Here is a 144,179-nt window from a genome sequence, read left to right as displayed (position 1 = left end):
GAAATGCTTTGCATGTGAATTACACCAAGAAACAGTAAGCACCAGAAAAAAATACTGTAATAACACCTGAATTTTTATTAAAATCTATAATAGGAGGAAATGTTTCTTTCCAGTAATGAATATAAAAATAAAAAAATAAAAGCAACCTATATACTAAGAATAATAATAGTTACATGCTTCTGAGGACTCTCTGGAAAGTGTAGATTAGATATTTATGTGTCTGTGGGTTAAATCTTTGTTTGACTATTTCAGAAGCTAACCTGGGTGGCATGTAGAAAATCACAGCATGATTAAAGATTGCTGGCATGCTTTACAGAAAGAAAAGAAAAAAAAAAAGAGGAAGGTCAAGCCTCACTAACTTCTTGGAATTTCTGGAAGACACAACTGACCGTGGAGACCAGGAGAATAGAATGAACACTCTTATTCTTTGAATGTTTTGTTGTTGTTATTGTTGTTGTTGTTAAGAAAGCTTTTTGATAGTGGTCTGTGTTAAATACTACAAAAAGTTTTAAAACAGGTAAGCTATTCCAAAGGGAAAGGTTAGAAAATGCCCAGATGTTTCCTGAAAAAATGGTTTCATTTACTCACTCAAAAGGTATTGAATGTCAGAATGTATGTGCAAACTTCTCAAATAAAAAAAGAAAATAGGCACTTACTGGACACCTACTATGTTCTAGGGATGTCACATGCTCACTCTCATTGAATCTTCACTCAGCCCTGGAAGGTGGATATGATTGTCCTCATTTACTACATGAGGAAATTGATGGTCAATGAGATTAAGTAGATTGCCTCCAGTCACCCAGCTGGTAACTGAGTCGGGGAACAGGGATTCAAACTCAGGTCTAGCTGGCACCAACCTTTGTGCTCTTGCTGCTGCACCACACGGGCTTCTGGAGAAGCTAATGGTGGTGTCTCCAGCCCTTGAATTCTCCAGCTCTCCTCCTCCACAGGACAGCCTCTGTTTCTGAATCACCTTGAAATCACTGCCTTCCAGCAGCCTCTGCTTCCAGATACCTAACTAAACAGATCCTGGTTTCTTCCTTCACATAAGGTACAAATGTTCTATTTCCACTTTGTAGGTATTTGGATTTCCCTGAAGTTTTCAGCCTTAAACTGAAGGGATTTTGTTCTAAGAGGAAATTCTGGCATCTACAGGGAATGAAGGGAAGAGAGGCTTTCCTGCTCCTTGTGACTTACTCCTGGCTCTGCACAAGACCCCTTTTGTGCATGTATAACTTTAAATATGTATGTGCAGTGTGCCATGCAGAGTTCAGCAACATCTTTTGGCTAACTAGCTGACATTTTGGCTCTTAATAAAAATGGACAGAGCCTGGGGGAGTCAATTACAAAAAGAGTACTGAGCTAGAAACTTGCTGGGAAGGAAAAGAAAAAAAAAAAAAGAATATAGTGGCTAGAATTGAAGAAAAAGTGTTAACAGGTGAGCTTCAATAATGATTACATTAGTTCATATCATAACCAATTTCCCTAAACCCATGAGATGCCTTTTAATGTTTTAATATCCATACCCCTCAGCTAGTAAATTTTAGACACCAAATATAGTATATATAGATAGACAGATGTATAGATATACACATATATGTATTTATACACACACACATACATGCACACATCTAAAAGCCAATCATAAGTTAAATGCTTATAATCTTTTAAAAAATTAAAGCAAATTAAATTTGACACTTAGGTTTTTATAATCATCCCTTCAGATAGTTTTTGCATCCTAGGGTGTCACAAAATCAAGGTACTTTATGCTCCAGTGCTGGAAGTATTTTGGCCTTCAGAGAATAAATGGCGTTTATCAGAGGGACTTACCAGTAAGGGAGAGTCACTTCCTGTGGATCTGCAGGAAGTCCATTAGCAATCCCGACCACTGCTCCAGAGGGATCCTTGATGATATTCATCACAGTAATTTTAACCTTGACCTGTCATGTTCAAACATGACATTTGGCCAAGATTGTTGAAGTCTTCCTAAGAGAGTGTGATTGAGAAATAAAAATGTTACCGTCATTGTCTTATACTTCACACTAGTGATTCTCATACCTTTTGCTTTGGGAAACTTTTACACTCATAAAATATTGAGTACTCCAAAGAGATTTTAGTTACAAGGGATTATGTCTATTGATATTTACCTTACTAGAAATAAAAAAGTAGACATTTTTAAGTCTTTATTAATTTATTTAAATATAATAAATGTGTTATATGTTAAAATGAATTACGATTTTATGAAAAGTATATTATCCCAAACAAACAAAAGTCAGTAATAGTGGCATTGATTAATATATTTGCAAATCATCTTAATGTCTGGCTTAATAGATGACAACCAAACTCTCATGTCTGCTTCTGCATTCAGTTTGTTGTAATATGTTGCTCTGGTGGAAGCATATGAAGAAAATCCAGACTCACACTGACGTGTAATTAGAAAAAGAAGAACCATTTTAGTAGCCATTTCAGATAATTTGGGATGTCATTTTTAATACTACACCAAAACTCCGAAAGTGGTAGTTTCCTGTAGATTAGCTGCGATATAGAATATGAACTCATATTAATTAACTTTTGTATAAAACAGAGTATATCTGTTACATTAAAATCCATTGTTATTTCATTTTCCATGAGTTCTTTAATGTTGTATGATTTTGTATTACCAAGCATCAGTGTTTGGAAAATGTTGCCACATCGATATGGCCACATATCATCATACAATATAAAAAAAATTGTCCATTAGTAACACTACCAATCTCATTAGGAAAGTGTTTAAGTCAAGTTCATGGTGGTGTATACAGGTTTTTCAAAATTTGATTTTTCACTGGAAAGTTCAAATTTTATCATGGGTGATACAATCAGTTGTTTTCTTTGAATTTACAGCTTTACATTATTCATTGCCAAGAATATTTTCACCATATATCCAAGAATATCTGTGAGTCATTCTTTCAAGTAAAATCATGTTCCATGAAAAAGTGGCTAGTTTAGCTTGCAACTCAAACAATTGCATAAATGTTCTTCCTCAAGGAAAATGCTATACTTCAGTATGCAGGAGAGCTCTTCATTTTGTCACACAGAATATTAAAAAATATGTATTCAAAATTAAGAGTTAATAAAATCAATACTTTCATTGCTTCATTAAAGACTTTTTAAAGTGAGACTGACAATTTCTTTAAATGAGAAATGCATCTTTTGTGAAAGATCAGCATTCGAGAATACAATGACTAGTAGCTCAGCTTGGTGCTGCTGCTTTGATTTTTAATAAGATACCACCAGTTTTACCGACCATTGCTTTTCTACCCTAAGTACAAATGTCAATACAGTAGAAAAGGCAAATAAAATCTTTGAATCATTGTAAACACAGTTTTGACTTCAAGGATCCCCTCAAGAGATTTCAGGTACCCCCAGGGGTCTATGGACCACGTTAAGAACCACAGCTCTATGTAAATAATTTCTTGTGCCTGTGGCTACAAAAAAAAATTAGGTAGCTATTAGAAGTTCTGAATTCTTGCCTTTAAGCCTCCTCTCTCTGGTTTACCTGTGGTGTTATTTACAAGATGTGCATACTGCATATGTGTTACTATGAAAGTCCCTTAATGTGAGTGTGTTTTAGTTAGTGCTTTGCCTGCTGGCTATTTTCACTTGCCTGCTTTTAGTTCTGCAGTCAATAGTTGCTTGAGTTTTTACAGCTATCTTCCTTCTTTTATGTCCTGCAGAGTTTGAATGCTGAACTGTTCAAGAGCAGATACTGTGTCTTGTTAATCTTCAAAATCCTAGCACACGATACTTAGCTCAGGAAAGGTTGGGGTTCAGTAAAGTAAAGGAGGACAATATGACAGTCATCTTTCTTTCTTTCTTTTTCCTTTTTTTTTTTTTTTTTTTGAGACTGAGTCTCACTCTGTCACCCAGGCTGGAGTGCAGTGGCGCAATCTAGGCTCACTGCAAGCTCCACCTCCTGGGTTCATGCCATTCTCTTGCTTCAGCCTCCCGAGTATCTGGGACTACAGGTGCCTGCCACCACGCTTGGCTAATTTTTTGTATTTTTAGTAGAGATGGGGTTTCACCGTGTTAGCCAGGTAGGTCTCGATCTCCTGACCTCATGATCCACCCACCTCGGCCTCCCAAAGTGCTGGGATTACAGGCATGAGCCACCGCGCCCAGCCGATAGTCGTCTTTCAAGATAGTATTGCATCCTGAGGAAACTAGATGGTGATGAGGAAATTTTCTAAAAACCTAAGTTAAGATCATTTGTGGACATCATGGCTTTTGTTGTCATTGCTTTTGGTGTTTTAGTCATGAAGTTTTCGCCCATGCCTATGTCCTGAATGGTATTGCATAGGTTTTCCTCTAGGGTTTTTATGGCTTTAGGCCTTATGTTTAAGTCTTTAATCCATCTTGAGTTAATTTTTGTATAAGGTATGAGGAAGGGGTCAAGTTTCGGTTTTCTGCATATGGCTAGCCAGTTTTCCCAACACCATTTATTAAATAGGGAATCCTTTCCCCATTGCTTTTGTCAGTTTTGTCAAAGATCAGATGGTTGTAGATGTGTGGCGTTATTTCTGAGGCCTCCATTCTGTTCCATTAGTCTATACATCTGTTTTGGTACCAGTACCATGCTGTTTTTGTTACTGTAGCCTTGTAGTATAATTTGAAGTCAGGTAGTGTGATGCCTCCAGATTTGTTCTTTTTGCTTAGGATTGTCTTGGCTCTATGTGCTCTTTTTTGGTTCCGTATAAAATTTAAAGTAGTTTTTCCTAATTCTGTGAAGAAAGTCAATGGTAGCTTGATGGCGATAGCATTGAATCTGTAAATTACTTTGGGCAGTATGGCCATTTTCACAATATTGTTTCTTCCTATCCATGAACATGGAATGTTTTTCCATTTGACTGTGTCCTTTCTTATTTCCTTGAGCAGTGGTTTGTAGTTCTCCTTGAAGAAGTCCTTCACATCCCTTGTAAGTTGTATTCCTAGGTATTTTATTCTCTTTGTAGCAATTGTGAATGGGAGTTCACTCATGATTTGGCTCTCTGTTTGTCTATTATTGGTGAATAGGAATGTTTGTGATTTTTGCATATTGATTTTGTATCCTGAGACTTTGCTGAAGTTGCTTATTAGCTTAAGGAGATTTTGGGCTGAGACTATGGGGTTTTCTAAATATACAATCATGTCATCTGCAAACAGAGACAATTTGACTTCCTCTCTTCCTATTTGAATACCCTTTATTTCTTTCTCTTGCCTGATTGCCCTGGCCAGAACTTCCAATACTGTGTTGAATAGGAGTGGTGAGAGAGGGCATCCTTGTCTTCTGCTGGTTTTCAAAGGGAATACTTTCAGCTTTTGCCCATTCAGTATGATATTGGTTGTGGGTTTGTCATAAATGGCTCTTATTATTTTGAGATATGTTCCATCAATACCTAATTTATTGAGGGATTTTTAGCATGAAGGGGTGTTGAATTTTATTGAAGGCCTTTTCTGCATCTATTGAGATAATCATGTTGTTTTTGTCATTGTTTCTGTTTATGTGATGGATTACATTGATTGATTTGCATATGTTGAACCAGTCTTGCATCCCAGGGATGAAGCTAACTTGATCATGGTGGATAAGCTTTTTGAGGTGCTGCTGGATTTGGCTTGCCAGTATTTTATTGAGGTTTTTTGCATCAGTGATCATCAGGGAAATTGGCATGAATTTTTCTTTTTTTGTTGTGTCTCTGCCAGGTTTTGGTATCAGGATGATGCTGGCCTCATAAAATGAATTAGGGAGGAGTCCCTCGTTTTCTATTGCTTGGAATAATTTCGGAAGGAATAGTACCAGCTCCTCTTTGTACCTCTGGTAGAATTCAGCTGTGAATCCGTCTGGTCCTGAGCTTTTTTGGTTGGTAGGCTATTATGAATAACATGGGTTTGAACGGTACAGGTTCACTTATACACACACTTTTTTCAATAAATATATTGAAAAATTTTTTGGAGATCTGTGACAATTGGAAAAAACTCATGGATGAAACACATAGCCTAGAATTATTTTAAAAAATTGAGAAAAACTTCTGTTAGGTCTGTTATGAATGCATAAGACATATGTAAATCTTAGTCTATTTTATTATTTACTACCATAAATTTATATAAATCTATTATAAAAAGTTAAAATTTATCAAAATGTACACTCACAAACGTTTGCAGACTGTCACGGCACCATTTGCTGTTGAGAGAAAGGCCAACAAATGTAAAGATGCAGTATTTAACCATACAGTAATAATTTTTTAGCCACCCCCTGTTGTTACTGCAATGATCACAAGCATTAGGAGTATCCTCTTAAAATGCCACATGACACTAACAATCTTCCTGTGACCAGACCAGTAAATTACATATTGCAGTAAAAAGTGATCACTTGTGGCTCTTGAGTATTTCTCATTGTGTTTATCGCAACACTATAAGCATTGAATTGAATACAAAGTGGCACTAGTGATGCCGGAAATGTCCCCAAGAAACAGAGAAAAGACATGACATTACAAGAAAATTTTGAATTGCTTGATCTGTAACATAGATTGAAGTCTGCAGCTGTGTTACTCACCATTTCATGATAAATGAATCTAGCCTAATGATCATTGTAAAAAGAGAAGGAAATGCATGAGATTGTTGCTGCAGCTATGCCAGTATGTCCGGAATTGGTGGGTTCTTGGTCTCGCTGACTTCCAGAATGAAGCCGCGGTCCCGGACTCAGGAGCCCAGCTGGCTTCACCCAGTGGATCCCGCACCGGGGCTGCAGGTGGAGCTGCCTGCCAGTCCCGCGCATGCGCCTGCACTCCTCAGCCCTTGGGTGGTCGATGGGACTGGGCGCCGTGGAGCAGGGGGTGGCGCTCGTCGAGGAGGCTCGGGCAGCAAAGGAGCCCACGGAGGGGGTGGGAGGCTCAGGCATGGCGGCCTGCAGATCCCAAGCCCTGCCCCGCGGGAAGGCAGCTAAGGCCCGGCGAGAAATAGAGCGCAGCGCCGGTGGGCTGGCACTGCTGGGGGACCCAGTACACCCTCCGCAGCCGCTGGCCCGGGTGCTAAGTCCCTCATTGCCTGGGGCGGCAGGGCCGGCCGGCTGCTCCGAGTGCGGGGCCCGCCAAGCCCACGCCCACCCGGAACTCCAGCTGGCCCGCAAGCGCCGCACGCAGCCCCGGTTCCCGCTCGCGCCTCTCCCTCCACACCTCCCTGCAAGCTGAGGGAGTGGGCTCCGGCCTTAGCCAGCCCAGAAAGGGGCTCCCACAGTGCAGTGGTGGGCTGAAGGGCTCCTCAAGTGCCGCCAAAGTGGGAGCCCAGGCAGAAGAGGCTCCGAGAGCGAGCGGGGGCTGTGAGGACTGCCAGCACGCTGTCACCTCTCACCAGGAGGTAAGAAAACGTTGCACTTTTTTGTGAAATACCTTTTTATCTCATATTGAAAATGCAACTTTTGTGTGGGTGCAGGATTGCTATAAGAGAGGTGTACCTATAGACTGGAATATGATTCGAGAAAAAACAAAGTCATTATATGATAGCTTAAAGCAAAATAAAGGATCTAAAGCTAGATAACTCAATACCAGCAAAGAACGGTTTGATAATTTTAGAAAGAGATTTGGCTTAAAAAAAAAAAAAAAAAAAGAGTCAAGATAATAGGGGAGGCAGCTTTTGCCAACCAAGAGACAGCCGACAAATTTCCCAGATGCCATTAAAAAAGTGAGGAGAATATGGATGGAACTGGAGGTCATTATCCTTAGCAAACTAATGCAGGAACAGAAAACCAAATACCACATGTTGTCACTTATAAATGGGAGCTAAATAATGAGAATACAGCAGACATGGGGGCCCACTGAGGGTAAAGGATGGAAGGAGGGAAAGGTTAAAAAAAAAAAACAAAAACAAAAAAAAACGAACTGTCGGGTACTATGCTTAGTTCATGGATGACAAAAATAATCCATACACCAAACCTTAAGTCACGAGTTTACGTATATAACAAACCTGTACATGTACCACTTAACCTAAAATAAAAGTTAAAATTTTTTTTAAATGAAAAAAAGAAAATCATTGAGGAGAAAGGATATTTGCCTGAACAGGTTTTTAATGCACACGAAAGTATCGTATTTTGGGGGGTGTGGGAAACACACACAAAGAACACTAATTAGTAAGGCAGAGAAGTGAACACTAGGATTTAAGGCAGGAAAGACAGGCTAACTACGATTTTGTGACAATGCAGTTGAGTTTATCATCAAAACTGCCCTTATGTATAAAGCTGCTAACTCTTGAGCCTTGAAGGAAAAGATAAGCACCAGCTGCCAATCTTTTGGTTGTACAGTAAGAAGCCTTGGACAATGAGAACTCTTTTTCTGGATTGGTTCCATTGATGCTTTGTCCTTGATGTCAGGAAGTACTTTTCTAGTAAGGGCCCTTTTGTTTTTTTGTTTGTTTGTTTGTGACTGAGTTTCGCTCTTGTTGCCCAGGCTAGAGTGCAATGGCGCGATCTCGGCTCACTGCAACCTCCGCCTCCCAGGTTCAAGCAATTCTCCTGCCTCAGCATCCCGAGTAGCTGGGATTACAGGCATGCGCCACCACGCCCGGTAATTTTGTATTTTTAGTAGAGATGGGGTTTCTCCATGTTGGTCAGGCTGCTCAAACTCCCGACGTCAGGTGATCCTCCCGCCTCTTCCTCCCAAAGTGCTGGGATTACAGGCGTGAGCCACCATGCCTGGCCAGGCCTGTATTTTAAAGTTCCTTTGACATTGGACAATGCCCCTGGCCACCCAGAAACCCACGAGTTCAACACAGAAGGTGTCAAAGTGGTTTACCTACCCCCAAACAAAATATCTCTAATTCAGCCTCTAGATCAGGAATCATAAAGACCTTTAAGGCTCATTACACACTCTATGGAAGAGAACCCTGATAGAACATCATGAAAGTCTGGAAGAATTACACCATTGAAGATGCCATTGTTGTTATAGAAAAAGCCATGAAAACTATCAACCCCAAGACAATAAATTACTGCTTAAAAAAACTATGTCCAGTTGTTGTTCATGACTTCACAGGATTTATGACAGAGCCAATCAAGGAAATCATGAAAGAAATTGTAGATATGGCAAAAAGGTGGGGATGTGTGAAGGATTTCAATATATGGATCTTGGAGAAATTGAAGAGCTAATAGACACCACATCAGAGGAATGAACAGAAGACGACTTGATGGAAATGAATGCTTCTGTACCTGTGCCAGATGATATAGAAGACATAAAAGTTGCAGTGCCAGAAAACAAACTGACACTAGACAATCTGACATAAGCTTTTTAATTACTCAAGACTGCTTTTGACTTATTTTATGATATGGATCCTTCTATGATATGGGCACTGAATCTAAAGCAAATGGTGAAAGAAGAACTGGTAATGTTTGGGAGCGTTTTTAGAGAAATGAAAAAGCAAAAACCTCACACAGAAATTATGATGTATTTCTGTAAAGTTACACAGTGTGTCTGCCTCTCTTGCCTGCCTTTCTCCCTCCACCACTTTCATCCCTGAGACAGCAAGACCAATCCCTTTTCTCCTTCTTCCTTCACAGCCTGCTAAACTCAAAGATGATGAGGATAAAAACCTTTATGATGATCTGTTTCCACTTAATGGATAGTAAATATATTTTATCTGCCTTATTATTTTCTTAAGAATATTTTATTTTCTCTAGCTTACTTTACTGTAGGCATACAGTATATAATATATGTAACATACAAAATGTGCATTAATCGACTGTTTATGTTATCAGAACGTTTTCACATCAATGGTAGTTTATTAGTAGTTACGTTTTTAGAGAGTCAAAAGTTATATGCAGATTTTTTACTGTGTGGGGGACCTGACCCCTACTTTGTTCAAGGGTCAACTGAACAATATCAACCAGTATTTATGCATCTGTTTATTTTTATAAATTATTTCATGTACCTTCTTATTTTCTTTTATAACAATAAGAGCTATTATGTATGAAGGACTTTCTGCTTGCTAGTCATTAGGCTAGAAAATTAATATGCATAGTTCTGTTTGAGGTTAAAAACTCTCTAAGACAAGTATTATTATTGCCCCCAATTTTTAGATGAGAAAACTGAGGTTTAGAGGAATCGATAACTTGGCCTTATAGCTAGTAAATTACAGAGGTGGAACTTGAGCCCAGTTTTCTAACTCCAAAACTTGAAATCTTTTCTACTAAAACACACTCTTGGAAATTTAATTTTGTGTTATTCTTATTGAACATACTCCAAATTATTTATCAGAAGTTTGTTTCAAAACACTGTGGTTTGGGATTTGCCTTTTTTTGGAAAGCTTACAAAAAGATTAAGAGTCTTAGAATTGATGTTATTTTTTAAGAGTCACAGAGCTAACAAAGAATATTAGCAAACCCTGAAATATTTGGTTGGGATGACAGTCCTGGAAAGGTACTTGGTTAATGCATTTTAGAAACTTAGCATTTAGCTAGGTGCTAGGGTTTTTTTTTAGACGTTCTTTATTTTCCCCCATCTTCTAAGACTATTTTTCATTTTTACTTTTAATATGTTTTTTAAAAATACTATTTAAGGTATATTTAATAAACTATGGAAGTATAATACCCCAATTTATAAGTATATAAATGTACTTAAAAATATTTAAATCAATTCCTACATGTTGTATTTATGTTCTCAAAAAATTATATTCTCCTATCTAATAGTATTTAAGAATAACACAGAAAGAATACTGGTCTCATCCGTGTGAGTCAGTAGCTATCCTGAGTTTGTGTTTTCTATTAAAATGAAGACAATAAGTCAATCTTTGCAGTGCATCTGTAAGTCAGTTAAGTATTAACCATTGTCAAATGTCTTAATGTTAAATTTATAGTTAGAAAATGGAAACTTTTAAAATAAGATCTCCTCTCTGTGCAGATGGAATGGACTTAAAACTCCCATAGATTCATCAGCCAATCACAGTTAATTAGTTATGCATTTAGGTGTTCATTTATTTAAAAATATGTATTTTAACAAGTATAGTTTCTAATGCTAAAGAAGCAGAGAAATAGAGACAAAAAAAAAGAGTAAGACATGGCTCTGCAACAGTTTGTGTTTATGATTCCCTTCCTGCAATTACATTGTATTGACTCAGATGGTATATTTGAATCCATTGCATAATCAAGTGAAATTTTATATGTGTTAGCACTTTAAAGACTGAAAAGTGCTACACAATTTAAGGTGTTATTATCATTAGTGCTATTTTAGTACAAATTGAATCATCTTATTGCCTGGCCCAGTTATCTGTAGGCTGAAGATGGATGAGATAAAAGTAATAATATAGTTAAATGTTTGATGGCCAACATGTGAGAGTTTCTCTAGGATTTCACTGGAGTGGATACGTTAAGGAATATTAATTTGTAAGCATTCTTGGTGGATTTATTTGAAGATATGACTAGACTCATTCTAGAACACTGATTCTCAAAGTTGAGCAGGCATCAGAATCACCTAGAAGGCTTCTAAAAACAAAAATTACTGGGCCCCACCTTCAGAGTTTCTGACTCAGGTCTTGGGGGGGATCCAATGATTTGCATGTCTAACAAGCTCTCAGATAAGGCTGATGCCAAGGACCACACTTTGTGAATCCCTATTCTGTCATAACCAGGGTCACACTAAATGTTGGAATGTGAAATTTAATAAAAAATTATTTATGCAAGTGGATCTGTTGCCATCCTATTAGTCAATGTATCAGTAAAGGTGATTGTGTTAATGGTTGTAACTGCATTTATAGCAGAAAGTGAAAGAAAAGAAAGTAGGGTTAGAGAGAAGCCTTTAATAAATGACTTTAATAACTGGGCCAACGAGTGAAGGAAATAGAGAATCTACTTTGCTTGCTGTATTTACACATCATCTTATCTTAAAAGTCAGTAAGGTTTAGAAGGGCTATCTCTACACAAAGATAATGACTTGATAGCATCAGATTTGGAATTAGAAGAAATAAAAACACTAATAGGAGAAAAGAAATACAATTTTTCCATCCTTAAGGTAAAAGAAACACTTTAAGGAAGCTTTGAATGTCTTTAAGACACTGCATTTCATCCATATGTAACAGTCTTTGCCTTAAGTCTGATAAAGGTTAACTTCATGGAGCATAGAGGGCACCACTAAATGATCAATTGCTTTAACAGGCAATCGAGATTCTTGTATGTACAGGTGTCCTTGGGGCTGCTGCCCTCCCTAGGACCTCCTTGGCCAGCTGCAACTGCAAACCTGCGTTCTGTGGGCACAGCCAAAGGCACACATACCTTTCTGCAATTGTAAGCAAGACTGGGAGTATGCCTCTGACTCCTGAGCCCACAGAAACTTAACAAAATCACTACCAGTACTCAGAAACACTCTCACCCTCACAGTCAATAATAATGCTTGGGAAAAGTCGGGGTCATCTGAAGTGGAGAATTTAGCCTGAAGTGAATTTATAACCCTAAATGGGTTTCTGTGCCAGTTAGTAATCTCATTCATCTATGAATAACAATGATCCTGTACCCTCCCCAACAAGGGATAAAATATGCAAGATTTCACTCTTTTCATGTAAAAGAGGTCCAGTCATAGGCAATCCAGAACTAGTTCGGTGGGTTCACAGAATCTTCAGAGACCCAGGGCCCTTCAAGCTCTCTGACCCACCAATCCTAGGTATGAGCCTTGTCCTCGTGGTCCAGGCTATGCTACTGGGGCTGCAGCAGATAGAGGCACATTCTAAGCAGAAGATTGAAGGAAAGGAAGAAAAAGGCCACATGCCCATCCTTTGAGGGAGATTTTGTAAGTCCCATACAAAAGCCCCCTTTGCATCTAGCTGTCAGGGAGGTTGAGAAATGTGAACTGGGCAGCAAGGAGCTCAGGTAAAAATTAAGTTTCCATTACTAAAGAGAAAGGGAAATATGAATATCGGGTAAATAAATAGTAACTTATGCCATCAGGTCCAAGAAAATTAACATTCTTCCTTTCCACCATAGAAAGTGGTAAAAGGGGCAGCACCTCAAAGCACACCTACATGATACTGTAAGTCCCACACTTTGGAGAATGTAAGAGCTACTTGGAATACTTGTTAAAGTCCAGAATTCTGGCACCCTCGAGATTCTAATTTAGCAGGCTTAGTGGTTATTGTGATTCAGGAGGTGCCCAGGACCACACTTTGAGAAACACTGCCTTACAGTATTATTACCATTTGTCAGCCAACTGTCTGCTGCCACCTGAGTTGTTACTGATTATCCTTGGTAACAAATTCTGTTCTGTCCCTTTTTAACTCTTTTATTTTCCATAATTAGATCTTGTAAATGGGTTGGACATGCTCCCCAAGTGTTTGTTCCATCAGTACAGCAAGATTGAAACATTAATGACAGATGCATTTTTAGCAATGAAATAAGTCCTTTCTTGAAGGCAAGCAGGAGAAAGCTTCCCCAGGAGGAGTTAACCTGGGTTCCAGAGTGGAGCAGCAGAGTCATGCTTTGTGGTGAGTCCGATGGCTAGAAGCAGCCAGGGTCAGGCTTGACAATCAATCTAACAGTGATGATTAATAGCCAAATAGAATCTCTGGAGCTTTATTCCTTAGCCTCTGCTCTGCCTCCTCTTTAACACTCAGGTAAATGTCAAAAAAGGAACTAGGGATTATAGCTGACAAGGGGTAAATGCCTTCATGTTGTCCTCCAAAGGTTAAGGTTTCCCAGACTTAGTGGAAGCCCCAATCTCCAATAACCATTAATCCACTCTACCCTGGTAAGAGTGAGCATATTTATGACTACAGTCACTAAAGGGTGAAATAAAGATTAGTTTTTAGTTAGGAACGCAAAGCTTTTAAGATCAATACAAACACACTGCTGAAATCAATCTAAAGTTTGGAATTTTTAAGTAAAGATTTACTAGGCTTCTTTGTACAGTTAATTTTCCAAAGGGAAAATAAGCTCAGAAATGTAACATAGTAATCAAATTGAGTAAACACTAGTCAGTTTGTAAACTGACCTTGGTTATGTGCATATCAAGTAAGTGTGTAAAGCAATAAAAATGCCCATAAAGTGGACTGTAAATTTGCCAACAAACAGGTAAAGCCAAAATACACATATAGATTTACATGATAAGAATACTAGCAGCTACATTCGCCTATTTGAAAACATAAATAATCAATAGACATTAATATTGAAGTTATTCATGCGTTTCCCTATTACTGTGCATATTAAGTGTTTCAGTTATTTCTACTTTGTTTGATAGATAAATGTATAGCCATATTTTATGAAACTCTTTAAAAAGAATATAGAACTGTTCTCAAAAACAAAAGCTACTGTTTGGATGAAAGAGCAAGTGGACTGGAAATACATAGCTTGTTATAGTCCTCTGCTGTTCATGTTTGATGCATGTATACAATTTATTATGCAATTTCTTGAGATTTGACAAAGTAATTGTCTGGCAAACCATAGCTTTAATGATTTTTTTTCTGTTTCATATGAAGAGACTGTAGGTATTTTAGGAAAATGGCTTAATAGATCAGTGTCTATAAGTACTCTTTTGCTTGTTATATATCTGTAGGTTGCGGAGACCCAGAGATATTTTCAGAGGAGTGTGATTCCATGTAGTAAATTCATTTTCTCCAGCAGAGTAAGTGCATGAAAGCTTACTGTAAGCTATAACTTGCAGAAATTATTTAAGCTACCTTGGGCCCTTGTAGTGGAACTGCATATCTTCTCAGTAGAGAATGGAGAAGAAAGAACACGACAGCACCTCCACTGGGAAGAGGATACTGGAATAAAGGCACAGCCTTCAGTTAATTTCACTAGGCTACTGTGTAACAGGTTGATGTTATCTGCAGTTGTTAGAGGGTGGAATTATCAACCACACTCTAACTGACTCTGCAGCTAAGATTCATTTGCCACTGTTTGCTGCCTGGATGCCAGAGATGGACTCCTAAAGCTCATTTGCCTAAAGCATATTCTGTCCATTCACCCGGTGCTTTGGGGCAGAGACATACAGAAATTTGGGTTCAGGAGATTGATGTTGTCCTCTTTGAAATATTTAGAGGGCACAACAAAATACTTTTAGTTGCTTAATGTCAGCATCTGCCACCTGGTGCTACACTCTTGGGAAATAATGCCAATATTATTATTTGAGTGTGCCAATAATGCACACTCACAACCAGTGAGCAAATATGTGTATACATTCTTAAATAGTAAAATCCACACTGGTCATAGGAGACAGGCAATAATTTTTGCTCTACTAACGCTATCACATAGGTCCTAAAACAACATTTTAGCAGCGCATACTCTCCAAGAAAGGGTAAAATAATTCTTAAGTTTTATGAATTGCACATATGCAGTAATTACAATAGCACATATATGTGTATATGCACATACATAGAAATGTATTGGGTAAATACCTATATATTTGTGTAACATACATACTATATATGTATATGTACATATACATATAAACATAGACATATACATACAAATAAAATCACTATGTCTGCACCAGGATAGAGAACTTGACCGCCTAAATTGTTGTTCAGGTGTTTTGACCAATGATACATCACTTTACAGAATAATTCGGCAAACTTTAAATCATTTTTGTCAATTTTACTTTTTATTACGAGATTCATTTAGCAATCAAGATGATCCACCCTCAGATTCTGAGTGTTGATGACATGTGACAATTGGAATAAAGCAGTTTGGAGTGGGGATAGCTAGGTTGCCATCATGAATCTGCATAGTTACAAGAAAAACCAGATTAAAGTTATGATACTGGAAGAGTTCCCAGGTCTCTGTAGATTTCAGAACCATATTGATGAGTAACAGAGGGTTTAAATGATCAACTTTTCTAGCAGTGCCAGTTCTTCCACTGTACAAATCTCTAAATATTTGTTCTAAGAATCCACATAAAAACACAAAAGCCATCTTACATATAACATTAAATGTTCTTTGGGAGGCCGAGGCGGGCAGATCACGAGGTCAGGAGATCGAGACCATCCTGGCTAACATGGTGAAATCCCGTCTCTACTAAAAAATACAAAAAATTAGCCGGGCGTGGTGGCAGGCGCCTGTAGTCCCAGCTACTCAGGAGGCTGAGGCAGGAGAATGGCGTGAACCTGGGAGGCAGAGCTTGCAGTGAGCCGAGTTTGCGCCACTGCACTCCAGTCTGGGCGACAGAGGGAGACTCCATCTCAAAAAAAAAAAAAAAAAAAACCAAAACAAAAAAAATTAAATGTTTTGTTGAACAAATCAGTGAATCAATGATAAATGCGTAGTTGAATCCATCTATGAATCAGCACAACTAGAATAAGCAAGTCCAAGTCTCCAATCCCCAGGGGTGACAAGCTAATTTCCTAAGTGGCTTCCAATAGTAAATTGGGCCCTTGGGAGCCACACTATTCTTCTAGGCCAGTAAGGGACGAGGTTGCACAAACAGAAGGAGAAATCCTAAGAGCCCAGGATTCCTAGGAGAAGGAAAACACTGACTGAAGGTATGGCTCTAGGAGCTTCCAATTCTCATTTCTCAAGAGAAGATTCCTGAAATGTAAAGAATCTAAAGAAAAATCTATATACAGTCCTACATCTTTGTGTATCAGAGAAATCCATCTATATCCACAGCTACTTGTTACAGATTCTATGTGTTGGCAGGATTCTCAAAGAAGCAAATGTAGGGTAGATACAGGGGCAGGGGCAGATACACATTCTATGGTGCATAACATTACAAATTTTTAAAGCTAACAATACCATAAACATTGCCAAATCCAGGAAAATAATGTAAGATTAACTAATTAACTGTGTGACAGATCTCTATAATACTCCTTTCCCTGAAATTTTGGCTTCATACTATTAAAGTAGCAAAATGACAAAGATTTTTTAACACCGTTTTCTAGAGGGAAAAAAAGTAGATCAGTTAATCTGTCTTCTAACATGATTGATCAAAATTTGTTTTCTAAGGCTGAGGCAGGAAGATAACTTGAGCCCAGGAGTTCAAGACCAGAATGAGAAACATGGGGAGACCCTATCTCTACCAAAACAAAACAAAACAAAAACCTCAGGTGTGGTGTCAGGCACCTGGGGTCACAACTACTTGAGAGGTTGAGGTGGGAGGATCTCTGAGGCCTGGGAAGTCAAGCCTGCAGTTAGTGGTGATCATGTCCTACACTGCAGCCTGGGTGACAAAGAAAGACTGTGTCTCAAAAAAAAAAAAAAAAAAACTAAGAAAAAATTTTAATTTTTAAAATTATTAATAGCTTAGAAAGTTTTTTTTCAGCTTCTCAGCGTTTCTCTAGAGTTTCATGTCTTGTTGCTGTGTAAGTCAGCACAGTGGGAATTCAGAATATTCCTAGTAGTCCTTCCTACATCAGGTCAGCTTGCAACAATTTAACTCTACATGGAAGCAATTGTGAACCACATAAATGCACCCTTCTACATCAATCCAAACCAGATTCCCAAATCAACTTCCCTTTAGCTATGTCTCAAAGTATTCACAACTCCTCCAAAGCCAACTGACATGAGGGGAAGTCAGAGTGGAAACAGCACTCTTAGTTGATTACAGTAAAAAAAAAAAATCTCATTTTTGTAAATTTTACACATTGCAAGTGCCCCTCCTAGACCCTTGGAGGGGGCCCATGAGAGTGAAGTGCCTTTCTAGTGGACAATTGCCTCTAATCACTCAACTGGAGTGTAGCTTTTCTGTGGCCCCTCATAGCTAAGTTGGGAGGCCCAATCCCTCCACTTATTTCAAGGGAATTTACCCAGGCCCTGTTACGAACTGGGATCCTGTATCCCATGCACCAGTCAGCATTTCCAAAAAACAGAGAGATTCAGAATATGAACTTTAGAGCTGGAAAGAAAGGACATTAGCAACCACACAATCCCCTTCCCACCCCACAGATGATTAAACTGAAATCCAAGGAAAGTTAACATGTGGATAGATTTTTACTTAGTTGTCTTGTGAATCAATTATTTGGAGTTTACTAAACGAACATTGAGTATTTTCCATGTACAGGGAATTCTCCCATCAAATCCTCACAATGAGCTTATAGGATAAATGAACCCCATTTGACCTATAAGAAAAGTGAATCTCAGAGAAATTAAGGGTCTGTCTGGCCTTATTTCACACAATTAGTAAATTGCGTAGTTCAGGTCCACATTCTTGCCCACTATGCTATGGCATCTCCAATTACCCAATGGGTATGATCTTCTCCCACTAAAGATAATATGAATAATAATTATTTTGTATTGTTTTATTATTTCACAAATTACTTTCACACTTCACAGTTTTCTTAATTATTACACTGCCGCTTAAAATAAATTTTGTAGGAATTAATATTATCTACTCTATGAAAAAACTAAGGTTTAGACACACTGGGATTCTTGTGTTACCAATAAATGATGAAAGTGAGCCTAAAGTCCATTTTCTTTCTAGTCTAGGTCCTATGTTCTTTCCTCTCACTCCCACTGGTCAGTGATCCATTAGGTGAACTGTAGCTGTAATCACCCCTCTTATAGAAAGTTCCAGTGGTTGTCAAAAGCCACGGACTATAAAAGTAAAATGAGCGTAGACTGAGATACTTTTCTTATAGCTTTCTCCCAGTAGGTCTGTGTTTGAGGCCTTCTTCTAAAGTTAGAAGATCCTTAAAACTCTCTTATCTTATTGAAGATAATGGACTTCAGTTGCAAAGTATTTATTTTCTGCATGTTACACTAAAAGTATTTGAAGTGTAACCCTAGTAAATAATAAAGTTGAAAGTTGTTACTACAGGATGTGTTTTATTCCTTCATTACATCCTGTGAGAGCTTGGTGTAGTCTGTGGACTCATCAACCCCAAAGTAGGAACACTGTGTTGCCTGTTCTTCCTTCTCATGTCTTTCCCATATAAACCTGTTAAGTTAAAATAAAGTTGGCCTGTAATGTATTAGGGTTGGAGACACGAGTATAATCTCATGTTTAGCTTAATTTAAATATAGATGGTTACACATATGTAAACATGTATAGATATGTGTACATATAGGGTTAGTATACACACATATTTCCTTGATCTTTCAGTGCAGAGGATCTATAAGAAACAACACCTCAGCAGCAATGAGCACACCTAATGGCCAAATTTTTACTTCCAATACCATTCTCCAATAACAGGAAGCAGTGTTCCTTCAAGAAATGGTTGATTCTAAGATTAGGGTGTAAAATATACGAGATGAGCCTGCAGTATATTGCTGAGAAAGAAGGAAGGAAGGAAAGAAGGAAGGGAGGGAGGGAGGGAAGGAAGGAAGGAAAGAAGGAAGGGAGGGAGGGAGGGAAGGAAGGAAGAAAAGAAGGAAGGGAGGGAGGGAGGGAAGTAAGGAGGGAAGGAAGGAAAAGAAAGAAAGAAAAGAAAGAAAGAGAAAGAAAGAAAGGCAAGAAGGCAGGAAGGAAGGAAGAAAGGAAGAAAGAAAGGCAAGAAGGCAGGAAGGAAGAAATGAAGAAAGGAGGGTGGGGAGGACAGACAAAAGGAAGGAAGGAAGGAATGAAAAAGAAGGAAGGAAGGAAGGAAAGGAAGGAAGGAAAGAGGGAAATATATGTCCTTTTAAAGCTGGAATAGGTTAATCAGGAAAACAAAGCAGTATTGGATTATAACTCAAAGTGTAAAATAAATATCCATGAGTTTATATTGATATAAATAAATAAATAAATAAGGGTAGGAATAGACAAATTTTTCTTGCAGGGGAATTCCAAGTAATTTATGTAAATACTCCACCCAGAAGGAATTGAAGAAGTTGCTCTCCACTCCTTAAGATTGGACTGTGCTTAGTGACTTTTTTCCAAGAAGTACAATATGGAAAGAGTGATAAAAAGAAAATAATATCTTATTATGGAGAAACATGACAAACACTAAATCAGCTAGGTGAATAAGTTTAACATCAGCAGTGATTAGTCATATTTATTTCACGTATCCCTGATATTATGTAATGAAACGAGACTTTACCACGGTGGTCCACCTCCCAAAAACCCATAATCCCAGTCTAATCATGAGGAAAACATCAGACAACTTTTAACTGAGTACTTCTCAAAATCATCAAGGTCATCAAAAACAAGGAAAGACTGAGAAAATATACAGCCAAAATGAACCTAAGGAAACATGACAACTAAATGTCATGTGATCTCCTCGATGGGATCCTAAAAACAGAAAAAGAACATTACATAAAAACTAAGGCAATCTGAATAATCTATGCATTCAGTGAATAATGATTCAGCTAATAATGATTAATCAATGTTGCTCATCAGTTATAACAAAGGCATCATACTAATGAGATATGTTAAGAAAAACTGGGCACTGGGTATATGAGAACTCTGTATTCTCTTCTCAATTTTCCTGTAAATCTAAACATGTTCTAAAATTTAAATGTTTATCTTAAAAGTACTCTGTATCTTAGAAAACAGCTAAATAAATTTTTTTACTAATAATAGTTTCAAAAGATGAAGTTAGCACATACTAACAGCTACCCATGCTGAGAAATACTAACTTTGGGAAACAACAACAAATACACAAACACACACAATTTCACCTTCTAAATTAAGTACTGTACATATTACCTAAAGAAAATCATTATATTTCAGTTTTCCACCAAACATCTACAGTACTTTTCATTAAATGGGCAAATAAGCGTATACATATAAGATTCAACTGACAATTTTTACCCATTTCAGAGACTCTATAGAATTTCATGTCAATAATATATGTGTTTCAGATTTATGGAGACAGTTACATTAAAAGCATGTCTCAAAGATGAGAGCTGTAAAAATCTGCATCTTACACAATTAAAGTGTTTCTCTTCCACATGGAGTGAAATTCTCTCTGCAAGTATTTAGCTGCTTTTGACACTACTGTTAAAAAGTCAAGAAAATTAATACACATCAAAAGGAATAAAACAAGACCAAATATTTTAGCAGTTGGAATTTAAAACCCTACAGAGGACTTGAGTCAGTCCTTATCTTGACCCATGTCTTGCTCTAAGCTCAATTAAGACATAAAGACAAAATGAAAAGACTTCGATGCAGATTTATTGTGTCGTATTAGCTGTGGCTACATGTTACTATTTGATTTTGAGAAAATATATCCTTTAGTTCCTGGGTTGTCTCTAAACAACTAAAAAGAAATACTCATCAGAATTCTTGATTTGTCACCTTAGAAAATCGACTCCCCAAATTTATCCAAACTTTCAGACAATACTTCAATAATTACTATATTAACTCAGAATTTGAACAATTTGAACAACTTTACTGGAATACTATGAAATATGGTATTATAAAATAAACAATAGAAATGGAAATAGGATTGGGTGTACTGGGGTGGAGTGGAGGAATAAGGAGGATAAGGATAAACAAAACAACAGAGAAATATTTTTTAAATGGAAAGTTGGAGAGATTTGCACTAATATCAAAGAAGCAAAGAGCAATAATAAATAAATACCTCAAGATATAAACAGGTCACCTGTAGGGAATCTAGCACTGCAGTCAAGGTAATAGATCCTTGCAAAGATACAATAATATTTGATTACTATCTGGGCATATAGATATTTGACTAAGAAATTTAGATCATTTCTTTCCATTAACTATAAAACTTTCAATGGGCTGTTGAATATTCCAACATAGCAATACATATATTCATTTTTAAGAACTGGTAAGAGAAAGAACAAAATTATTGCCACAAATGAAAGAAAAATTTGAGGTGGAGAAGGTGATTTTAATAATTTGTGAATTTGGATGATAACTCTTTATGATGAAGATGCATTGTCTTGCTTATAGAGAGTTTCATACCCTTCTAAAATAAGCATTCAGAATATAAAAAATACTTTCCAATAAACTCTAATCCTTTGAAAACTTTTGATGCATATAAAATAATTTGTGAATATAAGTAATATAATTTCTGCCAATGCACTCAAAATACACTGTCATGTTTTACTTGTTTGTATCTGATGACATCCACAAAGATGACTGGGTAAATTCTTCTGACCTCCAGCCTCTGGGAAGTTTTCAAGGGGAGAAGAATATGTTCCTCCTTATTCTCCTGTTTAACGTCCAACTTATCCCGCAAATCACTAGGAGAGCTCCCAATTATACTTTGGGGAACATTCAGTTCACTTCTCCTGAATGCAAGCCTATACAGTAGTTAAATGAAGGAAATGCTCTCTCTCTTCACATATGGGAAAACTGAGACCTGAAAAAAGAAAAGTGATTTGTCTAGAGGCTCAGGTAATGTCAGAGACAGAAGCCAATCACAACATTCTCTCTCATCTCAGTCACTGTCATGAAGGCCTAGTGCCAAAAAGCTACTTTTCAGAGTTCTGAATCTATTCAGCAACCTGTTATTAAACCATCATTAGTAATAAATATCCTTAGTTTTTAATATCCAGTTGTGTTTATTGGGATGGTTCTCCATCCATCTTGATTCAGAATGCTTTTAGTGCTGCTTCCTCCTGCAGGAAAATCTGTATGTCCTGCTTTTTCGCCTATAGGCTGGCAGAGGACAGTGCAGCAGCCAACACACACAACCACCATTGGTGCATGGCTAAAGATCATGGTGATTTTACAGTATCTTGAACATTTCACAACCACAAAGTAGGAACTGGAGCTTTGCACCAGGTACTTCTTGTGCTCCCTCTCCTCCTTTTTTGAAGAAGGATGAAGAATTTCCTTTACAAGAGGCATATTCTTATAGGGAGATCATCACTCCCAGAAAGGCGAAATATCCTTAATTTTTACAAATCTTAATTACTCAAGACATGCGTGAAACACCAATGTCCCCAGAGGGAAAAGGGTGGTGGTTTTTAAAACTACAGGTAAACAACATATATAGATATACAATATCTAGAGAGCAAAGCCAAAAATAGTGGTACTTTCATTAAAGTGACCAGTTGCCTCTTGAGTAGTATCATGAATCCTTACAACCCTAAGAAAAGTAGATGTATTCTTTTTATCATCCAATATTTGTTGAGCACTAGGCATAATCTGTAGAAAAGAAAAAAAAGGAAAACAAGGAAGAGAATTGTCTAGCTACATCTGTCTACTTTTTATTTAACAAATGTTCACAAAGCATTCACTATGTGTCTGGTACTGTTTTAAGGACTTACAAATATTTACAAAAATTTAAACACCATAAGATCCGTTGAGATAGGTTCTATAATTATCCCATTCTCAAATGAAGAAAGCAGGCACAGGGAGGTTACTTGCCCAAGGTCACACCAATAGAAAGTGGCAGAACAAGGATTCAATTCCAGGGAATCTGCCTCCAGAATTCATGCACAGAATTGCAGCTCTGTGCTACCTTTGTTGAGTAGTTTAATTACTATTAAAGCAACTACTCTCTTCAAAGTTTTGGAGAGCTTTGCTGGGTGATTGTGGCTATAGGTAAAAAGTTTGGAGGAAGCACTTACTAAGGTCCCATCAAACTCTTAGCTATGTGCTGTGAGCAATAATTTCACAATAGAATAAAGATTTTATTAATTTTAAGACAGCAGATCAGTATAATCTGGAGATTGACTAATAATACCAGTTTAGTCAAATACCTGATAGTCTCTGATTGTTAAATTCTTCCCTTGTTCTCTCTGCTCTTTCTCTGATACATTTGAAAATTCACCTTTAATAGTCCATCAATATATTTATTGAATAACTACTATGGGCAAAGCACAAAGCTATGTACTATGGGAGATTTTTACCAGACAGAGAGCTTTTTCTCCCCTGGATGCTTATAATCTAGTTAAGATGATAACAGATTTCCCTCAATAAGCAATTAACAAAGCAGTAAATAATAAATGTTGAAAGAGTGTTACAGACAATATGTACTCTGAGGAAGTTAGAGGCGTGCTTCTTTCTGCTTCAGTAAGTCCTTATACATACCCGTATCAGAGCAATTATCAAGTATAATTATTCACTTGCTGAAGCTAATTTACCAGCTTGTCTCTTCTACTGGAGTGTAAGCCTCTTGAGGACAAGAATGCAGTTTTATTCATCATTGTTTCCTTGATGTTTAGCACAGTGTTTGGTGTTCAATAGATACTTAATATATACTTGATGAATGAATGAATGCATGAATAAATAAATAAATGTTTCCTAGAGGCAGGCATTTCTTTTGTGGCCAGTACAGTAGAATGGTAAATCCCTGGAGTCAGGCTGTGTTGGTTTGAACCTAAGCACTACTTTTGAAAAGTTGTGTGATTCTGAAAAATTTACCTGATTTCTCTGCATTTCATTTTGCTCATTGGTAAAATGATAATAATTGTACCTTTCTTCAGCAGCTAATTTGGCTGTGGAACAAATCACCCCAAAAGCTAATGACTTGAAACAGCAGCCATTGATGTAGCTCAGGGTTCTGTGGATCTGTCATTTGGAGCATGTTGGTTCTCCTGTCTCAGCTGGGCTCATTCATGCATCTGAGTTCAGCTCTTGGGCAATCTGGGGAATGTTTTGTCCATGTGATGTGTCATCTTCTACCAGGCTAGCCTGGGCTTCATCACATGGTATCTGGCAGGGCTCTAAGAGGGAGAGTTGAAACACACAAGGCCTCTTGAAGCTTACACTCAGAATTGGCACAAGGTCGCTTCTGGCACATTCCATTGGTCAAAGCAAGTTACAAGGCCAGCTCACATTCAAGGATTGGGTAAGTCGATTCCACTCTTGATGAGAGGAGCAGCAAAGCCATATTATAATGTAGTGTGTATACCAGGAAGGGTGGAGACATGGAGCTATTTTTGCAATCTGCCATACTCTTCCATAGGATTAGCAAGAGGATTAAGAAAATAAAACATCTGAAGGATTTAGAACAGTGTCCACCATGCAGTAATAAACTCAATAAGTAGTAGCCATTATTATTCTGTTAGAGGTTGCCAGGAAAAGTTTTATAGTGGAAAGAAATCTGAGTTTACTCTTGAGAGGTAAGTGGAATTTCTATTTGTAGAGAATGAAGGCCTCTCAAAAAGACACAGCCTAACAATAGGTGCTGCGGTTTAACAGTGGAGCGTGTCCAGAACAGGCTGCCCAGAGGAGCTAGAGCTAAATACTGGGAACCCGGAATGTGAGCCACAGAGTTGGGCTTGACAGCAGAGCAATAGCAAACCATTGGCTTTTGCCTAAATGTTAGCCAATAGCACCATTTCTTATAGTTATTTCAGATTTTGTGTTCTTTAATAAGCTTCTCAGTGCTGATGGTTCTGTGATATCTTTGACCCATCTACTCAAGATTTAAAAAAAAAAAAAAAACTAGAAATCTTGAGTTGTGCCTGGGTTTTGCCACTCCCTAACTTTGAAGGAGCTATGTGATCCCTCTTTACTCAATTTTATTCCATGTGTAAAATGGAATAATTTCTTCCCTTATACATCCATTCCACAATGACAGTAATCTTAAAGGTCAGATCACATTGAAGTAGTGTTTACTATCCAAAAGACACAGGGGAGACCAGGCTCTGATGTTTATGCAATTTGGTGATAACTCATAAATCCTAAGCAGAAAAGTCAAGAATAAGGAAAATAAAGTTTCAGTGTGGCTGCCCCTATATGTTAAGCAGCAAAACATTTCTAGAACTGCTCTAAAGATAATCTTCAGTTCCTTCAGTCCAGTGAGATGATCCTGAGCAACTGGAACCACTGATAGGCCTGGATCTCTGCCACCTTGAAGGCTGACCAGACCACTAGAAACTAATGGCAGCTCTAGTAGACTGCTCAGTGGCCATAGTTTCAGAATCTTTCCATTGTACATGGTTTAAATGCAAATTCACTAATGAATAATTGTGATAATTCTATCGAAGTATGAAGATGGCTTGCATTAGATGACTACACAATCATATTTAATTTTTTTTTAAAAAAAGACAATTCTGGCTCCTCTTATGCCACGTGAAATCCATCCTGCTGAGTGCTCCTGACTAGTCACGTCCTTCCTGCCATTTTAAAAACAATAGTGGCAGAGATGCAAGCTGCTGATAGCGCTCAGCAGGACAGATCAAACACACAGATGCAATTTCTGTATGTTGAACACTGAAGTAGGATAAAATTCAAATACTTAAAATCGCTTAGTAGCTAGCATCTGATTGCTGCAAATTGAATCTTTCATAACGAGATTTATTGTAAATAGTGTCGTCTCATTTGTGAGTTCTGCAATAATTTCAGTCAAAGCCAGTATAAGATACTGGAGGTGTGAGATTTACATGACATATATGCTAGTTTATGCACAGATTATGAAGGGACCTTTTATCAATATTCTTTTTTAATTGCTTATAAAATAACCAGAATTGTATTTTTTTCTGAAATTTAAACATTATCAGATAACTTTAGAATGCAGAAGAAAATGTTTTTATCCACTTCAACAGCCATTTTAGAATTGCCAGCTCCCAATCCCACTCTCTTCCCCTTCCACCCTAGTTGTTAAATAAGCATTACAATTATAGGTAGCTAAAATTTTTGAAATGTGGCTTTTATATTGTTTGGAAGCAATAAAGAGCCTGGTAATCATAATTAGCGGTCAATATATCCTATCCATAAAAAAATAGAAATTTGAAACTAAGTTATTTTGAGGCCTACAAACATACTTTATTTCTTTCATGATAAAACAGGAAGGTGGCCATAATTTAAGTGATCAATACTATTATTGCCTTTGGGCTTAGTTCCAAATACTTCATGAGAAGTTCATAAAAGATCAACGTCAAAATCATAATATAAAAATTGCACTTTACATGTATGAGAGTTTTGTGACACTCCACATACTTGATAGCTTTAATTGCTAGTGACACAGAACTCCAAAAATATTCTATCTTAGAGTCACATGATCTTCCTGTTCAACACCCAAATAAGGGAAATTTAAACAAAAGTCAAAACAATAATAGGGCCAGAGAATTGGATAATCTGTTGTCTTTCTCTTCTCTGCCCTAAACAACAACAACAGCAAAATTCTTTTCTATGATTTAATCATGTATTGGGGCATTTCCACTATAAACATAAATATGAGAATGCAGCATCTCAACAGGATCTGAATTAAGAAGTCTTACTCTCAGATAATCTAGAACCTTGACAAAAAAAGTGGGGGGGCTTTGTGAGGGTTAAATGCTTCAGTTTGATCCTTCTTAATTCATTTAAGTGTGACTATCCCATGTGCATGTTAATGTTATCATTGTAAATGGGGAATCCCTATTTCTGAACCTCAGAATTTTTAATTTTCCTCCCTTTCCTAAGCAGGTGTCTTTCCATCTCTCACAAATCAAAGAGGATGATGGGGGCTCTGAATAGATGTCTTGCAATGGTGCCCTGATACGTATTTTAATAAGTTTACTAATCAGAGCACATATAAATTAGAATGAATCATAGTCATATAGTTAATAGCAAACAAAGCTCAATTTAGTTCATGTCCAGCTTTCTTCGTGTTCATTTTACTCAAGGGCATACCTTCCTTTTTCTGCTTCTTTTTTTTCTTTCTTTCTTGGACAACTCCAACCCCCATTGACAACCGAAATGCAGGGCTATAAACATAAGGGTGCAATACATCATGAGATAAGTCTGGAGAACATGTCCTCTACCAAAATGCACATGAATCTCTGGTACAGCTAAAATTCCAGAAACATGCTGGGGTTCCTTTTGCATGCTAAGCAGGGTCAAAAATGTGAGCACTATGTGGTTGCCCTTATATATCAGATGAGCTCTAAAGTTGAAAGGTTACATTTGTGAAATTGCGGCTGGGTTTCCTAGCACTTGATTCTAGCTCCTGCAAATCAAAGACTCCTAATTGAAATACGAATCCAACAATATGATAATCTTTCAGTAAAAAAAAAAAAAATGTGACTTCTGCACCCTTATCTGTTGAAGAGCTGACAGAGAAGTTCAGAGGCAGTTGTTTAACCAGACAAAATGATAGAGAAAATATGTTTTCAAATAAGATCATAAACCTTGAATAGTGCTTTATGGGAAGCAAATGTAAAGCAAAGGGCTGTCCTCTATTCTGTCTACCAGGTCTACTCCCCCCACCCCGGTGTGTATCCTCAGCCACTCACCTTTTAGGCAAGGGCTAGTGTCTTTCAGGACAGACCCAAACCCCAAATACCAAAACAGAATAAAGTAGTATCTTAGCATACTTTGAGATCAGACTGTTTCTGCAATACACAGTGCTGGGGGTGGGGGGGAGGTGTGGGGGGAAGGGAAAAGCAGCATACCAATGTAGTGAAATCTGGAAACAACAGCATATATACAGACACAAAAAAAGTTTGCATATTGCACAGAGCACTTGAAGATCATAAATCTATGCATGAGAAAGATGTAGTGGAAATTTTGGGGGGGATTAGAGTTTATTTTTGTCATCTCTGTGAGACAGCTACTCATTCATCCAGATCACAGCTAAGAAAAAAGCTGGTCACAGAAATTAGCAGTTTCAGCTCAGCAGCGAAGTCGCCAGCCTGTGAAGGCAGAGAGAAATTGACTAATTAGCAATGCGCACTAAAACTTGACGGTTCTTTATAGAGAGAGAGAAGAGAGAGGGAGAGAGAGGGAGAGAGAGGGAGAGGGAGGGAGGGGGGGCTCGCTTTTTCCCCTTCTTTCTTCCAAAGATGTTTGAAATCGCAGTCATTTACGCTCGACAATTTTTACAATAGCCTTGAGCCATAATTTTGCGAGTCTCTCCAGCATCCATCCCCCTGTATGGTCTCTCTCTACTGGCCAAGCACGACCGTTTCTCTCCCCAACCGTGGATTTCCTATTACTCTCGTTACGACTCACTGAGCCCCAGGCCCAAGGATAATGATGTGTTGTTTCTTGGTAGCATAATTTGTCACACGTACATTTTTTCTTCTTCTTCTCTTGCAGAAAGCTCTGCTCCCTCTCTCTCTCCCTCTCTCTCTCCCTCTCTCTTTCTCTCTTTTCTCCCTCTCCTACATTTTCTTGCTGTTGCTAATTCATGGTGATCAAATGATGTACGACAAAATAAATTGTAAAGAGTGACTGCCTGGAGTTGGGAACCAGAAGGTGTTTTCCCCCTCCCAAGGAGACAGCAAACCTTTAAAAAGGAAGGACAATTGATTTTTGGGGGGAGCTTAAGTGAGCCTTGACTTTGCAGCTGGTTGAGAGCAGGTAAGTTTCTGGCCTTGTGTCTGCCTTGTGTGTATTTTGTTCTGTCTTTTGGATTGTTGGAGGGGGAAGGGCCGGGGAGGGAGTCTTTCAGAGGGGTTGGGGGGGGTGGTAGTTGTATGGCAAACGCTCATAAAGAAAAAACTCCTATTGCAAGAAATAAGCAGATGAGGAGGAAAGGCAAGGGAGAAGAACAAGAAGGAAGGGGAATAGGAAAAGATGGGGCGGGGGGAGACAACGAAGCGGAGAGAGCTAGAGAGAGGTATGACCGGGTCCTCTTAAAGGGAGAGAGACTCTGTAAGATGTTTCAGGCAAGCCAGAGCTTTGGGGGCGGGCGTGGGGGTGCTGCCGGCGGAGGGAGCGCGAGGGAGGGTAGGGTCCACCTGGAACGGGATGGTAAAGTGAGTCGAAAGGAGCCCAGTCCGGTATAAATAGGAAGCCGGCGATCCAGGACCGGCGCCAGGCAGGGCAGAGTGAGCCGCAGTGGAAGGGGCAGGTCCGGCGGGATCCCTCTGAGCCGGGCGGCGGCGGCGGCTCTCCCGGGCGGGCGGGCCGGCGCGCGGGCGGGATGCAAGCAGAGGGTCCCTTTCTGCTCAGCCCTGGAAGGTGCAATTACAGGTTAAGGACCTGGCGTATCGATTTCGCCTCGCCTCCCCCACCCTGCCCTCCTCTGCCTAGATGCGGGCGGCTCAGACTTTTTACAGAAGTAGTTCCAGGGCCGGGGAAGTGGGGGTGCCCGAGTCGGGGGCCGCTGGGGGCTCTACCGAGGGAGTCAGAAGGGAGCTGCGGCTGCAGGCGACGATGCTGGGTGGGGCGCAGAGACCCCGCACCCCACTGCTCCCCCGCCCCCCCGCTCGTTCGACAGCCCCCACTCCTCCCCCAACACCTGCTTTCTAACTTGAACTTCTCATAGTTACTGGAGTTAAAGCGACTGCGCCTGGTGCCCGGGAGGGGAAACCGTGCACACGAATCCCTCCCGGCCTCCAGGCCTCCCGGCTCCCTCTCCAAACGCGTCCTCGCAGCCCCACTTCCTCCTCCTGAGTCCTCGGTGCCGCCCCGCGCTGGAAGGGGAGATAGATGCCTGAACTTCCGCGCTTTGAAATGAGCGAGGGGGGAGAGGGGGCCACCGGGTGGGGGTGGCGGTGGTGGAAGGATTCTCCTGCCAGGTTTAAAGGCATCTCTGGAAAATTAGCCAAACTGAGTGGTGACGGGGAAGCCAACAGTTTGCGAAGCAGGGAAGCGGGCAGGGCCAGGGTGAGGGAAATGAGCTCGAATTGATAAGGACAGCTCCCGCCTCTGCCGAGTCCACTGAGCGGGTCCTCACCGCGCTCCGCTGCACTTTCCCGGGAGAAGAAAGGGCTTTATCTCCTCCCTCAGACTATTAGCCTAGGAGTTTCTAGGGGCAGCATGGATAATCGAAGGGGGTCCCAGCTTTTGGAGAGCTAAGATTCGCACACCCCGCACGCTTGTCGGGCCCCTGTTCCTACCCCCTCCCCCAAACTGGGCCAACTGCGAAAAGCAAAGCTTCGGGCACAAGTTGACCTGGAACCTTCGCCGTCGGTCGCCTCTGAGCTTTCAGGGCACCCCCGGCTCCCCACTTCCCGGCCTTTCCCTTCATCTGGCCCGGCATGGACACGAGCCCACGAGGTGCCTCGGCCTCAGCCGCCACTTTGCCGTCGCTGCTGCCACTGCTGTTGCTGCCAACAGCCGAGCTGAGGTGGTTTTAGGAAAGTGAGGGACGAAGTGTGTGGGAGGTGGCGAGAGGAGCCGCAGGGCGCAGAACCGGCGCCGGGACCCCAGACAGGGCCCTTCTGGTGGCGCTCACGGATCCAGCGTCTTCGGACTTTCCTCCTAGGGTCGGGGTCCGGAGCGCGCCAGGAGGGAGTCAAGCTGAGCCTTGATTCTTGTTCTTCGCCCTCCCCTCCCCTCCACACCCTTCCCCACCCCGACCACACCCCACCCCCTCCACCATCCTGCTCCTCTCCCTCCCATCCCCCACCCCTGTCTGCCAGGTTGGAGGAGGGTTTAAAGCCAGGTGCACCGAGTCAGCTCGCCATGTCCAGATCCGGGGACAGGACCTCCACCTTCGACCCCAGCCACAGCGACAACCTGCTGCACGGCCTCAACCTGCTGTGGAGGAAGCAGCTGTTTTGCGACGTGACCCTGACGGCCCAGGGCCAGCAGTTCCATTGCCACAAGGCCGTGCTGGCCTCCTGCTCGCAGTACTTCCGATCGCTCTTCTCCAGCCACCCCCCTCTCGGGGGAGGGGTCGGCGGCCAGGACGGCCTGGGGGCCCCCAAGGACCAGCAGCAGCCGCCGCAGCAGCAGCCGTCACAGCAGCAGCAGCCGCCGCCGCAGGAGGAGCCCGGGACTCCTTCTTCCTCCCCCGACGACAAGCTGCTGACCAGCCCCCGGGCCATCAACAACCTGGTGCTGCAGGGCTGCTCGTCCATCGGGCTGCGCCTGGTGCTCGAGTACCTCTACACGGCCAACGTGACCCTGTCCCTGGACACCGTAGAGGAGGTGCTGTCGGTCAGCAAGATCCTGCACATCCCCCAGGTCACCAAGCTCTGCGTGCAGTTCCTCAACGACCAGATCTCGGTGCAGAACTACAAGCAGGTGTGCAAGATCGCCGCGCTGCATGGCCTGGAGGAGACCAAGAAGCTGGCCAACAAGTACCTGGTGGAGGATGTGCTGCTGCTCAACTTCGAGGAGATGCGCGCCCTGCTGGACTCGCTGCCGCCCCCCGTGGAGTCGGAGCTGGCGCTCTTCCAGATGTCCGTGCTGTGGCTGGAGCACGACCGCGAGACCCGCATGCAGTATGCGCCTGACCTCATGAAGCGCCTCCGCTTCGCCCTCATCCCGGCCCCGGAGCTGGTGGAGCGGGTCCAGTCAGTGGATTTCATGCGAACCGACCCGGTCTGCCAGAAGCTGCTGCTGGACGCCATGAACTACCACCTGATGCCCTTCAGGCAGCACTGCAGGCAGAGCCTGGCCAGCAGGTAGGAGACAACAAAGAGGAGGGCGGGGGAGGGGGGGTAGAGCCAGAGAGGCCGGAGGGAGGGGAGGGGGCAGGGAGGAGGGGAGAGATGGGTGGGCTGGGCAGGTGGCTCTGGCAGGATGAAAACAAACGCAAACAATTCAGAGTGTGTGGGGAAAGTTGATTTCAGAGTCCCTGAAAGGTCAATAGGGAACTGGCCTAACAGCATCCCTGAGCGCTCCAAAGCCGAGGTTCTAGATATCCCCAGAGCCGTAAACATGGGAATTGTGGACTCAGACTGAAATTGACAGGCAGGTGGGGCCAAAGGCCAGGACAGTTAGAAGTGTAGCTTTGGAAGTCTCTCTAAGCCAGCTCTCCCTACAAATCTTAAGATGGGCTTGCTCAAGAAAAAGGATCCTGTGGTGAGGAATGCCCACCCCACCCCTCCTCAGTTCTGCCTTGGGTGAGCAGAAGAGCCCAGGCGATGCTTGCAAAGGAAGGCTTTCATGGTCTTGCTGTCACACACTCAAGTTGTTTCTTCATGACTGGGATCTGCTCCCTGTCGATGTCAGAGCTCCAAAATGCTTTGTCTATTAGGGTCACTATTGGAAATGCTGGTATCATGTGCCCAGGCAAACTTTTCTATGCTGTGGAAAGCCTTTCCTTTTCACTTTTAAAGGAGAGTAAAGCAAGAGATTTCAGGGTGATGGGGTGAATCTTGCCTAGCAACTCCCATTTCTGAGAAGAGTGCAGTTGAAAATTGGGATGGAGGAGTGGAGAGGCTTCTAGCTCCAGTTGGTCTGTGTGCCTGCTCACCAGTGACAAAGAAGTTGGAGAGTTGTTGCTGCTTCTGTTGTTGCTAGTTAGAAATGTGGCTGTGTGTGTTGCAAGTAGGATTTCAGGGGAGAGAGAAATGATGCCTTTTAAAAATGCTGCTGAGATAAAAAGGCTGTAGGAATTGACAATCGTGTTTTATTGGCTCCAATTTTAAAACCATTTTTAATGAGCCCTAGCAAAGGGTTTCTTTCTCTTTTTAGAAAAGAGAAACAGTATCCTCTCAGTTTCTCATGATAAAACATCATGATTCCAGATGCCAGGCTACTCCAGCCTAACCACCAAAGTGTTACAAAGTGTAGCAAAGTACATGGTTTGAAAATCTAGCAGGGCATTTTCCCAATCAGAATGATGTCTAAAGAATGGGGCCCACCTTGTGCAGCCTCATAGAATTAAATGGTGTGTGTGTGTGTGTGTGTGTGTGTGTGTGTGTGTGTGTTTCATTATGTTTCCACCAGGCCTAGGTAACTAAAGTTTAAAGAAATGGAAGACATTCTCTACACTTTTTTAGGCAGCTCTAGTGTTAAGGAGAGGCCAACAGGAGGCATGAGAAATCTTGAACTTCTAACAAAACCCTGTAAGTTCATTTTTCTAACATCTGTGGGAGATGAGTTAACGAATCGTGTTGTCAAAAGATGATAATAGGACAATAGAAGAAACAAGAATCCAAATCCCCGTGTGCTTTTAACAGTGAGCACAAGAGGCCAGTGAGGAAAAAAACATGAAACGTATTTTTATTTTATTGGAATTTTTCGTTTGTCTAAAGATCCAAATGGCAAACTCAGTGTGATGGGCGATGGGCCTTGGTGATTAATATTTTGTCATTTAAATTTTTATCACTTTTAAATGACCTACAAGTATACTTCATTTAGCATATATCATACATAGTCAATAATTCAGACAACACAGTTATAGTTCTGAACATACATTTAGTCATACTTTTAAAAATATGTATAACACGGTATAAATTCAGAAACCCAGAGGAATAATAAAATTAAGATTTAACTTATTCTAACAGTAATTTTGGCAGAGGAGCTTTATAAATTTGATCCAGTAAATTTCTGAAGCCCTCAATGCACTTTTATCTAACAGGTATGTCCTAAGGTTCAATGTTAGAAGAGTTGACTTTCAAAATGCAAAATCCATTTCCCACTTTAGTCAAGATTCAGCACACCAGCTAGTGCCTGCTGGCTCTGTCCTGGTGGATGGCTGAGATACCAGGCTGCCTGGCTCCGTGATGACACCTTCCAGCTTCACTGGGCCACATCATTTGAAGGATATGTAGTGGTGTCTGATCACTGAATGCTTACAAGTGTCATGGATGCTGCAAGAATCTGATACTTCTGCAGTAGGAAGAAAACTGTATTTTCTTTTAAAAGAGAAAGATATAGAAAAGCAAATAGTTCATGCGAACCTATCATTGACCTCAAAATAATATAAGTTAGGTTTTATTCCTTTATTAGTAAAGGTACCATTTGGATTTTACAGACTAATTACATTATTTTAATTTTAATTCATAGGAAGAATGCCAAAATAACCATGAAGTTCCTAACTTTAAAGTAGACAGAAATGCTGTAAGTTGCAACCAACAGTATTAAATCAGCCCATTTATTATAGCATCAGTGTAATATAAAAATGTTCCCTTAGCCTTATATGTCATTTAACGGGGATAAATGTGTTAACCAATTGTTTTTGAGATTACATCACTTTCATTGAAGACAGTTGAATAGAAGGACCTTGTATTTATTACTTTTTATCCACCTGTAGTTTTTAAACTCTAAATATAAAAGAGTTTCTTAAATTCAGAGAGGGAGATGAAAATGTAAAATTGACCAGTCTTTTGGAATAAGTACAAAGTATAAGCAAATAGAATAACTTCAAAAGAGAATTTACTTGTTTAAGAGTATATTATCTATAGAAAGTAGAGATATTAATATAATCATAATTTAAGCATTTTAAAGATTATTAATTTTGAGTTTTTATTAAGCCTAGAAAAGTAAAGGAACCCAAGTATGAAATCTTTATACAAATACTCAAATTAACATAAAATGTTCCCCCTTGTTGCTTGGTTTTTCTAAGTATACCAGTTGCACTTAAATTCATATTCCATTTTACCAAACTTAACATAAGGACAATAAGTAAAATAAGAAACTTGTCACTCTGTATTCAAATACACACATAAGTAATTTAAGATGACAGGATTGACAAAGGATATAAAGTTTCAGTTAGACAGGAAGAATAAGTTTTAGTGATCTATTGCACCAGCAACGTGACCACAGTTAATAAAAAAGTATTACATATTTCAAAATTGCTAAAATAGTAGATTTGAAACATTCTCAACACAAAGAAATGATAAAGAGGTTAGGTGATGGATAGATTAAATCAGCTTGATTTAATCTTTCTACAAGTCAATATTGACATCATCTAAAGCATTAAAATTTAGTTTCATAAAGCGACATGATATGCAGTGTTTAGTATATTAAATGTAAATAACAGAAGACATAGTCTAAATTTAGCTTAAGTAACCCAAATAGTTTCTTTTTATTTACAGTTTGAAATTTTAATGTATAATTTAGCAATTATCCCAAATAAATCAAATTGGACTAGATATTAATTAACTGGATAAAATTAACTAACGTTTTACATTTTCATTGCACCTCACACAATATAACAAATAAATGCTTATTAAAAGTTGAATGAATTAAGATTATGAAAAAAGAAAGGCTCAATGTTGTACTTCATCAATACATTAATCTACATTACTATTGCACATAACAAAAGTTTACTGAACCTTCTCCAAGAAAAAACCTGTAATAGAAATACATTCATGAAAGTAATCATCTTTTTTAAACATTTAACAACTAGCTATTACATCCCATGTAGGGTTCCATATCGCAGTGTAGTTTTAAAGAAATTATATTTTATAAACAACAGGAGACTACCTAAGATTTCATTTACTACAAAACATAGTCTATTTATAGATTTCTCAGAAATTAATGTAAAAGTCTATTTAAACATCAAGGGTACTAATTATCTATCTGCTAAAATGACTTGCAATAATTAAAATGCCATTACATTTCCTAATATACAGTTTTGATTCCTGGTTTTGGTGCTTAGAAAGTGTTTCATTAAATGTAGGACAATATTTTCTGTTGGTTCTCTTTCTAAGAACTGAGTAATAACCTTAACAAAGCAAACTAATCTTGTATCCATGTATTCTCTAAATTGTTACTTCCCTTTATATCAATTTGATACCCTCAGATTAAAAATTGTTAGGTAGTTAAATTTTGTATCAGAAATTATTCAACCATTCAGAATACAATTTGTTTATTATCTGAAACAGGACCATTGATTACAAAATTACATCAACCGGTATGGGAGTCAAATAGTTACATCCTACAATCAGAAGGCAATTAAAAAGGATACTAATGCCTTGTATTGAAATAGAGGACTTACTGTTAAAAGTGGACATTTTCCAGTTTTAATTCATGCTTGTATTTTTACCATTTTTATGAACATGAGGTTCACTCATTACCTTAGCTAATTCTAAGCATCCCAATTTTCTTAACTTAAAAAACAGTAAAAAATGTGTTACCTTATTTACAACTGCTACTGCGTAACAGGTGATGTTGACGCACTTCACATACATTACTTAATTGAATTCTCATAACAGCCCAAGGTATGGGTACTATCATTAGCCTCATATAGATAAAAAACTGATGCACAGAGAAGTTAAGCATTGCTCCATGATTGCACAGCTGAACCCAGGCAGTGTGGCAAGTTTGTGTTGTCATTCACAGTGTGCTGTTTTTTACTATCACTCCCCAAATGCTAGCCAGGCTGAAATCTAGTAATTGACTGAAGAGTTATATGTAGACTTAAGATTTTTCTTTTAAAAAGAAACTTGTGAGGGTTAAATAGTAATGTATCTGACTTAAAAAAAAAATTAGGAGAGTTGTTTTTCCAGGCCAGGGGTCAGCAATTTTTTTCTATAAAAAGCAACACAGTGTTTATTTTTGGCTTTGGGGTCACAAGGTCTCTGTTGCAACTACACTACTCTTCACCTGTAGTGCAAAAACGCAACTGACAGTACATAAATGAATGGGCATTGCTGTGTTACAGTAAAACTGCATTTGTGGGCACTGAAATTTCATGTAATTTTCACATCATGAACTATTATTCTTTTAATTTTTTCAACACTTAAAAACATAAAAGACATTCTTAGCTTTCAGGCTATACAAAAATATAAAAATAGAACGTGGACTGGATTTATACTGTGAGCCACGGTTTGCCAACCCATGTACTAGGCACTTGGGATATATCAGTGAAGAAAATGGACAAAAACAATTTGCCCTTATTCTAGTGGAAAAAATCCCCATTAGTCTTCATCCTTCCATTTGGAAAGAACTCAAGTCTAAATAATTCTACCATGCTAAGTTAGAAGTTAATTTATCCAGAATATGACTTAAGGATTTGAATAGTGATCCTCGGAAGCTAAATAGTGATTAATTAAAACAATGGATGAGTTTCTTATTTTTTCAAGCATACTGGATATAAAACCTCCTAATGTAGAATGGTCATCATTATTCAAAAGAGGCTTAAATATTGTTTATATGATATTTTAATCATTTCGAGTAGGAAATCAAAGTAGGCGAGTATATTTAACACACTGTTTTTCTGAGGTTAACGGGCACATATTCAGCAAACTAATCTAGGCAAACTAATCTAAACTAAATGAACATGTGAACAATTATTTTTCTAAGTGTCAATCTGTATCTCCAGCTGCTTTGATCAAAGGGCATATGTTATCAGGATTCCTGACTTATGAGTGGATCAACTGGATTGAGTATAGATCCTGCCTGCCTTCTGCAAAGTGAACAACCTCTGGAGAAATACTTACCCCATTGTAGGTTTGTCTTATGTGTCTGTCTCAGACCCCAATAGACGGTGACTTCTCTGAATATTTGTAACCAAAGCACTTAACTCAGTGCCTGACCTTGATCCAAAAATGTGAGTTCGTTATAAATTGCTATTGGTCTTAAATATAACTGAGATAGACACTTAAGGTTGGTGCAGTATAGTGTGAATCAAAAAAGCTAATGTGCAATAAAAATATAGGTAATTTTAAAGATGATTACACACACGCAAACATACACACAACCTGTTGTTGGCCAATAATAATAGTAGCTATCACTGACTGAGCAACTACCACAAGCTTGACTTGAATCACTTACAAGCTTGAATCACTTACAGTGTTTCTAATCTTTACAGCACCCTTTAAGCCTTTTTAAAGACGAGAAAACTGGGACTCAGAGAAGATAAGTAATTTACCCAATTATCTGAATAGTGTTGAGTCAGAGGTCCTTATCACCAGGGAAATAACCCTGCCATTATGAGTGTATATTGGAGATGTGGCATTTACAAAAGACAAACTCTTATCTACACCTTCCACTTCTGTTTTATCACACCACAAAAGTCATTAAAAGTTCCTGCCATCTAACTCTTCTTCAGGCCACTCAACCAATGAAGAACGAGGGGAAGACATTAGAAAGCCAGAATTCTATCCTTCTGGTCTACAGCACTTAATTATTAGTTCTGAATTAAGGGGCTAAATAATAAGTTGCTGAGATTTGGCACTATAATATTGACTTACTAAAAATAGAATGAGCCAATGCACTTTAAATAAAGAAAAGAAAGAAAAATAAGAACTTTCTGTTTAACTATGAAAAAAAAAAAACCTTGAAGCTTGAATTTGAACCAAAAGTTGGTTTCCCTGGATTTCTGTGCACTGAAGTACTAAAGGGGTGTCAGATTTGTTTTTGTGACAGTAAAACACTATTCATGTTGGTGATACTTTCAGGTGATTAAATAACCAGGTAGAAGTTGGAATTATAAAAATACCTATATATTTTAATAACAAAATAAGACCTCTCTAACTGAAAATTTATTCTGTTTATATTTTGTTTCAAGAAAATCATTTTAACAATTGTTAGATCATAAATGTTTGTCTTCTCTCATTCATTTAGAATTCAGAAAATATGTTCATTTTCCATGTCCTTTCCATTGATTTCCAAGATAATTCACAATACAGGCATTACTAATGATGATTTCTTTAAATTAAAACAAAAAACCACTATTTTGATATGGGTAGGAGGGTGACTTAACCAGAGAAAGGCTGTCTGTTGTAATACAGATGATACAACGAGTGTGTTCAGTTTACTGTAAATACCAGAGAGGTTTATCTCTTCACAAATAATATTAATGCAAATAGGATTAGAACTGTTTGCAACATTAGAAGTAAAGCAGAAAGGTACTATGGAATGCCTACCATAAAAAGAGAAAATAAATTATAGGGTAATGAGAAAAAGAAGAAAAACAAGAAGTAAGAAAAATGCAAGGAAATAAGGGGTATCAAACAAGTTATTAAGAATGTGAACTATCTGAAAAAGGAAGAAAAAGAAGATGGGCAAGAAATTTCTAAAGACTGGAAATTAGGTGTTCAACATTGACAAATCAAGATAAGAACAAATCAAGAAACACTTAAATCATGGCATACCCAACCTTATATAATTTAGAGTTATAGACAGAGTTCCATTAAAAAGAAAAAAAAAAGTCAGTCCTCAAAAGAAAGAAAATATTTTCACAAGAAAAAAATGTCAATCATGGTACCTTACCACCCATAATACCATTTGGTTCAATAACTATGTATATGTAATCTGAGTTAATAAGTTTTTTTGTTGTTTTTTTTTAAATCCATTGTTGTGCTAGGTAATGCAGTAGTTTCAGAAGTCTCCAAGTTCAAAGGGGACAACCCATTCTGTGAATATAAGGAGATAAGCATATAACTGCATTCGTTGCAAAATCATCTTAATTCCCATGTAATTTGACCCGGCAAAAGACCTGAGAAGCAAGGAGAACTTCAGGACCTCTGACAGCTTTCTAAATGCAGGCCCATGACTGTGTCACACTGATAGTGGAAACTTGGAGGGATGCATTGCAATTTACTACTAATCAGAAGTTGTGCTATGGAATAACCCCCACATTTGTATTGAACGTATATGGTACATCAAGCTCTGAGCTAAGTTCTGAGATACACAGTTGAACAAGACAGCCACATTTCTGACTGCATGCAATTTACAGTAAAAAGAGAAAGAGTAAATAGTAACACAAAATAATCACACTGGCAATACATAACCTACAAGAGAAAAGTGTCATGGGCTGGGACACCCTATAACAGACAGCTGTAACCTTATCCGAGTGACTGGAGAAGACTTTCTCTGCAACAAAGGTATAAGATGAGCCTTGAAAGATGAGCCATTCTAAGTAATAGGCCTGGGGAGAAGGCAAAATATGCAATTGGAGAGGCAAAGCTGAGAGAAGACCATCTGCAAAACTCCCGGGCAGAAAAGAGCTTGGCACCTTCCAGGAACTAAAAAAAAAAAAAAAAAAAAGGATGTGTGGCTACATTTGTGGCAAGAGGGGTTGTCCAAATCATACAGGAAGTTGTAGGCCCTGCTAAGGATTATTTACTACATAGATACATTTTAAAATGGAAAAATCAGCATGTTTTTCAGTTGAACTGAAAAAATAAGTAATACTATTGTGGAAACACTGCTGCCTTTGAAATCATAAACCTAAATGAGTGGCCTGGCTCCACGTTAGCCGAGTCCTGCAGCAGTAAAATGGGTTAATAATTATAGTTCTAAATACTTACCAGCATTTGTAGAAAGATCAGCTGAGATTGTAGAAAAACTAAACATAAAATGCTGTTTTAAGTTTGTATATTATTAATTTTAAAAGACATATTTAGCAAAATTTACCTGAATGCACTTTTGCCTATCAAAAAATCACTAGGACATATTCATGATATCACTGATAGCACAGAAATAGTCAGAGACTGTTAACACCAGAGGAATGAAGTTGGAGGGAACCAAAGGTGAAACCAAGGGCATCAGAAGGAAATGGGAACATTAGAGTTTTCGAAAGCTCTCAGCAATTTATATTTCATTCTTCAAAAGGAAAATGATGGCCGGTTGAGTTATAAATGTCTTTCATTTTTTCCTTTCATAGAAGAGAGTTCCTCTTCTTTTTAATCTCATAAACTTAAGCTTAGAGGCTTTCTTTTCTGCTGCTCCCAAAGCCTTTCCCATGCATATGTCTGGCTTCTTTGCTCCCAGAGCGCCTGTGAGGGGTTGGTAAATTGCACCTGCGCGGGGACTCTGAACTTCCTCAGAGCTCAGCTGGGCCACCGTATGGAGACTGGCTCACTGGAGGCTGCAGAGAAGTGAACTGAAGAATTACAGTCGGTTTCACTTCCCTGCCTTATGTGCCTTCAGGTGCCTCTGAAGACAGGCGAGGCCAGTGAAATGGAGAGGAGGAAGAAGAGAGAAAGCAGCAATATCTGAGAAAAGTCCTTGAAAATGTAGAGGCATTGTTGAAAAATATGGAAAGATGGATGTGCATGTTTGTGTGTGTGTGTATGTGTGTGTGTGTGTGTATGTCTGTGTGTACACAGTCCAATCACATATTGTTGGGTGCTACCTTCATATTTTCTATAGAGTGATTTTTGAGATGTGTTTTTTTATCAGATAAAGTCTATTTTGAATGTCAGGGTCAGGGTGGGATGGTCCACAATTCACAATCTGGTGCTGAGTGAGGAATTATTAGGCTGGAGGGTCAATTTGTCACCAGAAAGAAAATAGTCATATTTGTAAATACTTCTTAGAACAAAACAACAGAGGGCTGTTTGGCTCTGATTTTGAGCACCCCTCAAAACCAACCACATCAGAGCATCCTGTGCAAAGCGATGGGATTAAAAAAGGGAATGTAAACCTGTGAGTCAGAGAGGGAAACTTTGAAGGAAACACTTTAATGCTATCAGGTGTACACTAGGCCCTCACCACTTTCTATTTCATATGCATTAACAGGAGTTCACTGATACAGTGAGAGATCCCAGTCGGTATGGGTGTATGACAGAGGCAGAAGTGTGTGCCCAGTAGCACAGATGAATTTGGTGGATTGGTTACTATAGCAACTGTACCACCATTGTCAGTGGCAATTCCTGTAATCTCCCTCTCCTAAGGTTTCATAAGCATTCACTCCAAAATGACGAGAGAGAGAGAGAGAGAAAGAGAGAGAGAGACAAGGTTATAATGCAGATATCTTAAAACAGCTATATTGTGTAGTAATTAAGACCTGAAAGCTAGACAAATGCTAGTTTAAATCTCACCTCTACCACTTACAAGCTGCTTCTCCTTGGATAATTTACTTAACCAATTTTCAGATGCCTTACCTATAAAATGTACATCATAATACCCACTTCATTAGGGCAATTCTAAATGTTAAAATAATGTATGTACATCACTTAGTATAGTGCCTGGCTATACATATTCAATGATTGATAGCTTGGATTTTTATAGGAATAGTTCCATTTATATATATATTTGCCTTTCTGTTCACTTGTTAGGACTTCCACTTCCATACAAAATGTTTAGAGTTGGATTTCCACAACGTGAGTATTGACACTATTCTGATAATGATTATGCTTCTGCTGAAGCATTATCCATTTTAGCCATCATTTTAAGTTCATGTTCATTTTATCCACCTTTGAGTGATATATAGGTCCCAAGCCAATCCTGGAATTTTATTCCATCCTTTTGATCTATTCATGCAATCAGAAAATTTAGAAAACCCATGGTAGATTCACATTGAGCAGCTTTATTGAGATGTAATTAATATACTATACAATTCACCCACTTAAAGAATATAATTCAATGGTTTTCAGTATATTCACAGAGTTGTGTGGCCATCACCACAATTTTAGAACATTTTAATCATTCCCTCCCCCAAAAACCCATATCTGTTAGCAATCACCAATCATTCCCTCACCACCACCATCATCCGCCCCACTTTCAGCCCTAGGTAACCACTAATCTACTTTCTGTCACCAGAGATTTGCCTATTCTGGACATTTCATATAAATAGAATCATACAATATGTGGGTTTTTTTGAATGGCTTCTTTCATGTAGTGTATTTGCAAGGTTCATCTATGTTGTCACAGGTAATAGTAATTCATTTATTTTTATGGCTGAATAATATTCCATTGTACAGATAAACTACATTTTGTTGTTTATCCATGGATGTGTGGGTTGTTTCCACTCTTTGCTATTATGAATAATGCTGCCCTGAGCATTCCTATACACGTGTTTTGTATGGACATATGTTTTCATTTCTCTTGGGTATGCATATACCCACTAGTGGGAATGCTGCCTCATATATTAATTCAGTTAACATTAAACAAATATTTAACCTTTTGAGGAACTGCCAGATGGCTTTTCAAAGCAGCTGCACCATTTTACATTTACACCAGCAGTTTATGACAGTTCCAATTGCTCCACATCTTCACCAATACTCATCTGTCTTTTTCATTATAACCATCTTAATAGACGTGAAGTAGTATCTCATGGTGGTTTGCATTCCCCGAATGGCTAATCATGTTGAGCATCTTTTCATGTGCTTATTGGCCACTTGCATATCTATTTTGAAAAATGTCTCTGGGCCTGGTGGTGCATGCTTATAGTTCCAGATACTCAGAGGCTGAGGCAGGAAAACTGCTTGAACCCAGGAGTTTGAGGCTGCAGTGAGCTATGATCGGTCCACTGCACTCCAGCCTGGGCAATAGAGCGAGACACCATCTCTAAAAACAAACAAAAAAACAACAAAAAGATACAAAAGAGAGAGAGAGAGAGATGTCTATTCAAATTCTTTGGCCATTTTTTTTTTAGTTGTGCTATGTGTCTGTTTATGATTAAGTTATAAATATCCTGTAAGCATCATAGGACTTCTTATGGTACCTAGATCACAGCTGGGGCCACCTTCTGCAGGAAAAGGTTATACTATTTGCAAAAATGAAAAGAAAATGCATGCAGATGTACAGTGCAAAATTCTCTAGATGCTTTTATATGACACTTATGACTTATTAAAAATCTTGGTATTTGGTGTGGCAGAGAAAAATATCTGTGATTGATTTTGGTATTGTTTGTTTTCATGTGATCATTTTAGCTTTGTTGACTTGGGCATCATATTTCTTAAATGATATTCTGGACTTGGATAAGCAAATCTTTCATTTCAAGGAAAATATTTTCATTACTCGACTTATTTACTTAAATTTTCTTAAAGACACATAAGAAATATTTTTTTCAAGCAATGTTAATACAATAATTATTTTAGGAAATAAGGTGAAATTGTTTTGACTTCCAAGACATGATAACTGATAAGAAGCACTATAGAAGAAGTACTGCATGTCAAAAGAAAACAAAACAAAAAACAGCAGCTCTAAGTTTAAAACGTTCCTTGTGGGGATCAGCAGGAAACAGCAAAGCACGGGATTTTCAGTCATGGCTGAGATTCAATGGAGGGCTTCACCACACATATCACCAAGTGGATTCCGACACGGAAAAGCTAAATTTATCATGAGAATAACTTATCCAGTTTCATCTTTCCTTTGCTACAGTCTCCTGGCAGTTTTCCTTAAGGACAAAAACTGCTGCTACTGCTGCTCTTGAAGAGAAATTACTTTTACTACTCTTAGTAAGTTGGGTACTGTTACTTCATTGTCGCTTCTAGTGTGTGGATATGGAAGATTGGCCAACAAATTGTTTCTTGGGCTTAATGTTTATGCTGCTGGATAGAACAATTTCTATTTTGATTATGTATCTTCATGAACAATCAAATTCTTGCTTTCTCTGAAAAGATTTACATCTTTGATAGATAAGAAAGAAGACTGAGCCACTATGACAGCTCTGAGTGCAAGATGGTAGGGATCATAGTGTGGGTTTCTTTATATTTCAGGGAGACAAGGTATTATCAAAAGTATGTGATAATTTCACAGGTTTTAGAATGCATTTTCAACAAATCCCAAGAATGCAGAAAACCTCTAGAAATTAGTCACATGTTTTTGTCTTTAGAAGATATCTTCTTCCCTTGGCAGAAGTTCTAGTCATGTAGAGAAGGTATCTAATTCTAGACAGTCACTTCAGAACACCTAGAATCCTGACAAACTTCAACTGGCATTCTTGTATTCAAAATTGAAAAGAGAAAATAGACATGCAATGCAAAACTGAAATATTTAAACACCACCCTTGAGGCACTTAAATAAATTCAAGATTTGGGATTTTTCCAGGGTTAAGGAGCAGCAAATGAAACCAACAGCAAGTAGTCTAGGTAAAAAATCTATCCCAGGAAAAGGGACACCTCTTGTGCAGGAAAGAGCCCCTCAAGCCTTCCATCAGTTTAATCAAACTGACAGTCCAACTTCCAGGAAACAGTCATTCTTTTGACCTATTAAGAGAAGGAATAATCTCACCTTAGAAAGGTTTTTTTTGAAAGTGTTTCACATTTGCATGTGTGTGTGTGTGTGTGAAGGAAACTCTAAACCCTAAAGTCTCCAAGTGGCTTAACAAAAATTTATTGTCTCCAATTTCTGGTGGTTGGAAGTTCAAGACCAAGGTGCCAGCAGGGTTGATTTCTGCGGAGCCTCTCTTCCTGGTTTGTAGACAGCTGCCTTCCTGCTGTATGCCCACATGGCCTTTTCTCTGTGCTTACATGCAGAGAAAGATCTGGTGTTTCTTCCTCTTCTTATAAGGACATCAGTCATATTGGATCAGGGCCTCACCCTTACGACCTCATTTAACCTTAATTACCTCCTTAAAAGCTCTATCTCCAAATATAGTCACTTTGGGGGTTAGGGCTTCAACACATGAATTTGGAGGGAACACAGTTTGGTCCATAACAAAGCCACATTTAAGACACAAAATTAGAAAACAGGGAAATTAACTGAAATACTGCTTTTCAACTAGATCCATACAAGCAAAGTTATCTAGGCAGTTGAACAGTTATCCAAGTCAGCAGTGTATAAATAGCTCTTCCAGTAATGTAAAGCTAGTAGAGAAAAAAAAATTCAGATCCTTTTTCCTCAATTCCAGAAGATCTTGCCTAGACCAGTAGCTTTTTAAAGAATCAAACATAGAGCTTTTTAACAAAATATATCTTCCCTAGCTCCACCCCAGAGATTCTAAATAAATTGATCTGAAAGGAGGTCCCAAGAACCTGCATGTTTAGCAAGCATCATAGGTAGTTCTGCTACCAGTAGATTTTGGACAACATTTTGAAAATCATGGAACTAAACAAATAATTGCTTCTGTTTTTTGAATTTGCTACACGTCTATAAAAGATAGGAGAAAATACTGATAGTGATTTCTTTAAAAATGGGGAAAAACTTTTGCAAAATTATAAGAAATTTCATTAATTGATATGAGAAAAAGGGAAATGAGTCATAGGGAAAGTTGCTGGAATTACCAAATTCTAGGGGATTTATTTCCTAGAGATGAAATTCGGGTCCCTAGCGCACTACAGAATTTGCACTAGAGAATAATTCAAGCCACACACTATAGCATCCACAATTCAGCTTCAGAGAATATGGTAAACTTTTCAGAATAATTTGTTGCTGCATGTCAAAGATCTGATAATGAAAAGAATATTGCTCCAGATTAGCTGATTGGGTGGGTCTTAGAGGCTTCTGTGAATGCCCTTTCCAGTGGGGGATGACCTTGGAGGGCTTCCTAGACACCACGGAGCCCTCCACCTAGGGTTCATTGTGGCACCATGGTCCCTCGAGGGTTGGTGATACAGCAAAGAACAGAAAGAACTGGCTCCCTACAAGGAGGGAGAGGAAAAGCAGAGGAAGATAAGAGATTCCATTTCACCCACAGCAGCAGGGTGTCCCTAAGCAGGATTCCACAAGCCACACCTCATTGTCTCCTCAGCACACACACCCGCCAGGGCCTGCCTCCCTCCCTTGCTGCAGATCTACGCAAAAATAAGGATAACCTTCTTCTTTTATCTTTGCCCCAGGATGATTTCATAGCATTTTTCTTACCCTAAAAATAAACGTTGAGTCCTTTTAGAAGGAATCCACTGAAACTCCCTTCTTGAAAATGGACACTTATTTGTTGCCATGAATATTCTGGGAGAAGCCTGGAGAAATCTATCCTGTTACTAACTTTTCTCACTATCTCCCTGCATGGCCACTCCTGCGGTGACTCTCCAACTGGAAACAGCCTGGTTGGCAGGAGGCTGGCTCCAGTTCCTCCGAAAGAGCCTCACAGTTTCCCCACAAGGAACCTCTCCCTGGAGTTACAGTAATGAATGAAATTGGACTTTAGATCGGGAGGCTGTTGTCCCTCTCAGCATCATCTTGAATGGCTGAACTCCTTTCTTCAGAATGTCAGGTTGCTGTCAAAATATTCATTTCTACCATTATGTCTCACTCTCTCAGAGATACAATTTTAGTGGAAAGATGTTGCATCCTTCTGAACTTGAATTTTCATTATTATTTTGCGACCTTGGTGTCTTTCTGCACTTTTTCTTCTGCAGCAGGTGCCAAAGTTTCCTTAGGTCAAAAAGTCACTCTTATCTCTTCCAAAAGCCAGCCAGATGGGAGGGAGAAAGAAAAAGACAGGATGAAGTCTCAGTAATGAGATTGGCTCTCAGGAGGCAGCATAGTCTAATAATTGGGCTTTATTAGGAGTTTAAATGCAGGCATTACTTACGAGTCCATCACTAGCCTGAGAGTGATGCTTTATCTCCTTTCGTCACTAGGCTATACAGAGCTTGAATGGCTCCACTGTGGCAGGCTGCACAGAACCACATCTCTCTTGAACAAAGAGAAGAGCTTTCTCCTGTCACACACATGTTGGTTGTCCCCACCAGCTTGCTCAGTAGCAAGCATCTGTGCTAGAGAGCAGCGGGACCCTGCATCCCACTTGCAGGCAGGAGGATTAGTCTGAGAGCTAATGCTTGCCACGCAACTTCCTCACAGGGATGTGGGGAGGATTAATGAGATGCTATTTCCATTGCAATTTATGCTCTTCAGAAGAAAGGTGCTAAGTAGGAGGTATTAGAATTAGGGATTATATAGGTAATCAAGCAAAGAAGATATTCAACTGCTCCTAGTTACCAAAGAAAGCTTTAATCTGGGAGGTGGAGAAGGAGGGGGAAATGCCGTGAGTATAAACTTGGCTGGAAGCCATTGTCCCTCATGAAGCAAAGGGCCAAGGATGAAGTGTCAAGTGCTATGTATAATATAAAGATAAACTCGTCCTGATCCTTGGGGCTTATGAGCTAAACCTTGGGTGGTGGGGGTGGGCTACATTTCATGGATTCAGATAAAGGTCTGAAGACTTTTTTGTTATATCTGCCTCTGCCATCACCAGCCAGTCTGCAAGTTTGGTGCCTAGAGGAATGTGGCAAAAGCATAAGCCAACTACCGTAACTGCATGCTAGAGGACACAGTAACATTCTGGAAGAATTGTGGAGGACCCATGTGAGCCACAGGGGCGGGGTGAGAAGTGAAGGGGTGGGAAGATGGCTAATCAAAATTGCAATGTGTAAAGCAAGAGCCAACAAAGTTGTTGATCTTCACATGGTCACACAGACAGGAAGTGGCAGAGTTGGAATGTAACAGGTTTTCAGAGCTTCAGATGTTAAAGTCCTGATTTCTTCCATTTCTTATAGTGCGTCCCCAAGTAGGATTTATCTGCCACTGGTAGAATGTGAGACAATTTCAGATGGTACACAAGAAATCATTTTAACATTTATAATAAGTTAGGTATTGTTATATTTTAACGTGTGTTAGAGATAAAATAATTAACCCATGAAGCCCATGATTTAGTAAATATAATTGCTTAGAACCATGGTTCTCAATACCCGTTGCATCTTATTAATAGAATCACTGAGAAAGCTTAAAAGACACACACACACACACACACACACACACACACACACACACACACACACACACACACACAAATATGATGCTGGGTCCCATCCCAGATCATTGAATCAGAATCCCTGAGAAGTTCTGATAGCTTATAAAAGTTCCCACACTGGGAACCACTACAATAGCCTGGGATTTTTAAGGAAGCATTTTTTTAAGTGAGCAGTTTTAAATAAAATATTTAGTGAATAATTTCAAAGCATGTGGCTATGGCAAAAATAATGAAAGTCTTCTGTTGTACTGATAACTGAAGTTTGGTAAACATTGTACTTTATCATGGTAGGCTCCTATTCTATAAGACAACACTAGACCTAAAGAACAAAGATAAGCAGAGACATCCAAAGAAAAATGATGAACGTGATAACGTAACAAGAGAAAGACTCATTATTTGGACATGCTCAGACAGGGATAAAAGGTGGAGGGTCTAGGGCAGTACATAGTAAAAATAGCAGCTTAGATTTGGGAGTTGGTTGATATGAGTGTCCTTTTCCCAATATATGGCTCTCTGAGTCTTCCACCCTGTGGTTCAGAAATACGCTTTTTCCTTTTTCCCCATTGCCTTTTGGCACCTCCACCCCACTGACTGAACCTTGAAACAAGTAAGGAAAAAAAAAAGAATATAAAGAATCTATAACATCCTCCTAGATAGTGGGATTTTGTAATCCCACTGATCCCTGGGGCTTATGGGGCTTTTAGTCTGCCCACCTATTCCTTCTTCATTGTTGGTGTTTGTTTGTTTGTTTTGTTTTGTTTTTTTGAGATGGAGTCTCACTCTGTTGCCCAGGCTGGAGTGCAGTGACGTGTCCTCAGCTCACAGCAACCTCCACCTCCCAAGTTCAAGTGATTCTCCCGCCTCAGCCTCCTGAGTAGCTGGGATTACAGGCACACGCCACAACCCCCAGCTAATTTTTGTATTTTTAGTAGAGACGGGGTTTCACCATGTTGGCCAGGCTGATCTCAAGCTGCTGACCTCAAGTGATCTGCCCACCTTGGCCTTCCAAAGTGCTGGGATTACAGGCATGAGACACTATGTTGGACTCTATTCCTTCTTTTATTTGTCATATCTTCATTTATACAACAAACATTTATTGAGCACCTACTATGTAGTAAGTTCTTCTTGCTTTTAAGTATAGTCAGAAGTTTTTTTCAGCGAGCATGTATTATCTTTATGATATAATCAAACAAATCTTAAAGTTACTTCCATCTTAGGAAAACTAAATAATAGGCACGTGACTGACCGTTCTCCAGTCACCACATAGCCAGACTCTGTGTGTGAGGAAGAAGGGGAGCCCAAAGTCAGACTCTGAGAAGTAAGGCATTTTCAGCCACACCTGAGAGCCACAGAAGAGTTGTGTGAGAAAACCCTGGAGATGTTTCTTGTGTGAAATGGAGGAAAATAAAACCCATCCTGCACACTGGAGAAGCTGCCTAAGCCCCTTTTCCTCTAGTCTTTCATCTGTTAAATGGGGATAATGATACTTTGTGTTTACCTACCTCCGAGAGGCATTATCAGGTCTATTTAAAGGCTCTTCCAATGAAAGCTGCTGTGTAATTACCAAGAACAGCTATGATAAAGAAACCTAAATACAACAGCAAATCAGCTGGAACAAACTCTCAAAGGAGTTTACTTCGCTGGAAAATTTTAAGAGAAGGGTAGCAGCTCTCCTTGGGGCAGTTTTGGGTACCATTCTGGCTGGAAGTTTAGGGAAGGCTAGCTGCCTTTCAAAGCCTCCTTCTGGCCAGGCCAATTACTTGGAGTAGAGGGATCTACCTCTGTTTACTTCCTCCCCACGATCTGAGCAGCTTCCGTCTGAAATTCCCCTTTCACATTTTTCCAGATCTGGACTCACAAGCTCTTTTATCCCCCAAATGAAATTCCAGGAAGACATTTACTAATAGGGGAAAAAAAGAGAGAAAGGAAAGAGAGGTTATAATAAGATAGGTAATTGGGAATTCAATGGTTTTTAAGAGGACTGATGTAATTGGTTATTAATGTTTGGCTTTGCTAAAATTCATTTGACAAAATATGTAGTGTTGATGGGGATGGGGGTCAGAAAGCAGGGCTACCACTTTACAACAGCACAAGGGAGAACCAACCTAGCTGAATCCAGCTGATGGCAGCTCAGCTGGAATGAAGAGAAAGATTTAAGAAATATTACAGCTCTAGAAACTATAGAATATAGCAAGAAAATGGAAGAGTCAAGGATACCATGAAATTCGGTGACTTGAATATCGTAAGATTTGGTGACTACCCTAACAGAGGCAGCTGGCAGCGAAGAGAGTAAGTAGATTATATTTTATGAATGAGATCTGAGTCAATACCATTGTAGGAAGTCCAGTGATTTTATATTTTTGTTAAACTTGCTTATGCAATCAAAGTTCTGGCTATTTATATACAGTGTAACATATGGTATCTGCAAGGCTTCTAAGCAATAAAAACTCCAAGATTCCAAAGATGAATTTTCAAATGAGTACTTTGTAAAGTTAATAATTACACATAATAATAATCGCTATCATTTATCAATTTTGAACTATATAAATATTTTATTCCTATGTAACCCAGATTTCAGCTGGAGGCATAACAGATCTGGTAAAGAAATTGCTATGAACCTCTGTAATCCTATGGCCTGTGGAAAACCAAAACTATTTTGCTATGGTCTAAATGTTTGGGTCCACCCCTTAAAAATTCATACCTTGAAACCCTAATCACCAGTAAGATAGTATTTGGATATGGGACCTTTGGGAGGTAATTAGGTCATGATGGTGGAACCCTCATGATGGAATTAGTGGCTTTATAAGAAGAGAGAGGAGAGCACACACATGTGCTCTCCTCTCTCTCTCTCTCTCTCATTGCCCCCCTCACCATATGAGAACAGAAATGGGAAGTGGGCCCTCACTAGGAACAGAATCTACCAGCACTCTGATCTTGCACTTTTCAGCCTCCAAAACTATGAGAAATAATTTTCTGTTGTTCAAGCCACGCAGTCTATGGTATTTTTATTATCGCAGCCTGAACTGACTCACACACCCATCCTCATGTCTGTGAGTCCCTGGAGCTTGTGTTTTCCTGGCCTTTTCTACCTCCCAAATCACTCCCATACATTGCTGCTGTACCACCAGATGTGAAAATGCCCATTTATTGCTTTTATGCAATACTAAGCTATCATAAGTTTAGTAAAGTCCACTGAAATTGGGAGGACATGGGAAAGAGTCAAAACTTCTTTCCATTTTCCACAGCCCCTTCCTCCTGGATTATGTGGAAAGTATCAATATTTTCCCCCTTCAGTATGCAGAGATATTCATCTTTCAAGGTGTCAGCAGCACAAAGGGCCTTTCATTTGCTGGAGGGACTGGCTCTACAGAGTGGCTTTGGTTACAAGTAGAAGGCATTTATTTTGCTATTACACCTAAATGACTTTATTTAACCCTTACAACATTCTTGTAAGAGGATACCATTATTCCCACTTTACAGATGAAGCAACTGAGGCTTAGAGTCAGCCCAAGGAGTTAAACATAAGAAAAGGTAGAGGATTTAAATCCAGGTCTGATGACTCTTAACTTGTAATTAACCTGGCTTCTGAAAGATGGGATAATGATTATCTACTCTGGATCGCTTTGCTACTTCAAAACTGCTTGTTGTTATTGTCGTTGTTTTCAATCAAATCTCCATGTTTCAAAAAATGGTCATACACTCCCAAAGCCCCTATGTAGAGAATTAAAGTAAAAATCCCAATGGTTTAGTATCATTTCAGGAAGAATGAGTTAGCATAATTAAAATATCAAAACAATTGAAGTACAACTCTTTATTATCTTTAAGTAATAAAACTTGGATGAGGGCATAGGCCACCTGCTTGTCAAACCTGCAAATTACATAAAGGAACAGATAATACTGATGATAATGAGGATGAGGAGGATAATGATGATGTCAATAACTATGAAGTTGTTGATGATGGTGGTGGTAATGATAATTAGCATTTATTTAGCACCGTTTTAAATGCTTTACATATATTATGTCTTTTAATTCTGAAAATTAAAGATGCCTGCGCCTTAGGTCTTGTTAGTGTTATCCCTATTTTATAAATAAGGTTAAAGAGAGGCAAAGAGGCCAGGCCCAGTGGCTCACGCCTGTAATCCTAACACTTTGGGAGGCCGAGGTCGGGGGATCACTTGAGGTCAGGAGGTAGAGACCAGCATGGTCAACATGGTGAAACCCTGTCTCTACTAAAAAAAAAAAAAAAAAAAAAAGCCTGGTGCGGTGGCTCACGCCTGTAATCCCAGCACTTTGGGAGGCCGAGGCGGGTGGATCACCAGGCCAGGAGATGGAGACGGTGAAACCGAGTCTCTACTAAATATACAAAAAATTAGCCAGGCGTGGTGGCGGGTGCCTGTAGTCCCAGCTACTCGGGAGGCTGAGGCAGGAGAATGGCGTGAACCCGGGAGGCGGAGCTTGCAGTGAGCAGAGATGGCGCCACTGCGCTCCAGCCTGGGTGACAGAGCGATACTCCATCTCAAAAAAAAAAAAAATTAAAAAATACAAAATACAAAATACAAAAATACAAAATACAAAAATTAGCCGGAAATTGCTTGAACCCGGGAGGCAGAGGTTGCAATGAGCCGAGATCATGCCACTGCACTCCAGAAGCCTGGGCAACTGAGCAAGACTCCATCTCAAAAAAATAAAATAAATAAAAATAAGAGTGACAAAAAGGCCAGCCTACGTTCACTTAGAACAGCTGAAACCAGGCATCTCACCTTAGCTAAGAGGTCTACACCCTTAACAACTAGGCTACTCTGCCTCAAAGATTGTGATGGCTTCCATAGATGTCCCCACTAGGGTAGAATTAAGTACCGCAATGAACAGGGAATTTACTCCTCTTGTTCCCATTATTATCTCCAATCCTTACACCACCTGGAACATAGTAGGAACTCAGTTAACAATTGCTAACTGTAAACGAATTGAAGCAAAGTGTCTAAATCAGTAGAGGACAAAAAATGTTAAAAAATAGTCACGCATAGCTGTTTAAAATATTTTAATTAGAAGAAATATAGGATAGGAAAAACTTGGCTTGAAAACACTTGTTTTTTTAAAAAAAGATTGATATTGATAATCAGTAGAAGCTGAACAGGGACCCAGCACTGCACTGTGACTGCTAAAACACTACTGTGATTTTAGAAAGCCTTAAAAGAAAACTAGTATTTCAGTTTTCTTTGGTCCATGGTCTGTTAGGAACTGGGCCGTACAGCAGGAGGTGAGTGGTGGGCAAGCGAGTGAAGCTTCGTTTGTATTTACAGCTGCTCTCTATCACTTGCATTACCACCTGAGCTCTGCCTCCTGTCAGATTAGTGGCAGTATCAGATTCTCATATGAGCGCAAACCCTACGTGAATTGCACATGTGAGGGAAGTAGCTTGTGTGCTCCTTATGAGAATCTAATACCTGATGATGTGTCACTGTCTCCCATCACCCCCAGATGGGACTGTCTAGTTGCAGGAAAACAAGCTCAGGGCTCCCACTGATTCTACATTATGGTGAGTTGTATAATTGTTTTATTATATATTACCATGTAATAATAGAAATATAATAATAGAAATAAAGTGCACAATAAATGTACTGCATTTGAATCATCCTGAAACCATCCCTCTGGTCCATGGAAAAACTGTCTTCCATGAAACCGGACCCTGGTACCAAAAAGGTTGAGGACCACTGCTCTAGAAAACCTAGGTAGGTTTTTCAGCTCAGCTTAAGAGGAAAAAATATATCTAACACAACTGTACAACAACTTTTAACAACAGAGTGTATCTGAAAACCTAAGATTCATTTCAAATTTCCAAATAGATAATAATAATTACTTGTTTAAAAAACTATTAAAAGGATTTCTATATTATGTAGGGGACTAGACCAAGTCAGTGGCCTCAAGTCTGGCTGTGTATTAGCATCAACTGGAAGGCTGTGAAACAGCATTGATTTTTTAAGACTCATCCTATTGAATCATAATCTCTGAGAGTCGAGAACTGAAAATCTATAATAAGAATCCAAAATTTCTAATGCCTTCAGTTGATCCTGGTAACTTGCTAGGGCCTGGGAATTACTGAACTAGATTACCTCAAAGTTTTCTTCTAACTCTATGAGTTAATGATTCTTAGAACATTGCAGAATATCTTCTTTCATAAATGAGAATTATTTGTTATCTGTAAAATGAATTTTGCCTAAATGTGCATTGGTGATTATAAAGTGCCAGCATATCAGCTGATTTCTAAATAGGTTAAAAGTTTTTTTGCAATCTAGTTCATGAAAACTTTTCTCATGTATCATGGAAAGGAAAACTTTATCTGGCCTGTTTCCCAATTATTGAAGTTCCAAATCACTGAAATATAAATAAATGAGATTTTACAGTACTTAGAACACCAGTATGATGAAAAATTTGTTTACACCAGGAGGTTTAGGTCATCCTTCAATCATTCATCCTGGGAACCAAAGTATGTATGCATGCCAGCACTCACGCATACAGGCGCACACACACGCCCAAATGTGACACATGGTAAATGTTGGGCAGTTACTGAGATGGAACAAAGGAGACCTTCAGATTCCATCGCCTTTGCAACCTTACATTTTTCTATGCAAGAATCAAGGAACTCAGATCAAAGACATTCAAATATTATTAACCACGATATACTCAGCTTTTTGTTTACATTTCTTTTATTCCTTGTCTTTCAATACGTACTTTGGTCTGGGTTGGGTAAAATGGGTAAAATGAAGAGTGAAAGGAGTATTTGAAAATAATAAAAGGTATGAAGAGAATATATTAATTTGGGCTAAATTGGTTCCCTATGTAAAGAGCTTCTAAAAAGTATACTATGTTGCCATGAGAAGAAGCTCTAGAGATTGCAATGAGGCTACATTTATAAATTTTGACTAATCTAAAATTAAACCTGTAAAGCTCTGCTGGAATTATTTGAAAAAGAATAATTAAAACCCCCTTCAGCACAGTTAGTTCAGCTTCTCTTAATTTTACTTTTCTAGTTCACAGGTATCTTTTTTTGTGGTGTTTTCAAATTGAAGTTCACACACATCAAATAAATAGTATGATAATCAGAAGTTCAGTATTCAATATGCATTCATTATTAACTGTCGTTATTGTCATTGTCACTATTATAATTGCACATTGTAAAAAGAATGGAAGCTTTTCCACAGGAATTATTCACTTGTATTGCTTTCTAGGAGTAATTGAATAGTTGACATTGCATTTATATCAAAGTAAAATATGTGATGCTTATTCTCATTTGTATTATTCTTAAGCAATAAGAAATGTAAAGTAATCTCTATTAGGTTTCTTTATTTGGATTCAGAAATCTTCATAGTTTTCTGTAATGTCCAAATGTGTACCTTCTTATAACAGCTATGGGAACTTTCTCTCCTCTCTGTAAAATGGAGTTATACCTACCTCGTTGAGCTGTTTTGAGAGTCAATGGAGAAAATAGTGAGAAAACCACTCAAATGTGTTTTGTTACTTGATGTGTTCTTTCCTCTGTATGATCCAACTTCTTACATGTTTTATCCTATTTTGGGTTTCAATTTGGTTCATCTTCACAAAGTAGAGCTTCAAGTTTTATTTAGAATTAAATAATATTGATACTGGCTTGGAAAATTGAATAACACAAGATTTAGAGAAAAAATACTCTAAGTAAAATGTCATGACAAATTGAATGAATGATGATGTAAATATAACAATGCAAAAGATTTGGAAGGCATCTTGATTCACTAAGAAAGCCATACATAATGGCTTCAAAGCACTGCCCTGTTGTAGAAAACACACAGCCATTGAGGGTAAGTAGGATTTCCTTTTCCTCCACATAATTCTTTATTACAGTCTCTGCAGAGGCCTGAGTCGCTTAGAGATTTACCTTAGTTATGTGGAATCTTTCATTGCTCTTTGCTAGCTAGCCCTTGAATCATGTTACTGTTGGCAGGGGTGGAGGGTGTTACCGTTTGCCCACTGTTCACTGGCTTTTGTATTGGTAGTCAGTCCACTTCTTAGAGGACAGATGGCAATGGCTGGCAATTTGGGCAAGAGAACAAAGACACTAGATCCTCTCCTTATCAGCAGAGATGGTCCATCTAAATCAGGGTGGAGAATCACCAGTGTAACTTGTCTAGGGAAGTTCCTCTTATCAATGAATGAAATGACCTTACAAACATGTGTGAGCCATGCATTCATCTCCCTTTGCCATCCATTAAACACATTTTTTTTTTGAGATGGAGTTTTGTTCTTGTTGCCCAGGCTGGAATGCAATGGCGTGATCTCAGCTCACTGCAACCTCTGCCGCCTGAGTTCAAGTGATTCTCCTGCCTCAGCCTCCCAAGTAGCTGGGATTACAAGCATGTGCCACCACACCTAGCTAATTTTTTTTTTTTTTTTTTTTGACATGGAGTTTCGCTCTTTTTGTCCAGGCTGGAGTGCAATGACACAATCTCAACCCACTGCAACCTCTGCCTCCTGGGTTCAAGAGATTCTCTTGTTTCAGCCTCCCAAGTAGCTGGGATTACAGGTGCCTGCCACCATACCTGGCTAATTTTTTGTATTTTTAGTAGAGATGGGGTTTCATCATGTTGGTCAGGCTGGTCTCGAACTTCTGACCTCAGGTGATCCGCCTGCTTTGGCCTCCCAAAGTAGTGGGATTACAGGCATGAGCCACCACACCTGGCCCCATTAAATACATGTTTTAAGCAGTTAATTTATTTATATACTAAAATATATTTAATTATGTTGCTTTTGTCACAACCGCCACTTCCATGAGTTCTTTCCTCTGTGTCTATCCTGTTGATACTGATCTACCCCCAACTGCAGTCTGGCGGCATGTGGACGAGTGATGTTAGGACCGTCACAGAATCGTGACTTCCAGTTGAACAGGTCTGTCTACACATGGTCATTTGCAGCAACCTAAAAAGAGTATTTGTTTTCATCTTGACTTCTCTTACACACACAGAGTGGTTGATTATTCGGGCTAAAAACTAAAATAAGAAAAAAATGGTCATATATCAGCTCTGTGGCCATGCATTTAGGAGATTATGTAGCATGTGAATTATGTATGTATGTTTTCCAAGTGAAAGAAAGGTACAGACTGCACTGATATTTCTTAACCCCTCTTGCAAAAACACCCCAATCACTGAAATCCTCCAAGTATGGGGGCTCTTTGCTGTTGTATTCTATTTGCCAACTACTAGTCTATAAAGCATATGGGTACTGTTTGAAGGTACTTCAAATTCAGAGTTTGGGTTTGTTTGTTTTCCTTTTGGCTCAACTATATCCACAGGGTGGCAAAATTAACACTGCAAGCTGCCATCACATTACTCATTCCTCTGTAAGTACAGCTCCCTCTATCTATGAGTGTCTACTATGGGCAATTCTCCAGAAGGTATTTTTTCCACTGAGGCATAATAATGCATTCAATGGCACCAGAGTTTCATCAAAGGAATTCTCTTGTTCCCTTCCTTCACATGGAGATGTCATTAACTGTATTAAGTTAACTCTCCGAATGTTAGGTTCTTAACCAACAAACAATGCTTCTCCACAAGGGCATACTTCGCCAAGCATTCTTGAATCAGAATGAGCTGAATATGTAATCATAGATTCAGAGCCACGCCGTGGGCTTGTGATCATCACTAACAGGCATCCTTTTGTATTTATTGACTTTTTTCCTTCAATCATTGTTGTTCCGTTTCTTCCACCACCACCTTGAGCCTTTCAGGTACATGAAAAGTTCAATTACATGTAAAGCGACTGTTAAATCAGCAGGCCCTTTGTAGGGGTCTGGGCCTCCTCTCCCTGCTTCAATCGCAAGTGTGCTCAATCCATTACTGTTCCTGAGGATTGTACATCCATCAGGTCGAGTGTGCTGGCCAGGGTGCATCTTACAGCTTTTACTGCATATGAGACATTGCAGGCCTTTCTCAGGAACTGCCAGGCGGACTGGGAATCACAGTCACGGTTAATAGCAGCGAATTGCCAGCTCTTGATGGGTGGGTAGTCACTCCTTTCAGTGGTTGCCCCCTGGGGGAGAAGGTAGAAAAACAGAGGGAGGGAATTAGAGTGACTTTGCACAGTTGAGCAGGTTCATGCCGCTGGATCAGTGGCAAGCATTGGCAGGGCTCCACTCTGGGGAGGCTCACAACAACATCACAGTCTCATTTTTACCAATTGGTGCTGCTATATCGCCAGTGGTGCACAGGGGGAGAGCAGAGGGGAGGGTGAGCTGGGAGTGGGGGAAGGGGAAGAAGGCAGAAGTCTAAGCTAAATTAAACAAACAAAAAAATTCATGTTCAAACTGGTTAACCCACCCCAGTTAGCCCTGTGCTACTAATTGTACCAAACTGGTATTTGAAGTTCCCTGGGTGATTAAAGAGTTGGCTCACAAACTCCCTGCATAACCTTAATTTTTTCAAGGTTCTTTGAGTGGAGAATGGCTTATAATAATGATTTTGACTAATACGATTTTTGACATGCAAGTTTAATGCTTAACCTTAGTACAACTCCAGAGCATTTCATGTGTACTCAGCTGTAAAGAGTGATGATTTAAAGGGATAATATAAGAAAAAGGTCGTTCTAGAATGAACCTCTAACAAATTGCATAAAGGGATCTTATTATTCTATGAGTAAGGGGATGTGCAGCTCTTCTGATCATTTTTCTGCTTGGTTCAAAAAAATTGTTGAGACATGAATGGGGGAAGAAACAGGAAAAAATGAAATAGATATCTGCAAGCAAGGAACATTCTTTGATGGTTATGATTTCGTTGCCACGAAAAAGACTCTACAATAATGTGGTTATTCATCTCCTCTTTTGTTTTGGGTGAAGAATTCGCTCTAACAAGAAAATGCTGTTATTGGTTGGAGGGCTGCCTCCTGGACCAGACCGGCTCCCCAGCAATTTGGTTCAGTATTATGACGATGAAAAGAAGACGTGGAAAATACTCACAAGTGAGTGCATTATTTATTTATTTATTCACTCACCTATTTATTTCAGGTTAGCGCTGTCTTGATGAATTTGAAAACATGGTTAATCAAATTAGACATTTTATTGATTTGTTCCCCTTTGGAGGTTTGTTTATGTATCACGGGGGATTTAGAGTAAAAGACTAAATTAACATTGCAGAGGTGGCCAATTTGGTAGTCGAGTAGGCCTAGCCTAAAATCACTGTACTGGTTTACGTTTCTGTATGTGCTGCAATGGAGGGTGTGGGGGAGGAGCAAAGATCTTCCCCCCAAAATTCTTCTGTTCTTTTTGTTGTTGTTCATTGAAAAGCAAAAGGTTGGTTTATGGCACTCGCTAGTAAATTTTCTCACATCAAAATGGTTGTTAAGTTCATTGTCTCTGTAACTAACATTCATTTTGCTTTTTAGGCATTTTTGCTCATTAATATTTAGTCTGTGGAACTGGGTCTTTAGAGAAATGTCCCCTTATACTGCTGCATAGTTTGAATGGACAGATATATTTGTGGCCTATTCCAGCTGCATGAAATTGTGCTTGCAAACTTCTACCCAGGATTCTTCTCCTCCCCTTCTTAAAGGGCGATTGTATTTTACAGCAAACGTCTTGCCTTGGGCACTGAGATTTGGAACTTATTGTTATATCGGTTATGATTCCCAATCGGACTCACTCATGGAATCAAAAGTCATCGTTTCTTGAGTGCAGCAGGCTGTGTGCACCAGTCCCCTCGTGGGCACAGTGGCTGCACTGGTCAATAAAACTAAATTTTAACTGTCAAAATTGCCCAGAGCTGTATAGATAAAATAATGAATGAGCAATTTTAATCCATAAATCAAAGCCATACATTTAAAACCAACAAAAGTGAATGTTAGATTTTCTTATTACATGTGTCTTAACAGTTATATATTTTATCATGTTTATTTTTCAAAAATCGTTTCCTTTCCTCTTCCTGAAACCCTTTAAAATAATAGAAACTGGACAACAGTTTACCCATAAAAGCAGAAGAGGAGCAGAGACATGTGTGGTGGTGCTTGAAATAATACATTTTGGAGCTGGCATCCCCCAGTGAAACCTGCAGTAGCATTGTCCAGGAACTGCAACAAGAAAGCTCCCTGGACACCAATGCGCTACGGTTGTAGTAAAGAAGTAGTGGAATAGTAGCAGCAAGATTAAGGAGAAGAAAGAAAGAAAAATAAGTTAGTGATGTCTTAAAATGATTTTTATTTCTCTTTTGACAAAAATACCATTAGTAGTGGTTTAAACATCTGAGTGAGTGGCCAAGCTGAATTTTAAAGGTTTGTCAGAAACAAAAGCTAAAGCAAAACCAAGGAATTTATTTTTTAATACTTGACCAATAGTGAAAGCCTGCATAGAAAGAAACATGGAGACTAGGAGGAGGAGAGAGAAAAGAGGAAGGACAAAAGATTCTCAAAGAGAGATGACAGAGTGATAATACACCCAACCAGTAAATGATATTCATTCATAAATCCATTTGTTTTCCCAAATACAAGAAGCTAGGTCCAATTTGTTACTTGTTTGACACCCTTCAGTAAAGACAAAAAGATTAATTAAAGCATTGTGAACAATACCTTAGAAAAGTCTTATGTGGATTTTAAACCTTGCTCAAAGATAGGTTGATTGTTAAACATTGTCCACACTGGGGCATTTTCAAGCATGAAAGGGGAATCTATTAATTATGCCAGGACAACAGGTATAGACTGGAACATATGGTCACCTTACTTCAAGTTTTCACATTGCCTGAATTAACGCTCTGCTTGGAGGGATGTAGGAAGAAAACATGAACTTTGAATCAGACAGACTTGGTTGCAAACCCAGATCCAGGACCTTGAGAAAATCATATAAATATTTGGAGTCATGGTTTCTTAATTTTGTGAAAGTCACTGTAGTATTTTTAAAATAAAAATTGTGTTTATAAATCATCTAGCACATAGAATGCACTCAAAAAATTGCAGGTACTATTGCTATTACTGTAACATCACTATCAACATTAGCATAAGGACTGTACCTTTACACCTAGAGGCATCAGTCAATCAATGCAAGCTCTCCATGCAGACAAGTAACACTGCAACAGACATACCACTTCAACCCACTGCCCGAGAGTAGGGAGCATATTCTCCATAGTTTTCATATGTTAGATTTAATAATCTATAGATTAAGAAGTAAAGAGAAAAGGGTATCTATTGACTGTATTTATTAGATTTGAAATTGAAGGAAATAAATGTGTGTGTGTGTGTGTGTGTGTGTGTGTGTAAAGTTCTTATAATGGGAACATATTTAAAGATCTTGAACCCTTTTTCTATACTCAGACATACTTATGGCTTTGAAATAAATGTTTACTCTACTTAACAATGTTCATTTCACTGGACTTGTACTTAAAAATACATAGTTTATTACCTGCTAGACTATGGCTATATGGCCCCAAGTAAAGGCATATTTTTTACATTTGTTGAAGAAATGTAGAAAGTTTACCTAGATAATTTCTGCTGGGTTTTTTTTGTTTGTTTTTGTTAAGATATCTTATTCTGCAAAACAGAAAGAGGCAACTGACAGATTGCTATGCTTTGGGCCATCTAATAATAAATGAAGAAATCTTTCTCATCAGAATCCCAGATTCTTCCCAAATCTAATAAAGCCTAAGGGATTGGAGAACTTTCCACTGCCATTCTTTTGCCCCAGAAGAAATACCAAACTAGTTTGTCATGGAGGTGAGGATGACAGTTAAAGGTAGGAGACAGTCCCCTGGTTTGGGGTCTACTTATTTATTGAATGACTTTCTCCATGCAAACTAACTAGCAGACACCTAAAACATGAGGTAGATGGAGTTTCTGAATCTCAGCATACTTTGCCCACTTATGTTGAGCAAACATTTCTCAGTGTGCCTCACAGACATGCTCCTCTTAGAAAGAGGCCAGCCTACAGGCAGGTGCACAGATACTCACTCATGGGTGCCACTCCATTTACACACCTTATATCACAGAAGAATTAAGAGGAAGGCTAGTTTTCTTTAGATCTTATCCTATTATGTTATTTATATTTCAGAAATACGATTTAAGGGGTACACTTAAGTAATAGTGAGTTGAATGGAGTGGAGGGGAGTAGGAGTGAAAAAGTGGGTCTATATAACACGAAGAAAACAACATTCAAATAGTCGGCCAACCAGTTGTTTGGCCTACCCAAACAGTAAAGGAAACAATTATTCTCACCAAAAAGATTGTTTTGGTAACATGCTGGCACAGACTGCATGTTTATCTTCCTTTTTGGAAAAATCATTTCATATGTCATCATAAAAACTGATTATAAGAAAAGCCTCTATCAGAAAAGTATTGAGAAATAACATGTAAAAATGACTGCAACGTCTTTTTGTAAATGTGAAGTGTTAAGTAATAACAATATAAGTTTGGCATTGTTGTTCCCTCGCCTGTTAATAATAAAAGGGAAGTCAAGATGCACTTTTGTTCATCTTTATTTCTCAGCACTGCTTTTCTTGCATCTCTCACTCCTGCACGCAGTCTCCCGTTTCATCTTAACTTATTAGAAAGCAGTACAGGAGACATGAATACTAAAATGGCCAATGCAAAAATCATGCCTCTTGCACTTTCCAGGCCCTAAATCCTCTGTGCAAAGATTAAACAGAACAATTGCTGGGGCTACCGTGTACTTTTGATAATAGATTTCTTTTATATCAAAGTTTTTATGAAGTCCACATGTGGAGACCCCTTTTATTTCTCCCCATAGGGCAGCATTGGAGAGCTCTCCATTCCATTTTTATTCCCTGTGGACCGATTTCTTTACTGATGGGCAAGGTATTTTCCAGGAGCTGGCATCCTTTTTCCAATGTTTCAAATAAGAGATTCTATTTATTAGATGCTTCTTTGTTGCCTTTTGTGACCAACAACAGAAAAGAGGGACTTTAAAATATAGATTTATCCTTCCATGTACCAATGATGACTTCTTTTTAATAACATTAGAGTGAAAATTATGGAGCTAAGTAGAAAGGCGTGTTCCTTCTCTTGATAACTCTAAGTTCCCTTTGTTAAAGGTAGAGGAAATGCCTTTTGTTTCTCTTCCGTTCTGTTGATTTACAACTCTTTTCTCTTTTAGTGGAAGGATTTGGGAATTTTCTAGTGTTCAGTCATGGAAAATAAAGGAAACTGTTGGGTGGTGGTTTCCTAGGTTGTCTCCTCTGACCCACGGATGACATTTAACTTGATCCCATCCAGATAGGAGGGGTCCTGTGTCTGGTTGTTATTTATTTCTTTAAGAGGAGTCACAAAGATCAGAAAGCTGGTGGATTCTTCACACTTCTGAAAAAATATACTTTCTATAAATGGTGACGGAATAGTCATGAGCAAACAAAGCTTGTATAAGACATTGAACTTCAGTTCCAAATGATAAATATAGGTTTGATCATATTCAATAGCCAAGCAATGCAGAATGGTTTAGTTGTTGATTATTCAGGGAATAATTAATAAACCTGCATGTTGATACATTCAAATGGACTTCTTTCCTTGGCCCTTCTGTTTCTTGATTTCAGTTCATTTCTGTTCCCTAAGGATATAAAGGGAGGAAAGTAAAATTAGTCAAAACCTAATAATCATTTATCATTATTTGTTTTGAAGAAAATAAAATGTAAGTTAAATTAAGGGCTTTGTACCTGTGGGTTTCCTTTATTCATATTACCTTTATTACCAAGAACTAAAACCCACAAACCATTTAATTTAATGTTATTTCTAGACAGGTAGGTAGGGTTCATAGATAGTGCGTTTCTCATTGCAGAAGAACTTCAGAAAACAATGAGGTACTTTTGAACGACTCTGAAAATGCCTAGGAAGAATTTAGACTTATTTATAGACCTCATTCCTTTATGTAATAAGCAATTATTGAATACCCACTCTGTGTTGGATGGTAGGAGAGAACATGCATAAGATAATCTCTCCTCTCAATAACCTAAGGAAGTAATTATAATACAGGGTGCTAAGAGATACATAGAGAAATTCTAGGGTGCTATGGGAACACAAAAATGAGCCCCTAAAGTAAACATGAGAGGTTAGGAAAGCTTTCCTAGAAGTGACCATCTGTAACTCTGAAAAAATGGGTAGGAATTACCTAGGCAAAAGGTAGATGGAAAAGTATTTTAGTAAGACCACCCAGTATTGAGAATGCCAAAAGACAAGAGGGAGTATAGTGTCTTTTGGCAACTGAAATAAATTTGTGTATCTATAGGAAAATCTGAAGTTGGACTAGTAAGCAATGGGGCTGCAGAATTAACCAAGAACCATATCACATGGAGACTATTTCAAGGAATTATCAAGACAGGTATCCACCCCTCTAATTTTTGTTTTCAGGGTTACTGAAAAAACAGTGATCTAAATATTATATACAATATCATAGCAGTTGGTCTCTCTTAGCTTGGAATTTTTTTGTTTCAGTGCATGGAGCAATCGTTTCCATGGCTTTGGACAAAGAAGGAGAGACAATTGTGTTTGGACTTTTTAAATATGTTAGCATCTAATTTTACCTTCAATGAGCTCATTTCTAATTTGAGATACATGGCTGCACATTGCTATATATCTTGAATTATTTGCTACTGTGTATTCATGCACCAGTGCATTAGTGGATTTTTCATAGATTTTTAAGAAAATATGTGTGGTGGTCACTCCAAATACTGTATTTCAAGGAAGCTGGGTACCTAGAAAGACTGGTTGACCTTCTTTGGCCATCTCTCATTTATTTCTGGCTTATACCTCTCTTGAATATAGCAATTGTTTTTTCTCCAGAGAACAGCATGTGTACAAATAATTCTGATACCTTCTTTAGACATAAGCTGTCGTATGTGCTACTGAATCTGAAATGAAGGAGGTATGAGTCATGCGGGCTGTTTAAATTTGCTTTGTGTCATTCCTGGGCAAATTACAGACTAAGTCTGGCAAACCATTGAATGTAAGTACTGAAAGAATAAATGATCTCCATGCCCAACCCTCTCATTTTACACACTCATTTCATTCATTTAACAAATATAATTGGTATCTTCTATGTAACAGAGATTGTGCTAAGCACAGAGGATACCACGCTGAGCCAAAACAAATATCATCATGTTAATAGTTTAGAGAGGGAAACCAGCATTAATAAATAATCCCAGGTAGCAATATATAATAAGAAAATGTGATAGTGCTGTGAGAGAAGGGTATAAAATATATAAGATCTGGCAGTGGAGAGTCCTGATCTAATCAAGGAGTCATGGGGAATATTACTAAAGAAATGGCATTTGCACTGACAACTGAAGGATAAGAAGGAGTTAGGCAGTGCCCAGGTGAAGATGTGAGATAAGATTGCTCCAGGTTAGTTAACAGTAAAGGCAAAGATGCTGCAAAAAGAAGGTGCGTGGCTGAACTCAAAGAGTGAGGGGGAAACAGATAGGAGATGTGGCTAAAGACACTGGCAGAGACCAGGCCATACAGGAACGTCAATGGCAGGCTCACAATTTTTTCATTTTGGCTTTTACTTTAAGTTATGCAAAGAGAGGAGGTGCTATATACCTAGGGTCACACAGTGATTTAATGGCAGGGTAAGGAATAGAACACTGGTATCTGTATTTCCATCAAACTGTGCTGCTCCAGATCCCACACCAATTCATCTCACCAAAAGATGCCGTTAGTCAAAAAGTCCAAGCAGATGAATGGAATTTAATCTGTGCTGACCCATTTCACCCATGAAAATCTAAACGGATCCAATGTACTTGAGGTAGTACCATGTTCATAGAATAGAGCTAGAATAGGCTAATTGAAATAATAACCTACTCTTAGAGGTCAATAATATAATCTTGGTTTATGGACTAAATTGCAAATTATGACGTGTAAGCGACAAAATTTGCATTTAAGATTATGGACAGGCCACAATTCAATGCAACTTTTTGACATTTTAACTGTGTCTTGGAAGCAACATAGCATCAAAGAGCATGTGTGCGTGTGCACACACACACACACACACACACACAGAGTAACATCTTTAGAGACAGATAGACCTGAACTGAAATACACACAAGATGTGTGTTGACCATGTGACTCTGGGAAACTGCTTACTCTCTGATCTTTTAATCTTATCTGCAAATTAAAGATAATTGTACTCACCTCACAGGGTTATTGTGAGAATTAGATAAGATAATACACATAAATGTCCAGGCTCAGGATCTGGAATAGAGTTGTTCCTCAATACATTTTTATTCTATTTTTGCTAACTTTGCATTATTTTTTAACAAAATGAAGAAAACCAAAAATTGAATCTTATCTTCTGCTCATCTAAAGTTTGAGAAAGAAGATACACTTTGATTCAGAATGAAATCTCTATGTCTAGCATGAAGTTTATGTGTATCAGTCAGGATGAGCTAGATTATGCTGCGGTAATAACTCCAAAAGTCTCAGGAGCTTAAACTGACAAGAGAAAATGATTTCTTGCTTATTCTACATGTCCAACACAGGTTGATAGAGGGCATCTGCTCCACAGAGTCATTCAGGGATCCAGGCATGTGGGGGCTCCATGTTGACATGCATTTCCATCATGGATGCAGCAGGGAGAAGAAAGAGCTGCAGTGTCTTGCACTGGTGATTAAAAGTGACATATATCGTTTCTTCTCAGTCACAGGACCACACCCCATTTCAGGGAAGCAGGAAAGTGCAAGCTTACCAGAGTTCAGAAGGAGGAAAACCAGAGAATTTTCAAACAACACAATGTGACTATCATAATTATACTACTAGACATCAAATATTCAGTGTATTCTTCTGCTGTGCTCAAAGCACTCTCACCTCTCCTCCAAGGGGAGATTACCCGAAATCATCAAGCTCATTGTGGAGGATCTCTGGGTGAGAAGAATAGTCATCCCAACATCAAGCTGATTTGAGACTCCTCTTGACCCGGAATGAATAAACTAAAGAGAAATTATCTGGTCCCTCACACATAATGCACCATGATGGAATAGGGACAGGATCACCCCAGTAAACACGTTCATTTGGAAAGACTGTAGCAATTTAACAATTCTACCAAATAGACATTTTGAAGGGCACCTATCCAAGAGGTGGGTTGTGTTCCTTGACTAGGGTCCTGCCCAATTCTGTTCATTATTTTTTTTTTGTTTTCCCATGCCCCCTGCTTCTCCCTGTGGGAGATCCTTCTTTTCCTGTTATCTTCATTGGCCATGTCTGAAGTGACCCTGATGAATATGCTCTTCCTGGGAGCGGAAGAGTTTTCTAAGTACATTCCATGTCTATAAACACTTAGAGGACCATAATGGTTTTAGGTATCAAATTGTCAACAGCTTCTTTCACTCAAGGCTGGCAGTTCTTTCAGCAATTAACTCTCAAGAAAACTTTGCTGTTTTCTTATGTTTCCAGCTACTCCAAGGCCGGTGACCATGCTACATTTCTTTTCTGATAAACTTCTCGGATTGCTTTTTCCTTTGTTTTCTTGTGTCCTTCTCTCTCTCTCTTGTCTTTCTCTCTCTTTCTCTCTCTCTGTCTCTCTCACACACACACCACCACCACCATCTAATATTCTTTATATTTCTGTGTCTATAAGACTTCAGTGGGAAAGTTTCCTTTTTACTCTTTTCTCTGAATTTTTAGAATTTACTGGTGGTTGTCTCAGCCTTAATTGGAACTTTCTTCTAAGACAGCCCAACTCAGTGAAAGTACTGTGAAAGTCACACCTTTAATTTTTTCTCTCCACTAAGCTGAGTTTTAACTTACCTTACCAGATAAAATTGAAAAACATCAGTCTTCCAAGGCTACACACCCTAGATTTCTGGACTCTGTTTCCTTTCTATACTGCTCATAAATGGGCCAGCTTTTTCTGAGATCATCTCTTTTTTGTAAATCTTGCCAAGTCCAGCCAACAGCAACCAACACATACAATCAGCATTCTGTTTTCAACCTCTTCCCTTGGAGGTGGAAGTTCATTAAATAACTGATTAGCCTTCCAAGTAAGAGCAAATAACAGTTGTACCCAGTGATTTTTCTCACCATGATATCCATTTCTGTCTTTCCACTCTTCCATCTCAGTTTCCTTATCAGCCACTGGACCTTCTTGGTACCAGCACCTGTATCAGTCAGGTTAGGCGGTGACAACAATCCCAAATCTTAGTGGTTTATGTAAGTAAATAGTTCTTTCTTTTCATGTCACATGTCTATGGCAGGTTAACTGGGAGCCTGTTCCACATCTTCTCATTCTAGTCCTCAGGTTGATAGACTCCACTATTTGACATATCACCATTTTCCTGGCAGAGAAGAGGAAATGTCACACTGACTCCTCAAATTTCTGTCCTGAATAACATGGCGTATCAGCAAAAACAAATTGCTCAGCCACATCTAATTTCAAAGTGGCTGGAAAAGTGCAGTCCTCCCAAGATCTCAGAAGGTGGATAATCAAAATATTTACTAGCCCCTAATGTTTACAACAGTGCACCCTTATGTTCCCAAATACTTGTTTCACTCTTCTTGTCACATGCAAGATATTCTCACTTCTCCTGTGAGGGGAAGTTATTAGTCAGAATACAATTGTTCTATGTATCTTTCTGTCACTTCCTACATAGGACTGTATTGTCAGGAATGATATTCATTACCAGGATATAAAACCGTTTCTTTTTTCTTTTTATTTTTTTGAAATGGATTCTTGCTCTGTCTCTCAGGCAGGAATGCAGTGGCACAATCTCAACTCACTGCAACCTCCACCTCCCGGGTTCAAGCAGTTCTCCTGCCTCAGCCTCCTGAGTAGCTGGGACTACAGGCATGTGCCACCACGCCCGGCTAATTTTTGTATTTTTAGTGGAGTTGTTGGGGTTTTGCCATGTTGGCCAAGCTGGTCTTGAACTCCTGACCTCAGGTGATCCACCCGCCTCGGCCTCCCAAAGTGCTGGGATTACAGGTGTAAGCCACCGCGCTCAGCCAAAACCATTTATATTAAAAGGAGGTTTAGAAAAACACTCTAAATATTATTATAATGCATTTGGAGTGAATTTTTAAAAGTCTGATTTCCCTCAGATAGTTTTAATATGTCTCAGTTTATACAATTGTCATTGTTTCTAGTATTTATTGTATGTAAACTATTATGCATCTAAAATATAGTTATGCAAATATGTATATATCTATTTATATAGATATATACACATAGATCTCATAGAACAGGATGGTTTTCAACATTTAGAGAGACCTCATTTAAAAAAACAGCTGAAACGACTTCTTTTTCAACTTTTATTTTAGCTTTGGGGGTACATGTGAAGGTTTGTTACATATATAAATACATGTCACAGTACATATTATTACATCACTCAGGTATTAAGCTCAGTACCCAATAGCTATCTTTTCTGCTCCTCTCCCTCCTCCCACCCTCCCCCTCAAGTAGACCCCAGTGTCTGTTGTTTCCTTCCTTGTGTTCATAAGTTTTTATCATTTAGCTCCCACTTATAAGAGAGAACATGCAGTATTTGGTTTTCTGCTCCTGCATTAGTTTGCTAAGGACAGTAGCCCTAAATGACTCTCAACATGACGACAACAACAACAAAACAAATAGAAAGATAATTTTGGAGAGCAATTATTATGTGTATATATCCCCATCAAAATAAAGACGTAATGAAGGCAAAGTACAAATAAATAAGTAAACTGTTTCTTTTCAAGTCCATGAGATGACTCTATGGTGACATCATTAACTAAACCTACATTTTAGGAATAGCCAGCCACTTAGAATTTTTGGTTTTGTGGATCATACATAAATTGACTCCATTGCTGGGGAGTGTATGATTACTCTACAGTCAAACCTTTCTATTCATTAAGTGTTTCCGATGGAGCAAAGAGCTGTGCTGATACCTTAAGGACCTGGCCACATTTAGCTGGGATTAAGGATGGTTTTGTGAAAGGGGAGTGCTGAGCAGACACTTTCATACCTCTGTGTCTGGTTGTCAAGGCAGACGACCGCTCCTCACAGCGTGTTCTAATTATTAATCCTACCGACCTGCCTTGTTTGGTCATTAAGTCTTAATTTATTTTTTTAAAACATTGAGATTGAATTCTAGTCATTTAGCTAGAACAATAACCTTTGTGAGTTTCGAAGACCATAATGTTCCCACATTTTTATGTTGAGAACCGCAAAGCACTTTCAGAAAACCCTACTGCTAAGGCAATGATGTATCACTTTCACTTTCATTATATGTTTTTAATCAGAGCGTGACTTCACACTAGACAAAGCGATGCTTTATGCATGGTCTCGCTTGTTTTTGCTAAAATCTTTTGACATGATTAATTTTACTTTAATGCTTTTGTCTTGTTGTAATGGTAAGGATGATGGGTATAAACCAGACAAAAATACATGCTTTTCTATTATAATGCCTCTGAGCATTAAAAATATCTTAGATGAAAGGGGAAAAAAATCACAGGAAACTGGTCTGACTGGAATTAAATTTCTTGCTACCTGAACACAGAGTACATGAGATTTTTGTTTTAATGGTTCAGTCATTGTTTTTAGTTTTATTTTTGGTATTTTCATAGCAATTTATTCATCTGTATGATTAGATCTGAAGAGGAGGAGAGAGATCGTAGCTCATGGATTTCTTGATCTCATTTGTTGCTTTGCAGCATTTACCTCCTTCACAGAGTTAAGGGATCAAAACGTTAACCATTTCTCTATGAGGTCTATCTCCAGCAGATCAAGGTGAAGCAGGCTATACTTCTCCATGCTGATCTCTGTCATTAGATATAAGCCACTTTCTGGCTGTACTGATTTTTAGTCTAAAAGAATTGAATATAGTAAATACCTTTTGTTCAAACTACAAAAAAGCAGTGATATACATGACTTTAAGATGAAAACAATAGACCATTCAACAAGTGAGACCTGCCTCGTATGCAGCTGTTGAAGTATCAATTCTACCATATTCTCTCTTCCTTTTTCCTTAATGAATTACGGAGTTGCTTGTCTGTATTACAAGAGCATAGCACCTTGTAATACAGATTTTTCTATTTCTAGTTCTATTTATTGGCATTTTCTAGGTGTAGTGAGTTGAATTGTGTCCCCATGAAAAGATATAAGTCCTACTCCCAGTACCTATGAATGTGACCTTATTTAGAAAAAGTTTATTTGCAGACAAAATCAAGTCAAGATGAATCATATTGGATTAGGGTGGATCCTAAAACCAATGATATTATGACAATGACATATTTCTATTTTGTGGCCTTATTTAGAAATAGGCTTTTTTGCAGACAAAATCAAGTTAAGGTGAATCATATTGGATTAGGGTGGATCCTAAAACCAATGATATTATGACAATGACATATTTCTATTTTCTACCCAACCTGTCTGCTTACTTTCCTTGTCTCCTAAACAAATCCTATTACAATGTAAATATCATCTAGCACAGGCCAATAGCACTTTACGTACAGTGATGGAAATGTCCTGTACCTTTGCAGTCTAACATGGAAGTCACTAGCCCCATGTGACTATTGTATGTGTTAAATATGGCTCGTATAACTGAGAAACTCAATTTCTAATTTTATTTTTATTTAAGTAACCCCCTGTGGCAAGTGGCTTCTGTATGAACAGCACAGCTCTAGGCAGTAGAGAGTTCACATTCCCACAGAGGCACTGCCTGCCATCCTTACCCTCCCCATCTCCCTACAGGCAAGGAAACAAATAGGTGACCCCCACGAAATAAGGAAAGTCAAAGGACACCCAATGAACCACGTGTGAGCCTCATTCTAGGTACTGAGATTTCATCTTTTGGCTTCTCATTTTCTCCTTCCACAAACCCCAACTTTTTAATCTAGGTTACCTGTAGGATTTGTTTCCCAGGGCTGCCATAACAAAGGACCACATATTGGGTGGCTTAAAACAATGGAAATTCATTCTCTCACAGTTCTGCAAACTAGCCGAAATGAAGGTGTCAGCAGGGCCGTGCTCCCTCCAAAGACTCTAGGGGAGAAGACTTCCTTCCTCCTTCCTAACTTCTCGTGGCTTCCAGCCCTCCTTGGTGTTTCTTGATGACAGCTTCATCACTTCAATCTCTGTCTCTGTCTTCACATGGGTTTCTTCCCCGTGTCACTCCTCTGTATCTCTGTGTCTAAATCTTCCTCTCCTTTCTCTTATAAAGACTTTAATGCTTTTGTCTTGCTGTAGTGGTAAGGATGATGGGCAAAAATGCATCCTTTTTTTGACCAGGCAAAAATACATCCTTACTATTACAACAAGACAAAAGCATTGGTGTTAGGGCCTACCCTAATCCAGTATGACCTCATCTTAATGATTTTATCTGCAAAGACTCTTTCCAAATAATACCATGTTCACAGGTACTGGGAGTAAGGACTTGACATAACTTTTCATGGAGACACAATTCAACTCATTACACCTAGAGAATGACACACATAAGAAAAAGATATAACAAAATTCTAAGTACTTCACTTGCATTTGTTAATTTAATTCAGACATCAGCCCTCGACCATGGTAGGCACTATTATTTTTCTACTTAAGATGCAGAAATGGAGGCACAGAGACATTAAGTAATTTGCTCAAGGTCACACAGATGGTAAATGGCAGAGCCAAAATGTGTACCCAAATAAAGCTTCAGAGCCTGCAGTCTTTGCTATTTCTCATTACTGTAGTTAACAACAAACAGAGTGCATGTTGTAAAAAGAGTCAAAGGTGAAGCAAGACGAGACAGGCTACTTCAGCATTTTATGCAGAATCAAATTGAACATCCTCTGCACAAATAGAATATACCAGTATCCTAAATATGCATGCATATTTGTTGAACCTTCTACTATCCTCTTTGTTATTAATTGAAGATTGAAGAAAGAATATAATATTGGATTATTTTCTAGGTGAAAATTATTTCAGAATGAGGCGATCACTTCCAGGGGAGTTGCAGCTTCTACCGCTGCTTTCTGTGTATACTTCCTCACTTGCAAAAATCACAATGGTAAGGTCTGTGTGCCAAGATGTAACTTTCTAAAGAGAGAAAGACTGTGTATTTGTGCTCTTGGTTCTCTGAGTACTAATGACATGGGGGTACTCCTCTGTCCATGTCATGTTGGTAAATCTCAGATCTTTGTTTTGTGTTCATTCATAAATTTGTTTGAAGCTTTTCATTACCATAATCATTAACTTTATCAAATATCAGTAGCTGCTCTTGTGTGTACATAAACATTTCATGGGATTAAATTACTCCTTCCACTTTAGAGCTTTCATTCTAAAAAATGATAAAGTATCCTTTTTTTGTCCTTATTCGTGTCAAAACCCAAGTCATTTCCCTTACCTCAACAATAATGAAAGGACATATGTGCAGATAAGGGGATGTGTAATGGTTGTTTGGTTTCAATCTATCATTAAATTTGCAAAGATTCAATATGCTATATTGTTTTTGTCACAAATACATGTAAATAAGTTTCCAGATGTAATTCCAAAGACAATCCATGATGGTTCTCATAATTTAAATGTATCTTTAATGCCCAGTTCATTTGCTAATCTCAGCATTGGGGCTTCATCTTCTATGTCTTACTCCATCTGATTTCAGCCCTAAACTGAAAAGCCTGAATAGATATGGATACAGTGTAAAACCAGGAGGCAGGCACTACTGAGTACTTTTGCTAGGCAGAGTAACCTTTCTTGACCATTGAAAAATTGTTAAGTTTCCCACACTTTGTTTAAAAAAGACCAGGAGTATAAAATACATACCTTTTTAAGAAGCAGCTTTTGTTCTTTTTACCAAATAAAATTTAGCCATTCACAAGTATAGTAGCCAACACCTGATTCTATTGCGGGCTGCATAAAGCTAAGGTTGGGAGTTCACTCCGCTTTATAGCTCAGCTGCCTTCCCATATAGGGAAATTCTTTCTCCAAAGGCTGCACCCCAACCAGCTTGCCACTTATAAGCATATGTGACTGTGGATAACGGAAGTCCATTGAAAGAGAGGATGGAACAATGCAAATCCAGGAACACTACTGGAAAATAACAGGATGTTTATTCTGCTGAAAGTGGGTTAGTAGCATCATCCTCATGCATGATGCTTCTTTAAGCAGAATTGATGAGGGTGAAGAGAGCACATGGCAGCCCCATCTGAGGTCTTCTCGGTTGCACTTATCTGCAGTGTGTAATATGTCCCTTGAAAGAATGCAGAAGCATTAATATAAAAATATTTCCCAGAATAAATTGCTATGCCAATATTTCTTTTGAGAAAAATATGTTATTTTATTTTATTTTATTTATTTATTTATCTTGAGACAGAGTCTTGCTCTGTCACCCAGGCTGGAGTGCAGTGGCACGATCTTGGCTCACTGCAACCTCTGCCTCCCGGGTTCAAGTGATTCTCCTACCTCAGCCTCCCAAGTAGCTGGGATTACAGGCGCCCACCACCACGCCTGGCTAATTTTTGTATTTTTAGTAGAGACGGGGTTTCAACATGTTGGCCAGGCTGGTCTTGAACTCCTGGCCTTAAGTGATCCGCCCACCTCTGCCTCCCAAAGTGCTGGGATTACAGGCGTGAGCCGCTGCACCCGGCCAAGAAAAATATGTTAATAGTAGTTGTCTATCCAGGGGTCAGTCCTCAAACTTTTTCTGTGAAGGGCTAGGTAGTAAATATTTTGGGCTTTGTGGCCATAAGGTCTCTGTCACAACTACTCAGCTCTCCCATTATAGCACAAAAGTAGCCATAAACTATACCTAAGTAAATAAGCATGGCTATGTTCCAGTATGACTTTATTTATAAAAATAGGCAGAGGGCTGGATTTGGCCAACAGGCCATATTTGCTAACCCTTGCACTATAATCTAAGGTCACGACTACTTCACTCACAAATCACACCACTTGGTAATGAGACAATACTGATAGTAGTAACTCTTATTTATTAGACTGACTGAGCCACTCACATGTATTAATTCATTTAATCCTCACATCAACTGTATGATGCAAGTTCTGCCGGAACTTCCATTTCATAGAGGAGGAAACCAAGGCATAAAGAAGTAAAATAAGTTGTATGACACCATGACTAAGAAGCAAAGCCAAGAATTAAACTCAGATAGTCTAACTCCAGAAATCACACCTTAAGTCACAAGCTGTACTGACTCTCAGGGGATATTTTGTGACCTTCATCTTTAACTTGAGAGGCAGACGCTATTCTGAATATAAAAGAAACACTTTCTCTGTCAGCAACATGAGGGCAGATATTATGTCTACCTCCATGACTGACAGCTCCCCGATGCCTAGCTCACAGGACACATTCCACAGACACTGGACAATACTGAATCAGGGAATTAACTCTCGTGCTGTGCCAGGGCCATGGGCAAGCACCAAAGGGGGCCAGACATTGGCTCATTAGCCACGGGTTCCTCCAGTGGAGCATCTGCTGGTTGTAATGAGACAACAACAGCCTTTCAAAGATATGTCCAGCTCTTAAATGTGTGTAGTGAGATTTTTCTGCTTAAAACTCTCTTTGAACTGCAAATATCTGTTACATAAAATGAGCCTATTTGATTACTCCATATGCAAAAGAAGTAAGGAATAAAAACGCAAGGAAGGCCAGGTGTGGTGGCTTACACCTGTAATTCCAGCACTTTGGGAAGCCAAGGTGGGAAGATTGCTTGAGCCCAGGAGTTTGAGACCAGCCTAGGCAACAAAGCAAGACCCTGTCTCTACAAAAAATTAAAAAATAAGTAGTCAGGTGTGTTGGTGTATGCCTGTAGTCCCGTCCCAGCTACTTGGGAGGCTGCATCAGGAAGATTCCTTGAGCCCAGGAAGTTGAGGCTACAGTGAGCTCTAATCTCTGATTGTGCCAGTGCACTCCAGCCTGGGCAACAGGGTAAGATCCTGTCTCTAAAAAAAAAAAGGGAAGGGAGGGGAATTTTTATTTTAGCAACACTGTGCTAAACATGGTAATGAACATTTTAATTGAGCACTTATGTGTCCAGCATTGTGTCAAACACATTACAAACATGGTTTTATTTAGTGTTCATAAGGCAGACGTAACTAGCTTGATGAGGATGGAAAAAATGAAAACTTAGAAAGATTAATAATTTGTCCAAACTTAAACAGTTAGTAAATACATAACTTAATAATCCAAGGTATGACATTTTTACTTTGAAATCTGGATGCTTAACCACCATATGACACTCTGCATTGAAGTGCTCTCTCTGCACCTCTAATGGCTTGAGGCTAACATAGACGAAGAACTTCTATATACAAGACATTGTGCTCTGTGCCTAACATAAATTATCCCATTAAATACTCCGAGTAACAATGTGAGGTCAATAGCATTACTATCCCCATTGTGTTGGTCAGAAAACCAAGGTCAAGGGTGTGTCCAAGCCACTTTGTTCTGGAGCCCAAGCAACTGGCTTCAGAGCCTGCCTCTGAAACCCAACACTGCACTGTTTTTATCTGGTTGCTATGATTTTAAGGATAAGAGTAAAGACATGTATTGAGGGCTCTCTAGGGTAATGGAGGTTTACACATTTATTTATTGGATACATGTTATCCTCATCACCACTCTGGGTAATATCCCTGTGTAATCTTCACAGTTGGAAAGCACTTTCAAATCTATCATTTATTGGTTCACCCTTAATAACCCCAGGAGATAAACAGGTCACTTTTTATTATCACTATTTGACATATGAGGAAACTTAAGATCAGAACGGTTAAGTGACCTGTCAAGGTCACGCTATAATTGATGAATTTGTGACTTAATCCCTTGGCTTCTGACCTACTTTAGTTCAGTGTTCTTTCTATTAAGCCATGTTCTATGAAACCTTATTAGGAGTTCTTTGACCTGTAACTGACATTATTTGATCTCTTTCTAACATGATATTTTTTTTTCCAACTGGATTTATTCAGAAAAGTGTTTATATATCAGAAGCTTTTAAATCACTGTGGCCACTTTGAAATAAAAATAATTAACTCCTTGTTTGCAAATAACACACAGAGGAGAACCCACAAAGCGCCATATTAAAATTGAGCATGCTTGGTATGTAACATAGGGTTCCAACAGGAAACAGATGACACTGTTTAATAATAAGAGAGCTACTTTGAGAGATGTGGGCAAAAGGCAAGAATATCTTAGAACTAGTGTACCCCCCTCTCCAACCCCTGGTGCTAGTAAGAGGGGCACTGTTCAATTGGGCTCATAATTTGGCCCTAGCACAAAGTAGCTTGGACACATCCTTGACCTTGGTTTTCTCATCAACGCAATGGGGATAGTAATGCTATTGACCTCACATTGTTACTCTGAGTATGTAATTTAAGCCCTCAATACATTATGTCCACAAGGGAAGAGAGGATTACCAGAACCAGACACAGAGAGGGCTCTGTGGAAAGGGCCAACTAAGGACCTTCATTAAGATGAGAAAGGCAGCTTGCACTGACCCAGAAAAAGAAAGTGAAGAGTAAATACCCTGACCTTCCTCTCCTACCTCCCTCAGTCTTCTGAAAGCAAATCCATCCAGAAGCCAGAGGCAAGAGAGCCCCTAATTTGGTCAGTACCACTGGAGTGGAAGAACAGAGCAAGGACCTGGGGTGGAGAGTACATCTGTAGGGTCAAAATCAAAAGATGCCAGCATCCTTGGATTCACTATCTATGAATACTACCTTTTATTAGAGATCAAAATCAACTATTTAAAATGTCAAAATACAAATACATTTTTGGTTCTTTGGAAATGTAATATCTAGTTTGGCTTAACCAAGCTCCTTAAAACCTTAGCTGCTTTATGTTTTCTATTGTGTCTAACTGACCCAATAGCAAATAAACAAATTGAAGTGGAAGCAAAGGGGAGTGACATGATTCCACTGCACAAGCCTGTCCTCCATTGAAGGAGGAGCAAACCAGTGTTATCCTAGGCCCATTCCCTACAGTGAAAATGACCATGCCTGTTAGGTTTTTGTTTTTGTTGTTGTTGATTTTTAAAGACATGGTGTCACCCTGTCACCTAAACTGGAGTGCAGTAGTGTGGTCATGGCTCCCTATAGCCTCCAACTCCTGGGCTCAAGCAATCCTCCCACCTCAGCCTCCCAAACAGCTGAGACTACAGGTATGTGCCATCATGCCTGGCTAATTTCTTAATTGTGAGACAGGGTCTTACTATGTAGCCCAGGCTGGTCTCAAAATCCAGGCTCAAGCAAATCTTGCCTCAGCCTCCAAAAGTTCTGAGATTACATGTGTGAACCACTGTACTTGGCCTGATTTTTAAGATGGATTACTGTTTTTTTTCCTCTCCCATGATTTTCTTCGCCAGCTGAAGGTAGTGTTCATGGTACAGTGTTGTGTTGTGGACACGTTGATGGTTATGGAGTGAAAATTCACGGTTTGATTCACCTTTCTCAGAACGTACAAGTGGCATTTGTGGTGAGAACTGAGACCATGATGTCTTCAGTACTGTGGCTCCCTGCTGGGCTCCATGAGTTTTTATTTGAAGAGCTCAGCTCTGCTGTGGACAGCTCCTCTCCATTTTCCCAGATTCCTTCTGGTTAAGCTTCTCTCATTTTTTGGTTGTTGTTGCTCACAGCATATTGGGCTTGAGGCTGTTTCCGGTAAAGTCACTACATATTTGAGGGATGGCACAGGTTTGAGCTGGGGCCTCCTGATGGTCAAAAAATGCTGAAGGAAAATGTATTAGTCTGTTCTCACCCTGCTAATAAAGACATATCTAAGACTGGGTAATTATAAAGGAAAGAGGTTTAATTAATTCACAGTTTCACATTGCTTGGGAGGCCTAACAACATGGTAGAAGGCAAAGAGGAGCAAGTCACATTTTATATGGCAGCAGGCAAGAGGGCGTGTGCAGGGGAACTTCCCTTTTATAAAACCATCAGATCTCATAAGACTTATTCACTATCACAAGAACAGCATGGGAAAGACCTGCCCCCATGATCTGATTACCTCCCACTGGATCCCTCCCATGACATGAGGGATTATTACAATTTAAGGTGAGATTTGGGTGGAGACACGGAGCCAAACCATATCAGAAAACCATGGCCAGGAGGGTTCTAGAGAAGGGTCACAATTTTTAGGTCACGTGGGTATTCATGCATTTAAATGGGTGAGTCAGGTAGGCGGGTTCACTATCATTGTGATTTGAAGAGAGATGATTGGTAAAATTTTTCCCAACTTTGTTTACACTGGAGAATTAAATATAACCTTTTTCACCACATGAAGAATTTCAGATTGGTACTTGAGGAAAGCCAGTCATGTGAAAAAGAAGAGTTGGAAGAAGAGTTTGATTAATTATCCATTGAAAAATAATGTATCAAGGTTGGGAGAGAAGATCCCTTCTCTCGAGTGAACAGAAAATAGGTAGAAATATAAATTTCATATGGATAAAGCCTGAACAAATGCTCAGTGAGTGTAGATATCAATAATGAATCATTTTTTAGTATTATTAACTTAAAAAAATTGCAGTTTGAAAGTCACTCTTTTCCTTTCTTGTATCCCTGAAATAGCTCCCATTAGGAAGAGCTTATGTCTTATCTCTTAGCTCTACACATTCTTGTGACAAGTGGCACAGGGGTATCAGAGTGGCAGACAACTGCTGCATGTCCAGCCTCTCTAACACTGCACAAAGGTGAAGGGTTCTCTGCAGACTACAAATAGAAGCCTGGGTTTTTTCTCAGTAGGATGTCAAATGTGGGTTTTGCCCCTTTTTTGTCTCCTTCTGCTATCATTATCTAAGTGTCCAGTGGCATGGAATTGAGGGCATGATTATTGAAGTGCTCAAAAACGGCCAGCCTCAGAGCACTGCCACGCTCCTGGCCCATGTGGGAGTCAAAAGCCTTCTCTGTAGAAAACACACTTTGTTGGCAATTGCGCTTTCATCATGCCACTTTGCCATCTCATTATTCTCCCATATTTCCATTTGATGAAACCAACGTGAAGAGGATGATCTTAAAATACATGTGCTACCAAGGGAGAAGAGGAAGGACTTACGGAAGAGGAGAGTAATGGGCATTATAAACATGTGAAGAAGCCTGATGGGCCTGGCATTGAAATCATGAAGGTAGAGTATTCTCTTTGCCAATGACTTCTGGTCCAGAGACATTCATTTCGTACTTGTAGTACTGGTGAGATGGCCTTCATCTCAGTGAAAGTCACATCTCTCTGGCTAAGTCATCTACTTGTAAAGCACAGCTTTGTGAAAATTGTGCTTCCTCATGTAACTTCCTGGATGCCTTTTTTATTCTAGTTACTCTTGAAGTATTAGTGTTTGGCCACATGTCATCCCAAGCCCCCTTCTCATCCTGAACATTCATCCTTGTGACAGCAGCCATAAGAATTGTTGGGTGACCACTAGTCTGAGTTTCCTTCCCAGACTTCTTTCTTGAGGCAGACTACTGTATTTCTGACTGCAAATAGAAACCCAAACATCTCCACTTGGCCTTAAAATTACCTTGCCTTTGAACCCATTCTGTCTTTGTTGTTCTCTGTTGGGAGAAATAGCATCTTCATCTCTCCAACCTGAAATCCTAAGGGTCATCCCTGACCCCTCTTTCTCCTCCAACCCCTTCCTCAACTGACCATAAGCGCTGTCACTATGATCTTCTGTTTCCATTCTCATCCATTTCCTCATCCCATTCTCACTGTCAAGTCTTAGCATATAATCTTTCAATGAATCTTCAGAATGTACAAGATGAAATCCACCTCTTTAGCAGGGCTTCTCAGATTTACTTTCTGCTCTCTCTCCTATCCCACACATCTTCCTCCAGTTTTTGCTAATACATGCAGACCTCTAAAATGTCCTGCTGACACCCAGGCCAGTGCTCATGCCTCTTCTTCGGTATGGAATGTTTTTCAGTCCTGTTTAATTCTACACACAATTATGCTTTGTGCAGGAATTTTGGATACAAAATACGACATGGCCCATATTATTAAGGAGAATCGCTTGAACCCGGGAGGCAGAGGTTGTGGTGAGCCGAGATTGTGCCATTGCACTCCAGTCTGGGCAACAAGGGTGAAACTCTGTCTCAAAAAAAAAAAAGAAAGAAAGTTCATGTTCCCATCAAATTATAGCATGACATAGTGAAAATTTTGATGAAAATAGCCGGTACCATTTTTACAAAATGTTTATGGAAGCTAGACTGTGTCAATATTGTGAGTATATCTATACACTTTAAAGATACACAAAGTTTAAAAAGAAGGTAGAGTTTATCATAATAGCTATAAAATGTTGAAACTATTTTTTAAACTCTGATTAGTGTCATAAATCAAAAGATATATGGAATTTTAAAATGGGCTTTGCTTTCTGTGTAAAAGAAACCCTTAGATTACAATATATGACACCAAATATTAATGGAAATCTGTATGCTGAATTCATTTTGGTGGTAAAATACTACACTTCATCCTAATCTGTTTCTTGGTGCTACTGCCCATTGATGTTTAGTATCTGGGCTCTCTTGCTAATCATAAGCAAGATTAGCTTGCTCAGTATGTCACCTACACATTCAGAACCTTGACTATTCCAGCTCTAAGTCTGGGGGGAAATATCTCTGCCTACCTCACAGAAGGTGCATGGGAAATTTCACTGTAAACTGGAAAACAACATACAAATGTGATGGATTCTTATTGTGCCAGGAGAAAGAGAATAATGTGAACAGGGCAGAATATGACATTGCATTTTAAATTCAGGAAATTGCTCAGGGTTGGGGAACTCCTGAAAGGTAGGTTGAGATCAGGTGTAAAAGATTATGTGAAAAGCATTTGGATCCTATTCTATAGTCAGTGGGGAGTCACCAAAACTCTTTGAGCAGAGAAATAACATAATTAAATCTGTGTTTAAAAAGCTAATTTAAGATGAATTGGAAAAGGAGAGATTGGAGGCAGGGTAACCACTTATTGCATAACCCAGAATAGGGATAATAAGGGTCTGATTTACGGCGATAGGTATGAAAACGATGAGACACTAGCAAATACAAAACTCATTTTATAAATAAAGTTAGACATCACTTGGCAACTACTGGGCTATAGAAGTAAGAGCCTGGCTTGGTTGGCCAGATTGATCTGATGTCTTTGGTCAAAAGATGAAACCAAGAAAATGAACGTTTAGAGGAGGATGGAATGTGGTTAGTCTTCAGTATGTCAAGTCAAAATATCTATATTCATCATACTCAAGACTTGTGCCTGGCACATGATAGGTGTTCAATAAATATTTAGTGAGTGTATTTATGAAGGAAGGAAGAATTAAAAACTAGGAGAGCTTCAAGGGAAGTTCTAAAGAAAGCACTAGAAAATGTTGATCTATATGACAGATGAGAAAAGAGTAGAAATACCAATTCAGAAGTCAGCATTTAAGCAAATAGCATCATTGAGATCTGGAAGGGGGAAGAGATAGAGAGGAAAGAGGACGAAATACCCAACTCCAAGAAAATAGGATTACGTATGCCCAATCCTTGGCATAGAATAGGGTTCAATAATAATCATTCATTGACTACATGAATGAAGAAATGCATGAGTACCAACTTTTCAGGGGTAGATGAAGAAAGAGCAGCTGGGAGTCTCATAGTAGCCCTTGGTGTTTTCTGAGGCATTTCGTACGAATCATAGACTAATTCTACAGTTCAACATCTGGCTCCCATGAGCATATGTGAATGACATAGTCTAAATTTCAAGCAACCATGAGGAATTTCTTCCCCTTGTCTTTCTCACTTCAACATGCTTTATTTTTGGTTTGACTCATTTACTTAAATCTATCATCAAATTGCACTTGCAACAGATTATTCTTTCCTTAAGATTTCACATACCACATCAATGATAGGAATTTATAACGTAACTAAAAGTGGGCCAAATAGAATAAAAATATTCATTCCATTCACCTCATTTACTATGGTACAACCAGGTTGACCAGAGGTTTTGGAGCTATTAGTTCAACATCTTGTCCATTATTTGGTAAAGCCCTCCAATTTGGAGAGAGAGGATATTTCAATCTCATTCCGAGTTGGCCTTTCTCTTATAGGCCCAGTCTAGACATCTGTCTAGCAGATGAGGATATTGGGACAAATAAGAATATGTAAATAATAGAAAATTAAAATTAAAGTAAAGGTTTTAGGAGTCATAATGTAAAAGGCTTATATCTACAAAAGTCATATTTGAAAAAAATAAAAATATAAACTAGGTATAAAACAATGAAAAGGAAAACAATCAGTTTTTAAATATCAACTATATGAAGTGAAGGTACAAAATTGATTGCCAAAAGTGAAGCAAGCTAGGGCTGGGTGCAGAGGCCTAGGCCTGTAATCCCAACACTTTGGGAGGCCGAGATGGGTGGATCACCTGAGGTCAGGAGTTTGAGACCAGCCTGGCCAACATGGCAAAACCCCATCTCTACTCAAACATACAAAAAAAATTAGCTGGGTGTGGTGGTGTGTGCCTACAATCCCAGCTACTCAGGAGGCTGAGGCAGGAGAATCACTTGAACCTGGGAGGCAGAGGTTGCAGTGAGCCGAGATCGTGCCATTGCACTCCAGCCTGGGCGACAAGAGCGAAATTCCGCCTCAAAAAAAAAAAAAAAAAAAAAGTCAAGCAAGCTAAAATCTTCACAATTTATAATAATTTTAACTTTCATCATTCTGTTCTCTCACCAAAAAAGCCACTGTTTTTTTTACAGCTGATACATGATTGATAATTTGTATTTACCACTGCCCTTTGGCTTTGCCCGCTTTCTGAAGAATTAAATAACAAAAAGACAGGTTGAAAGGAGGTAACTGAAGAAATAATACTATTGGAATAATATATAAACCAGAGCACTGGTCATTGAATAATCACGAGTTGACTATATTTTAAAAATATAGTCATCATTTATCATTATAATCCAAGAAATCTTGTTTCTCAGTTAATAAAAATTTTTCCCATAAAATGACTTCTAAATGTCAGATGAATGTAATTCAAAGAATGAGAACATAAAATTAGTGTCTGTTTTCAGAAGCACCATTAAGGCCTTTTAGTAATTTCACTGACTTTTTAGATTTTCCAATTGAAGATCCACCTATAGACCTTTCTTTCAACTCATTACTGTGTAGCAGAAATAAACTTTGGGCAGCTCTTCTCAGCTCAAGGGCCCTGATGGATTTGAAAACTATTTTCCCCACACAGGATGATTATACAGATTTGCTACAGTCATCTTTGACTATTAGGGATTAGAAAGTCAACTGCTACTTGAGGTGAGGAGCTATAATTCATAAAGGATCTAGGTTAAGATGACAAGAAAGATTAGAAGATAATGTTGAAACTGCTTAATCAAAAAAGATCACCCGTATTTAAATATATGTGTATTCGTAAAAATCTGAGAGGGCACTTTAAGGTAAGGTAAAGACTTTATCTTTTCAACTTTGTCATTAAAATGTTTGCTCCTAACTTAAAACAATTTATTATATAAAAAAGTGAATTCAATAAAGTAAAGGATAGGTTGAAGCTACTAAAAAAAAAAAATCATCCATCGGTAAATACCCATGCATTTATAAAAACCTGAGACACCTCTTTAAGGTAAGGAGGAAGACTTTCTCTTTTAACTTCTCTAAAATGTTTGTCTCTTAAAGCAATTTACCCACTTGGAAAAGTGAATTTAATGTGTTTGTCTCTTTTGTGAAATTATTCCCTGAAACTCAAAACCATATCATTTTTCCAAACACATATATACCCTATATAGAAATGTAAGTTTACATTGAAACATGGATCAAAGTTGCTTATAGACTAAAGGGCAGAGCTAAATTCTAGCTCATTACATCTCTGCTATGTCAACACCATGGGACTTATCTGCAGATTTTTCAAGATATTGAGAAATCTGACCTATTTTTAAAAATCTATCTTTAACAATATTAGCATAGGGTATGCCTGCTAGGTGTCTGTACATATGAGTTTCTAAAGGAGAAACTATTTTATAGTGCCTTCAGGACTCATGTATGAAATTCAAAAATAGGTTACTGTGAAAGGTTGAAGTAGATTTTGGTCCAGCTCAAATATTTGGTATACTAAGGAAGAGTAGAGTCAAGAAAATAATATTGACATTCTCCAACTCAGTGTAATCTGCATCAAAAGAAAAAAAAAAAAGGCCACCAGAGTTTTAAAAGAGAGGCCCTTAATTTTGGCCTTAGTGTTGTAAGTTTTCCTCTTTGTTTTACGTTGGCCTTGGAGTCCTGTACCTGAGCATAGTTCTTGATGTTTTTTCTGGAGGGTAAGCAAAGAACAGTGTACACCATCTAGTGGCTCAGTTCAAAATTGCTGCAGTTAACGAAAGGCGAGTTTGAACAGGAAGCAGCAACGGGTGTTTGCAACCATGGGAATTAACAGACTTCATTCTTCCTTCAACATTTCTCCGAGAGGCTGAGAAACGCTGAAGTAGTTGCCGTGAATTCCAGAGAGAAGCTCTCACAGTACACAAAAAGATTCAATCTAGGAAGTTAATTTAAATAGCCCACAGTTAAAATCCTACTTTATTTCAACTATGTATCTATAATTACTCTGCTTTAATGAGAACTTTTTACTTGCCTTCTTAGTACCAGAATTAATATTACTACTGTAATACTTTGTTCTATCAGGAAGTGGGCAACTTGGATGAAAGAGGAAATGGGTTCCATTTGTGATCATGTGCTAAATGAATTGCTTCTTTAAATAATCACCAAAGCTGTGGTCGCCAGCCTATAAACCCATAGAGAGCCATGGAGCTAACACACAAGGAGTTCCTGAATCCACAATCAGAGGCACATTCTCTATAAATTGAATGCATAATATCTTCTATATACACTGGGTTCACCACTGCAGTTCAAATGCAATTAGTATAAAAGCATTACTAAATTATCAATAATTTACTTGTTACATAATTTTCATCAACAAATATTAGTATATCACTCTCATGCAGGAACATGCAAAAATATGTTTATTTATATGTAAATTTTATCAAAGGTAGATTTTTAAAAGAAATTTAATGGTGTTGATTTCTGCAGTCCCACTTCTAGGAATTTACTCTTAGAAAATAATTATTTGCATGTTCCAAGATATTCATTTCAGTGTTGTTTATAACAGCAAAAACAAAGAACCAAAATTAAGTGTTTTCCAATTAGAGATCATTGAATAAATATTAATTTAGCCATACCAAAAGAAATATCATACTACTATTAAAAACTATTAATGAACATCTACATTTATTAAAATGAAAATAGCTTACCATATATTTAGGTGAAAACAGCATATTACAAAAGCATATACACCATAACTCATGTTTACATATTAGTGAGTGAGCAAAGAAAAATGTCTAAAAGTTGTTATTTTCTTTATAACACAGATGGGGTCTCCCTATGTTGCCCAGGCTGGTCTCAAACTCCTGGGCTCAAGGGATTCTCCCACCTCAGCCTCCCAAAGTGCTGGGATTATGGGTGTGAGCCACCATGACCGCCTAAAAGATATTTTTTATCCCAAGAGAAATAAGTCATTTATTTTACAAAGCATAATAGAAAGAGAGGAGTCAGGATGAGCCCAAGGCTTTTGTCCTGAGCAAGTTGAAGGATAGAGTTGACATGGCTTAGGTGGGAAGGGGAATATTTGGAGAGAAAAGCCAGGGGTTCGTTTGGGGGCATTGGTAAGTTGAAGAGCCTAGATACCCAAGTGGGGTTAGATTGAGGTTTTTTAAGTCATACTCTGGGGTTAACTTTATTAACTTTTTCTGTAAGGGGGAGGACAGTAGATATTTTAGGCTTTGCATGTCATTAGGTCTCTGCTGCAACTATTCAACTCTGCAGTTGTGGCACAAAAGCAGCATAAACTGTTGGGAGTGGCCATGTTCCAATAAAACTTTATTAACAAAAACAAAGTATTAAGTGTGGATGGAGGTGAGAAAGATTTAAAAGCAAGCTCTTGGAGCATGCTGGCTTACAGATTGAGGAGATGAAGAGCAACCAGCAAGGAGTATGAGCATGGAGCAGCCAATCAGGTAAAAGGAGGATCCAGAGAAAATGATCTCCTGGAAGGACACATTTGAAGGCGTGATCTACTAGGTCAAATGTTTCAGGTAGATGATATGAGATGAGCATCGAGAAGTGACATTAGATTTAGCAACATGAAGGTTAATTTAACAACATTGTGTCCATGGAATTATGAAACTAAAAACCTAATTGGAACAGGTTGAAGTGAAAATGGGAACAGAAACCCTAGAAATCTTGAGCAAAGACAACTTTTTTGAGGACTGTTTATATAAAGGGAAAAAGAGACATGGGATAGGTAGAAAGAAGAGGATATTGATTCAAGAGATGTCTTTTTTAAAAGTGACCAATATAGCAGCATGTTTCCCTGCTGATAGGAGAGATCTCATAAACAGGGGAAAATTAATGATGCAAGACATATTAAAATTGCTGGAAAAAATATCCTTGAGAGGACCTAGTACACAAATAGAGAGCTTGACTTTAGAAATGAGCATGGAAGGTCCATCCAGGCTAACAAAAGGAAGGCACAGTACAGGTCTACTGATGCAGGTAATTTGGTAGGTATGAGGCAGGGAAGCTGTGGGAATTCTTTTCTAAATGTTTATATTTTCTTAGTGAAATAGAAAACAAGGTTATCAGCTAAAAGTAAATCAGGGAGCAGATGTTAGAGAGTTGAGGAGAAAGAACAAATGTGAAATAGTCATTTAGGACAAAGGTGGGCAAACTTTTTCTGTAAGGGCAAGATAGTAAATATTTTAGACTGCAGATCATTAGATCTCTGCTGCAACTATTCAACTCTGTGGTTGTGGCGCAAAAGCAGCCAGAGACAATACATAAATTGTTGGAAGTGGCTGTGTTCCAATAAAACTTTATTAACAAAAACAAATGGTGGGCCAGTTTAGGCCCATTATCCCCTCGATTTGAGAGAATAGGATAATTAATGGTCTAAGAAAACATAATAGGAATTTCAGGCAACAATAACATGAATGTAAAATGAGGCTTATTCACATAGCGATGTAAATTTATCTAGTCACATTCAGCTCTGTGGGTTTTCACATGGGGCTGAATATAGGCAAGATTTGGTTCAGCTATACAACTACGAAGGATAAAGCAAAGAGGCAAGAGAGTTGAGTGTGTATGCCAGGAAATTACTGCAAAGATGAGCTATGAAAACTAAGCTGAATCAGGAGGGAATAAAGATATGATGGTATGATGTATGAGGAACAGTGAAAAAGAGTCAGGCTTAATGGATTTAGGCCTTGCTACTAGCCCTTGATGCTCAGATACTCTTCCTGAGGGAAGAGGACAGTTCATTAACTACTTTATTAAAGAGTAAGAGATAAATTGTGACTCAAACTTGTTGAGTGACTGCATAGAGCAGCCAACGTTTTGCAGGTAAGAGTGATGTTACTCCCCATTTTGTCACCAAGAAAAAGAGAATCCAAATCCATTGAGAAGTAGTGTTTGAATAGATTTCTACTGTAAACACAATACAATTGAATAGATTTGTATTGAATAGGTTGTATTGTAAACAGTCTTGTTTATAATAATATCTAGTTTCTCAGTTATTAAAATTACTCCTTTTCTTCCTCTTTTTATTACATAAAAATGTTCTTGCCTACTCCTCCCCAAATGCTACATATACCCACTGTCACGTGCCAATTAATGGTCTTTTTCTTTTGCTGTCCCCCATTTTCTTTGCCTCTTAGCTTTTACATGTAGCTGTGCTTTACTTTTTATGGGCTGTGACTTGAAGAGGTTTATACTCTTCCTATTTTTTCCTTAAAGACCTTTCTTTTGTTGGATTTCCACACTTTGAGATGATGGCTTTTTTATTTTGGCAGATTCTGCACTGGTGATAAATGTTACCAAGATCTAAGGAGGGGCCCTATTTGCTGTTCACACAGTTCAGGCTTTACTCCCCTTCTTAAACTCTTCCAGGCCTTTCTACTGAGAGCAGTAGAGTTTGTGGAATTCAGGGACCTCCACCATCTTGGCTCTTGTTTTCTTCCACTTTACATCCCATTGCTCCTTACACCTCCACTACACGCCAGCCAACTGTTAGGCACCCAAAGGTGCCTAACAGTTCACCAGCCACCATGCCTTTGTGACACAGATGGCATTGATGGGACCTCCCTGAACCCCTCTCCATCTGTCCATTTCTCACCCTTCCTTCAGTGGCCCAACACAAATCCACCTGTAGTTATTTTCCAAGACAACTGAAAAAAGCAATTACTCTTCTCATGCCTCATCTTTTTCTGTACTTTGGACCTCTATTACATCATTAACTACAGTCCGTTTTATGTTACATTTACATGTGCATATAAATTATCCCTCTCTGGGACATGTGCTCCTGGTAGAGATGCTTACATTCTTTTCTGTTTCATATACAGCACATAGTAGGTGTCTGATATAAGTTAGTTAAAAATTAAATGAAATCCCTTATCCTTCTCATGCAAATGTGAGTTGTTAGCTAGTAAGTGTAAACCAATGTAACTCTTAAAAATATGGGTACTCGTTTCACTTCATCCTATCCACATGTCCAGATATCATCATCTTCTGGAAACCACACATTCTTGCCTCCCTATAACTCAAAATAGTATTTTGATTCAGTTCTGTAGTAAATCCATGCTTCAACAATTGCAAACTTTTGTTAAGTCTTTAGCATCTCAAAGAAACTTTGTTTATTTGGAGATGTTTTGCTTGGAGAATATTTGTGAAGAAACTAGAGAAAGGGGACAATGAAAGAACAACCATTTACAGTTTGTTTGTAATGAGGCTTGTACTTTACATAAGTTATCCAATTCAACTGAATTCTCACAATAGCTCTGTGAGGTAGATATTATAATCAACATTTTACTGATGAAGAAAATCAAGGCTCCTAAACTGACACAGTTAAATGATATCAAACCTGGTTTGTATGACAATATACTGTCTTCCATTTTAAAAAGCAAATTGTACATAAATCTGTAATACTGAACCAAGTAGCTAAACCTACATACTTATTTAATTACCTTTTCACCTTAACCAAATTGTTTCACTTTCTCTATTTAAAATTTCAAAGTATTATTTGCAAATAACAGAACTCCAATTCTATATCACTTTAAACTATTTTGTCTTTAATTTAACAAACACTTATTAGGCATCCACTATGTGCAAAGCATTTTTCTACACATTAGAATTTCAGTGGTGAGCAAGACAGTCCTTGTCTTACCTATGCAGTTAGTACACTAGCATAGAAATAAATCACTTGAGGCCAGGAGTTCAAGACCAGCCTGGGCAACATAGCAAGACTCCATCTCTACAAAATATTTAAAAATTACCCAGATATGGTGGCACACACCTATAGTCCTAGCAACTTGGGAAGGCTGAGGTGGGAGGATCCCTTGTGCCCAGGAGTTGGAGGCGGCTGTGAGATACGATCACATCACTGCACTCTAGCTCGGGTGACAAAATGAGACCCTGTCTTTAAAAAAAAAAAAAATTCTAAAGGTAGGCATTATCAAGTGTTATCACAAAAGAAGGGTAAGGGAGCAGAGAATGATAGGGAAGGGCTTTCTAAATGGCACTGTCAGGAAAGGTCTCTCTTCCAGCAGACACCTGACTTAAATGATGGAGTGAACCATGAGAATATTCAAAGGAAAAACATGTCAGAGGCAGAGAGAAGAGCAGATGCAAAGGCCTGACACAGGAACATGTTTGGAGTGTCGCAGAAGCAAAGCAGCCGGTATGGTTGGAGCACCGCAAGTGAGGCAGAGTGTGGAAAAGGAGCTTGGAAAGGTATCCAGGGCCAGGCCATGTGATCTTTGCAGACCATTCTGGAAACTTGAAAATGTATTCCAAAGAGAAGTAAGGAAATGACTGAATAGAAGTGAATGTCATCACCTGACTCTGGTTTTAGAAGGACTTTCTCAGTAAATTGTGAAAAATAAGCCAAAAGGGGACAAGAATGAAAACAAGGAGACCCGTGAGGAGGCTGTTGCAAAGGTCTATGGAATATAGGGGGTTTACTGGGCCACATGACCAGGAGGGCAGGGCAGTACTGGCCTAAGAATGACTAAGAAACAAAATTTCAAAATCCCATCAGGATGCCTTCTCTGAAGGTCTCATTTCTCACAACACGAGCTCCTTCTTTGCTCAGACCTGCTTCTCTATTGCTGTAAGCAGCTCCAGGATTTGTGATCAGAAAAGAAAGTGTTCTCCTTTCAGCTCCAGTGTGAAAACCCCTCGCAAGGACCTGGCTGGATCATGCAACCCTCTCTAGATCAGTCACTCACATTCTACTGCTGTGCGTACAAGCCTGGCTTGGTGGGTCAGGTAGTGGGGTGCTCTAGAAGGGGCAGCTAGAAGGGAGAGCAGGATGAAAGAAGTTTGCATTTTCTTTATTTTTTAAAGATATAGCAGGGCACCCTGTGAAGACAGCAGAAGAATGTAGTGTCTGGGGAGAGATTGAATAGGGCATGCTGCTACCTAACTAAGCCAAACTCCAGTGATTTCTCCTATCTCTAGATTTTTTGACACAAATCTTCTACACCACTGCCCTGTTCCTTTCAAATGGCCTCACATGGATCTGTATCAGTGTTTCAAATACATTGCAAATGTCCCTATGGAATAAAAAGGGCGATAATGCCAATTTCACTGGCAAATCCTCTAGCACCTCTGGTGGGATGGTGCTGGGCACTAGTGGATTCTCAGGAAAGATACGCACATTGGCCCCAACCAGGGGGAATTGGAGCCATGCTTTCTTAAAAAGTGTTCCTCAGGAGCCCAGAAGCAGTTTGTCAGAAATACATCCATCCATCCATAATCAGTTTATTGAATGAGCTTCACATACGAGGCCAGCCAAAAACAACTTGATTTTTTTCAGCCACCAATTTTCAAACCCTCTCTGTTGGATAATTTATCTCTCCCTGTGGGTTGTACCTTGAAAAGTTCTAAAGCGGACCCAGCCACTTTGGACCATTAAATCATCCAGTAAATACATTTAAAGTTTCTCCATCTCCTACTGTATCAGGAATCCTCAAGACCACCCCCAGGTTCAGTGACTCACTAGGAGAACTAACAGGATTATGGAATAGCCATACTTACAGCTATGATTTATTACAGCAAAAGGATACAAAGCAAAACCACCAAAGGTTAAAGGCACACAGGGCAAAGTCCCAAGGAAACCCAGCTCAAGCTTCCAAGAGTGCTGCTCCTGTGGAGTCACACGGGACACATTCATTTCCAGCATCGAATGGTGACAACACGCTTGAAATGCTATCTACCAGGGAAGCTTGGTTAGAGACTCCAGCCCAGGGGTTTTATTGGGGGCTGGTCAGGTATGCATCTTCTAGAACACACCAAAATTCCAGACTACCGGAAGAAAAGGAAGTATTCAGCATAAATCACATTGTTTATACCAACAATTTGGGTACAGAGAGCTACCCTTATCAGCTAAGGTAGTGGGAATGCTCCTGAAATCTAAGTTCTCAGATGCCAGCCAAAGGCTAGCTTTGCAGGCAGCCCTTTCTGAGGAAGCAGCCTCAGGCCTGCTATGTAAACTCTTTCCTGCACACCTGTGTTAAGATGAGAGTGAGCCAGGCTGGCCTGCCCTGAAGGAAATCAGCCATGCTGTGTGTTCTGGTTTCACCATGGATACAGCTAGAGGAGGGTGTGGGGCAAACGAAGAAAAGCTCTTACTTGCCTGGTTTCCAAGACCTGGCTTCCTGCTCCTCAAGAGGCAACTGATATAGAGCTGAGTTTCTCTGGTGATGAGCTGTCTTTATGAGTTCTGTTGTGAGTCTCTTTCTGAAGACATCCTACTGCCCCATGGGCTATACCCACCACATAGCTTTTATTAGGGTCACCTTCAACTGGCAATTAATCTTCTTGTGGTGGGAGGGGGTGTCCTTTCAAAACAGCTCTGGCCAAGCAAGCCTCCACTGCACCAGCTTAGCCCACAGGAAGGTTCCAGGTACCATTGCCCCACCAAACCCAGAAGTGCAGGTGACTTCTCCCCCAGCTCTCCCTCACACTCTCGTGACAGACAGCTTCCCCCCAGCCTTATGCCTTCAGACATCTCCCTGTGCCTGTCAAGCTCCAGGAGACATGCACACATCTGATCCAAGAATTGTGCCACTCTCTGCCTCATCTTTAGGGTGGAGGGTGAGAGGATCATTATTTTCTCTTGTTGATGGAAAATGCACAGTATTCCCACAACGACTTAAAAAAAAAACACCTACTCACCAATTGTCTTCCACATCTTTGTATATATAGACTGAATACATGTGTGTGTACACACAGACAACCAGTTCAAACCAGTTTAGGGACCAAGTTATCAAGTCCTGCATAGATAACCCAGTATGTATCTTTAGATTGTCTTAGGACTAGGGTCTCAGCCTATATTCTAAGTCTGGAGAAGTGGCAAATATTCATATCATTCATAAATATATTCATAAATAAATACTACTTAGTATTCAGTGAATATCTAGTTTTGCCAGTTAAAAAACAGTGCTGAAAAAGGGGTAAAGGGATTCATCATATTGTTCTACATACTCTGACCTGCACTGCTTCGGTTCTTCACCTTTTCCCAGCAATCAAGATTGCAGAACCTCCTGGAAAGATGACTCTAGGCCTCATCATGGCCCTGACCATCCACCTTGGGCGCATCTCCTAAGATCACGGACTGCACCTTAATTTCCCTTATGTGTGACAAGCTGTTGACTCAGTATAATCCTGATGTCCTGGCCCAACTGCTCTAGTACTTACTGGACATCACACATACACATGCACACACCATGAAATGGCCATTGGAAGACTGTATGACAGATTCTTCTGAATCTTTGCAGTGAAATAGGCTTTAAAGTCAAATAAGTGCAATGGCACCAATAACACACTGAGTTAGCTAGAACAAATGCAATGATGGATTATCTAAAAGGAACAAAGGTATTGCTCACAGTTCTGATAAGGCTACCAATTGCTTCCAGAATGATTAGGTGGCTCCACATGTCAGGAAAGATTTAATTAGAGCAGAGGCTATGATCACCAGATTGTCTAAGAAGAGAGTGGTCCAGAAGGGAACTTGAGTAGGTAGAGCAGGCCCGCTGTCCAAAAGGACAGTGTAGATAAAAGCGTGTTCCTCTTATTTGCACCACTGTGTCCCAACACATTTTCTCAGGCCTCAATTAAAAAGTTGATATTGTAATAATATAACATACATTTATTTATTTATTTAGAGACAGTCTTGCTCTGTCACCCAGGCTAGAGTGCTGTGGTGTGATCTCGGCTCATTATAACCTCCACCTCACAGGTTCAAGTGATTCTCCTGCCTCAGCCTCCCGAGTAGCTGGGATTACAGGCATGAGCCACCACATCCAGCTACTTTTTGTATTTTTAGTAGAGATGGAATCCCAACATGTTGGCCAGGCTGGTCTCAAACTCCTGGCCTCAAGTGATCCACCTGCCTAGGCCTCCCAAAGTGCTGGGATTGCAGGCATGAGCCACCACACCCAGTCATAATACAATCTTTTAAAAAATTTTATTTTGTAATTGATAAATAATAATGTATAGGGTACACTGTGATGTTTTGCTACATATAATGTATAGTAATCATATTAGGGTAATTGGCACATTCATCATCTCAAACATTTATCATTTCTTTGTGTTGGAAACATTCAACATTCTCCTTCTAGCTATTTGAAGCTATGTAATATGTTATTGTTAACTGTAGTCATGCTACAGTGATATAGAACAATAGAACTTATAAGAAGATTTCAGACATTGATCTAATTCTAATAATTCATTTTTTTAAAATTAAGCTAATATTTAAAAATTATATCACAGGGCCTTGCCCAAGGCCTGGCACTTAGTAGGTGCTCAGTAAATGTTTGTGGAATCTGTGTGCCTTTTCCCAATAATGACATTTACTGCTGCAACAGCCTAGAAAAATCTCTTTTCGGACTCATGATTAAGCTTAAGCCTCACTTTCTCACTGAAGTTTTAGTCATTTCCTCCCTGGAGCATCTATTGCTCTTCTACCTGGAGTACTCTGTATCCTATTTATCTGTTCTCATGTTCTCTCTCTCTCTCTGTCTACACAGTGAGCTCTGGGATGAAGGAATGGTGTACAATTCATCTTCATATGCTCAGAGGTTGGCATAATAACCAATAGGTACACAGTACAGTACATATTTTTGAATGAAATGAATTAGCTGCTTGAAATATGATTCTTTTTTTTTTTTTTTTTTTTTTTTGAGACAGAGTCATGCTCTGTTGCCCAGGCTGGAGTGCAATGGCGCGATCTCAACTCACCGCAACCTCTGCCTCCTGGGTTCAAGCGATTGTCCTGCCCCAGCCCCCCGAGTAGCTGGGATTAGAGGTGCACACCACCATGCCCGGCTAATTTTGTATTTTTAGTAGAGACGGGGTTTCACCATGTTAGTCAGGCTGGTCTCAAACTCCTGACCTCTGGTGATCTGCCTGCCTCGGCCCCCCAAAGTGCTGGGATTACAGGTGTGAGCCACTGTGCCTGGCCCGAAATATGATTCTCAATTAGATCTTCTGATACCTTGTAGGTTTTCAAGTGAACAACTAGAGTTCACTTTCCCATATTTGAGTATGTGGGTTTTGCATCAGAAAACTCCTCTTATAAATCCTCATTATGTAGGCCACACCCATTTCCTTCCTTCTGCCCTCAATAACTTGGGGCAACTATGGGGCCATCATCTAAGATAATTTAAACTACATAACAATCATTTTTGCTATCCTGTTGCCATATCATCCACCTTATAAATAGCCCTGACTCCCTTAACCTTTGTCAAAGATTTTATTATCAAATGCTTAAATCATATATGTTGCTCTGCTACTTTAATTCATTTAGAGGGTTTACTATTTTTGACACGAGCCTTTTGGGGTATGGAACAATAAAAAGTATCAGAATGATACTTTCTTCCAGAAAAATATGATCAGGAAGACATTGTGTTGACGCTTGGAAAAGGGCAATCATCAAAGCTCTAGAGTGTTTCATTGACATGTCTCTGAAATACACAACACTTTGTAAAACAGGAAAAAAAAGCTAACCTTTGAAAGAGATGGCAGCTTTCATTCCCAAAGATTTTTTACTCTCCAAAAGTAAAAATAAAACTACATTTAAGTTCCTACTAGCATGCTAGGAAGTATTCAAAGTAAAACCATTGATATTAAAATAACACAATCATAATTTAGGAATATATTAGTGAAAATATTTGAACTAAGATAAAAATAAGACTTTGAAGGTCAGTTTTGCTTAAACAGGTAATAGAAGTCCAATGTGAAGTCACATTAATGTCACTGCTTATTAGCACTTCCCCAAGTTAAGTGTTCAGAACTAAAACTGTAAATCAACAAGGTTTTATTGAAAACCTTTGCCCTTGGCACAATTAGGTGTTATCATAGTTCTGGAAAGAAATAATATATGGCCAGCCTTCGAAAAGCTTACAAACCTCCTTTGCTTAAAACTGACATATGTGTTGCATGGGTGACATCTATCCTAGAAGCCATAGAATCCTTACCAAAGGCACCCTTTCTTCTTTTTTCCTTCTTTAACTTCCTGCCTCCTTCACATCTTCTGGCATCCATCACAATCTTTTCCACCTTCCAAAAAAATAAATTCCATAGTCTCTTAGCTAGCATTCAGTCATTCGTGCTATTCGTTGATCAATAAATCAATATTTACTGATACATTAATATTTCTGATTACTATGTTATGCCTAAATGCTATAGGGATGCCAGAGTCTGGCCCAGTACTATGTGCTGAGTTCTGTGCTAGGCATAAAGCTACAGAGATGATAGCATCTGGCCTTCAGGGGCTCATAGATCTTTTGGGGGTGACAAGCCAAAGACAAGCCTTTTAATACACTGTTTCATCACTTGGCAAGTGATACAGTAAAAGTATGCATTTAGTCCAATCATTGCAAAGATGAGGGAGTCATGAAACGATCCTCATAGTCAAGAAAACTGACCCTTAGATACAATTTTGAACTATGAGAGACAAGCTCTCTTGGTTCTTGCACAGCCTCCTAAATGTGCACTTTTTTTTAGATTTATACACCTTAAACTCACTTAAATAACTTCATCTCCAGGGATTATGAAAATCTGGCTTGGTATGTGCAGAACAAGTAGGAGGTAAGGGAGAAAGTTCTGGCCACCTTTGGGTTAATTCAGAACATTTGCCAACTCATAACTGGATTCTGACCATAAAAACTCTTACAGAGTTAAACTTTCCAGACTAACTGTCCATAATGATAAAATCATCCCCAAATACACAAAATGTTTCCATTTATTTGTAGTTTGAAACTATAGTAGAGCCCAAATATAACAGAAAAAATGTAGCAGAGCTTTTTTCTATTTATTTATTTAATAATATCTTAAATTATTTATTGAATAATATCTATCAAGCCCTTCCTAATGTGTAAAATGTGTAAATATGTAAAATGTTTTACTGTGTGTCTGTTTCTATCTCCAGAAATGCATTAGCCAGCTTGCTAGATCTTTGCTGAAAGACTGAATGGTAGGATTAAACTAACTAGCAAATTTTAAAACATCTATGTTTCTCAATTGCATTTACTATAAAATTGAAGACTTTTTTTTTTAAAAAAAAAAAAAACCTCTAAGAGCCCATGGCAAGGAATATTCAATATTATTAAAGGGAAGCATCTTTCTTTCAGGTTATTTGTTTTCAACAGCATGTAATTGCTATTTGAATTTGCTTCAATGAGTAAATATTTCACAAATATGTATTCTAGCAGTATGATGCTTCCAAGATATCATTTATTTTGTCCGTTCCTAGAAAAGAATACCTTAAAACAGAAATTATGTAATTATAAGTAACATAAATTATATCAAAAACTCAAACCCAACAAAAATGTATAAAATACAAATGGATTTTAAATGTACGAAAACATGCTACACCTGTACCACAAATAAATGAAGATTTAGATTTTAACTAGACATCAATTGTTCACTCACCATACTGGCAAAGATACAAATGTAAAAATGGGTTCCATCAAAATGTAAAATGTACCTATTCTTTGGCCCAGAAATTTCACTTAGAAGAATCAACCCTACAGATAAATTATCCACGTGTTATGTATCTGCAAGGACACTCAACACAGCACTGCTTGTAACAGCAGCAACCTTCAAAGCATAGCCAATCTGTCCATCTCTACTGTCCCCTCCTGGCCAAGCTGCTATCTTCTTTCATCTAGGTCACAGAAGGAACCTCTGCCTGATCCTCCTCTTTTCCTTCTTTCCCTCCTACAACCTCAATAGTAGCCAGACTGATATTTTTAAAACATAAATCAGATTATGTCATCCTGCCACTTAAACCTCTCCCATGCCTTTTTATCATGCTTAGCATAAAATCCACCATGCTTATTCTGGCTCATGAAGACCTGCATTTCAGCCTATGTCTGCCTGCTGACTTCATCCCATGCCTGTTGGGCCCTCACCCAAGGTGCTCACAACACACAGGCTTTCTCTCTGCTTCTCAGACACAACCAACTCATTCCCACTTCTGCACCAACTGCTTCAACTAAAGTAATAGACAGGCACTCACTCTCTAGCACATCGTCCCATTGTATTTCTCTTTATGTCCTCTGTCATCACCTGGCTGTGCTCCTATTTGTTATTTATTTATCTGTGTTGTTCATCCTCTCTATCATATAAGGTCTAGGAGAGCAGGGATATTGTCTGCCTCGTTCAGTTGTGTATTATCAGCAACCAGAAAAGTGTCTGCACCTAGTGAGTGTTTAGTGAATGTTTGTTGAATGAATTAACCATCAGAAGGAAATGGAATCAATTATAGAATGCCCATCAAATGGAACACTGTGCAGTCACTTAAAATAATTCAGTGGACGATAATGCCAGTGTTATCTTCTGACCATGTCCTTCCACACTGCACTGGTCTGCCCTGGGCCTCTCTCCTCTACTTCATCTCAGATCCCTGTGTTCTGGTCTTCTTGCTGTCCTTCACACATTTCAAACCTGTGCCTCAAGGTCTTTGCACTTGCTATTCTTGCACCTGCACCCTGCACAGCTCCCTTACTCACTTCAGCCAATTCTCTCCTTAGAAGTCATCTACTCAGAAAGGCCTTCCCTGAGCACTGTCAAAACTCACTACCCTTGCCGCTCCCTCTCCCCAGCCCAGATTTATTTTTCTTCTTGCACTTATCATTTGAAACAAAAGAGCTTATTTACTTGTGTCTGTGTTTATTATGTGCTTCCCCTGACTAGTGTGTACCCGGTTTGCTGCTTACCATGACCTCCCCAGCAGGTACAACGTTGCCTGGCATGGAGTAGCACCAAAACAAATACTTGATTAATGGAGAAAGAAAGAATAAATATATTATTAAGTGCTAAAAAGCAAGACACTAAACAGTATGTCTATAGTATGCTGCTGCCATTTGTGTTAACAAAAATGACGCATATATATAATGTCTCTGGAAAGAAAACCCAAGAACATAATAGCAGAGATTGCCTCTGTGGTAGAGAACTGAAAGGCTGAGGGTGGGCCGAGGGTAAGAGGAAGACTTATTTGTTCTGTATGTCCTTTTTTTTTAAGATTGTATTTTTACCATGGGCATTAATTATTTTTTCAAAACAATTGAGAACTTTGTTATATCTGACAGTTTTGCAAGCTTATGTATTTGAGACCAAAAATATCAAGGCCTTCACAAATGTCACATCTAATTGATAAACATTCAATAACCATCTATTTAGCAAGTCTATATTCTTGGCACAGCCCTATGCAATCTCTTGTTTGGATATTCATGAAAATTTGGGGGTTGCAAAGGATATGTATACTTTCTGCTGGAAGAGGTTTACATTCCTTAGATGTAAAATGTGGGAGGAGACACAGTAGTGTGGATCTCTAGTACAGTAAGGCCTTCATGAATACAAACAAGACCCCTGGACATTTTATAGGCCACGAAAACAGCCTCTGTAACCAAGATATTTTGAATCTGCTTGCAAGGTTGAAATATGTCGTTACTGTTTAAAAAAAAAAAAAAAATCTGCCAACAGATTCTACCCACCCTTAACTGGCTGATTTTCTCAGTGTTTTTTCTGGCTCCATCAAACAAATGTACTCTGCTTTAAGAAAACCAGCTATTCAAATATCCAGATTTATAGGAAATCATTTAAAGGAATGTCTTCTTGCTTTAAGGATTCATTCAAATATCATAGTAATAAACACATTTAAAATACGATTCAATATAAAAAATTATACACAAATTTCAGAAACACCATCACTGAACACTCAGGAACTCAGTAATTACTTGCTGGATGGATGAACATACCTATTGAAAATCAGTAGAGTGAAATGGATAAGAGCGTGAGTTGGGGTCCAGATATCCCCATGTTTGGATTCTATCTCTGCCGTTCGGTACCTGAGTCTGACCTTCAACAAGTGACTTACCCTCTCAAGGCCTTTTAGTGTTTCTAAAAAAATAAAATGAATGAGTAATGCCTCCTTTGTGATTAGTTGTATTAAATGAAAGATGTGAGCCAATTTAGGTAAATATACTATCAGTATATTTTATCATTTATTATTTCCTTCACTTAATTTCTGCTTGCCTGAATGTGAACAAATGAATAGCAAGAACGCAAGTGTTGTTGTATTTTCAAAGCTATCATATAGATCAATATAATTATATATTTAATGTACATATATGTGGCACATAGTAAATGTTTGGTCAATGCTGGTTATTATTGCAAAAAGTAATAGGGAATTCCCGGAGAGTTTGACTCCTTTTTCCCATCCACAAAGACCAACTTTGTGCATAAGATCTCAGGGCATTTTATTGCTCTGGTAGAAGGAGGGGTAAAAGACTGTGTAACTGAGATTTTTATGGCCTTAAAATTATGGGAAAACAATTAACAGGTACATAAGTTAATTGTGGCAGAGATTCAGCTTGTTATGATTGCTAACATCTATTTCCTGTGTGATGATTAGTCATTCTGCAGAGTAAATACTGTGGCAATATCCTCTCCAAGTTTATTTTACAGTATTACCTGATTCCTACTTTCTTAATTAAAAATATTAAATGTAAATGTTTTATTTCATTTCCGAAGACTAGAATAGAATTTTGGGTGTTTGGAGTGGAACGGGCAAAAATGGTACAAATTGCTTGAAATTTATAGATGAAATGAAATGCTCCTTCAGATGATGAAAAGTTTTTTCTTCTCCAATTTTCTGGCTTTTTCTTTCTCCTAGCACTACCTGTTTGTTTAATAAAGTTGAGAAGTCTCGCAAAGGGCCTTATGAACACGTGTTATTATATTTTAAATCTGATTTGAAAGTGCCTCTCTCCTACTCCCTCTGAGTAAAGTGACCTTTTTAAATGGAGGGAAGTGGGTTTAGATGACAGTCATGATAAATGCGGTCATGTTCACTCAATAAAATAAGGCCCAGTGCATTTGAGGATAAATCAGTGAAATGTACAGCCCCACCTGTCTGTCTCCATCATTCATTTCCACTGTCACTTTCACAGTGGCTGATGGATCACAGTTGCTGTAAAATTAGACAGCCTTTAATCTCATTTCATCCTGATTAGCTTCTCTTTCCCCTTTCCCTCTAACTCACTGACTGACACGCTAAAAACTCACACTGGGCTGTATGTGAACCTGGAGTACAAACCTCCCCCACTATCTGCTTGCGAGGGCGAGGCACTTGTCCACCTCTGGAGAAATCTGGAAAGGAGCAGGCATGTATCTGTGGTTATTTAAAAGAAAATCAATAAGTACAGTACCCAAGGCCATTTTAAACAATTGTTTGCTCTTGTTCACTACCCTATTTATTTTGCTTTTCTTTGGGCTTAATCAGAAGTCAAAGAAATTAGGTCTTTTGCAAAATTCAAACATTGATTGAATATAGATTTTTAAAAATAAATTTGGGAGAGTTTTACATTCAGAATAATTTCAAAGAGCATTTGGGTATATTTATAGCCTCTCAATTCACAGTAATAATTCAGAAAAGACAATAATTCAGGAATGAGAATACTGAAATGCTCAGCCAAGAAATATAGCGGACAGGTTTTAAAACAAGGGTAAAAATGTGTAAATAGATGAGAATTCCTCCAAGTAGCCTTTAAATTAGGACTTCAAAGACCTTCTTTTCTCTTATTTTGAAGAGTTCAATAGTTAGCTTAGTGCAATAGTTTCATTTGTTTGCATAAAGCATAACAATAGGGGTAATCAAATGAAAAAGAGGCTTAAAAATAAATCATGTATTATTTCCTTCACTTAATTTCTGCTTGCCTGAGTGAGAGCAAATGAATGGCAAGAACAAACACAAGTGTCATTTTATTTTCAGAGACTGTACTTTATTATGAAGCTGGACTTCTGTTTTTTTTAAAAAAAAAGATAATACCGTTTTTCATTATTTATAAGATTTGGGCAAAATGTTGAACTGACCAAAAGTTTAAAAGAAATATTTGAAGAGCTGTGGTCATAGAATAAGTTCGTTGTAGCCGATGGCCTCTATGACTGCACTGTATCTCATGTGAATTGATGCATACAGCTGACAATTAATGCTGAGTAAGTTTACCACTGGCCAGAGGACATTACCGTCAACTGGAGTAGCATGAGGTTGTTCGTAATATGACAAGGGAAGCTTCGTTTTGTTTTTGGTATTTTGGAACCAGCATTATGATCCAGACAATGATGAACTAATTAAAGGGAAGAAAACCTTTCAAACATAGTCTACCTCTGTTGCTCAATGAGCCTCACGTGTACTCTGCCACAATGAATTCTGAGTAGTGAAGCCTGTAGCATCTACGCAGGTAAAAGCATTTTTCACAGAGATAAACTGAGGATTCATGGGCTAAAGGACATTCTTGAGATGACTCTCGAAGTCAATTGACCTAATTCATGGACCGCACAAACCAGTGGCCACCCAATTTCTACATTATCCCCCAGATTGGAGGTTTACACACCAATGCCTTCCGCCTTGTGGATATAAGTTCAAAAACAATGCATATTTACAGTACAAATAAATAAGTCAGTAGGTAAATAAACAAAACAAAACTCCTAAAATCCCTTGGTAAGAAGCTTAAATGATCTGATTTGCTCTTTCAGAGGCTGTGTTATAAGTCTCAAACCTGTGCCTGTTTCTTATTTTTTATTTACATATCTTAGCCAGCGTAAATGCTTTCTGAGAAAAATAAAAGATAATAAAAACAAAATGAAATGAGAGCTATATAGCACCCAAAATAAGTCAGGCGTGAGATAGGTCTCCTCACTTTCTCTCTCCCTGCATTGGCAAAGGAGCACAAAGTAAGAGTTGGCCCTGACTCATATTGATTTCCCACTGCACTGGTTTCTTAAGTGCTCTGTTGATCCGTGTCAAGGAATAAGTTCCCTGCCTGAACATGCACATCACCTCCCCATTTGTCCTCACCTAGATTTAAGGTGCCCATATGATGAGCTGAACAAGGACATCATTTTTCCTAACTGGGCCCAAACCACTGTAGGAATATGATAACTAATGCTGTATACGTTTACATTTACCATAGGATATTATTGTAGCAGAGACTAACACTGCACAGCACAAAAGGAGACAGGAGCATCCTGTTCTGGTACTTTGTGTCTCCCCAAAGGAAATGTAAATCAGAACAAATACAGAGAAAGCTGGCATTAGTGGGTTTCTGAATAATGCCCCCTCCTCACATCCACCACATTTGGGCAGAGAGAAGGGAGAGGCAAGGAGAATAGATATTTGTGATGTTCCTGACAGTTTTCATCTTTGTTACAGAAGAGCTCCTAAGAAGATAGATAGAGAATGTGTGATTGTGCTGCTAATGACATTGTACAGGAAATTAAGCGTATACATTTGGAGAAGGCATTAAATCAGCAGGACCTTAATTTAAAAACTTAAAACTGTATGGAAATTCAGCTTGTTCATTGCTGTGGAATAGAAAGCGACCAAGCACCCTGAGTCTGTTTATGGAAAGATTGCCAGCAAACCAAGTTGGGCAGAGCATCTTAATGGCTCCAAGTGTATTCAGGGTTACTTCTTCCAAGAAGTAACCCCAGCCCTGACCATTTAGGAGTGTCAGTCATTCAGATCACTATCCACATCATCAGGCAGGCTAGGAGAACCTAGGAATCAAAAGCAGCATGACAGGTTGTTCTTGACTAATTTCTGGAATAACATTATGCAAAATTAGTCAAAAGGGGTTGGGTTTGAAACTGCTGGGAACACACCGCCGAGTCACTGCATAGGGATCCCTGGATTGGTGAGTAGTGGCTTGGCTACCTGTTCAATCTTCTTCCTCTGACTCAGTCTCACATTTTATGCACTTCAGTGAAACAAATAGCCAGTGAGCCAAGGTAGCAAATCCTGAGATGGAAAATTTCATATGTCTTTTTTTTTTCTTAATTTCAGTTATGCCATACAACAGTGCCCACCACTGCGTTGTGGAGGTGGAAAACTTCTTGTTCGTGTTGGGTGGAGAGGACCAGTGGAATCCTAATGGTAACTATTGAACAACTTAATTGGAGGTGCTCAACAAGTATGTGTGTAATGAAGGGCATCAGTAGCAGTCCATTTTGTAATTAGTGTGGAAAATACATTTCTGTGCAACGGGGACAAATGAAGTAGTAAGGAGATGGGGCTGACAATTGGAGAGAGGGTCAATCATTGAGCTAACTGGGGACATGTGTAGCAGAGCGATCACTCATCAACTGTCTGGGGATTTGGCTTCACAGTGATACCCCAGCCCCTCTCCTTATCCATCCCCTGAGGAATGCCACAAGCATGAGCACAAACTCCCTAGAGGAAGGGAGCAAGCTGCAGCTGTTAAGAATCCTCACCATCTTCTCCACCACCTTTCTCCCATTTTATCAATATAATAATGTGGGTTGCAATACATAAGCATTATGTCCAGTCATGCCGCACATAATTTTAGCTGAAATTATTTTGCAGCAGGTATTACTCAACATCCATTCCAGTTGCTGTACCTTTTGCAAGTGCTTCTTCCATAGATTATCCACCATCCTCCCCGTAGATGTGATTACATCATAAACTTATTGCAAAGAGAAATTAAACATTTTAACGCACATCCCAAATCGAACACAAGAACCCTGTGGCTTGCAGAACATGCAAAATTATCAAGATATTTTTGGAAAGCTTGCACATGAAGGAGGAGTTGCAGTTGTAGCCTTCTGTGTAACAGAGATAATTATGACTGAGAAACCATAAAACAGCTTGCAGGTACACATTTTTACTTTAAAACCCCAGAACATCCAGCTGAAATTACATATACTGCGTATATTTTATTGTGAGTGCTCTCTTTCAGCATCTGCACCAAGGCAAATTATAGAAAATTGTTACATCTGTTCACTCTAGAAAATCTTCAAGGAAAACAATCCAGGCCACCCTCCAAGAACATTTCTTTTAAGAGAGGGGGACATTCTTTCTCAAGACCTGCAGCTTTGTTGTGCCACATTTTCTAGTGTTGGAAAGAAGATGGTTCCTGGGCTTTGTGAGAAACTTGGAACAGGAGCAAGGATGATATTTCATATCTCTCCCCTAACTTACCTTTGTAATGATGGATTCGATATGTTACCAGAAAACCCTGACATGCGCACAATGCATTGTAAACTCCTCATTTACTATTTAACTTATTCTTCTTTAGATGTGATTTGAACTGTAAGGAGCATTTGTAAACAAACACACAGTGTGCAGCCACTGGGTTTATCTAAGCAACTAATCTGCAGAACATTCTTTTTGAAGGCCAGGTTAAAACTAAAACATGACAAGAGAAAACAGGAACATCTTCAGCCTACTGCACTTTGCAGGTAGAATAGACCTCCGTTAAAATAGCAGTCTTGGTGCCACAATTCATTCTCACAAAACACCGTGAATCTCCCTGACTTAAGGTCTTAAGTCAGATCTTAAGCAGCAACACAGAAAACCTGTTCCAGAGGCATGTGCAAAAAAAACAAACAAAAAAACACAAAAAAACACCTGTAACTACTTGCTGTTCAATTTCTAATCAAAGGCACATCTGAGAGAATTGGGTGGGGGGAACACAGGAGAGTTGAAAGGACATATTCCTTCCTCTAGTCTAGAGAATCAAGATTTTATCTTTGAACTAATTCAGACTCCCATAAAATCATGCTGTTGGATTACACTGATTTTCTCTTTCCCAGCCCTGAGAGGAACAGCAGTTGGGTTTAAAGCCATCAGTGAATATGCTGTGAGGAATGACTAGAAACAGCACACAACTGCATTTACCATAGGGATGGTTCTCACCATGGCCACTCATGGGCTCTCTATGAAGCCCCAGAGGATAAATTCTTTAGACCAAAGTACTGAGGCATTGTGTGCTTTTGAAAATTATTATTAATGCGAACCATGTGACTATTGTGTCTCTTTTCTTTGCTGTAACCACTAGGATGCACAGAATTAAATTTTAGTATAACTTTAATTACTATATTTTAATTTTACCTTTATCCTTAATACAGGCCTGGGAGTGCTCTCTCTCTCTCTCTCTCTGTGTGTGTGTGTGTGTGTGTGTGTGTGTGTGTGTGTGTGTGTGTAAGATCCCTTTTTAGAATTTTGGAAGCGTCCACATGAAAGGCTGAGTCATTGTGTCCCTGACTCATTTGGCACGTGAGGTTATTTAGTATAGATCTGGGCAAAGGAGGCTGGACCATGGGCTGGGCTCACCTAAATAGAGAACTGGTTACACATTGCGGCAAGCAGGCCAGCCTTTTGCACTTCATGTCAGTTATTGGCTAAAGCCTTCCCCCAGGTGGGGGATGAGGGAAGGCAATGAGGTGGCCTGTTCAGCAGGAGGAGCCGCCGTGACCATGAGCAGCCAGCATTCAGCAGCCAGGGAATGGGTGCACCGGTCTGGTAAAGGAATCTGGGCTAATGAACAAGAGCATCCGCCACAATCCCATGAATGGTTTCCATACTCCATCCATCTGGTCAACCATAGTTGACTTCGTTAGTATTAGTAGTAGTACTTATTGAGTACTCCTTATTGCCAGGAACTTTGCTAAGCACTCAGCTGCATCATTTCACTTAGTCCTCATAAGCATCCTGCAAATCATTCCACGATAGCTCTAGTTTTACTATGAGAAGACTAAGCCTGAAGAGGTTAAATGACTTGCCAGAAAACATAGCTTACAAGAAGCTGAGCTGATTTCAACCTAGGTCTATCTGATTTCAGAGCCGTCGTCTTTAGCCACTGTAATACACTGTGTTTCACGTAAACATATGTATTTGGTTAGATGTGTAACAGTCATGCTTTTGATCTTGTGAAATTAAATCAATATTTGATCACATGGATAGTGGCTCCATGTGAACTCTTCATTAGTCCTCATTTTGAAAACTGTGAAGAGACTCAACCATCTCTAAAATATGAGAGTCTTGTATTATAATACTTCATGCAATTAATACTAAAACATATAAAGGATAGCAATCCTATGATAATATATAACATGCTTTAATATCATAGCTGGCAGGGAGAAAGCTTTTAAATCTGTGGGTTCACATGTTATGTATGTCAGTCCCAAAGATGAAATCTTCTTAAGTTAAACATAAGTTCTTATGAAAATGGTATCTGAGATGTGTGCCCTTGAAGTACAAAATTGCAAATTTCAATACATGCTCATAAAACACAAACAGGTACTCATTGAAATAAGTATAATTATATCTATTGATGATCTATTGATGACCACAATTTGAAGTCAGCAAATATATTAGTTAATGGAAATATAATCAAAATACACACATAAGGTTTTCTACTCAGATATAATTATTAACTCCTATCAACTCTCTTCATGTCATTAGTGATAGGAATGCGTGATCATATTCTAAGAGATATGCATAGACTCTGTCAGTGCCCCAGCTTATGGAAACCCAGTTTACATTTGTCACTTCCTGATAACTGGTTCCCAAAACAACTGCTCATAGGGAACTTCTTTTCTTCCCACCTCCTTCTCCTCTACCCATTGGCTGGAAACTACCACCCTTTGCCCCATATATCACATTAGCCAAGTGTTAAGCAACGATAGTGTCTGGTGACAGGGCACCAGCACAAAAAAGAAAAGTGGAGGAAAATCAGAAAAAAATGAAAAGTATGAGAAAAAACAGAATGTGTGAAGGATAATCCAAAATTTCATAGCATATGGCTGCCACTCTCAAGCGGCTGGTAGCATCTCAGTAGTAGCCACAAGGAAGGAGAATAACCCCATTTCATCTCACCTTCCTCACTCTACCACACTCATTCCTCCTGAGGTTCATTATCCTCTCTGCACCTCCTTTGCCACCTCCAGAACACCTTCCTTCCTTTCGCCTTCCCAGTGTTCCATTCTTGCCCTATTTTTGCATCTTCTTTGGGGGGTCTGGGAACAGGGTCTCACTCTGTTATCCAGGCTGGAAGGTGCAATCATAGCTTACTGCTGCCTTGAACTCCCGACTTTGAGCAGTCCTGTCACCTTAGCCTCCTGAGTAGCTGGGACTACAGGCATGAGCCACCACACCCAGACTCTTTTGCGTCATTGACCCTGCCTCTGGAAACCATTTTCTCATCTCACATCCATGTTACACCAGTTTCTGCTTAGCCTCTTCTCTGAATCAAGGCCACTACCATTACAACCAGAAGTGAACATTGCTAGTTTCTACCACCACTGCTCAGCACGTGAAGGCACTCTCAGCCCCATTGCCAGGAGGAGGCAGATATCGTCTTCTAAATGGAAATTCTAAACCAAACATCTAGAGAAACATTCCTATATATGGTGGGTAGGTTCTACTTTCCTATGAATATCATTAATCTTCAGCTGAATTTGGGAATTAACCTTGGAACTTGACTAAGAATGATGATATTTTTTCTACACAGAAATGATTGCAGATTTCACAAAAACTCACTTATTAACCAGCTCTAAACAACTCTTTCTTGAGGTGGAGCCTCCTTATGTGAAATCCAAGTCTTCTGAGTCTTCCTTTCCCCCTCGTACTCTTATCTCTTCCTGTATGTCCCCAAATAAAACTCAATTTACCACTCAACCTAACCATCCAAACTTTCCCACATGATTCCTGTAACTCATGATCTCACATCAGCAAAATATCTATAATCCTTAAATTCTCCTCTGAATGGTTCCTTCAACTTCTTTTCTAATCAAAACCTAGCGCTGTTTTATTTTGTTTTGTTTTGTTTTTGTGGAGTCTCACTCTGTTGCCCAGGCTGGAGTGCAGTGGTGCGATCTTGGCTCACTGCAATCTCCGCCTTCTGGGTTCAAGTGATTCTCCTGCCTCAGCTTCCCAAGTAGCTGGGATTACAGGAGCCCACCACCATCCCCAGCTAATTTTTGTATTTTTAGTAGAGCTGGGGTTTCACCATGTTGGCCAGGCTGGTCTCGAACTCCTGACTTCAAAGATCTGCCCTCCTCGCCCTCCTAAAGTGCTAGGATTACAGGCGTGAGCCACCATGCCCAGCCAAAACCTGGCTATCTTCTGAGAGTACTGCTTTCCCAGCCACTCTTTCTAATGGGAGCCAGTGTATATCTCCTTCCCCCACATACTTTATATTATTGGAGGCAAGCAGCTTTTCTGTTTTGTCTTTACTGCCATTCTCAATCCCTTAAAACCCCAAGCACTTTAAAGGATATCTGCAGATGATACCATTTGCTGCCTCTTTATGTGGCAGTAATCCACTGTTTTGCCGGTAATGCCACCTTTTCACTGTCCATCATCCCCTTGTGTCCTTACTTCCCATTTTACTGAGCTTAGCTTCTATGGCCCATCCCTATAACCACTCTCCTCATAAACCTGCCGCCCTTTTGTTCTCTCTCTCCTTCCTCTGTATTTGCCTGGCAATACTAGTCCTGGTTAAACCTAACTCTCTTCCCTCTCTCCCCTGCCCCTGAGCAGCTAAATGTGGATAGAGAAAACCACACAGCCAAGGTGGCTACTATTCAGCTCCACTAAATCTCTGTGGTTAATGCGCCTTTCTACCCTCCAAGGTAACTACTTCATTTCTCAGTCTTTTCAAATGCCTCCTTCTTCAAAGGCACCATCCTCACTCTCAGTTGATGGCCTTCCTTTTTAGTTCAATAGAAGCACTCAGAAGATAAACTCTTCATTTTGCTGCCTCCAATCTATTCACTTATTCCCACTGCAACTTATATATTCTGTCTTCCCCCATTATTGTTTCTGCCCCAATTCTAAAGTCTGTTCCTCATTCCTTCTTGCCTGCTCAAGGACTTTCCAGTGTGTCCGAACTTTGAAAACAACCAAACAAACCTTCCTTCAATACTGCATCCTCCAGCTATAATCTTCTTTCAATGGCAAAAGTCCTAAGAAGCAGTGCCTATCCTCTTACCTCCACTTTCTTACATCTTAGTCTCTCCTGAGTAGTCTGCACTCAGGCTTTCATCCCCTCCGGTTCACTGAAGCAATTCTTGTTGAGGCCACCAGCAACCTTCATGCTGCCAAATCCCATAGTCACTTCTCAGTTGCTCACTTCCCTTCCTTTTGAAACTATTTGCTTCCAAAATACCACACCTTTCCCCCTATCTCTGAGCATTCTTTTCCTTTGTTGGTTTTGCTTCTTCTATTCCAGGGCTCACTCTGAGGACCCATTGTCTTTCATTTTCATACACTCTCCATACATGATTTCACTCAATCCTATGCTTTTAAATAATAACTCTGGACTAATGACTCCAAAATTTGCACCCATAGCTGCACTTAGCCAGTGGCCTACCAGACACTTCCTGTTTGAGATCCTATAGGTCTCTCAAGGTTAATTCCAAAACAGAGCTCATAAACTTCTCTTCCCAACTCCCTACCTACTCCTCCTTGGTCTTCCCCACCTCAGCAAATTGCATAACCTTCCATTCAGTTATTCAGGCTAAAAACCTAGCAGCCATCCCTAATGACTCATTTTTTCTCATACCGATATTCAAGCCCTCAGGAAATTTTATTTGGCTATGCCTGCACAACAGATTTAAAACTCAACCATTTCTCACCACCTCCACCTTCATTCAAGCCACCACAGCTCTTACCTTGATGATTGTAGTGGCGTCCTGACAGTTCCCCTCTTCCACAGCGGCCCCCCTGTAGTCTACTCTTTATACAGCAGCCAGCATGATAGATTGGACTGTTTTTCACTTGCTCAAAACTCTCCAGTGACTTGCTATTGTCCTTATAACAAAATATAAAATCCTGCATCAGCCCACAAGGCACACTATGTTCTGGCCCTTGACCCCTTTCTGACCTCTGCCCAGTTACCCTAGCATTCTTGCTGTTTTTGAACTCACTGCCAGCCCAGGGACTTAATTCTTTCCTGCTCCCTTGCCTGAGAGGCTCATTCTCTCAGGCTTGGCATGGCTTGCCGAAGACATCTGTGAGCAGGTGACTATGCTACTGAAACTGGCCTCCCCTTTATCATTCTTGGCTTTATTTTTTAATAGCATTCATCGCTACTTGATATTATATGTTTGTTTATTCATTTATAAGGATACGGACTACATCTTTCTTGCATACCAATATATTTCCAGATTCTAGAATACATAAAACACACAGTAGGTGCTAGGTGCTTGATATATATTTGTACAGTTAATAATTGTGTGGGTGGACATGTCTGTGTGAGCACATGCACACACACTCACACACCCCTATCTGTTCAGTCCTGTAGTGAATTTGGTACCCATCTCTCAATGTTTAGTTACACTTATATAAATAAAGGTAGACTTTTAGAGTTAAGGCTTCAAGTCCTCTACATGATTATCATCTCAGGTGCTACACAGAGAATGTAATATATTATTTTGCTTCCATTTCTTGTTTTAATGTTAACATGTATATAAAATAAGATTCATTTTAATACCTTGGAGGCATTACCATGCTTCTCAGCTCAACAGAGAGGATAAGCTGGTTAAGCGGCTCAGAGGACTCACATTTCCCATTTCAGCAAATACACCTGTGTATATGTCACAGCAACTGTGCTCCCCCCAAATACACACACAGAACTTACATGATATGCATAAGACAAAACTAACTTTCCCAATCAGGCTCTTTTTGTAGTGGCTGCTATTGTTTGAACAGAGAGAGCAGACTCTCCCACTGATAGAGAGGCCATACACATGTGAGGGCTGGGGACACGTGGGAAATCTCTATACCTTTCTTTCCATTTGGCTGTGAACCTAAAACTTCTCTAAAAATATTATCTTTTAAAATAATTTTTTCTGAAAAGAAAGAAGATGTAAGAAGTTTTTGTTGTTGTTGTTGTTGTTTAAATGGCTCTAACCAGAGATACCATCATACAAGGTAGTCTTTGGAACTGATAATTTACAGACAATAACTTACTGTGTTTAAAACATTAAAACACCAATAACACCTGAGATATTTTTATCCTAACACTGTAACAAAAGCCAGTTTGGTAAATGTAGTTGCTTTGATTATTGTGGTTGATTTAGTTTTTCCTAACTCATTGCAAAAAGAGAAAAAGGAAAGAGGAAAAACACTTGAGGTAGCACATTTATTTTTCTATTGACTCATCGCCCGTGCTGTGTTAGGTATTCCCTCTACTTAATTCATCTATTTGTTAAACCTGAGAATAGAGACGTCTTATAAAACACTACTACATGTGCAAATCAACAAAAGAATCTAAGTTTTAAATGTCTCGAATACATTTTTACAGGAAAACACAGTACAAATTTTGTCAGCCGATATGATCCTCGATTTAATAGCTGGATTCAACTTCCACCCATGCAGGAAAGGTAAGTGTTTATTTCTTGCACCTGAAACGTTTGTGACGGCTTTACAGGAGGCATGGGTGCTAGGTGGTTTTTTGTGAGAAGGAATGCTAAATAGAGTCAATGAAAGACATATGAGGCGAAATACAAAACTTGGCCTAGCCAGTTTCCATGACCTCCCTTGTTAATTCAATAGACAAAAATAAGTCAATTATTTGTCCTAACGTAGGAAGAAAAAAAAAATGTGTGGCTTGTCTTTCTTGATTATATTGATTGGTATTTTGCAAACAGAGCTACAATTTCTCTGGCTATACCACTCTTTTTGGTGATAATATATTTAAACCCTAAAATTGAAATATAAAACACTATACTTGCAATGATGTGCATTTTGGTACAGACATTTCAATACTCAATATTAAATTATTTAGTATTAACTTCAATATTCAATATTAAAATTCAATATTTAAATATTAGATATTTCGATAATTAGATATGAAATATTGAACTTTAACATCTCAGTAGTAAATTTTGTCTTGTTTACATTTTCCTCCCCAAATGTCTTTGAATCCATACATTCAAGAACAAGTAATTTGTTAGCTTTAAAAAAAATTAGTCTTGCAACGTGTCATCTCATTTTTTTGCATACAGAGTAGTTATCTCGACCAAGTCTCCTGGCTACCAAAGGACAAGATGGCTACTATATTTACATATATTTTGTCTCTCCTAGCTGTTCCTCAGGCATGACACCATGGCTTTATCTGCACATGCAAATTCACAGCCTAGATTTTGAACACTTGGTTCTTTTCAAATAATATCTAGACATCCTCTTGAGCAAATTCTCCAGTGTGATAGACAGTAAGCTGCAACCTATTGCCTCTTCAGCATGCACTTTGGGAGGCCGAGGTGGGTGGATCACGAAGTCAGGAGTTCATGACCAACCTGGCCAAGATGGTGAAACCCCGTCTCTACTAAAAAAAATAAAAATAAAAAAAAAAATAGCCGGGCGCAGTGGCAAGCGCCTGTAATCCCAGCTACCTGGGAGGCTGAGGCAGGAGAATCGCTTAAACTCAGAGGGCAGAGGTTGCAGTGAGCCTAGATTGCGCCACTGCACTCCAGCCTGGGCGACAAAGTAAGACTCCATCTCAAAAAAAAAAAAGGGAATCAGCAGCAGCATTCTTTCTCTTTTCTATTTCTTACATGACCTCTCACCTGAATATCTCCCTTTTTATAACATTCAAGTAGATTACCCTGAGATTAAATTGGATCCTTAATCCTAAATTCCAAGCTAAAAGAAAATTTTCATACAATACCATTTATTCAAAAATGTACTTATTGCAGCAAGACAGCATGAATCTATGCTCTAATGAAACTCAATATCTAACTTTCTACTCTATATACAGGTAAATATATTAAAACTCCCTTAGAAGACTAAAGCTATACACTGAAAATGATGAGGCATGATACATTAAGGATCACAGACAGTTTTAGGAATGTCTAGTTCAAAGGTACCTGAGGAAATAATTCTAAGTCAGTTAATAGCTTGACAAACTTAATGAATCCGAAGCTTCCTGGTAGCTTTCTCCAGTGCACCCTGTTTCTCTCTTTTGGAGGTTACTTCCTGGTTGCTGTTATTACAGCTGCATCACTTTGCCCTTTAATCAAAACTATTCCAAAAAGTTTTACTTAAAAAACAACTATCAATACATGTTTGAAATGTCATCATCTCATCACCATGGTCCCCTTTGCTGGGGGCTGTACACCGTGATAATTAACCTTCATGCCTTTGGCTTGGGAGGCATAACTCACGTCGTGGTCAATTATCCCACTGTAGAGCCCCTAAGGATGGGAAGTATTGCTGCAAAACCTAATTAGTAATTTTTTTGAAAATGTGTATTGTTTACTTGATAGTCTGTAATGACTTCCTCTGAGGCACTATGGCCTATCATGGCAGGGTCCTACTTAGACAATTTTTAGCAGCTCATTGACCTGATAAAAAGACCTGCCATGGTCTGTCGGCGCCCGGCAGCCACCGTTGACAGGATGGACTGTTTAACGTTTCTTTCTAAGTCATTATGGTATATCATGTCAGGTCCCTGGTAAAAGAAGTTTTTTTTTTTAGATTTAGAACAATCAACTCGATAGACCAAATAAAGAGCTCCTTACAGCGCTGAGTGGGAAAAGGCAGATCTCACAAATGCCCCGTCAATCTTGCAGCCCCATCTCTCCTATGGGCTGGTTGACCCAGGCAACAATCCATAACTTAAAATGAAATTTTTCTGTCATTGCCCAGTTTCCATTCAAAATAGCAAGTACAATCAGTTACCAGTGTAGATTAATTGGTGGTTTAAAAAAGGAGGAAAAAGAATCTAGAAATATATGAGACACTCTTCAGATCAGAAAAGTTGCTTAAAACATTTAGTTAATTTTACATTGTGTAGATCATGAATCAAACCGGAAGTTCCCCACCTACCCTCTTCCATTATGCTGCTACCAAACTGCTGAAAAATTATTATGCTGAGAAATCACCAAACCAATTGAGAATAATGAAAACACATTGTAAGCCACCTCTGGGGTAACCTACCCTTACAGAGCTGTACTTGCTATTTTGAATGGAAGCTTGGTAATGACAGAAAAATTTCATTTAAGTTATAGACTGTTGCCTGGATCAACCAGCCCACAGGAGAGATGGAGCTGCAAGATTGACGGGGCATTTGTGAGATCTGCCTTTTCCCACTCAGTGCTGACAGATAGAGTCCCAGGATAGCCTACCTAGCCAACCCTTCCAAAAGAATAGAGAAAAAGTGCAGAACACCTTCCCAGTTTAGCAGGGAAATGGGCACATGGCCTTCAGATTCACTCAACCATGAGTCAGCTCATGAATTGCATGCCTGCTGGCTATGAATTTACTGACAGAAATGAACAGATGAAAATATAAATTTAAATGTAGTGCCAATGAATTGTTTTGCTCTCAGATTTAGAATTTAATTCTTCAGTAAAGAGAGGAAAAATTAAAAACTTGGAACAGTAGAAATGCTTTGGTAACTTAATTTTTTTTCAGTAAAAGTTGATGTTTGAAGTGTTATTCTTATGAAGATCTTACTCCCTAGCTAATTTAAAAAAATAGAAAAAGAAAAAGCAGTTTGGGAAGCGTTAAGAACAAAGCCTCTACTTCACAGAGTAAATAAAAGACAAGAACTTAATATGTCAAAAATGCATCAAAGTTTAAATATTTTGTTTTTCTAGTAATATTTTGTGTTACAAGAAACAATGGGAGACAATATTCTTTTTAACATATCCATTGTTTTTAATCCAACGACAAAAGTCAAAAATTCAAGCGGGGTAAGGATACAGTAATGCAATCTCATGCTTTAGGATATAAACTGACAACTCCAAGGGCCAGAAAGAACTTGCAAAGATCTGCAAAATAAGCAGAGTTTAAAGTATATTTGTATGCATTATTATTAATCTTTTTAAAACTTATCTCACAAATACTGAATATTGCTTCTGGCAGTGGGGGCAAGGGAGGCTGAAGGAGGGAGAGATGAACAATTTGAAATAGAAACAGTGTAATCCCAATAAGAAATCTTTAATAATCTTAAACTTACTTTCCCCCCAAAATAAAATAGCCTAAACCTTATATGTTCTTCATGTGGCGAAGAGGGGCAGGGAGCATTGTCAAGAGAGACCTGGTATGGTAAGATTTTAGCCTAGAGTGAATGTTCACAGTTGCTGGCAGACCATTAACAATCAGGTTTCTAAAATGCATTTCAGGAACTCTCACTTTGGTCATGCAAGGGAATAAGTGAAAGACTCAGAATCTTTACTATTGGAATTTCTACCTAAAAATGCACTTTTCATCAGGAAGTGAAACCTGCTGATTTTTTCCCATTTAGATCCTAACAGTGACACTGTGTGGATAAATCTAGGAGTACACACGAAGTGTCGCATGAAGAACGCCTTGGCTAGAAAAGAGAGCAGGTTCTGACATGCTGACCAGGTGTCACGGTGAGGAAGGAAACAGACCATAAAAAGTGAAAAAAAACTGAATTTTAGACAAGAAAATGAGTTCACCAAAGCGAGATCTTCCTCTTATTCTTCAAAATCTATACTCAGTTAAATAGAAGGTTTTCATACTTGTTGTGACTAAGTGGCATCTTTTCTTCTAGACTAATGCTGCATAGAACTCACCATTACCAGCTTATAACCCACATAGTCCCAATCTTTAAAGATGGCCCATTAGTGAAATAAGAAAATACATTGCTTCTGAGGCCCCTAGACCTACTATAGAATCACATGGAAGAAGTGTACTGACCTACCTTAGTGTCAATGTTGGAAAAAAAATATGTTTTACTTTAGGATGGATTTTTGTAGACATGTGTCAGTCTTTTCAATGAAACACTTTAACTTGAAAAGGTAAATGTACTAGTAGAATAACTTTGACCTATCATATTCAATGAGAAAGTAACTGAAGCCTGGTTGAGGAAATAGAAGGAATCAGTTTATCTGTAGGCACTTAATTTTGCAACTGCTTTGAAATTTTATTTTATATTTAGATGAGTTTTTAGTCCCTCATACCAGAAAAATCTCAATTTTTTAAAGATCAGAAATCCCTTTGATGATCACATTAAAAAGCTTCCTCCAAAAAATGCACTTGGGCAAAAACATCTATCTACAGCATTTTATTATAATTTCAGAGGCTCACGGACCCCACAGAAGACATGGACCTGGTTAAGTCTTTACTTTATGAAATCTGACTCGTCTTCTCTTTATTTTATTCCTACTTTTCTCCCTGCCACTGTTTTCATTATTGTTGTTCTTCATTATCTTTCTGAATTTTCCAAGGCACATATTTCCTTCAAATATATCAAGAAAATCTAGAAAAAGCAAACATAACTAAAATATTGCTCTAAAATTATCAGTGATGTCTATTGGGATAATTTCAGGACTATCAAAAGTTGAATACATTAACATCCATAACAAATATCATGCCTATCTGGTAGCAAATTATCTAAACAAATATTAAAGTATTTAGTTGCCACTTAAACTTAGGAAATGTTTAAATGCAAATATCTTCATGGTCAATTTTTAAAAACCTTTTATCCAGATAATATTAATTGACAGTTCCTGAACATGAACAAAATGCTGGACCCTATGACAGGCACTTATATGTATTTGCCAATAGCCCTGTGAGAAAGAGACCATTATCATCCCCATGTTCCAGATGAGCAATCTGAGGCTGAGAGAGGTTGGGTGACATGTCAAAGGCCACACACCTAGTACATCATCTAGCCAGGCAGTCTTACTCAAGAAGCCAAATCATTAATCACCATGCTATATACTACCTCATAAATGTTTTGGTACTTCATAGACACAACCTGGAAAATCTCCAAGCAACATACGTTTACTTGATAAAAACCTGTAGCACTCCTTGTCTTGCAATCGACATTGAACAAGAATCTTGGCATCTATTTTAATAGAGATCATTAATTCATTAAATATAAACTATATTATCTGAGGGGCATGGCACTTAACAATTACACTTATTCAATATTGGACCACATGTTTTCCTTGTGAAGTATATTATTCCAGTAGTATCAGTGAAAAAAAGAAGCAAAGAGTCAAAGGCTGGCTTAAAGTTTCAAACTAGTCATCCTGACTCCCAATTTTTGATTGCTGTTAGAATGTTATTCTCCCTTGGCTCTCATATTTTATTACTTGCCAAGTTTTACATCTTCCTTTAAAATATCTTTTGCATCACCCCTTTCTATTTCTTCTACTAAAACTCTTATTCACGTCCTCAGTGTCTTCAAATCTCACTCCTAAATTATGGCATATTTTAGGATTGGTCTCTGTCTACAATCCTTCCAACACAGCTTGTATCTTTTGCTTTGATGGCATAATGGGATAATGTAGTCAAAAGCCTCTCTTAAAAAGGGATTTAAAATATCTCAGAGCCTTTTAAGAATCAACACAAAAAGCTACTTAGATGAAATTCCTGTAACTGGTTATATAAGTGCAAAATTTGAACATTATATGAAGTCCATAAAAGTTATTCTATTTGCAGTAGTAGTACTAAGGGTAAAAAAAGTGATAATTGAAGAAAAATTTTGATGATGTAGTTCTCTTATAAATTGGGAACAATGACCCTTGAAGGACCATAAAGAAAGTGAATGTCAAGATAATTTATTATTGTTACATTATCTACCTCATTTTTCACTTTGTCTTACAGAGCTATGATATCCTTACAAGGTACCGAATATCCCAAATATTAATGAACACTTAACAGTGTATAAAAAGCAAGATAACAAGGGCTGAAACAAAGAGTTGGTGAATTTCTCCTCTACTATTACTTTAATATCAAGAATATTAACCAGGAAGGGCAATACATATGATTACTGTAGAAGGTCTCAGACTTATAAGGTATACGTGTAATTTTTAAAGATTTGCAACCCTTTCTGAAGCAGAATGCACCCCTTTCCCTGACTAGCTGTGTGGTGCTTATCTTATTTCGGAAGGTAACATTTCACAGCTCCTCTTGTGATTTACTGTGGGTTCTTTTCATTGTAGAAGAGCCAGTTTCTATGCATGTCGGTTGGACAAGCATTTATACGTAATTGGTGGAAGGAATGAAACCGGCTACTTGTCCAGCGTGGAGTGCTATAACCTAGAAACGAATGAATGGCGCTATGTGTCCTCTTTGCCACAGCCTCTGGCGGCTCATGCGGGAGCAGTGCACAATGGGAAAATATACATTTCAGGCAAGTAATTCCTTCATTTTCTGTTACAAAGTTCAGTTCCAAAGCACTCTCTTGACTTGTATGTCTATGTTTATTTCACAGGGGGTGTACACAATGGAGAATATGTCCCATGGCTATATTGCTATGACCCAGTAATGGATGTCTGGGCTCGAAAACAAGATATGAACACAAAACGCGCAATTCACACTTTGGCTGTAACGAATGATCGCTTGTATGCAATTGGAGGAAATCATTTGAAAGGTCTTTTTTTTTTGTTGTTTTGTTTTTTAGTCACAATAACATTTGCACCTCATATTTCTCGCTAAGGGGGTTTCTCCTTAGATAATCATAGTTAACCAAGTAAAAAACATGTTGACCTAATAAAATCTACTCTGTAAATTGGCAGTACCCTTGAGCAAGCATTTATTTTGGCTTTGCTGCAGATAGGATTATTTTTAAGTTACCATACACATAAAAGAAATGAATAATGATGTCTACAGAAAATAAGAAATAGGAGCATTAATAACTGAAGAACACAAACAATTTGTCGTAACAATGAATTCACTGAAATAAATTATTTCTTATCACCAAAGTTGTAGTAATGAATTTTTTCCAGAAAATTGTTTTCTGCTGTAATCATAAGGAATTTTAGTCATAAGTGCACAAAGCTAATATGTGATTTTTTTAAAGGTAATATTTACCAGATATTTGTGTCTAAATGTAGAATTTTTTTAAGAATTCAATAGCAAGCCACTTATGATTATCAAATTCTGTTGCTTTTTTTCAATAAAAAACTTAAAGCATAGCATTTTTAGAGACATGTTTTGGCACCTTTCCTTCCCTAGATATGTATACGACTGCAACTTTTTGTAGTGTATGTGCACATATATAACATTATGTGCATGCATGTAACACTGAATGTGACAGGAAACCAGAGAGACCTATGATATCGAGAACATTATTGAACTGCTTTGGGCCTCAGTTTCCTCATCTGAAGATGAAGAAACTGCTCTATGATCTCTAAAATCTCCTTCAGCTCTCCTAGTCTATGATCCCTGAAATTGAGCTAAATGGGAAACAGGCTATCTAAGTATGGTAGATAACACACATGTGTGCATTTATTTTTTAATAGTATATACATCTTTTTAAATGGTTTAGATCTAGATGTTTTTTCTATTTTCCTAATACATATTTACCTTTAGATGTAATAAAGCCTGAACAGGTGTAATTTTTATGTAGATAGTTCCAAGTTCATGTTCATTCGTCAAGTTCATGTTCAGAAATGCCAATAGCCTAGTGCATGTCTGCTGCTCAGCTTAAGTGCTCTCCCCAATGAGAACGGATTTTCTTTACTACTGTGACGCTTCCCTTTTTATTCTTTATCTCTTTCAATGGTGCTCTTTCATTTCAAGCCACACACCATTCCTTTACGTCGACATGTTTTGTATTAACTTTGTATCCTTCTATGTTAAAATGTGATTTCTTTGCATTTCTTTTGCACAAGATATTGTCTAAATGCTCTAGGATCTTCTAACATTTAAGGTTAGGTTTGGACAGAAAGACTCAGGTAATGACAATCTAAATGAGAAATAGTGTGCACACATCAAAACTGGGTTAGCTCAAGGAGGCATCATGGTGAGGAGAGGATATAGACATTGTATCTAAGCCTAGGTTTGATTCTAGTTATGCACTTTCTAGTTGTGTGGTCTCACTCAAGACACTTAACCTCATGTCTGTAAAGGAAGGATAATTATCCTTGCCTTGATGGTTTCTGTGAGGATTACAGTTCCCATGTATAACATTGTCACAGAGAAGGCACATATATCTTCAAATGATGCCTCCAAGGTCAGAACCTGGAATTTGCCCAAGTGCCCATTCTAAGTGTATATGCTTCAAAAATTATCATCAATAATCTTAATGGTACAGGAAAGGAATATACTCTGGAGTTGCAGTGAGTACATTGTTCTGTTGTTCCACCATCTATGTGATTTATTTTCTGTAGGAAGTTAGTAACCAAAATAACCTGTCTACCTCTTCAAGAAAAAAAATTTATCCACCTTTTTATTCATCTTCTCAATTATTTTAAAGAATCCAGTATGTTGGTTACTTTAGAATACACACTGAGATTGTCAGCTAGCAAATATCCATAGCCTGCATTTAACTACGGGAAAAATAGATAAAAACACTAAGGGTTTGACCTGCTTGGTGAGCACGAAGCTCCCACTAGGTGTTTCTCACCCTCTAAATTAAAGGCAGGGATCCAGTAGAGTCCAGGAACTTAAGTTGTTCTCAGTGACCTAGGTACTGCCCCAGACACCAAGAACCCTATCAGAAGCTGTAGGAGAAGCTCTTCAGTGAAAGTTACTCAGCCTCCTACTCCAAACCTTGATTCTTGGTAAATACTAGAAACCATTTACATCATCAGAGTTGTTTATAAACATAGTCAAATTGTGAAAAAGGTAAAAGATGCTGAACAACATATTTTTAATCTATTAAAACATTCTGAGAGAGTTAAATATTCATTTGAGAAAAAGCAATACAATTTAGTCTGCAAGAGTCTGAGTTCTGAAGCCTCTCCTGGATTCAAATCTCAACCTATCTACTTACTGACTTGTGACTTACTCAAGTAATTGACTTTCTCTGTCTCTCAGTTCACTTATCTATAAAATGAAAGTGAGGACAGGGACTATCTCATAGAGTGATGGAAGGGATTGAATGAGTTCATTTAAATAAAGCCCTTAGAAAAGAAAACTAGCATATTGTAAGTGCCCTGTACAATGCTTGCTTAAACTATTATTTTAAACATTTTTAAATAAGGTTTTAATAAACCATTTTAATAAGATCTATCCACATATAATCAACCTTTGCTAATGACATCTGCTCAGGCATTCTTGCTTTGAAGTAATCTAAAACAACTAGAGTTTCTTTGGGGTTTTCTAGGTCTTTCTGACATTTCTCCCAATCTCAGTGAATTTATGCATTTGTGTCTTCAAAAACATAATTATCTATTTTGGCTTGAGGCTTGTTTTTAAAAGAAGCCCTAGCCTTAAATTGAGACCCTGAGCATTTATCATTTTGTTGTTCCACTTTGTTCTGTCACTTAGGTTTCTCCCACCTTGATGTAATGCTTGTGGAATGCTATGACCCAAAAGGTGACCAGTGGAATATACTCCAAACTCCCATTTTGGAGGGTCGAAGTGGCCCTGGCTGTGCAGTGCTTGATGACAGCATTTACCTTGTGGGAGGCTACAGCTGGAGTATGGTATGTGTCCACATTTACTGCATCCTCCTTTATTTCGTTTGTGCTTACGTTTTCTGTATCCTTCCAAATGTGTTATCCTCCACACATGTACCTTTTAAGAGTATCATACTTACATGCAAGCGGTCAGTTGCTTTAGATAGTAAAATAGGATCAGCCTGGTGGCTGTTGAACTGGCTTGCTAGCTGATCAACAGCATCACAAGGTGCGGTAGGTCTCCTTTCTCTCCTGTCTCTATGATCTTGTGATTCTGGCTTCCCAACTAAAAGTCAAACTGAGGTGATTTTACAAATGTTCTGCAGTTCAATAAGAGAGTCTGAATGGTTTCTGACCGGTAAGGCATGAAAAATGGAAATTCATTCTCCAATATTCATGAAATCTATTTAGGATGTGTGATTTGCCATTGATTTTTCCCCTTATTTTCCCTCTTTATCGTGAAATTTTCTAAACATACAAAAAAGTCGACATTAGAATGGGCCCTCATTAACCCATCATTCAGCTTCAACATCCGTCAACATTTTGCCACACTTCATCTATCCCCCCTTTTAAAATCTTTGGCTCAGGCAATATGAAGTAGATCCCAGATGTCATATCATTTCACCCTAAATGCTTCAGTATTTACCTTTTAAAAATCGTTAACTTACGTAAATACATTCACACTCCAAAAAATTAACAATAATTCCTTTATATTCATTTTTATATTCAAATATTTGCCATTAACTTTAAAAAAAGATGTATTTTTCAAATTGGCATATCCAAATCAGGATCCAACAAGTCTTTCTTGTATTTCATCATTATGTCTCATATATCTCTTGCAATCTAGAACATTACCCCGACTCTTTTTGTTTCATGCCATTGACTTCTTGACAAAAGAGGTTCAGTTATACAGAATACCTTACATTCTGAAATTGGCTAATGACTTCCTTGTGGAGTCATTTGAAATAGTCCTCCATCTGCATATTTTCTGGAGACTGGAAGTTAGAGATAAGGGCATAATTAAATTCAGCTTCTTTCTTTTTCCTTTATTTATTTCTTTTGTTAACTTCTTTTTTCTTTTTTAGCAAAAACACCTGCGAAGGTGGCTTTGTAGTTCAAATTACAGTACATCAGGAGACACATTGGGTCTAGCAGATTACATATTCACTTTTAAAATGATGAACATTTTTATATTTTCCTGATTACCTGTGTTAGTTTTGTAAGATTAATTTGGTGGTTTTAATAATATTATTTGGTTTTATTTCTTTTGCCTCTAACGAGATTGTGACATAAAGTTTTGGGGAGCTTTAAAACATTATTAGTTATATAGGCAAATATGTATTGACATATATAACTAGATATTCATATGTGCACTTGTTTGCTTGTACAAATTGTTAGCTGCAAGAATGTATTTGTTTGGAAGCAGACATTGGGGCATTTTCAGAAAAATAATTATTAGGTTGGTTGGGTCTTTCATTTGTTTCCTATGATAAACACAAAGCTCCCTTGGTTTGGGGAGGAAAATGTTACACAAGCACTAGCCTCTAAAGTTGACAAAGAAAACAAGATTAAGGACATTTTATTTCTCATGTGGCCTCTTGAAAATAAATAAATCAATATATGAGAAAGTTGACAAACTTTCATTTCCAGTTTACTTTGAACTGGTTTTCAATCCTAGCTCTGATTCTTCACAGTAGCAAAATTGAAATGGAGAAGTGAGACAACAATCTGAAATATAATTGTGTTAACTATTTGAATGTTTAAGGTAAATTTGTTCTTTTTTTTTAACTTAAACCAGCTGGATAACTTCTATTTTTGGTATATTATTTTTATGTATGTATGTATTTATTTAAGCCAAGATCTTACTCTGTTGTCTAGGCTGGAGTACAGTGGCATGATCAGAGCTCATTGTAACCACGATCCTCCTGTCCTAGCCTCCCAAGCAGCTGGGACTACAGATGTGCACTATCATGCCCAATTTGTTTTTATCTTTTTTAGTGTGTGTGTAGAGATGAGGTCTTGCTATGTTGCCCAGGCTGGTCTCAAACCCCTGGGCTCAAGTGATCCTCTCGCCCTAGCTGCCAAAGCTCTGTGATTACAGGTATGAGCCACTGGGCCCAGCCAATTTAGGATTTGTTGAGCATCTAGGATCCTCTAGGTATTTATTTAACTTTTATTATTAGTCACACACAAAAAAAATTTTTTTGAAATTTTGTCAATCTTAGCTTTTTCTTTGGAATACAACAGTTTAAAATCCATTGCTTTCATTTGGAATTATTTAGCAAGAATAGAGAACAGATATTTTCTTTTCAATATACTAATAAATGTGATCAGTAACATTGCCATTGCACTTCTCTAGCTTCCTTCTCTAAGTGCTCCCTCCTCTGTCATTACAGGGGGCCTACAAGTCATCTACAATATGCTATTGTCCAGAGAAAGGAACCTGGACAGAACTCGAAGGAGATGTAGCAGAACCGTTGGCAGGCCCTGCCTGTGTGACAGTTATTCTGCCCTCTTGTGTGCCATACAACAAATAACACCAGGAAACTCTGGAATGAACAGTATCACATTCTAGGAAGCAATGGCAGGTGACATCACTATTATAATAGGAACAATGCATTCTAATGGTACAACTGCCAAAACCCACCCTTGGTTTCTGATGATTTATAAGTAACTACAAAAGAAAGAGACCTGTTCTTGAACAGATACTATGTCTATAACTCAGATCGCACCAAACTTCCTGTGGTGACAGACTCTTCCATTTCAGACTGGTTTTAACTTATCCCAGCTTTACAAAAACTCTTCATGTGAATCTTAACTTACAAAAGGAGAAAGATAAAATACAGAAGACTGGCCCCAGAGAGATCTCAGATCAGTATTGTGCATTGTAGTCTACCTGCATGTGATCTATGTTGACATTTCGGGGATATTGTGTTCAAGAATGATTCCAAATTTGAGCCATCAAAATACACTGCATTACAGAAATTGCCACTTGATTCTGTACTCTTAACCTTTGGCTACTTCACAGACTCCATTGGCAACACTGTTATTGAAAATCATGTAAGATTAAAGAGAGGCATTTTCGTTTCTATACAACTTCATTTCATATACCTTCTGCCCTTACAGCACCTCATGGGATCAGAAAAGAGAAAGATGTTGGCTCTTGTAATAAATGCTTTCTACCCTATAGGTTCTAGGCTAGACAGAGTCGTCATTTCTGTGTCCTCAATTTTATCTGAAAGATTAAAACAAAATACATTATGTCACTATTCAGTTCATGGAGGTTTGTGCTTTTTCATATTTTGTGATATATAAGTAGTGAACACACATGTTATTTACTTCAAAAGACAAGATTGACAAATTCAGTCAATACTATTTTAGAGATTCTGTTAGATGATATGTCTGACCCAAATTTAATCCGTAATAAAAAATGGGAGATTGTTTTCAGGAATTCAGGGATGAAAAGAAAGAATAATTTCCATTAAGTAGAACTCCAGTTGTCCTTCTGTTTCTAAAACACAGAACTTACAAGAGCCACAGGAGCCAATTATAGCACCTGACAAAATACTTCTCCACTTCCTCACCTTCGGGTGCCTCTAGACACTTGACTTACGATCGTTATTCCCCCAATTCATCATATTTTGTTTGTTATCACCAGAGATGCCTGAACTCAGTTAAGCGAGCAATTGCTAGTTGTCTTGAGGAACATGAGGAATTCAGGAGCAGAAGGTCAGGATAGCACGAGATAGTCTCAGTGTGGCCAACCAAAAGGACAAAACTGACAGGAATGCACATTTCGATTTTCAAGCCCTCCAGAGCTTGAACAACTTTAGGAGTAAATAAAAGCCTAAAATATATTTTAACCATCCAGAGATGGTGTTGAATCCTTCAACAAATGTGTCATTCAAAACAGTAATTAGGGAAATCCCACAGATGAAAAATGCCTTGGTGATAAGCTTTCATGGCAGAGCACGTCAAGATAAATGGGTATACTGGAATCCAATGCTGTTTCTACAGTAAAGTGCAATCTTCGTTGTTTTTGTATTTATTTGTATGTTCAGATCCAAAGGATCCATTGTAAAAATATATATATAAATATATGTATATCCAGTGCAATCAACTTTCATTTCTTTTTCCTTGAAAACATATGAGTATATAGAAAGAAAAGTTACAGTACTCTGTGGGAAAATCTCAGCTGACATCATGAATAGAATGAGGTCTGCTTCAGAACCTTTTGTTGTCAACTGTCACTGTTTCTTCCAAAAGTCGCAGTTTGTACAAGAACCTTTGCTTTCCTTAGACTTGTTCTGCATTTTATTTTTTATTTCTCACCAAAATAAATAAAAGCATTTATGAGAATTATAAGCAAAGCTTTCTGTATTTCAGAGAGACATAAGTTACTAGAAAGTGAAAAGTGAATAAATAAGTCACAGAGAATGTAAATTTTGTACAGTATTAGAATGTGTAAATGAAGCTTGCTTGGAAGGGGAAAACTTTAAATAAAAACTTTATGTACTAATTCAACTGTCTCTCATATCCTACTTACATATGTATAAATCTCTACATTAAACTGTTTGAAGGTTTGTGATATGTAAATGCCTAAATATTTTTGTTCTGAAGCTATGATTTACAAGTGTATTTGGCTTTCTCACAATATGTAAATGTATACAGTATGGACAGTGCTAAAATTATGGAATACTTCTGGAAAATGCTGTGAGTTAAAAATCATATGAGTGGAATCTGATGTTTTCACTACAAGAGTGTTATAATAAGATATAACTTATCTGAGATCAAATAACTAAATATTTATACACATTATTAGAAGCACCATATGTGTTAAAAATACCTGCACCCTTTTTAAAGAATAAGTGAATCACACATTTAATTAAATCAATTATCAAATACATAGTATTTAATTTTATTCTCTTTTGAAGATCTGATGAAGTAGTTGTACAGGGCAATTAGAGGGGCTACGGGAGACATAGGGGGAACTAAGGCTTGTAGTTAAGGGTAGCAGTTGGGCAGCCTTCCAGGCAAAGAGCTGTGTAAGATCAGGAGCTACGTTTGGAAATCTGTAAGCTGGGGGGAATTTACTTTAATGCTTCCCAGCCAAATCTATCATTAGTGATGATTAAACTCAAAATTAGAGGATATTTTGATTCTCCCTAATATTCCACAAGAAAGAGTAATGGAGTTTCTTTCTCCTTCCATTGGATCTTCTCCTCCACATGCTAGAGTAGCACACTGAAAGAAGACCCTTCTCCTGAGCCAATGGCTAGTTGCTGAAGGGCTTCTCCAAATCCCCTGAAATACCCAAGGCTCCAGTGCTGACTGAATATCATGAGATGTTAAGAAGGCATGCTTATCTTTTTCCTAATCCCAATAAGCCACCTACTTGATGTCCCTCGCTAGACTGTACTTTCATGTTTTATATTTAGTTAGTTAATACTTGAAGGAATTTTGGGTAAAGTGGAAATATACTGAGGGGACAAAAAAAGATATTTTTTCTAAGAATACATCTTAAAACTGACAAAAACTGGAAGAATGCATATACAGACCAGATTTTTAAAATTAATTAAGCTGTGTCTGTGAGCTTGAAATTAGTGTCTGCATTTGTTCTACCCTATTCAGCCAAAGTCATATTTTCCCAGCTGCTTGACACTTGTATCACTTAACAAACTATCATCATTATCAACATGGTAAGTATCAAGTATTCATTGAATATCCCAAAGGGCATCATTATAAATGCCAGACTTCTGATTAAACTTAATTCTTTAGGTCAAAATAGTTTTAAAAAACAAATAAGCTAAAACAAGAGTAGTAAAGCACACCAAAGCCAACTAATACACATTGATGAGTACCTTGATAGACTGAGTTCTCACAGAAAGGACTGATCATGACTGATCATGCCTGACTTTCTAGAAGCACCTAACCTTGAGGATATTAAAACTTTAGTGGAAAATATTATGCCAATAAGAAGCAGCAGAAGGGTCAATGTAGGAATAAAATATTCAAATACATAGTATATTTGCTTTGTGTCGCTGTAGCTATATAGTGCTGCTCTGAATTGTAGAATAAATATACACCAAATATAGGGTGGGGTGTCTTTATGGAGGTTATCTTAATCCATTTTGTGATGGTAGAACAGAATACCTGAAAGTGGGTAATTTATAATGAGCATAATTTACTGGTGCACAATTCTGAAGGCTGAAAAGTCCAATACCAACTTTCTGCCATCTGGCCAGGGCCTTCTTACTGTGTCATCCCATGGTGGAAACCAAGAAAGTGAGAGAGACAAGGGAGGCCCAATGTGCCCTTTTATAGTGGCACCAATTCCACCCATGAAGGTGAGCCCCTGTGACCTAAACACCTCTGAAAGATCTTACCTCTTAATATTGTTACAATGGCAATCAAATTTTAATATGAGTTTTGGAGGGGACAAACATTCAGGCCATAGCAAAGGTATTCTACATTTGTTGACTCTATAGGCTTGGTGCAATAACAAAAAGTGCATGTTTAGATATGCATAGTAAAAATGTGCTTCAAGAATGCAACATAAAAGTTTAGCATAAGAAAAATTTTTCTATAAATTGAAGCTTGAGTGGCTTATTCTATTCTATTCTAGGTTGTTGCCTAGCATATATTAAGGACCCAGTAAATGTTAATTGTTAACATTAGCAGCAGTAGTATTATTTTAGTGTATTTTAGTTCACTAATGATGCTAAAGACAAGACAATGAAGTAAATTAATGCGTGGGACTGTCCACTCCTCAAGCACAGAAGAATTATATCACTTCAGATAAAGTAATAAAGTGATCCTTGATTGTAACCTCCCTTTCCCTTCTTTATTTATTAAGTTGACTCTTATTCTGTGGCCTTCCAAATCCCTTATATACAACACAATGGCCTGTAGGGGTAGGCTGGGGAAAGGTGAACATTTGGTTGCAGGGAGATAGCAGGCTCTTTGCTTCCAGTCACGTTGCTCAAATCTGGAACAGTTGACCCATCAGTCACCTCAGGTGCACATGTGCACCATAATAACAGTCGCACAAAACCTGCCACCAGCACCCAAGCATACCATCGAAACCTGAGAATCACCCCACCTCATCTCCCGCCACTGACGTCTGTGCACTCTTTTTGGAGGCCTGAGAACAGGCCCACTCAGCCTGCTACCACCACCACCACTGGTACCACCCACACATGTCACCAGGGGCCTGGGGACTGCCTCACCCAGCCATAGCAGCCACCGCTGACACCAGCTCATGCCATCTGAGAGCCTGAGGTTATCTTACTACTGCTACTGCCATCATGCATGCCATACACACTGCCCAGCAACCTGAGGCCTGCCCAGCCACCCAGCCCACTGCTGTCACTGCCAACAGGTAGCCTGGAGGCCCAAGAATTGGTCTTCCTAGACCCACTAATACCAGTGCCCATGTACACCACCAGGGGGACCCAAGGACAGGCACGCTTAGCTCACCACTGCCATTACAGGGGCCCAAGGACTGGCCCACCTGGCCTCCCCATCCTAAGCAAAGTCTCACCATAGCCTCCACTAACAACTTCAGCCTAAGCCACTGAGGAAATCACAGACACCATTGACACTACTGACAGCCAAAGAAATCATACAACTACCCTACTGCACATACCCAGAATCAAAACTAAAGCGCCCTACCCAACTAATGCCACAGATACATCTACAGGAAAAAGTCTTTGTCTATGAAAGGCAATCTAAAAACTGGAAGAAACAACTGTTATGTCTGGTTTTTTTTCTGATTCCCTTTCACCAATTTTACTCTACAGTTCATGTTCTACCCAACTACTATTATTATTTCACCATAACACTTTGAAATCTCTAAGTGTCTGATCTTCAGGGACATTGCTTATTTGGTTCATCTCTGATCCTTTTTTTCATTTAACATTTCTGATGAGAAACCCTGCAGCTCCTTCCACCTGCAGGCTCTTCCAGAATAGCTGTGGTAAATTGTACTTTTTTAATGAATGGACTTAGACCACCAAGCTTCCTCACCAGGCCAGATGGCATTCATACAGTTTGGCAGGAAGTTCTTTACTTGTCTTACAAGTTTTTCTTAAAAGCAATTGAGACTATTAAAGCCAGCTGGGATGGAAAGCCATATTAAGTTTATTCTTTTCTCTTCCAACACAATTGGTTATATTAATCCAACTCACAGGATAGAAAGAAAAAAGAAAAGGAACTTTAAAGCCAAAGTCCCTTGAGGCTACATAAGCTACATGAGGCTATATGAGGTCCCATGAGAAGATATAATCCTGGTGTCTAAGTAGACCACCCCTAGAATGGTCATCATCTCCTCTATGTCTTTAGAATATTTACTAGCTGCATTATTCATGTAGCTTCTGTCACATATTTTCTAATATTGATGGTGTTTTATGTGTAATATTTATGCCTTGTTTTAACTAAGCCCCTTGGTGTATAAGAGGCAATGTCTGAATGAGGTGTTTCCCCACCATGTTTGCTCACAGCAGTGCTCAGTTGTTTAAATGGTGGTTGATTTTAGGGGTATTAGAATTCCTGGAGTAGCAGAGTCATTTCTGACTCAGAAATTTTATGTGCATAATCTTGAAAATGTAAATTGTACATGGATGTTCTGGATCCTAACTGCTACCAATATAATAAGCCCTACAATAGCCTTTGATACAAAGGTCTGTAAGTATGTGATCACTAGTTGCTTTTGTCATATTAACCATGTTTCCCTTATTTAATGGCTGTGAAAAACCAGAATTTTAACCCTACTATAATGAAAATCTTTTTTCCAAAAAGCAAATGGATAGTACTGCTGTGATTCTTGCCTCCAGCTCAGGAAACATTCACAAATATTGCTTCCTAGGTGGTCTCTTCACAAACAATGAGGATTAGTATGTAATAACTCTCTTGGTATCCCCAAAATATATCCCCAGTATTACAGTCAGTCTTTTATTAATTGATTCCTCCCAGTGTGGATGAAGCTCTTAATATACATAAGTAACCATAATGTAAGGTATATGTGCAATAAAATCATACAAATAAGGTGTTGTGGGAGTTCCAGAAAAGTTTATGTCCAACTAGGGGACTCAAGGAAGACTGAGGCAAAGGCTGTACACAAAGTCAGTCATGAAGAATGGGTAGAAAATAAGAGATATTTTTTCAATTAATGTTTGTAAGGTAGTCCTTGAAAATACAGCAAATAATAACTAAGCCATTTTCACATGGAAAAGTGCTAAATCAAAAATAGTAGTATAATCATTTCCAGATTAGTGTATGGGATGATGGTTTGAATAATGAAGTGTGAGGGCAAGAACTTTTATGTCCAGATAGAATAAAGTAGTTCAGAGCAGGCCAAGATTTCCACTGTGACAAGACAACTAGCAAAAGATGAATGGTATTTTGTTTAACATTGTTAAAGGCATGAGAGATCTATGAAAGCAATTAGGACTAGATTAATTAAAATTCCAGAGGAGAACAGAGTTCCTAGATGAGCTGATTATGGCCACTAACATTTTTCTCTAGGAACGTTTTCCAGTTCTGACCAAAAGTTGATCAACCTTGGCTCAGAAAGAGAAGAGGCTATGCTACTGGAAAGAGAAACCAGCAAAAGTGTTAGCTGCCACACAAAACTGGACTGACAAAAATGAAAACTTGAGAAGGCTTAAACACATAGCCAGTTTTCCTTGAAGGGAATTTTGGAGTTCTGGTATTGCCCAGGAAGATAAAAAGCTAGGCCAAAAACTTCCAAAAGGCAGAAAATAGCTCCCACAATCTCACAGTGCTTAGAAATTAAAGATTTTCAAGGTGAAGAAAACTCTTTCAAATACATGACTGCTCACCCCCTAAAGACATTTGCCAATATTAAAATGGTATGATTTGTGAGGATAAAAAGTTACGCTGACAGAGGCGGGCAGATTGCTTGAACCCAGGAGTTCAAGACCAGCCTGGGCAACATGGCAAGACCCCGTCTCTGCAAAACATACAAAAATTACCTGGGCGTAGTGGTGCATGCCAGTATTCTCAGCTACTCTGAGGCAGGAGGATCACTTAAGCCTGGGAAGTAGAGGTTGCAGTGCGCCGAGATAGCACCACTGCACTCTAGCCTGGGCAACAGAGTGAGATCCTGTCTCTAAATAAATAAATAAACAAACAAACAAACAAATAAATAAATGTTAGGCTGAACTCCTCTAAAGGGAAAATCTGAATCTCCTGCAAACTGCAGGGCTGACTGGACTCACAGCCAAAAGCCTGGGAGGCCCTACCCTAGGAAGAGGGACAAACCAAGTATAGATTGAATCTTACTAAAATGAGTTCCAGCCAAGCTCGATCCCTGAATGAATTAAGATAATAACTTCCTCACTCTATCTGCATAACAGAAAAGGGAACTCCTTCTCTGATAGAAGATAAAACCATATGGAGCCTACAGTTCTTTCACACACAAAAGCATTCATTCAGCCAAAAAATATTACTCAGGAAAAAAATCATGTGACTTATAATCTACAGAATAAAGCAATGAAGAGAAATAGACCCACTGATGATCCAGATGTTTGAATCAGCAAACAAATAACTATGATCAATATATTAAATACAAAAAAGTAGAAAATATAAATGAAACGATGAAAGCTCTAACCACAGAATTAGAGTCTATTTTTTAAAAAAAGAATCAAGTAGTTACTCTAGAACTAAAAAACACAGTATCTTAAATTAAGAACTCAGTGGATGGCATTAATGGCAAATTAGACACAGGATTCGTGTCTAAACTGGAAGAGAGATTAACAGAAAGTATCCAAAATGAAGCACAGAGAGAACAAAGAATAGAAAAAATATATAGATTGAAGTGGAAGAGACTTCTAGGACATGCTCAAAATGTCTAACATATGTATTATTACAGTTCAAGAAAGCAAGAAGACAGATGATAGAAAACCAGCAGTCTCAGAGGTATTGGCCAAGAATTTTCCAAAACCATTAAAGGATATTGACTCACAGATTTAAGAAACTCAACAAACACCAAGCAGGATAAAGACAAAGAAAACCACACAGTACATTTCTGAAACATACTGTATGAAAGTACAGTAAAATTCCTAAAAAACACAGATTCTTAAAAATAGCTAGAGAAAAATATCATATTATTTTCAAAGGAGCAATAACGTGGCTTTCAACTTAGTTCTGAACAGAAATGATTGAAGCCAGAGACATTAGAATAACATTTTTGAAGTGCTGCAAGAAAACAAAAACCATTCCAGAATTCAGTATCTGGTAAAAAATATTCTCTCATCACTGAAAATAAAGACAATTTCAAGCAAAAAAACAAACTAACTAACTAAGGGAGTTCATCGTCAGTAGGTCTGCATAAAAGAAATACCAAAGGAAGATTTTCAGGCAAAGGAAAATAATCAGAGATGGAAACATGGAAAAAAAAACAGGAGAAAATTAAGAACACAGGAAAGGATAAATATGTGAATAACTATAAATAAATATAGATTGTATAAAAACTGTGAATTCTTGTGAAATTTTAAGTTTATAGGAACCTAAAATATATAACATGAATTATTTGAAAGGCAGGAGGCAAAGATAAATAAAGTTCAAAGGTTCTAGGTTTCTAGTAACATTAGGAAAGAGTTCAGAGTAATAATTTGTAATAAGTCAAGGATGTATGTTGTGATCTCTAGGACAAATATTAAAAGAAGAATAAGGTGTAAAATTAATAAATGAGCAGGATGAAAAAGAAATAATGTAAATATTTAATTCAAAAATCAGGAAAGTAGAGGAAAGATAATATTAATACAGCCAAAATAGAAAGCAAATAGTAAGATGGGAGATGTAAAACCAAACATACCAGTAATTTCATTAAAGAAAAAGGAACTAAATAGTCCTAGTAAAAGAATAAGTTTGTCAGATTGGTTTTAAAAATGAATGATGCTTATAAAAGACAGCATTTAAATATAAAGATAGACCAAATGAAAGCTTATATAATTGTAATACTAGCAGGCATAGCATGAAGGAAGACTAAACAAAGTTCATCAAAATGGCCTGACTTTCTCCTACATTAAAAGCCTAGGACCTCTGGGTTGGCTTTTTAAATAACTCATGACACTGAATTGATAGAGATGTTATGTAATATTTGGGCAAATTAGATGTTGTTTTATGGATAATAAATCAGTTGTAGGTAATCAATGTTTTAAGAAATAATTTTGTATAATTATTTGACTTGAAAGAAACAAGAAAAGATAGATGAGAGAGACAGATGGATGGACACATAGGTAATCTTGAATATTTATTATAAACTCTCCAGGATTTATAGCTGGAAAATTTAGGCTTAAATTTCTTTTTTTTTTTTTTTTTTTTTGAGATGGAGTCTTGATCTGTCACCCAGGCTGGAGTGCAGTGGTGTGATCTCGGCTCACTGCAACCTCCACCTCCCAGGTTCAAGTGATTCTCCTGCCTCAGCCTCCCAAGTAGCTGGGACTACAGGAGCGCACCACCATGCTCAGCTAATTTTTGTATTTTTAGTAGAGACGGAGTTTCACCACATTGGCCAAGCTGGTCTCAAACTCCCAACCTCATGATCCACCCACCTCAGCCTCCCAAAGTGCTGGGATTACAAGTGTGAGCCACTGTGCCTGGCCAGCTTAAGTTTCTAACATGAGTCTTAGATATCGAGGCCATCCCCTACAGTATGCTTTCTTTAAACACAGTGCACACCCTCCAGGAGGTCTGAATGGCGTGAGCCCAACACCCACCTTTCCACAAACAGCCCCCTCAGCAAAGGAGACCCTGGCACAAAGAGCCCTAAAGCTGGTGGGGCAGGGGTGTAAAGTCATGTTGGAGGCAGTATGACATACTCTGAGAATCAAAGGTAGGGGTTTGTTCTGTAGAAAAGAAATATATAAAGGAAATATTGTTCATCCCAAAATTTCAAAAGAAAAGTTCCACTTGACAGTAAAAAGTTGATATGGTTTGAATCTGTGTGGCCGGTCAAATCTCTTATTGAATTGTAATCCCCAATGTTGGAGGAGGAGACTGGTGGGAGGTAATTGGATCATGGGGGTGGGTTTCTCATGAATGGTTTAGCACCATCCCTTTGCTACTGTTCTCCTGATAGTGAGTTCTCACAAGATCTTGTTCTTTAAAAGTGTGTGGCACCTCCCCATTCTCTCTTCCAAGAGAGAAGAGAGGGTTCTCTGCTCCACCCATGTGAAGATGCCTGCTCTGGCTTTGCCTGGCGCCACGAATAAAAGCTCCCTGATGCCTCCCCAGTCATGCTTCCTGTACAGCCTGCAGAACCATGCACCAACTAAACCTCTTTTCTTTCTAAATCACTTAGTCTTGGGTTATTTCTTTATAGCAATGCAAGAACGGACTAATACAAAAGTCAAGAACTATGTTTCTGGTATATATGACCTCAGATATCAGTTTGACTCACAGATGGAGGTTTGACCCTTTAAAATGCCAGCAAAGGCACATCAGATGGATTGTGTGAGAAGGGAATAGTTAATAGGAGAGGCAAATGATGTTAATAAATTCCAAAGGGCTTGTTCCTTCAAGAAAGATTCCACTAATCTGCAGAAGTCTAACTCGTAGGACTTCATAGGACACATTCTGTTAGTGTCAGTGTTCCACATCAATTACAGATTTCTGAAGGGCCATCAGAGCAAAACTATGCCTTTAATATGTAAGCCAACACTGCTGTAACTAAGATTGCAATTGGACTGGGACAAATCTCTATGATCTTGATATATGAAAATCCAAATAGATGGTTTCCATAGAAATGAATAAAAACATTTCCAAATTACTTATTCAGGATTAATCCACTGTAGCTCTGCAAAGCAAATACATTTGATGAGGCTCAGTAAAGCAGCCAATAAAAAATAAACTAAAATTGTCCAATAAGGTGGTTCCCTTCATAACAGAAAATCCATGCACAGGTAAAATATGCATTTAGACAAAGTGTTATTTTTTAATTCCAAGTGCATAAATCCATAAAATTAATCATTGGAAACACCTTAAGGATTACTGGATGCAGTTTGAAATAGACGAAAAGAACAAACACTATATAGCCACCAATGCTTCTATCCAAATTTTTATCCTATTGTGTCCTAGCTAGGTTAACTTGGGCAAGTTAAATTCTTCTCTCTCAGCCTTAGTTTCATCATCTGCAAAATGGGAGTAATAATACTTTCCTCTTGGGTATAATGAAATAATTTCATATTTTCCAGATCAAGAAGGCATAATGCAGAGAGATGGAGGGATGCATTCACAACAATAGTTAGTAAGGGAAAGAGATAAATCCAGGAGCCAAGTGGCTGGTCTCAGTCCCAAATCAACCCTCTTCTGTTATTGTGCCATTTCCTTTATAGTTGAGTTTCCATTTATACAAGTAAACTGAACTAAAAACCTGGAGAATTATCTCAGGAAGCTATACTAAAATTATTTGTCTCAAATGTTCTATTGATTCAAGTTTACTCCCCCATTCAACCACCCAAAAATGTTTTCGTTTTAAAAATCTGGCATTAAATCAAATATTCCAAAATTTGAAACTACAGCATATATAGCAAGACATTAAATGGGATTTTTTCTATTGCCTCAAGTTAGAATTTTAGCTAAGTCTTCAAAACAAAGGACAGTGGGCATTAATTACCAATGTGTTAGTTTGGGTTCTCTGAGAAAACTGTAGATGTGCAATAGATGTATTGGGGGAAATGCCTACTAGGGAAAAAGGAAGGGCACCAGTGGCAACAGAGAGAACCTTGAAAATACCATTCTGCTCTCACCCCTGTGAAGGAGAAAGGGAAGAAAGGGTTGGATAGGAAGTTACTCAACTTACAGCAAAACTCTAAGTTTTGGAGCAGACCAATGGGAAGTCCTTAAACCAAAGTTATGCTTCCAAAAATTCTCCACGGTAGAAATAGGCCTGTCTTAGTATCCCTGACACATTCAATCACTGGCTTGGCTGGGAGTAGTCTGTGGGAAGTGTGTCTTTGACACAAATGCAGTGATGGATTCAGAATAAGTAGCTGGGATTGTCAGTCAATTATGCCTTCTGCAGGAGATCTGAGTGGCACATTCGCACAGCTACCACACCACATTTTCTACATATGAGTCACATACCCAGAAGACTTGCTGAGAAGTAGGCAAACGGATCCAGTGACTATATCCTTCAAGCACTTCTGAAAGCAAAGACTGTAAATTAATTAGAGGGAGATCTCCAAAGAGCATCTGTAGGAGTGAAGAGTGCTGGGACATTTCACATCCTCCCAAACACTCAGAAATTGAAGCCATCTGATTGGGTAGAAGCTGAGATCCTCACCTCCTTCTTACCCCCAGCTACTTGTCTGCTAAGATACAGAACACAGAGCATGCCCAGACCTGTTTCCACAGCAGAAAGCAAGAGTATCCTTGGGAGAACCTAACACCAAGGAACAGTGCCTTCCTTTAGTCTGGAGAAGCCTGGGAGTGGGATTCTGGTTGAAGAACTTCTGGTACGTGCATATTAAACATACCCTCTTCACATCAGATCTCTCTGTTATTTGCGAGGCAGATTTGTAAACCCACAAAGGGCAAAGGTGGTGCAATGACAGTGTTCTTTGCCTTGCCACTTATCTGTGACTTGAAGTAGATTATTTTACTTCTCTGAGTCACAATTAACTCCTCTATAAATGAGAATAGTAACTTCTACTCCAAAAGCTTGTTTTCAGAATTAAATGAAACAATATATGTAAAGAGCTCAGAAACCTCAACAAATAGTAACTATATTCCCAAGTAAAAAAGTAAATTTAGTGCTCTGTAATCCTATTTATATTTTGAGGAAACAAGACAAATTCCTAATTTAAAAATCACTTTTAAAGAATTTGCTGCCTGTAAGTAATTTTTTATTTTCTTTTTTTTATTATTATACTCTAAGTTCTGGGGTACATGTGCAGAACGTGCAGGTTTGTTACATAGGTATACACATGCCATGGTGGTTTGCTGCACCCTTCAACCCTTCATCTGTGTTAGGCATTTCTCCTAATGTTATCCCTCCCCTAGTCCCCAACCTCCTGATAGGCCCCAGTGTGTGATATCCCCCTCCCTATGTCCTTGTGTTCTCATTGTTCAACTCCCATTTATGAGTGAGAACATGCGGTGTTTGGTTTTATGTTCCTGTGATAGTTTGCTGAGAAGGATGGTTTCCAGTTTCATCCATGTCCCTGCAAACTACATGAACTCATCCTTTTTTATGGCTGCACAGTATTCCATGGTGTATATGTGCCACATATTCTTTATCCAAGTCTATCATTGATGGGTATTTAGGTTGGTTCCAAGTCTACTATTGTGAATAGTGCCGCAATAAACATACATGTGCATGTGTCTTTATAGTAGAACGATTTATAATCCTTTGGGTATATACCCAGTAATGGGATTGCTGGGTCAAACGGTATTTCTGGTTCTAGATCCTTGAGGAATTACCACACTGTCTCCCATAATGGTTGAACTAATTTACATTCCCACTAACAGTGTAAAAGCATTCCTATTTCTCCACATCCTCTCCAGCATCTGTTGTTTCCTGACTTTTTAATAATCACCATTCTAACTAGCGTGAGATGGTATCTCATTATGGTTTTGATTTGCATTTCTCTAATGAACAGTGATGATGAGCTTTTTTTCATATGTTTGCTGGCTGCATAAATGTCTTCTTTTGAGAAGTGTCATATCCTTCGCCCACTTTTTGATGGTGTTATTTGTTTTTTCTTGTAAGTTTGTTTAAGTTCTTTGTAGATTCTGGATATTAGCCCTTTGTCAGATGGATAGATTACAAAAATTTTCTCCCATTCTGTAGGTTGCCTGTTCACTCTGATGATAGTTTCTTTCACTGTGCAGAAGTTCTTTAGTTCAATTAGATCCCATTTGTCAGTTTTGGCTTTTGTTGCCATTGCTTCGGTGTTTTAGTCATGAAGTCTTTGCCCATGCCTGTCCTGAATGGTATTGCCTAGGTTTTCTCCCAAGGTATGGTTTTAGGTCTTACATTTAAGTCTTTAATCCATCTTGAGTTAATTTTTGCATAAGGTGTAAGGAAGGGGTCCAGTTTCAGTTTTCTGCATATTGGTAACCAGTTTTCCCAACACCATTTATTAAATAGGGAATCCTTTCTCCATTGCTTGTTTTTGTCAGGTTTGTCAAAGATCAGATGGTTGTAGATGTGTGGTGTTATTTCTGAGGCCTCTGTTCTGTTTCATTAGTCTATATATCTGTTTTGGTACCAGTACCATGCTGTTTTGGTTACTTGTAGCCTTGTAGTATAGTTTGAAGTCAAGTAGCGTGATGCCTCCAGCTTCCTTCTTTTTGCGTAGGATTGTCTTGGCTATGCAGGCTCTTTTTGGTTCCATATGAAGTTAAAGTAGTTTTTTTCTAAGTCTGTGAAGAAAGTCAATAGTACCTTGATGGGGATAGCATTGAGTCTCTAAATTACTTTGGGAATTTTGGCCCTTTTCATGATATTGATTCTTCCTATCCAAGAGCACGGAATGTTTTTCCATTTGTTTGTGTCCTCTCTTATTTCCTTGAGCAGTGGTTTGTAGTCCTTCTTGAAGAGGTCCTTCACTTCCCTTGTAAGTTGGATTCCTAGGTATTTAATTCTCTTTGTAGCAATTGTGAATGGGAGTTCACTCATGATCTGGCCCTCTGTTTGTCTATTATTGGTGTATAGGAAAGCTTGTGATTTTTGCACATTGATTTTGTATCCTGAGACTTTGCTGAAGTTGTTTATCAGCTTAAGGAGATTTGGGCTGAGACAATGGGGTTTTCTAAATATAAAATCATGTTATCTGCAAACAGAGACAATTTGACTTCCTCTTTTCCTATTTGAATACCCTTCATTTCTTTTTCTTGTCTGATTGCCCTGGCCAGAACTTCCAACACTATGTTGAACAGGAGTGATAAGAGAGGGCATCGTCGTCTTGTGCCAGTTTTCAAACAGAATGCTTCCAGTTTTTGCCCATTCAGTATGACATTAGCTGTGGGTTTGTCATAAATAACTCTTACTATTTTGAGATACGTTCCACAAATACCTAGTTCATTGAGAGCTTTTAGCATGAAGGGGTATTGAATTTTGTCGAAGGCCTTTCCTGAATCTATCGAGATGATCATGTTGTTTTTGTCATTGGTTCTGTTTATGTGATGGATTATGTTGACTGATTTGTGTATGTTGAACCAGCCTTACATCCCAGGTATGAAGCCAACTTGATCGTGGTGGATAAGCTTTTTGATGTGCTGCTGCATTCGGTTTGCCAGTATTTTATTGAGGATTTTTGCATCAATGTTCACCACGGATATTGGCCTGAATTTTTCTTTTTTTTTGTTGTGTCTCTGTCAGGTTTTGGTATCAGGATGATGCTGGCCTCATAAAATGATTTAGGGAGGATTCCCTCTTTTTCTATTGTTTGGAATCATTTCAGAAGAAATGGTACTAGCTCCTCTTTGTACCTCTGGTAGAATTCGGCTGTGGATCCGTCTGGTCCTGGACTTTTTTTGGTTGGTAGGCTATTAATTACTGCCTCAATTTCAAAACCTGTTATTGGCCTATTCAGGGATTTGATTTCTTCCTGGTTTAGACTTGGGAGGGTGTATATGTCCAGGAATTTATCCATTTCTTCTAGATTTTCTAGTTTATTTGCGTAGAGGTCTCTATAGTATTCTCTGATGGTAGTTTGTATTTCTGTGGGATCAGTGGTAATATCCCCTTTATCATTTTTTATTGCGTCTATTTGACTCTTCTCTCATGTCTTTATTAGTCTGGCTAGCGGTCTATCTATTTTGTTGATCTTTTCAAAAAACCAGCTCCTGGATTCATTGATTTTTTGAGGGGTTTTTCATGTCTCTGTCTCCTTCAGTTCTGCTCTGATATTACTTATTTCTTGTCTTCTGCTAACTTTTGAATTTGTTTGCTGTTGCTTCTCTAGTTCTTTTCATTGTGATGTTAAGGTGTCAATTTTAGATATTTCCTGCTTTCTCTTGTGGGCATTTAGTGCTATCAATTTCCCTCTACACACTGCTTTAAATGTGTCCCAGAGATTCTGGTACGTTGTGTCTTTGTTCTCACTAGTTTCAAAGAACTTATTTATTTCTGCCTTAATTTCGTTATTTACCCAGTAGTCATTCAGGAGCCGGTTGTTCAGTTTCCATGTAGTTGTGTGTTTTTGAGTGAGTTTCTTAATCCTGAGTTCTAATTTGATTGCACTGTGGCTGGAGAGGCTCTTTGTCTCTGTTTCCATTCTTTTGTATTTGCAGAGGAGTGTTTTACTTCCAATTATGTGGTCAATTTTAGAATAAGTGCGATGTGCTGCTGAGCCGTAAGTAATTTATTGAAGACCTGGGGACTCAGTGGTACTGGGGAAAGTTAATGAATGTTTCCAGCACCCTATTATTTGAGGACAATATTGTAATAAGAACCTATGTTTGATTATTTAGTAGCCCTAATTATTCTACAGATTGCTTGGTGTCAACACATGTGATATGTGATAGAATAACCAACCGTCAGAGTTTACCTGAGTTTACCATGGAAAGTGTTGCATCTCAGAGAACCCCTCAGTCCCAAGCAAACCAGAACATTGAGTCAATTGCATGTGAAGCTCCTAGAACATTGCCTAGAATATTTTAGGCATTCAGTAAATACTAACTATTAGTGTGATTACTTTAGTTTATTGACATTTTAATCTGTCCTTTATTAGCAAGACTGTGTTGTGCTTTTGAGTACAAAGGTGAATAAGGCTCAGTATATCCACCCTGAGTGGAGCTCCAGGGTTAGCCTAGTAAATAGGAGAATAGACATCATATTGACTCTCAAAATTTGTTTTTGTTGCAATGCACACTTTTCATCTCCATAGAACCTTTATAGGGTAAATATAATATACATACTTTCTAAAAAGCATAAAGGATGGGAATAACAGCGATAAAAACAAAGATAAAACCTATTGTCAGAAATTGTTAAGCAGTTTCCTTGCTGAAATATTTCTTGAAATGGGCTCTTCACAAAGTTTACTGAATTTCTTGAGCTTCCTACAAACTGGAGGCAAGTCTAATTGTCCTATCAAACTGTTTCTCTTCAATGCATTTTCATTGAACTTTACAAGTCAAATGAATTTGATGAATTGAAACTAATGGCAAATCAATATGGCAAATCTGCAATTCTTAAAATATCACCATTGAGATCCATAATGTTTCATTTGACCAATTTAGATATAGCCAAAAAAAAGAGCACTGACACCCAGTTCTACATTACCCATCATTCAAAAATCCAGCTTGTACTTCATGCATACGATGGGCCTATGATCAGCATTAAAACAAAAGCACATCTTGTAAATTTTCCGAGACTTAAAACTGAGGGGATTCTTGCATGCATGAAGGGACTTGACTCAACCTTCAAGAAAGGAAAGGTAACTACTAACCCTAAAAAAATATAGCTCAGAGGTAGGCAGAGCAAGATGGTGACATAGAAGTCTCCACTGATCATCCCCCACCCCTCAGGGACACCTATTTAACAACTATCTACACACACCAAAAAAAAGCACTTTTATAAGAACCAAAAATCAGGTGAGCACTCACAGTACCTGGTTTTAACTTCACCTCACTGAAAGAGGCACTGAAGATGTGTTAAAAACCATACTGAATTGCCAACACCACCCCTCTCTTACCCTTGACCCTCGGCAGTGGCAGCATGGTGTGGAGAGCATTTACATGCACTGCAGAGAGGGAGAGCCAGCAACTGTGAGGCATTGAACTCACTGCTGCCCTTGTTATAGCAGAAAGCAAAACTGAACCAAACTCAGCTGACTCCTGCCCACAGAGGAAGCATTTAAACCAGCTCTAGCTGGAGGGAAATCGCCAATCTCATTGGGAACTTGAG

General features: G+C 38.6%; 1 protein-coding gene across 1 annotated transcript; it reads left to right on the top strand.

The window, feature by feature from the left end:
• Positions 1–28,490: 28,490 nt before the first annotated feature.
• On the top strand, positions 28,491–127,822 carry KLHL14 (kelch like family member 14). Its single transcript, XM_031003574.3, has 9 exons — positions 28,491–29,042; positions 31,052–32,041; positions 59,540–59,661; positions 105,006–105,095; positions 113,272–113,350; positions 119,894–120,084; positions 120,166–120,324; positions 123,168–123,325; positions 125,695–127,822. Exons 2-9 carry the CDS (start codon positions 31,095–31,097, stop codon positions 125,833–125,835), a joined length of 1,887 nt encoding a protein of 628 aa, XP_030859434.1. The 5' UTR covers positions 28,491–29,042; positions 31,052–31,094; the 3' UTR covers positions 125,836–127,822.
• The last annotated feature ends 16,357 nt before the right edge of the window (positions 127,823–144,179 follow it).

Source organism: Gorilla gorilla, chromosome 17 (genome assembly GCF_029281585.2).
Source record: "Gorilla gorilla gorilla isolate KB3781 chromosome 17, NHGRI_mGorGor1-v2.1_pri, whole genome shotgun sequence".
Lineage (NCBI taxonomy): Eukaryota > Metazoa > Chordata > Mammalia > Primates > Hominidae > Gorilla > Gorilla gorilla.
The sequence above is the reverse complement of the archived record's forward strand: the minus strand, read 5'-3'. Positions and strand labels throughout refer to the sequence as shown.

What these genes read in the sequence shown, in the direction of transcription:
- KLHL14 (XM_031003574.3), top strand. Translation starts at nt 31,095, where the DNA reads ATGTCCAGATCCGGGGACAGGACCTCCACCTTCGACCCCAGCCACAGC. An exon ending in TGGGAAAATATACATTTCAG is followed by an intron (nt 120,085 to 120,165) that starts GCAAGTAATTCC and finishes TTTATTTCACAG; the next exon opens with GGGGTGTACACAATGGAGAA. An exon ending in GAGGCTACAGCTGGAGTATG is followed by an intron (nt 123,326 to 125,694) that starts GTATGTGTCCAC and finishes CTGTCATTACAG; the next exon opens with GGGGCCTACAAGTCATCTAC.